We start from the raw sequence: 112,117 nt of genomic DNA, 5'->3' as shown, positions 1-112,117 counted from the left end.
GTACAGTACTGTATGTTAATTTGTTCTTATTGTTAAGCAACAATTTTGAGATCTGAAAAAATCCAAGTTGTTAAACTCTGATTTGTACGGAATCTTTGCACTAGGTGTAGATATGAAAAAGAAAACTTAATGCTGTGATGGATGTGGAACTGGGAAACATTGTCTTTAAAAGCTGCCAGAATATGGACTGATTTGGATCCAGAAAATAAAAATAAGAGAATTATGTTTAATATGTTGTTTATCGATATCCATAAGAAATTGCAGAAAGTTGGTGGTGCTGAAGGAATGATTCTTGCTCAAGTAATTGGAATTGCCTATACAGTGTATAGTAGCAAGAATGAAATGGAAAAGTAATAGATAAAGAAATGAATAAATAAATAAATAAACAAATACGAAAAATGAGACGTATAGAGATTAAACCCCCAGGCCTCTGCTGTACAGTTTGAGCTTAAACTTCAGGCCTGCGTTGTGCTGCACAGATTGTTCCGCTGCAGGATAAATTCAGCAACTCATTGTAACAGAGGATCCTGCCAGGCAGCTCCCACTCAGTATCAGTGATTATGCCACCTGAGTGGCCTTGCCTGTGTCTAAAAGTGCAGTGAGAAGCTGTCATGTGAATATCCTTTAGAAACAGGGTTGTTTTACTGTAAATATATATATATATATATATATAGGAAAGCTGACTGTTCACTACTAAGGAGACACCAGCGAAAGGGGGCAGAACCTTCCCTGGTGGTAGATGTATTGCGGATAGAGAATTGTGATAGTGAAGGAATGGGACTGGGGTGAATTTACAGGCATCCCCAGCAGATCACCTCATTCCAACAAAGCTGATCAATGATGAAATGAAATGAAACTATGGATTTTTTGGTAGGCACAGGAGCAACTTATTCTGTAGTAGGTAGTTGCAAAGGACCTACTAGCAAATTCACCATGCTAGTTCTTGGGGTCACAGGAAAGAAAGACTGAAGGCCATTTTTGAAATGAATGGAATGCCAAACTGGGAACAAAATTTTAGCACACTAATTCTTGTATATGCCAGAATGCCCTATACCTCTCTTACGTGGAGATTTGTTAAGTAAGTTGCAAGCTCAAATAACATTTTCTGAGAACTCTGTTCAGCTGTGTCTCCCACAAGAAAATGCTTGGAAGGCATAGATCTACTTGCTGCAGTTTAAACAGCAAAGTGAGCAAGAAATCTCTAAGGAAATTTTGGATGTCATATTTCCACTATTATGGGCAGCTGAAGTACCTGGTAAAGCCAATACTACACCGATAAAAGTAGAACTGAAACAGAACTTCAAGCCAGTAAGAAAAAAACCAATATCCAATAAGCATGGAAGCTGTAATGGGGTTAGAGATTTTGATAAACAAGTTTATGCACTATGGACTTTTGCGGGAATGCCAATCAGAGTATAATACCCCCATTTTGCCAGTAAAGAAGACACATACTATGGAATACCAGTTGGTATAAGATTTGAGAGACATTAATCTGATTGTGACAGATGCGCACCTGGTAGTGCCAAACCCATACACTCTTTTGACTAATAAAGCAGGAAATAATGTTTGTTTTATTGTTTTAAACTTGAAGGATGCCATTTTCTGTATACCATTGGATTCAGAGAGCCAGAAGCTTTTCGTCTTTGACTGGGAAAGCCCTACCACTGGAAGAAATATGTAGCTTGCTGGACCAGTTTGCCACAAGAATTTAAGAACAGTCCTACTTTATTTGGTAACATACAGGCAAAATAATTAGAAGCTTGGCAAGTAGCTGTGACTGAGTTGCTGATTCAGGAGGCAAAGGAAACTAACTTTGAGAGAGAAGATTACTGTATTTGTATTGCATGCTGTGGCCTCAGTGCTGGAATGATGAGGACACCATTGGCTGTCACCTAGCAGAATGGTGCAGTACCAAGCAGCATTACTGGAACAGAATGATTTAAGTTTAAAAACAACAACATTTCTGAATCTCGCTACTTTATTGCCTCTGTCTAATGATGAATATTTGGAGCATGATCACATACTAACTATTGAAGAAGTCTTTTCTAGCAGACCAGACTTAGAGGATACTCCACTGAAATAACCAGAGTGGACTCTCTATACAGATGGGAGCAGTTTTACCGTGGGTGAGGAATGATAATCTGGATATGTTGTGGTAAATTCAGAGAACATGACTGAATCACAACCATTGCCATCAAATACATCAGCACAGAAAGCTGACCTGGTTGCTTTGACCAGAGCCTAAGAATTGTCACAAGATAAGAAAGCTATATATATATACAGACTCTCAATATGCTTTTGGAATTGTATGTGCACATGGGGCAACACGGAAAGAAAGAGGACTTCTGATCTCACAGGGGTCACCTGTCAAACGTGGGCAAGAAATATTGAAGCTCTTAGAAGCTGTTCTAAAACCTAAAGAGGTGTCAGTAATGCACTGTAAGGCTTGCCAGTTTGGACAATCTGTATTTATACGAGGTAAATGTGAAGCTTATGAAACTGCAAAGAAAGTGGCCAGTGGACCAGTAATGTGTTACCTGATTCCACAAAACCTATATGAGGGCAGATACTATGATAGCAAATGTTAAAAGAGATACAATTAGACCTAAAATGCAAAGTTATCCTAATCAAACAGTGAAATGATGTACGATGTGTTGTAGAAATAATTGTCAAATAAGGTTGAAGCCTCTACCTGGAGAGGTAAATGGAGGGAATTTTCCAGGAAAATATTTGCAAATTTGTTTTTCCAAATTACCAAAATGTAATAACTCTTAATATATTTTGGTATAAGGAGATACCTTTTCTGGATAGCCTGAAGCTTTCCCATGTCAGACCAACAAAACTAGGGAAGTAGCAAAGAAATTATTGAATGAAATCATACCAAGGTTTGAGGTTCCAGACAGGATCTCATCAAATCGAGGCCCACATTTTATAGCAGAAATAATACAGACCACTTCTGCTCCTCTGGGGAGTAAGATGGGATCTGCATACCCCTTGGAGACCTCAATTGAGTGGAAAGGTAGAAGTATGAACCAATCCACAAAAAGCCAGTTAGCTAAATTGTGTCAGGAAAATAATTTAAAATGGATAGATGTATTGCCAATTGCATTACTGAGAATTTGCATTACCCCAAGAGTAAGAGGAAAAGTCAGTCCTTTTGAAACATTGTATGAGGGACCCTATTCAGTAAGCTTGACAGGAAAAGCTGATTGTCATGGTTTAACCCGAGCTAGCAACACAACCACAACAGCCTTTCACTGACCCCCTCCCTCACCTCCCCCTCCAATAGGGGAGAGAATCAAAAGGGAAGGGAGAAACTTGGATTGAGATAAACACAGTTTAATAAAATAACAAAATACTAATACACTACTAGTAAATATAAAATAGAAATAAAAGATACTCAAGGCAATTCCCCTCAAACTCCATTCACAATAAGCAGCCAGTCCCAAGAAGCGATACCCCAGTCCTGAACAGCCAATCCAAAAGAAAGAAAAAAGGAAAAAGGCAGAAAAGCCCAGAGACCTCTGCAAAATGGCAAGTCCAGACTGAAACTCCCCTGGCTGTGCCCCAGAGAGGGAGAGAGAAAGCAGAAGAGCAAAAACTGGAAGGCCCCAGCTGCTCTTATATATGAAGCATGATGCTCTACCCCATCCATGCCCCCCTTCCTCAATGCCTCACACCTCTGGGCAGAGCACTCAGAGTGTCCTTGGCTCTCAGACCAGAGCAATGAAAAATGTTAGCTCTCTGCTGGGTTGTTCTCTCTTGTTCTCAAACTAAGTCCAAATAATGAGTGTGCTAGCTATGAAAAAGAAAGGTTTCTAACTGCACGAAGAAATTTAACCTATTTTCAGTCAAACCAGCACACTGATCAAATGTATATTTTGGGGAACTAAATGCTCACTGAATATATGTTGTCTTTGGGAAAAACTTTCTCATCGTTACATAGGTATATCCAGGAGAAAACACCTGTGCTGTTGCGTGTGCCTGTACCTCCCTTCTGACCTGGAGATCAAAGTCTATCTTTGGACCTGGAAGGACAGACCTTTGAAAGTGCGGCAGAAAGGACCCTGTACGGTATTGTTGGTAACCAACACTTCTGTGAAACTTAAGGGAGTCAGTTCCTGGATTCACTACACTAGATTAAAGAAAAGTACAGCGACTGGGTAGAAATCAGAAGAGATCACTCCTTTAACACTAAAACTTAAGAAAACTTAATGAACTGCACTTGGGCTGAAATACAATCTTATACAGAATTTAATTGTATTCAAGGAGGTTTATTAATATTGACTGTAGCATTAATATTAGCCTGTTTTCTTTGTAGAAATCTGTTTAAACATGCATCACAGTTACATATGACTTTGCCTGTTATATGATATAGAAAGCTCACAGACTGTTAAATCAGGAGAATCCATGGGCCCAAAATGCACATTTTGTGATGTTCCAGAAGACCATGCAGGTAGCTAACAAGACCGATTGCTGGGTATTCATGCTTTCCTGGAAAATTCAAATAAAGGGGTTCCTATATGAGGAATACCACTTCCCATTAATATGTTTTGGGACCACTTTTGGGAAACCATTTCATTTGAATATTGATCAATCTAAAGGAATCATGACAGAGTTAGAGGAGATTTGGAAACATACTACAGTCTTGCATGAGGTAGAAAAAAATAATACCTCTTACAGATGTCAAGAAATGTGGACATGATTGATGTCCTGGATTCCTGATTTACAGATATGGATTCATAAATTGATTGCAATTTTTGTATTGACAATTGTTATGTTTGTATGTTCATATGTTCTGATTCAATGTATGCAGAAGTGATGTGTTGCAGTCACTGAAAGTGTTGCCTCCTTAAGCAAAAAAGGCCTCAGAAGGTAAGGGGAACTGCATTGCTGGGTATAAGTAAAGGAATAAAAAGGTGTCTAAAGGAAGAGAAAATAGAAGAATTTGGGGGTTCATGTCAATAACTTATTTTTCTCCAGCTGCAGGTGCAAAATAGAAACTGAAGGTCAAGACCTTGATTGGCAGCCAGCCTGAAGAAAACGAAGAAATCCAGTGAAGAAAGAGACTCTTTGGTGGATGAGGAATTGGCTGGATGGTCACAATCCAGAGGGTAGTGGCCAATGGATTAAATTTTGGATGGACACTAGCGGAAAGTGATGTCCCTCAGGAGTCAATATTGGGACCAGTATGGTTTAATGTCTTCCTCAGTGGCATAGACAGTGGGATCGAGTGCAGCCTCAGCAAGTTTGTGGATGACACCATGCTGAGTGGTGTGGTTACAAGCCTGAGGGATGGGAAGCCATCCAGAGTGACTTGGACTAGTTTGCAAAGTGCGAAGTGAACCTCATGAGGTTCAACAAGACCGAGCGGAAGGTCCTGCACCTGGGTCGAGGCAAACCCCGGCATCAATACAGGCTGGGGGATGAAGGCATTGAGAGCAGCCCTGCTGAGAAGGACTTGACGGTACTGGTGAATGAAACCTGGAGATGAGCCAGCAATGTGCACTTGCAGCCCAGAAGACCAATCATACCCTGGGCTGCATGAAAAGGAGCACGGCCAGAAGGTGGAGGGAGGTGATTCTGTCCCTCTACTCTGCTCTGGTGAGACCCCACCTGAAGTCCTGCATCCAGCTCTGGAGCCCTCAGTCCAAGAAAGACATGGACCTGTTGGAGTGAGTCTGTAAATGGCCACAAAAATGATCAGAGGGATAGAACAGTTCTACTGTGAGGACAGACTGGGAGAGATGGGGTTGTTCAGCCTGGAGAAGATAAGGCTCCAGGGAGACCTTATTGCAGTTTTTCAATTTTTAAAGGAGGCTTATGAGATAGATGGGGACAGACTTTTTAGAAGGGCCTGTTACCAAAAGATAAGGGGTAATGGATTTAAACTAAAAGAGGGGAGATCAAACCAGTGATAGGAAAGAAATTGTTTATGGTGAGGGTGGTGAAATGCTGGCACAGGTTGCCCAGAGAAGTGGTAGGAGCCTCATTACTGGAAAGATTCAAGGCCAGGCTGGACAGGTTTTGAGCAACCTGATGTAGTTGAAGTTGTCCATGCATATTGGAGGAGAGTTGGACTAGATCACCCTTGAAGGTCCCTTCCAACCCAAAATATTCTATGATTCTATGACATCGCACAGTCTAATTTTGCAGTTGGTCCAAACTGACATGCAGGGAGTACAAGGCTTGGATTGTGGAGGGTACAGTTACCTGTGGTTATCTTTATTCAAGGTTCCTCTTCAGGAGGCACCCAGCTTGAGCTGGTCTGCACTGTACCTTGCAAATAAAATATTGATTTAAGAAGAATTTCTGGAATCCATACCTGAGTGTCTGCCATGGGAAACCTAGGGAAGAGAAACTTCCTGAATAATGGCTAAATATCACAGAATCACAGAATGTTAGGGATTGGAAGGGACCTCAAAAGATCACTTAGTCCAATCCCCCCGTCGGAGCAGTAACACCTAGGTGAGGTTACACAGGAAGGTGTCCAGGCGGGTTTTGAATGTCTCCAGAGAAGGAGACTCCACAACCTTCCTGGGCAGCCTGTTCCAGTGTTCTGTTACCCCCACTGAAAAGAAGTTTCTTCTCAAATTTAAGTGGAACCTCTTGTGTTCCAGCTTGAACCCATTACCCCTTGTCTTACCATTGGTTGTCACCGAGAAGAGCCTGACCTGTGAAGGACCCCACTAGATACAGGCCTCCAACTATACTCTGCCCCATTGACCATGACTCTCTGGCTTCTTTCCTTCAGCCAGTTCACAGTCCAAAACTTCCCCATGTATATAGTACTGTTGAACCACATTTAACAGAATAACGCATATCTCTTTCTTATATATGTGTGTCCATATTTGTTAAAATGTGAAATATTTCCCTCAAACTATAACTGCAATACGGCAATATGGCATTATCTATTTATAGGTAGAGAGGCAAAAGGTGACCACACCACCACCCTGTGGAGGGATGGATTGACTTGTGTCACCAGGTGGAATGTGCTGGTACAGAGCCCCTCAGGGCCACTGGTCACACATGATTGATTTAGGGTTCTGCTTGCCACAGAGCAATGTTTTTATCATGTAAAGAAAATTGCAGCTTAATGGAGTTTGATGTCAAGGTTCACTCTATTGTTTACTGCATAGAGGAAATATGCCAAGCAGAATCTGGTGAGAGTTGTTTCACAGTGATTTCCATGGGGACACGCGATGCAAAAGGGTAGAGGGAGGCACTCCCATTAAATCACAAGGTTCAGAATGGACCCCTTGGCTTTCTAAACTCCTTCTCAGAGAGGAGTCTAGGTACAGCTGGATCCAGACTTAGCCCCAGACTTGATCAGCCATTCATATCTAAGAGACATAGAGGGTAAGGGAAAACACACAGGGAATTATATGTCTTTACGGCCAAAGGATTACAAGTGCACACCCAATTCTTTATATCGCTTGGCTATGATCACAAAGTTTCATCATTCTGCATCTCAACCTGCTTACCTCTCCTCTAAGGGCCTGGTCTCACTTCACTTCAAAGTCTGGATCCTAGATCTCTTGAAGCAAGCTCTTGGGCTCATCCAGGGATCTGTGAGTGGTAAAATATAATCACCATACAGCTACGCTTCTCTAGCAGAGAGAGCACAAAGTAGGCTCTCCCTGGCTGTCATATTTATGAAATAAAGTGGTTGTCTCGTAGTCAAATCACATACAGTGTGAAAGGCGTGCAGGAGACTCCTTGCATTCACAACTTATCAGTGTTCAGTGTGCTGTTCTGCTTTCTTGTGGGTTTCCTAAAAGGAGTCCTTGGCTGTGCTGCAGCTCAGGCCTTTACATCCTTCGGAGTCTGTACCAAACTGCTGCTGGTTTGGTGGGGACGGGGGTGGTGGGAGAATGAATCCATCACACCAGCTGGTGATCTCAAGACAAGGCAAAATTGTGTTCTCACCTTGTTTACAAGTGTTCTTACTTTGATCACATGGGCAGTGGGTAGAAATGAACTGGCCTTCCTCACCTGGTGATCACTACCCAGGTCAACATTATGTTCCTGACCACGGGACAGGTGTCTTGAGCAAAGGCTCTAAGTGCTGGACCATTGAACATTATGGGACACCCTATCAAGATTTTAGTGACTGTTGTTATACTATGCTTGCTGCTCAACTTTTATTTCTATATTGAAGTTTGGAGAATGGTTGTTAAGGGAGTAGACTACCTTAGCTTCTTGAATTACTTGGTATACTCCTTCTTACAGAACTTGTTTAGAAACTGAACACATACAATTTGCATAGCACAATGTAAGTTTGCCTAGCATAAGATCTGCAAGCTGTGAACTTCTGAACTCCCTGCCTCATTAAGCAAAAAAGGCCTCAGAAGATAAGGGGAGCTGCATCCCTGGAGATAAGCAAAGGAACAAAACAGCATCTATAAAGAAGTGAAACAGTAGGAAGTTTTGGTTATTGCTCAGAATGTATTTTTCTCCAGCTGCAGGTGCAAAATAACAACTGAAACTCAGGACTTTGATTGACACCCCACCATACAAAAACCAAGAGATCCTGCCAAGCACTTCTGTCACGGGAAACCTGGTTAAGAGGTTTGATTATGTGGGGAAATCAACCACCCAGGTCAAGAGAAGGTGTGGATGGATGTGCATCATTATTTTTTAGTATTTGTATGGGATATCATCCATCCGGGTCGATGTTAACCTGTTATTGAGACAGCTGTTTCTAAACAAGAAAGATATGATAATTGAAAAGGATGTGGAATTAAGCCTACAGAAAGCGGGAAAGTTTGACTGCCTGGCCTCAGGTATCCTAATTGGGATTATAATAATCAAGCAGAGAGAGACAAGATCACCTTGTGTTCTCACCTTGGTTACAAGTGTTCTTGCTCTGATCACAAGACCAGTGAGTAGAAACGAACTGGCCTTCCTCACCTGGTGATCACCAGACAGGCCAGCATTATGGTCCTGCCTAGGCAACCAGTGTTCTTGTCTTGATCAAAGGGTGGAGTGAGTTGGGACAATTAAGAGCTCCTCACCTGGCGATCACAAGGCAAGCCAACATCCTTCTTGTCGTGATCAGAGAGAGAGATGAGACAATCAGATGCCATCTGGTTGCATTTCAGACTCTGACCAATGAGATCGTTGCCCAATCTGGGAAGTGTCAGGGTTACCCAGCACGAGATGTGGCCGTAATGGAAAATACTGACTAAAGTCAATCATCCTGCAATCCTGGGAACAGCAGTTCTAAAGAGAGACCCTCATAACTCCCCTGGATCACAGCGGTATGTGACCCAGTGTCTGCCCCTGAGTGTGATGCCTCTCTGGGCCCATTTCTTGAAGACTCAATGATCATCTATTGACAATTTTTTGTAGATTCGATGATCATCTGCAGATCATTTTGCAAAGATCAAAAGCCTAATTTTTTAGCAGCTGATGATTGTCTCCTGAGGAATGTCAACACAGAAAAGTGAGTAATTTATAATATCCATGAAAGAGAAATATTAATCATGGGTTAACATATGTGTGTTTGTGTGTGTGTAATTTAATTTTAGAACTCTTTTTTCTATCTATTTGTCTGCTTGTATATGTGTGTTTCAGTTTACCTTTTGTGTGTGTGTGTGTGTTTCATTTTAAAAACCCTGCTGTAAGTTTAGCATGAATCTTATGGCTATTTTTGATTAATTATAACAAATTTCACTTATGCCACTCTGGTAAATTGGCTGATGGTTATGCACTGCTAGTAATTATACAACCTATCCTTGTAATCTACCACAAAGTGTTAATAAATCCTAAATTGCTGCTAAATCAAAGCCGTGCAAAAATTCTATGCACGACAAGGCTTCACCAGCACCTCACAGGAGGCCCTTCTCCCGCAGGTCAGTGACTGCCAGGACGGATGTTCAGCCAGGGAAAATCCCTCTCAGGGGCTGTTGTCCCTTCTGCCAACTGTTTGCCACCCAACTGCTATACCCAGGGTTTACAGGGGTTTCAAAGAGCCTTAACCCCAAGGCACCGAAGGGCTGGCCACAGTACACAGCCTCATCCCGCTCTGCCTCACCAGGTATCCTCATGCAAACCCACCCAGAACTGGGCTCCTTTTGTGTCTTTGCTTTATCCCATCCTGGTACTGAAGCAGCCACAGGTCAGGCTGGATCAGTTGGCCAAGGTCACTTGTAAGAGTTTCAACAAGACCAAGTGCCGGGTCCTGCACTTGGGTCACAACCCCATGCAGCGCTACAGGCTTGGGGAACAGGGGCTGGAAAGCTGGCTGGCAGCAAAAGAGCTGGGGATGTTGTATGACAGCTGAATTTGGGGGATTTTGATACAAGGCATTAGGATTTCTAGCAGTGGATGATATTCGCCTTTCCCAAGTTGAGAGAGGGTCTTTCCTCAGAAGCTAATAGGGCTGGTTGACAGAACTCTAAACTAGACTTGAAGGCAGAGTGAGATAATATCAGTTTTGCCTGCAACACACCATGGGATGTCATGCCAAAGTTGGAGGAATGGAGTGCTAGCGAAGACCCTCAGTCTGTTGCCCTGTGATGTGCTGAGTACACTGGTGCACACTAGAACTCTTAGGGAGATCACCCAGGGGCTCCTGGGGTACCTAGGGACAACAGAGGAATACCAATGACATGCCTCACAGGAACGAAGGTGGGTTCCAAGAAGAAGGTGACACAGTTGACAGCCCAGCTCAAATGCCTCTATGCCAGTGCATGCAGCATGGGCAAGAAACAGGAAGAGTTGGAAGCCTTAGTTGCTGCTGCTAGAGAGCTACAACCTCGTTAGAGTTACTGAAACTTTGTGGGATGCATCCCATGACAGGAGTGCCACGATCAATGACTCCAGGCTGTTCAGACTGGACAGGCAAGGAAGGTTGTGAGGAGGGGTTGTCCTCTAAGACAAGAAATTAAGAGTTATCTCTGAAGAACAGCCACAAGCAGTTTGAAAGCTTATGGGTAAGAATCAGACACTAACGCAATAAAGGGAACATTGTGGTTGGTATCTACCACAGGTTGCCTGATCAGGGGGACACTATTGATGAAGCCTTCATACTCCAGCTACAGGAGGCGTCATGCTTACACACTCTTGGCCTGCTGGGAGACTTCAACCACCCCAACATTTGCTTCAAAAGTAGCATGGGGAACTGCAGGCAATCCAGGAGACTCCTGGAGTGGGTAGGGGGTAACTTTCTCAGCCAAGTAATAGACAACCCTAGCAGAGAGGATGCCATACGAGATGTGATGGTCACCAGCACAAGTGAGCTGATCAGTGACATCAAGGTTAGAGACAGCCTGGGCTGCAGTGATCATGCACTGTTGGAATTTGCAGTCCTGAGAGGTCTGGGACAGATGAAGAATAAAGTTGGGACCCTGAATTTTAGGAAAGCCAGGTTCCAGCTCTTCAAGGAGTTAGTCAAGAGAACCACATCAGAATCTGCACTCAGAGACAAGGGAGCAGAACAGAGCCGGCAGATCTTTAAGGATTTGGTTAAGAGATTTGATTATGTGGGGAAATCAAATACCCAGGTTAAGGGAAGCTGTGGGTCAATGTGCATCATTTTTTAAAATATTTGTACAGGATATAATCCATCCCAGGCCAATGTTAACCTGTTATTGAGAGAGCTATTTCATCTAAACAAGAAAGATACGATAATTGAAAAGGATGTGAAATTAACCCTACAAGCAGGGGAAAGTTTGACTGCCTGGCCTCAGGTATCCTAATTGGGATTATAATAATCAAGCAGAGAGCGATAATTGCTAAAAGCTGATAAATGCAATTAGAGCCTGTGAGGAGATAAGAGTAAATTGAAGTACAGGAACGTATACAAAGGCCAAAGGAACACCTCAGTGACTACTGGGGAAGATTGTGACAGGCTTTGTTGATGTACGGGCAATGTAGGGGTGAATGGCTCTCCACAATTCTAATAATCAGTTGGCAGCAAGTGTGTTTGTGGACCAAGCCACCTCTGCCATTCACAACAATTTTCAGGATCACATCACAGGGTGGCAAGGAGAAAATCTGAAAGCTACTGCGTTACCCAGAGGTACTATACTTGTACAATATGTAGATGATTTGCTACTTGCCAGTCAGACATATGAAGATTCTTTGAAAGATACTATCTGTCTGCGTACTGCTTTAGCAGAAAAAGGTCACCGTGCATCTCTTTCTAAGCTTCAGCTATGTCAGCAGAAAGCAAAATATTTAGGATTTATATTGAAAGTAGGACAAAGATTAGTAGACCCAGAAAAGGTCCAGGCTATTGTAGAAATACCTCAACCAGTAACAAGGAAACAACTGCAAGAATTTTTAGGCACAGTAGGCTACTGCAGATCCTGGATACTAAAAGAGGTAAGTAAGCCATCAACAGAAGCTACAGAGGCAGAGGAATTGGAGCCTATACGGTGGGTCCAGAGAAACAAAAGACTTTCCAAGCTAAAAAAGGAGCTTCACCTTCTGATCCGGCATAGAGATTGCTGGATTACTCCAAACCCTTTGAGCTATTTGTGCACGAGAACACAGGAGTAGCAGCGGAGTCCTTACTCAAAAGCTTGGTCCACACCGCCGCCCTGTGGCTTGTTACTCAACAAAACGGGATCCATAGCAGCAGAAAAAAATTCCTCTGTTAAGGTAACAGCAGCAACAGCGACTATCATAAAAAGGAGTGGGCCATTAGTTCTGGGTCACCTGTGGAATTATTACTGAGAGGGCAAATTATTGAAACTAAATATCACGGATACACTTATAGAGAATAAAGCTGTCTCCACATCTTCAGCATATAAGGCAGACGTGCAGAGGTGGAGAAATCTGCTCTGTATAATTTCACTCCACACACACCGGGCCTGCATTCTTAATTGGTAGTGCCTGAGGAAGCTCAATTAAAAGATATGGGGGGGCAGAGTGATATAAAGATATTCACGGTGGGGCTGTTGTTGTAACAAGGTGCAAGTACAGCAGCCAGATGGTACAGCTGCTGCCAGTTTTGAAGATAAGGTGTACAGTTAAGACAGGATAAATGTTCATTTCTGTCCAAAATGCTAGTTACTGAGACAGAAATTTGTCCGATGGATGAACTTTGTTCATTATAGTCTCATTATAATACCAAAATACAACTCCACCTCAACGAATACCCACCTCCAGCCTACCTTCAAGCATGCGTCGTAAGGTTTTTACCTTAAAAATCAAAGCAAGGATTTCTACACCAATCAATAACAGAAGTATGTATGAGCAGAGTCACTCATGCGCCACCTAAACATCGAAAATAGTATAAAATACCCTAACAATAGAGGAAGGGTGGGGAGGAAGACACCATCACCGAGAAGTCAAGGGAAGAGCATACTAGGACTTCTGGGACCAGTCGACAGGCTGAGCCTGTTTTCCCCGTCCTCAGGAGGACGCTCTTGGGTAAGATTTGTGCACTTAGTTATACCAGGTTTAGACTTCAAGCTCCTGTTTTGTAATCATACTAATAGTGCTATACAGTCATCTTAGAATTTATATATCTAGGGTACCAATACTTACTTCTTGCAACTAACGTCTTATATCAACTAAAGCGTGGTTTTGCAACTAAAGTGTGTTTTTGCAGACAGTGTATTTATCAACAGCATCTAAAAGAACTTGCACCTGTTGCTTTAATAAACTTCAGTATTTGTGGATCTAGTCATGTGAATTTCTAATTGAATGTGCCCAGACCTATAGTATATATTATGCTGTTTGTGCATCTGTGCAGCACATATATTATGCTATTCATGCGCCTGTGCAGTGCAAAGATTCAATAATCACAACTGGCCTGCACTATTTGTGAATTTAATTGTGCAAATTCAACGTTAATGTGCCCAGACCTATAGTATATGTTATATTATTTGTGCATCTCTGTGCCAGAGTGGCCGTTGAGCACATTAGACTTACAGTGCTGACTTGAGGTGATTTGCATCACTGAGAATTTCAACCTAGCCACTTTGCACAAGGCTTAAATTCTGCTAAATTACTTATCTTAACAAAACAGTTACCCAACAACCATGTATGTCTCTTATGAAGTAGAACTGATTCTTAAACAACATACCACACAAGCATTTTTTCCACAAAGATCACATCATTCTGAATTAAAAATTTTAAATGCAGATGGTATTACTTTAAAAAGATGTAATGTTTTGAACCCCGCAACTTTACTGCCTGTTCCCTCTGATGGTGAGCCGCATTGTGATTGTACTAAAGTAGTGTTTTACTCACGCCACCTGCAAAATCAGCCTGTAGAGAACTTGTATCTAACCTTTTTCACTGCTGAATCTTCATACTATGTGAATGGAAAAAGACCACGGGCTGTGTAGTGCTGAGAATCTTAGAGGTACTTGGAGCAGAACCTCTATAACTGTCAGTGAGTGCCCAAAGGGCTGAATTAACCGCTTTAGCAGAGCAGCCAGTTGGCACAGGGGCACAGGGACAGGAACAGGGCTGGGGATGTAGACAGGGCTGAATGGAGCTGCCCGCTGACGTGGCCCAGCCTGGGGGTCCCTGGCCTGTGCCCCGGTGTCCCCTGGCTGAGGGCTGTGCCTGGGCTTCACCCCTGCCCTGCAAGAGCCCCTGCACCCAAACAGCATCTGTTCACTGCAGGGGACGGACACAAGGACAGGGAGTCACCAGGGCAGGGTGAGGGCATGTGTGCAGGGATGGCTGGGGACCTGCAGCAGCTCCAGGGATTTGGCAGATGAAGGAAGTGAACCTGGCCCAGCACCAACAAGAAAACACAAGGGCATTGTAGGCTGGAGTGGACAGCCCCCGTTACATGTACACACAAGAGCAAAAGGCCAGTGAATGCTGGGGCAGGATCAGGCCAGGGTGGGCTGCTGCTGTGGGGGAACAGGACAGCTGCTGAAGGATCAGGGCAGGGATCACCACCTTTGGGAAGTGGAGCCAGGATGGAGGATGTCTGGGGCAGCTGATGAGTGTGGTTTGGAGGGCAGTGGCGATGACAACATCACTGTTGCCTTCCTGTAAACTGCTGGTTTACTTTCTGATTCTGTCCTGTGTTTAGTAAGTAGGCTGCTTACATCATCTCCTGTCCCATCAGATACCACTTCAGGAGAGCCCAAAAGATGTAGTTGGCAGCTGTGGGGGTGATGAAAGGACAGAAACAAAGCCTTACTCCCCAGGGGTCCTGCAGGGTTGTGGGTAGCATTGCATCTGCCTCTGGAGTCCTCCCACCAGAGCTCCCAGCATCATCCTCCTACTCCCACTGGGGTGCTGGGGCTTTAACCTCACAGATCATTTGGAGAAGCATTTGGGGACCTGCACATGCTGATGGTGACAGCCGCAGCAGGCGTTTGTGGAGGGTGAGCGTGAGAATGACCATGGAGTGGTCAGGGCAGTGACAAGGATGCCAGTGTGCAACAGGGCTGAACTGAGGAGCTGCATGTGCAATGCAGGGATGAGGATGAGGGTGAGGAGGAGGGTGCAGGGGTGAGGATGAGGGTGCAGGGGTGAGGATAGAGTCATATCCTGAACAGGCTGTGGTCCATGCACTCTCCAGGAGCTGGGGGGCGAGATCAGCCCCAGAGCCGCACAGGAGAGGAGGGAGAGGAGCAGAGGCTGAGGAAGGCTAGGGAAGGGCGGGCACACCATGAGAGGAGGAGGGTGACAGGCAGGCCATGACACTTTCTCATGTCACTTTGTGCTCACTGCCCCAAAGTCCCTGCTGCATTCCAGTGTCTTTACCCAGCAGCCCTGCAGCCCCCAGGCAGCACCCTCCTTTGAGCCCTTCACACATCTCCCTGCCTGCACGGCTTCTCCCCGGCGTGCACAGTGGCAGCTGAGCTAGGAGCTGCACGTTGTGGATTCGGAAATTCCTCAGTTAGAAACTTCATGAGTTACTGAAGTGACGAGTTAGTGATTTCACATGGTAAACGGGTCTGTGCAGAGGGCACCGGGCCCTTTTTTGACATGTTTGGTTTGTTTCCAAATGAGCTTGTAAGATACAGTTTAATGTAAAGGCAATGTTGTCCTGTGAATTTGAGCACCTGGAATGAGCCTTATCCTGTTGCACCCTCTGGTTGATGGGGTGAGTGCCAGTTAGTGGGAAATACATGCGTATGTACATAGACACAGAATGGATTCTTGCAGTATCTGGCCTTAGCCACCCAGTGTGCCCAGTAGCTGCTCGTGGACCCCAGGTCCCTCTCCTGGTCCTTCCAGCATCCAGCCTGGACTTTGGAGCACATCAACACCTCAGACTCCCAGCTTGTGCCCATGGTCCCCTCTGTGGGGTCTGCCGCCCAGACCTCCCCCATTTGTGCACTCAGGACTGAGCCCCTCATCCAGAGCAGTAGCTGGAAATGAAGTTTAATGGGAAGATGAGGCAGACTGGCATGCAGAGATGCCAGATGAGGCCAGGTGAATGTTCTGGCTGCATGCAGCCTTTATCCTGATCCCCAGCCATGGGGCAACACACTGCTCCACACCAGGGATGCTGCCCAGAGACACTCACCACAGGATCTCTGCAGGTGCCCCAAACAGGTGCACGGGCAAGAAGGCACCTGTTGAGGCCTGAAGCCATGGTCAGGAAATGGAATTACCCAGCTGCTGTCCTTCCCTTGTCTTCCAGCCCCATCCCTCCCAACCCCCCGAAACACCACCCCACCCACCCCCAGCCACCACCTGCCCCTCACCTCTCCTTACCACAGAGTGGCTTCTTACACCCGAGGGACACATGGTGTACAGATCTCTGCCAGGCACAGAAATGTTTATTTGGCTGTATCTGCAGGGAATGCAAGATTTAGGAAGGGGGGCCCAACAGCAGGATGCTAGGAGGCACTGAGAGGCACTGTGAGGAAGCCAGGCAGGACAAGGGTGTGTTTCCCAGCTAGGATGCTGGGAGCAGCATGGGGGCCTGTGGCAGCACAGAGCCTCAGGCGAGGCAGCACGGTGCAGGGAGATCCAGTCCCTGTCCCCATCACTTGACGCGGGTGAAGATGGAGGTGCCGACCCTGCAAGGAAAGCCCTGTCAGCAGGAGAGGAGGCAGGGCTGTGGGATGGGAGGGCAGGTTCTGGGCTCACCTGGTGGCTTTCCAGGTGTCCCTGCGGGATGGGACCTCTTCCCGCAGGAGCCACGTGGTCTCCAGTGTCTCCTTCCCACGGCGGTCCACAAAGCATTGACCCACAAAGGCTGTGATGGAGTCTGGTAGGGTTCAAGGGGGCAGAAGGGCTCAGAGGCAGCACCTCCACACAGGGGAACCTGAGCCAGCTGATCCTGGCAAACAGACAGACAGACACCCCCTGCCACATGCCTTGGGCAGACAGATGGATCTCCCTGACACATTACCCAGGTTGGTTGCTCCCATATCACCTGGACAGACAGATAGGCACTGTCCCTGCCATGTCCCTTGAGCAGGCAGATGGACACCCCTGCCAGCTCTTCCAGACACAGCCATCCCCCCGCCACATCTCATGGGAGGAGTGAGTGTGTGTGGCTGGTCTGTGGCTGCAGCCAGGGTTTCTCTGGGTGCCTCAGGGGATACAGGGAACAGCTGGAGGGAAATTCATTCCCAGCACGGGTAGAGAATCACTGGCTGACCTAGGTTGCCATGCTGGATACTGCTGTACCTGCAAACTGCCAATGCACGGTGAAGCCGAAGGTGGAATGTCCCTTGTCACCGGGCTGCTGCTGGGCCCCTTGCAGGGGCGACACCAGGATCTGCTTGTTGGTGGCTGCCACAGCGGTGTGGTAGGAGCCTGAGAAGGTCCCAGCTGCATCCAGGGCTGAGAGGGTCATGTTGGAGCCCAGCTCATTCCTCCACAGGCCCTGCAGGTCGCACTGGAGACCGGGGGTTGTGCCAGTGCCATGGGCAGTGCCGAACCAGGACCCCCACTGCAGCTTGCGGGGGTGATGGGACATGTGCCCCATGTGTCTGAGGGCTGGAATGGCCCCTCTGCCCGGAAACTGGGACCAGTGGGATGGGAACTTGCTCTACCATCACCTCTCTCTCCCGTGGCAGGGCAGAGCAGGGCAGAGCTGGGGGTGATGGGTACCCCCCATACATGGGGTAGGTGACCAACACTATCCCTGGGGACGGCACAGCCAGAGCTGGAAGCCCCCATGGTCACACACACTGCACCCTGGAGTGGCACAGCATGGCACAGTAAGGTACAGAGCAGCAGGAGCAGGCAGCGCTTCAGCTGTCCATGCTGCACCCGAGGGGTGGCACGGCACAGCATGGCACGGCATGGCACAGCAGGATCAGGCAGCCCCCGGCCGGGTGCTGCCCCCCGGCTGCCCTTACCTTCCTGGCAGCAGCGGTGTGGTGGCTGAGCAGGGCCAGGGTGAGCAGGAGGCAGCAGCAGAGACTCTTCATGGCGGCAGAAGGAGCAGTGGAGGCCATGCACGGTGCCTGAGCTCTGCATGCGCTGCTGCCCCAGGTCTGCTCAACCTCTTTTGTAGTGGAGGGGGCTGTAGCTGGGCAGCGACCGCCCATGCTGGGCTTCTTGCCAAGGGCCAGCCCGGTGGGACACAGGCCACTGGGCAGCACGCCAGGCTGAGCAGGGTCCTGCTCCCTGGGCAAGGTGGGGGTCCTGAGAGAGCACGGTGAGGTGGTGTGGGACGTGATGGAGGAGCCTGGGCCATGGGGATGTCACAGCAGGGACACACACTGGGCCTCGGGCCAGTGACAGGATAGGCCATGGGATGCTGGGAGGGGGCGGGGGAATGTGGGCACTGAGCCATGACATGACAGGAGCCAGGTGGGTGTTTGCAGAAAAGCTTTATTATTAGAAGCAGGTGGGGGAGCAGCAGATGGGGGTTCATAATCCCAGCATTAGCACTGGCCTAGAAACCCCTGCACTGTCACCCTCACTCCTTCTGTGAGTGCAGGCGGGTGAAGACGTTGATGCCAACCCTGTGGGGACACAGAGGGAGGAGATGTAAGCATGGAAATTGCACCCTTGCACAGGGTAAATGCAACCTCCTGGTCCTGAACACACATCCAGCCCCCTCCCACCCCTCAGCAGTGTTTGCACGATGGTAGGACCCCCAGAGGGGCCATGCATGAGTACCCCATCCTCAGTCACCCCCACACCCTGGCAGCAGCTCTGCTGAGTGTTCAGCACAGCAGGGTGGGAGAGACCCAACCCTGGGGATGTGCAGGGGACCCGCATGTGGCAAGGACAGGAGGCTTACATGGTGGCTTTCCAGTCATCCTTGATGTTGTCCACACGTGATCTCAGGAGCCACATGGTCTTCAAAACCTCCTTCCCTGTCTCATCCACAAAGCACTGGCCCGTGAAGACAGTGACAGCATCTGCGGGAACAGGACAGGAGGTGGCTGTAAGCATGGCCAGGGCTGCAGGTCAGTGCAGAGCTGTGACTCAGGGCAGGGCACAGCAGACCAGGGCTGTCCCTGCCCTCTGCGGACAGCAGTGATGGAGAAAGCAGGCAGGAGGGGTCAGAGGGCTGGGGAGTCTCACATGGAGATGGGCAGACAGCAGTGGGATTCAGCCCCTAGCACAGCCTGTGTGCCCTGGGACTGGGAGGTGACACCAGTCAAAGAGCTCCGGGGTCAAGGATGGGGGAGCATCAGGGGTACCACAGGGTATGGGAGAGCACTGGGGATAGTGCAGGGGAAGGCAGGGGATCACCACTGCAGGGGAGGGCATAAAGCATCAAGGACACCACATGGAGGACAGGGCATCACTGGAAACAAAATTGGGAGGGCAAGGGAGCTCTGTGGACACAATAGGGAGGCTGGGAAAGGAGACTCACCCGAAAAGCTCCAGTTGACTGTGAAGCCAAAGGTGGGCTGGCTATTCTGGTTTGTGTTGTGCTGGGACCCTTGCAGTGGTGACACCCGGATTTTGTTTGTGGTGGCTGTCACAGCTGTGTGGTAGGAGCCAGCGAAGTCACCTCGTCCATTCACAGCCCCGATTGTCATGTTGGAGCCCAGGTCATTGATCCAGCGCCCGGTCAGCACACACTGGAGCAGAGGGGACTCGATGTTAGTGCCACAGCACAGTCTGGCCACAGACAGGGCAGCAGGAGCAGGGACCCCTGGGAGACACAGCCGCCTGCCCACCCTGCCCCATGCATCCCAGCCCTGACATTACCTTTTTTGCAGAGAAGCTGGGAGCCACCAGGGCCAGGCTGAGCACCAGGAGGAAAGGAGTCGTTTGCACCATCTCTAGCAGGCAGACAGCTGTTGCACGCAGGGATGTGCTCCTTGTAGGGCTCTGCTGAGGTGCCTGCTCCCTCGTCTTTTTATTGCTGTCAGGGCTGCGGGTGGCACTTCCAGATAGGGCATTGTGCAATCTGGGTGTTTCCAAATTTGCAGTTCCCAAACATAGAAAAGGGTGGTTACTGACAGATTTTCCCAGAAGTTCCAGCTGAAACTGTCCCTCCTTACTCACGCTTCCCTGGCACCTCACTGGGAGGCTCCTGCAGGTCAGTCACTGCCAGGAGTGATGCTCAGCTGGGGAAAATCCCTCTCAGAGGCTGTTGTCCCTTCTGCCACATGTTTGCCACCCCACTGCAGTGTCCAGGATGCATAGAGGTTGCAAAGAGCCTTAAACCCAAGGCACCCCAGGACTGGCCGCAGCACATGGCCTCATCCTGCTCTTCCTCACCCAGCATCCTCCTGCAAACCCACCTAGAACTGGGCTCCTTTCGTGTCTTTGCTTTATCCCACTCTGGTACTGAAGCAGCCAAAGATAAGGCTACAAAGGACCCGGTCTCCTCTCCCCTGAGGCTGGCATGAAGGTTTGTTGCTGTTTTCACAAGCTGGCTTTTGTCGGGAGGAAATTTTTTTTTTTATTAAAAACAAACATTCCCTGAATATCTTGGACGTCACATTTTAATGCTGACAAAAATTCTATTTACACAGGGATTCTTAAATACCTTTAAGTATGTATTTACATAATTCTGCTTACATTCTATTTGTTGCTGGCCGGGAAGGCTGAAGCAGCTCAGTTTTCACCAGAGTTTCTCACCCATTCCTCAAGTATTTTCAAGGCAGTCTCCTAAAATATGTGTGTTTTAATTCCCCCAGTCATCACAGTAAGAGCTGATGGAGCCATATTCATCAGAAAATGCTCTTTTTCTTTAAATGGAGAGAAGACAACCCTCTGCCATATCTCAGAAACACTTCCAAATTTTTGCTTTCCCTTTAATCTCACATTTGAGCTCCAGTTTCTCTCCAACAGTAAAATTCATCACTACTCAGGCTGGGGAGCTGCATTTCTGCTGCTGCTATCTCAACACCCCCCACAACCTCTCTGCAGGAGCCCCATGGCCATCTTGCACTCCTGCCCACAGGAGCTCCCTGGCCAGAGCTGCTTGTGGGAAATTCCTGCCCCGGTGTTTGCTTCCCTCTGTTTTAGAAAATAACTACATGACAAGGTATATTTTCCCACACAGCTGGCTGCTGTTTGCTTGGCTGGTTTTTTTTTTTTTTTGACAGGTGCTGCCTGGAGCGTGGCTGTGGCTCGTGGTAATGGGCACGGCCAGTCTGGGAAGGTTGCAGGGAGCAGGAGGGGAAGCCATCACCCCCTCGCTATCACTCCCTCGGCATCACCACCTTGACATCATCCCCTGTCCATCACCTTGGTTCATGGAGCTCCTGCAGTGACCCTGTGGCCACTGGTGAGCACAAGGATGGGCAAAACAAAGTCCCCAGGCTGTCACCACTGCTGGTGGCCACCCACAGCTCATTTAACACCATAGGTTTACTCTTGCATCGCACAAACAATATCACTGCCACCTGCTCATAACCTTTCATAACCTTTTATAATCCTGTATTTAACAATCCCTAGCCCAGCAGTGTATCTTGCAGGTCCAGAGATCATCTCTGTGCTCAAGGAGGTGAATTTGTTCACCAGTCTTAGCTGAGTCAAAAACAAAACAAGCCAAGAGCTAGGGTATCTCCCAGGGTTTGCGCCTTCCAAAGGGCAGCCAGCAAAGCAGTTCAAGGCTGGCAATCATTACCACAGCTAAGACTTGTGGTGCCAGCCTGAGCCCTGGTGCAGCAGGGAATGGGCAGGGGGAGTGGGCAGGCAGGGAAGAAGCCCAAAGCAGAAAGTGCTGAAGAAGCTAAAAGTCATCAGGGCTGTGGTTTAAACCTGTGCATGCCAGGGGTCAAGAAAGGGTTAATGAATAATAAGGAAAAGGGTTACTGAGTGATTAAACTTGCTGCTCAAACTGGGATTGAGTCAGCCTTGAAAAAACAGCAGTACAGGCAAATGTTAGGGAAAATCATGTGTGTAACTAAGGGTTGTCTCCCCAGCCAGCAGACACACGCAAGTAGAAATTGCTGAAAGCAGCTACAAGTCTTATGAGATGATAAAGTCAAGAGGAGGAAAGGGCAGAAACAGCCCTTGATACAGACTGAGCACTCCAACCTTTGAAAGAAAGTCTGCAGGCAGGCTGTTGCTGGGGGTTAAAGGGCGATGCTGATGGGTCACAGCACTAAAACTCAGTCCGATTAGAAGCCGTGCTGGCTTCAGCACATGCTTTTTTCCCTTGCTAGCTGGATTGGGATGTCACCCTCCCTGGTGGCTGCCAACACAAGACAAATGGAGCTGGGCAGCCCAGGAGAGCTGCACTGGTGCCCCAGCACCCCCACCTCCCTCCAGCCTTGCCATGGTGACCCTAATGGAGAGTGTCTCCGTTCCTCTCCATCAGCTGTGGGCTCTGCCGTGGGAGACAACATCAGCTGGTCCAGGGAGGCCACATCCGGGACAACCTGCCCTTCCCGGATAATATTATTATTCCTCTGCCGAGGCGTATCAAGAACGCTCCCCCAGGGAGTGAAGAAAAGGCCATTTATCACCTGTGGGTAGCACCAGGCCACCGCGGTGATGCCATGACTGCACCAGCTCCCAGGGCAGGCAAGGGCTGGTGTGGGGGACAGTCACAGTGGGGAGGACAGGCTGCTTCCCACCCCAGCCCTGAAAGAACTTGGGTGAGAGCTTTAGAGGAAAAAAGCTCTGAAGTGGGCAGAAAGAGCTCGTAGTCAAACCTGGGGGCAGGACCCCCTTCCACCTTCCCAAAGCCAGACAGATGCAGCCTTCAAAGGCTGCATAGAGAAGGCTGCTGAGAAGGAAAAGGAAGCAAAGCACTCAATCCTGGGTAGAAGGAGACAATTCAGTCAAGAGCCAGGCCTGGGGCACTGCTGCTCCCCACAGAGCCATTTTCAGGAGGAATGCTCAGTTCCTTGCCTTCCCCTGCCTCACAGACAGGAGAGCAGAGAGCAAGGGGCAGGTCGTGCAAGCCGTTACATCTTGGGGGTGGCACATCTTGCTCCCCACAAGAGTGAGCCTGCAACTAGGGCTTGCCCCCTCCCTGCATCCTCAGCCCTCCATCCCACCCCAGGAAGACAAGCAGGAACAGCAGTGGCTCCCCAGTCCAGCTTGGCCCCAGGGCAGAGAAAGAACACAAGGAGGTGAGACAGCTGGACAAATTTATTATAAACTTAAAATGATTCATCCCCTTAAACATGTTCCACTGCCCACTCCCAGCACCAGCAGGGAGGGGTGCCACGGAACCAGACCAGGACCTGCTGCTTGGGCTCAGATTGTCACAGGCTGGAGAGACAGGGCTCCCCAGGGATTGTATCTGCCACAGGCTCTCCTGGGGCTGGTGCCTTGGGGCAGAGCCAGTCTGTGTTTGCAGTGTCACAGAAAGGAGGGACAACTACAGCACCTACATGCCTGGGTGCACCAGTCCAATGTCCTCACACACACTTTTTTTTTTTTTTTCCCCCTGCAGGTCAGCTCCCACCTTATCCAGCCCACTGACTGCAGGAGAGAGGTCTACAGACTCCTGGGCAAGGTGGAGAATGGCTGAGGGTCTTGCAAGCTGTCAGAGCCCTGAGCGGTGGGGAAGGGGAGGCAAAGGCTTCAGCAGTGCCTCCTTATCCCACCCCTCTCCTCTTCAAGGAGACATGACCCGCACCTCTGATATCCCCTATCGTGCTCAGCATGGGTGGGTGGAAGCCCCCTGAGGTGTAGGACATGTAGTGGAGGTAGGGAAGGAAACCAGCAATGTGAGTATTATCAAAGACGGGGAGGGAAGAGTCCCTGCCCACCAGCTGAGGCCCCCCACAGCCCCTGGGTACACCCACTCCCTGCTCAGTGCCACCAGGCTCAGAGAGGGATGGGGACCTGGGAGGGCTGTGCAGGAGCGGGAGCCCAGCTGGCTCTGCGCTCCAGGGCCAACTGCATGCTCCAGATGCTGAGGGGTCGCATGTAAGCCAGCGAGCGGTAGACTTTTTTCTCCCGATAGGCCTCTGGTGTCTGGAAAGCCATGCCCAGCTGTTCCCAAACTGTTCTGTAGCAGCCCTCAGCTGTGCGAAAGCCTTCCTCCACCAGCCCCTGCAGCAGAGAGAAGATGACCATTAGCCCATTGACCATGAAAGCACAAGGAGATAGAATCGTTTTGGTTGGAAGAGACACTTAAGATCATCACGTCCAACCAATAACCTAACACTGGTACTAAATCATGTCCTTAAGAAACTCAGCTACAAGTCTTTTAAACACCTCCAAGGATGGTGACTCAACCCCTTCCCTGGGCGGCCTGTTCTGATGCCTGACAACCCTTCCTGTGAAGAAATTTTTCCTAATGTCCAATGTAAACCTTCCCTGGTGCAACTTTAGGCCATTTCTTCTCATCTTATCACTTGCTACTTGGGCAAAGAGACCAACCCCCTCCACGCTCCAACCTCCTTTCAGGTAGTTGTAGACAGTGATAAGGTCTCCCCTCAGCCTCCTTTTCTCCAGGCTGAACAGCCCCAGTTCCCTCAGCTGCTCCTCATCAGACTTGTGCTCCAGACCCTTCACCAGCTTCATTGCCCTTCTCTGAACTCCCCCCAGCACCTCAAGGTCTTTCCTGTAGTGAGGGGCCCAACACTGAACACAGGATTCGAGGTGCAGCCTCACCAGTGCCCAGTACAGGGGGACAACCACTGCACTGGTCCTGCTGGCCACACTGATACAAGCCAAGATGCTATTTGCCCTCTTGGCCACCGGGGCACATTGTTGGCTCATGTTCATCCAGCTGTCAATCAACACACCCATGTCCTTTTCCACCAGGCAGCTTTCCAGCTACTCTTCCCCAAGCCTGTAGCGCTGCCTGGGGTTGTTGTGATCCAAGTGCAGGACCCAGCACTTGGCCTTGTTGAACCTCATACAATTGGCCTCAGCTGGTCCAGATCCCTCTGTAGAGATGGCACATGCCGAGGGGAGCAGCATCACAACTCACCTCCTGGATCATGGTGGCAGCCAAGGCATAGACAACGCCAACCCACACCTCACTGGACTGCACGCTGGAGGTGTCGGGCACCCCATCGGGTCTCATGCCATTCACCGCTCCCATGGTGCCACCAGCAAAGCCCATGACATTCTTCTCAAAAATGGTCTTGAGTGCACTGACAACATGACTCTTGGAGAAAACCTGGACAGAGAGAGAGGGCTTTGGGCTCAGCATTCATGCAGACCCCTCAGGCTGGATCTCCAGGGAGCAGGGTTAAGTTTTCCATTAGAAAGAGGTCACTTTTGCTCACTCAGTAAATAGCCACCTCAGGAAAATAACAGGAGGAAGTGCAAAAGCCCCTTTCCCCGAAAAGACAAAAAAAAAAAAAAAAGGCAGTTTCTCAACAGAAGAGATGCTGAACTTCCTCCTAGGGAGGCTGATAGCTCATCCAACTAGTGTGTCAGAGCCTCTCACCTTTAGTCACTGGCCAAACTCCCTTCATCTCCTGTGAGTTTGTTTTAGAAGCCCGGCCAACCACAACATCCTCATCTTGGTGTATGTTCACCACTCCTCATTTCTCAGGCTAACAACTATTTGAGGCTCAGACTTTCTCCTGGTAAAACCACTGTGCTGTTCTCTCAGCCCATCTGCACCAGCTACAAGAGGCATTGCAATGCCTGCCATAGGTGGGACACTGGCAAGAAGTGGCCAAAGGACAGTCTGAAATCAGCGAGACTGGAGCTATCTTCCTGCCAAAGAGGAAGATTACGGCAAAGCCAATGTTGTGGATACCAGTAGGTTTGTTTGGGTAAATGCTGGGAATTTTTGAAAGAAAAAAAAATTCAGCTTCAGCTCAGGGGAAAAACAAAAAGGGCTTAGTTTTGAGTGATTTCAAAAGCACTTTAATCCTTCCAGTTTTGTAATTGGATGATGATGCAAGAGTTCATGGCCTGGACCAAGGAGAGTTTGAGGTGAGAGAAGGGGCAGCATGGGGATGAAGAGGTTGGACTGAGATGCACGAGATACCAGACACAGAAAACCATCAGGTAAGAGACATTTGAAACTTTTATCCCAAGTGAAAGTTAAAGACTCACAGGTCAATAGTGCTCACTGGATAAACAGCCATTTCAGATTATCAGGAGGAAGTAAAAACCTCTCCCCTCTGATAAGGAGAAAAAAAAAAAAAAAAAGTTGTTTGGCAAACTAAGGCCAAGAGCTCAAAATAGTTACAAGAACAAACTGAAGTTTCATGTAAAAAGAAAAAGTAACTCCACAAGCCAGGAAAAAAAAAAAAATCCCAACCAACCCCACCTGAGCAAGAAAACACCTGCCAGACAAACAGAGAGCAGTGGAACAGCAACTCAGTGAGGACTGCATTCAGATGAAAGCCTCTGTGCACAGCTGGAAGTAATTAAAGCTCTGCACTGCCTTCGTTAGCGGTAACAGAACTAGGAAGTGTCAGCACAGCGGGAGTCACCACCGCAGTGAGAAAAGCACAGCTCCAGACTCGCTGATGTTGTAAGGGGAGGGCTGGCTCCTCACCATCCCACACCCACCTAACGGACATAACAAGAACTTTGGAGGGTGACCAAGATCAGGAGCCATGTCGCAGAGCAGTGATGACATCTGCTTGCAGGAAAGGGAAGAGCCAGGCAGCCCCGAGCTCCTCAGCGCAGCGCAGGGACCTGCCAGACCTTTCTTGCCAGTCTGGTGCCACCAGAGCCAGGGGAAGCAGGAGGTGTGATGACACCAGACTGGAGCTTGCCAAGGCAGCATGGGCAGCCCGACCAAACAGCATTGGTAGGTTCAAATGAAAGTCAGCAGATCACTTTTATCTACGCTGAAGCCAAGCATCCCACACGGTCATTTTCCCAGTGTGGTTCTGGAGATCAGTCCCAAGTGCTATTAGGGAGAAGGGGTCAGAAGAGGGGTAGCGTGAAGTAGTCATCTCTGGCAGAAGGTTTTGGGGTACAGTTTCTTCAGGACTGGGGTTACAGCTTTTCCTACTTTGTATTTCATTACTGATCTGTGCACACAGCAGGAAATCTGCTAATGAGGTTATAAACAGGAATGATGCCTACCAGGCAAGGGATCAAAATACATGGAAAAAAACCCTTGATCGTCATAGTAACAGAAGAGAGAAGTTCACAAGTCGCATCTCCAGTGAGCTCAAACCTCTCTAGCCAGCAGAGTGCCACCTTCAGCAACAAAAGTCTGAGGCTATGGAAAGGCAAGCGAGATTTTTGGACTGAACCAGGTCTACCATTTCCCCTCAAAAGGGATGTTTGGGTATTACTGCATGTGGTCTGGGCCAGATTCTGCCTGAAGACCCAGACACAGCCCCAGACCCCCAGCTCTAGGGACCCACACTGGGATAAATGCAGGAGGGCACAACCAGCACCCCTTTGTCGTTAAATCATAGAATAGTTTGGGTTGGAAGGGACCTTCAAAGGTCATCTAGTCCAACCTCCCTGCAATGAGCAGGGACATCTTCACCCAGATCAGGTTGGTCAGAGCCCCGTCCAGCCTGGCCTTGAACATTTCCAGGGATGAGGCATCCACCACCTCTCTGGGCAAGCTGGGCCAGTGTTTCACCACCCTCATTGTAAAAAAAAAAAAAAAAATATTTAAAAAAAATAATTTCTTCACCATGTCCAGCCTGAACCTCCACTCTTTTAGTTTAAAACCATCGCCCCTTGTCCTGTCGCAACAGGCCCTGCTAAAATGTCTCTCCCTATCTTTCTTATAGGCCCCTTTTAAGTGCTGAAGGGCCACAATAAGGTCTCCCTGGAGCCTTCTTTTCTCCAGGGTAAAGGGCATTGGGTAATGACATCCCACAACCTTCTGTTCCTCCCAACATATTCCATGTAGGACTCAGAACAATCTATATTATTGAAAATGCCTGCCAGGCTCAGACCTAAATGTCAACTAGATTGAACAATGTCTTTATGAATTTTGATGGGATAAGGCACACATATCTACACTACCTCTGTAGTTAGTTTGGTCTCAGAACGCAGAGAATTAGATATTTAGGCATTAAAGCATTCTAGTGGAAAATTATTTTAGCTATTAGCAATCCCACAGGTGCTCTCAGGAAAGGTCACTTGAAGCTCCTCTCCGGTACCAACAGACAGTGAAATGGTACATTACCCTCACACAGACAATCATTCCTTCCTTCAGTCACTCAAAGCATTTTGCTGTCCATTACCACCACAGAGAACTTTGGTCTGACAACTGCCTGTGGGTCATAAATAATCCATACAATGCTCTCCATTTCTCAGTTCTGTTCCAGGTATTGCATTGCCAACAGATGCTCTTACCATCCCATCAGACATGAAGAGCCTTCAACCAATTCTTGTCTTGCAGCTGAAGAGCAACAGACTTCAAGGCCCCAAATAAGCCTTAGTTCCCGCAGATATTTACATAGGACTTTAAACTGGGCAGCAAATTCCATTAAGAAAAAGTTTCATAAACTTTTTTTTCTCCTGTTTTTAAACAAATGGCACCTTTTCGAGAGTAAACCCCAGTAGGACCTTCCTCCAAGCACGCCAGAGCTGACCGCGGTTACACACCCCTGATGCATGGCCTCTTTATGAGCAGATTTTGGTTTAACGTGGGTTGTACAGATGCGCATCCAGCAACGTTCACTCAAGCATGCACCACTGCAGGGAAGCGGGCTGGAGCCCCCACACCAGCCCCTAAAGCTCAACCCACACCACGTGCCAGCCCTGCTGCTCTCCTCCAGGCACAGGTCCCATCCCATCCACCCTGCACTAGGCTGCCCCTTCTCTTACCTCAAACTCCCCCTGATCCAGACTGCAGGCCCCGAGAAACCACTGCCCAGCACACTGGTCTGACATGATGCTGCTGGAGGTGTTGCTCCCACTGCTGTCATAGTTGTAGTATTTACCTGGAAAACAAAGGCAGGAAAACAGTTTTAAATCCATAGTTTAGGACCCTGGCTCACATATGCTGTCCCTACACCCCATCCCATGAGGCAGACACATGGTAGCTTTTTCCAGAAGGTTCTCCTCCCTTTCCTTCCCCAAACCACCACACCTTTTCTGTTCCCTCCCTGGTACCTGCTCCTTCCCCTCTGCTTGGAGGGATGGCATGTCCCCTCTTTACCCCACCCCCTGTAATGCTCCGTGACCCTAGGAACAGCTGTCCCCCTCCCAGGGGACACATGGTTCCCCACCAATGAGTACCCACCATTCCAGAGCAGCCTCTCAAACGCCTCCTTGCCCTTCCTCAGGATATCCGTGTATTTCCGCTGGATCTCCACATCCCCAAGCACTTCTGCCATCTTGCACATCATGCAGACGGCTGCCAGCCACAGCCCACCGCAGTACGCGCTGCCAGAGCAGGAGAGCGGCGTCAGAAACATGGAACACTCCCTGGGTTGCATGGACCTCCCAGAAGATATGGCCACCACCAGCTCTGAGCTACCTTCCCACCCTGTGGTCCCCACCTCCAACCCCTACCTGCCTCTCCTGCTCACCTGGCTCCATTTACCACCCATGCATCATATGTCTGGTCAGCAAAGCCACCATTTTCGATGAGCCCATCGTTATCCGTATCAAACTTCAGCTCCGACTCCATCACAGCCTGTGGGAGGGGCAGGAGATGATCACACAGCCCCAGCTGCCCCTCACACTCTGCTCAGGAGCATCCATCCTCTTGGGATGTCACACAGCTCCCAACGCAGGTGAGAAGCGGGGGATGCCCCATGGTCTGATCTCCTCCCGGTACCTGGCAGACTGGCCACATGTCCCGCAAGTACAGAGAGTCGTGTGTCAGGTAGTAGTCACGGTACACCTGCAGTACAAACTTCAGGTTGAGGTCCTTCCAGTTGGCTGTGTCATGCATCAGGTAGGCATTGACACGCTGCCACGGCTCGTCAGCTAAGCAAGGAGGGAGCACATGCAGCAGGGCAGCAAGGAACAAACATCCCTTTTACTACCCGGGAGCAAGGTCCCATTGGTGCTGTGATCAGATAGCACTAAAATAACACGTTGCACCCTGTGCCACCTCCCACTACTGCTTGGCTTCCCTCCATCTCCTGTGTACAAGGTCTATATACTGTGATCTCCATTACTGCCCCAAACCTCATCCAAGCTTTTCATTCCCAGAAAACAATGTATTCCATGCACCACACCCCTTTCCCACAGCTTGGGAGCTAATTTCTCTGAAAATCATAGAATCATTTTGCTTGGAAGACACCCTCAAGATCATTAAGTCCAACAGTTAACCTAACACTGGCACTAAACTATGTCCTTAAGAAACTCAGCTACACCTCTTTTAAACACCTCCACAGATGGTGACTCAACCACTTCCCTGGGCAGCCTGTTCCAGTGCTTCACAACACTTTCTGTGAAAAATTTTCCTAATATCCAATCTGAACCTCCCCTCATGCAACTTAAGGCCATTTTCTCTCGTCCTATCACTTGTTACTGGGGAAAAGAGACCAACACCCTCCACGCTCCAACCTCCTTTCACATAGCTGCAGACAGCGATAAGGTCTCCCCTCAGCCTCCTTTTCTCCAGGCTGAACAGTCCCAGTTCCCTCAGCTGCTCCTCATCAGACGTGCTTCAGACTCTTCACCAGCTTCATTGCCCTTCTCTGAACTCTCTCCAGCATCTCAATGGCTTTCTTGTAGTGAAGGGCCCAAAACTGAACACAGGATTCAAGGTGCAGCCTCACCAGTGCAGGGGGATGATCACTGCCCTGGTCCTGCTGGCCACACTGGTACAGATACAAGCCGGGATGCTGTTGGGCATTTTGGCCACCTGGGCACACTGCTGGCTCATGTTCAGAAAGTTGTGTGAGCCATGCACAACCTCTGCTCCACAGCAAGCCCACCCAGACCCCTCACCTGGGTCCCCAATGTCGTGTGGCACCACGTTCTTCATCTTCACTGGGGCTGTCTGACCACCCATTAAGTACTGCCGGGGCTGGACATCCTCATTCACCACTGTGACAGCTGGAGAGGACACAGCACAAGGGACATGAGAAAGGCAACAGGCACTGCAGCAGCAAGCTCTAGGCAAAGGCAGGGCCACCAGCACACCAGGTTGCCCTTTGGGGCTCCTGCTGCAAGATCACAGCCCTCTGCAAAGGGCTGAGGGGACACCAGGCTGTTCCTAGTCTCCTCTGAGCAAGGCACATGCAACTGTCACCACCCCCTTAAGCAAGGTGGTGGCAGCACCCGGGCTGGGAGGGAACCCCAGTAGGCTCAGCCCTCCTGCAGCCCAACAAAGAGCTGTGTTCTACCAGTGGTTGGGCCACCACCAAGCAGCCTCCAAGCCCACAGAAAGCATCAGGGTCTGCAAACAGCTCCATGGTTCTCCTCCACGAGGGGCATAGACAGAGCTGGTAAAAGTGGGGACTCCCCCAGGGCAGGCAGAGCCAGCTGTGCAGCCCCAGTGCAGCAAGAAGTCATCCAGTGCTGGGCAAAGAGATGTTGAAAGGCAGCAGCGTCAGGGGTTTGCAAGTCCTGGGCCTAGCAGAGAAGCTGGAGGGGAATGCTAGCTCCATGGCACAGATTTCTGCAGCAGATGCTGTCCAAAATTCTCTTCTTCCCTAGGTGAAGACATCAGGCATCATGCCAGGGTCTCCTGGGTCACTCACCAATGTCATACTGCAGGCTGATCTGCAGCTTGGGCCACAGCATGACGAGAGCAAAGGAGGCGTAGAAGTGGACATCATAGGTGTTGTACATCCGGTACTCCTGGCCTGGAAGGACCGGGGAAACGGTGAGGGATGTGAGACCTGCTACAGGGAAGGGAAAGGAGGGGCAGGTCCTCCCTCCCACATGGCCCAGGAGGGTGGGATCTTTCCCAGCATGGGCAGGGCTCCCGTTAGAGTGGTTTTTATTCTCTACATATAGCATGCAGGGGTCTGGAGACGACCTCATGCCATATCCTACAGGACTTTGTCCTGTGAGGGGTTTTGCTGGAAACAGCACTGCTCGCTACCCATCAGAGTGTGAAAAGCATCCCCATGGCAGGTTAAAAACCACCAGTGAAAGCAACAGGGAGGGGCCAAGTTGGGACCATACATCACATCCCTTCGAGTTACCTTCCAAATAAGCAAACCTTCCGTACTCCTGCAGGACAGGGAGGAGGTTGGAGAGGCCAGACCCCGCCGGCCCCTGCAGGTCCTCAGTGCAGCAGTCTGGGGGCAATTCCACCCAGATGGTGCCCCCATCCGTCAGGAAGTATAACTCATTGAAGAGGGCTGACTTGTACCAGGAAGGCAGCTGGCTGCAGGCAAGAGGGAGACTCAACCACAGTAGCCAAGGTAGAGATGCTCCTGCTCTGGACCAGCCCCAGGAGGTGACCATGAGAGTGCTCCCATCTACCCTACCTGTTCTCCAGGACGGGCTTCTGCCACACTTCGATCTTCCTCTCCCACTCCTCGTAGTGTGTCAGGGCATGGTGTGACAGGGCAGGAGCAGCATCACCTTCACTGCCAAAAAAACGGGTGTACCGCCTGCAGAGAGGGGGCTTGGTGAGTATACCATAGGCTTAGGCTGGGAAGCCCACCCAGTCATGGGAGAGGGGCTGGACTGTAGTGAACACCACAGTAACACGACTGCTAGTGCAGGGGTGTTGAGAAGCATGGCTGCGGAGAAGGTCCCCTCCATGAGGTGGCAGGGCCACGGCCACAGGGAACAGGTGCCACAAGGCTCCCTAGGTGGCAATCAAGCCTAGGGGCAGGGAGAAGGGGGCTTTGGGGACGTGAGCCAAGCCCACTGGAGACAACCCACCCACCCACCTGAAGTGCAGCTTCTCCTTGGAGCCAAAGTGGATACCGGGCATGTCCCAAGCCAGCGCCAGCTCCAGTGTCCTGTGCCCCCGGGCGGGCACCCTGCAGCTGGCACACACTGCGGCTGCTGTCACCTCCCCCTTCTCTGTTGAGCTGCTTTTACCTGTTAGGACAAAAAAATTCACAAGTGGCCAAGGAAGCCTATGAGGGGGGTGACTGATGCTCCAACAGGCCCTGCGAGGGATACAACTATTCAGGCATGCCCCAGCCCCCTTGCAACCTGGAGGGCACATCCCCAGGGTTTTGAGTGATGACATTACCGCACGTGAGTAACTGCTTTTTGCAAGCAGGAAAAAACATCTGCCATGGGTGGAGGAGTTAAAGTCAAAGCAGAGGAACAAATCAGGCAGGAAAAGCCACCAGGAATGAGTGGAAGGGACAGAGCACTCCATAACTTTGTAACTGCACTGCACTCAGAGACACTCTGTGTGACTTTGTAGTGACAGTCATTGTTTCCAGCTTTTTGCAGGGTGCTTGAACTGTGCCTGTATGTAAGTAAAGCCCTGAGGCAGCTGGATAATTATATGCTAGTCCTGACATGTGGAGCAGGTAAACTCATTAAAGCAACAACTTTAACAGAAGCCCAGATCTTGACTATGATAATGCCTGGCAAGCATGAAGGAAAACCACATCCCAGTAGCCTGGAGAACTCTGAGTGCATCCAGGCAGGAAACTTAGTTTTCCAGAAATATTTGTGTAAATAATTTAATTTCATAATTTAAGCTTCAAGAAGTCTTGCAAAGGCCCAGTGCCAGCATCACTAGTTTGTCAGCATCATCCATGTTCAAAAGCTGGCAGAGACTTCAGGCAAATGGTCACCTTTAATCACAGGAAGAGGTTAGCAGCAAGTGCTGGGAGATGCCACCCACTTCAAGGCCAAGGGAATGAGCAGACAACTGAGGATGATGTAGAAGTATCAAAGGAATACCAGAGACCTTCAGGGAGCCAATGCAGTAACAAGGGAACAGTAAGTGATGGCAGCACCCAACCCAAAGGATTGCAAAATGCCCACTAGAATGAATCTGACAGGCCCCAGCTCGAAGACCTGGCAATAGGAACTCAGGGAAGGTGGCTGGGCATCACCCTGGCTACTCAGCAGAAATCTCAGCTCAGTGTGCAAGCCCACACAGACTAACGAGATATTGACCTGTGCAACTAATATAGCAGAGAGCAGCCTCAAAGTGGTGGCAACAGCTTTTGGAGAACCCCAATGAGGGCAGTGCGACAAGCAACAGGAAATTCAGACACAGGCTAAAGCTGGGAATGAAACACATCACCAAGAGCTTCCTGCTATGGCACCAAGGTGGCCCAAGGGAAGGAAACCCACCCTTGCTTGTGTGCCCTGGGCCCAACTACCAGCACAGCCACCTGTTCCTCCTGCTCCCCTCAACCCATCCCACAGAGGATGGAGGGACTCACCAGCTGGGGAATCCAGCTGTCCGTCCTGCAGGAGGTCCTGCCACACCTCTCTGCCTGACCCTGCTGGATTGAACGCCGTGAGGTGGGTGACTCCCACGCCAGCCTGGGGAAAGGAAGAGCATCATCAGGAGCTGGTACCTTTGAGGAACAGATGCAGGCCTGCCACCTCCGACAGTACGGGGATCCCAGACTCATCCCCTGCGTGCTACCCAGCAATGCTAACTCTAAACCTCCTCATCTGCTGTCCTGCAAGCTTCACCCACTCTCTCCTGACACCCACTCCCAAAGAAAGAGGCCTTAGCGAATTTTGAGGGTGGTAACACACTGGCCCAGGTTGCCCAGAGAAGTGGTAGATGTCCCATCCCTGGAGACATTCAAGGTCAGGCTGGATGGGGCTCTGAGCAACCTGAACTAGCAGAAGATGTCCCTGCTTATGACAGGGCGGTTGGAGTAAATGACCTTTGACGGTCCCTTCCAAACCAAATTATGCTATGATTCTATGACTTTAAGTCATTCCCCTGTGCCTGCCCCAGCGGTCAGGCAAGTGCTGAGGACCAGTGCCGATCCCAACCCACCACACGCACATCCATGCCAGCTGCCTGAAAGCAGCCACCCCACATTCAACGGGGCTGTACAACCCCCCCCGGCAGGAACCACACCACCAGTGCCAGCTCTTTACCTTCTCCCGGGCGGAGATGGCGAAGGTGAAGGGGTTGACACGTGTGCAGTGGTGCAGCAGGACTCCAGCAACCTGCTCACCCTCCTTCTCGAAGGTGAAGGGCTCATTCCAGTGCCCTCCACTCCTGTCCTCCTTTGTTCCTGTGCCATTCTGCAGGCTGAACATGATGGAGACATCCACGTCCTCATCCCTCCCATTCTCCACCTCCCAGATGAACACTCCCACTGGCAGGCTGGAGTCCTGGCAGAGACAGACAATACCATGTACAGGGCTGGTACTCCATGGTTAGCCATCAGAGCATCACTTCTCCTGCTGCTGGGAAGACTATGCAGGATGCAGAAGCAACAGCACTACAAACAACTTGGTCTCCAAGTCTGCTGCCAAGCTGGGGAGCATCAGCACAAGCGGAGGATTTTAGGGGGCAGGTAACACAAAATCCAGATCACAAGCCTTGGGCTAGCAAACCCCACACCGGCCAACGCACAGGTGGAAAGCAGCATTTACAGCTCAGAGGAGTGTCTCACCGCCCATCTACTCAACAGGCTGATACAGGCTCGCGTGCTTCGCTGGGGTAACAGGAAGGTCAGGCTTGTTGGCAGCGCAGCCTCCCGCCTTCGCCTGGGGCTGTGAGTGAGCAGGAGCAGCCTGCAGGAGCAGCGAGGCATCCCTCACTGCTGTCCTGGAGCTTCCGCATTGCTGCTGGGGTTTGTCCTGCCTGGGAGCATTACTGAGCGGAAAGACAGGGAAATGTTGGGAAAGCCCATCTAATAGGCAGCTCTTCCCTTAGGGAAGGCAGACAGAAACCAGCTAGAACACTCTCAGGAACACCCAGCCAACAAACTAATCCACAAGTCCAAGCTGAGGGTTTCCCAAAATGTTACCGCTGGATCCTCCAGGCAGTAAGGTCACAGCTCTGGACCGGCCACTCTGGGTGCAGAGGAACTGGGATGGTCGCAGGACAAAACCAAAGGCAGAGAAGAAGTAGTACAAGGAGTCAAAGCACATGTCAGAGGTGAAAGAAGAAGTTGCCAGAGCCAAGCACAAGGAAAAAGGGATAACCCTTCCAGCACCAACTGCCCCAGGAGAGGCAAAACCTTCCAGGGTCCCACTGCCACACACCTGGCAGTTGGCACTAAGGACGGGGTCTTAGGACAGGAAAGACCAGGTTGGGAAACAATAGCAGATTCCCCATCCCTGGAGACATTCAAGGCCAGCTGGACAGGGCTCTAAGCAACCTAATCTATTTGGAGATGTCCCTGCTCATGGCAGGGGGGTTGGACTAGATGACCTTTGAAGGTCCCTTCCAACCCAAACTGTTCTATGATTAACAAGGTGGTAAGCCTGGAAGTCTTCAGGCAATGCTGAGCTGGGCAGGAGGGACAAGGAACTCCTCTACTGCAGCATCCCTGGACACATGGCCAATGTTCAAGCGTCAAAAAATCCAGCAGTTTCAAGCCTCTGCTACCCAAATGGGATGCACTGAGCTCAGCCAGCCAAGGACCTATCCTGGGAGCATCTCACAGGACAGCCCTGTCTGTCATGTCAATTCTTTCCCCCTCCCATACAAGCAGCTCTGCCAAGTCCCTGCCAACCTGCTCCACAAGAGTCACGCTGCTGCAGTACGGTGTGGCCTGGAGTTCCCATGGAACAGGCTGCAGACACTGTGGAGCCATCACCTCCTTACCTTGTAGTCATGGGGGATGACAGGAGAGATCTGGCGGCAAGTAAGCACCACGTTTTGCCCTGGGAGCTCGTAGACCATCCAGGCACGAGGGTACAGGGCATGGTAGAATGCATAGTGGCCACAGTAGCCCCAGTTCCAGCCCTGCAGAGTGCTGGGTCTCTCCACAGACAGGACCTGCTGGTAAACTGTCTGCTCCTTGCAACGCAGGCACACCGTGAACTGGGGAGAGGAGCACATGGAGGGAGTGAGATAAGCCCAAGAGCAGAGGTCTCAGCACCATTCACACCACCCCTCGCAGACCCTGCAGCACCTACCTGGTCAGCAATGACTGTTTCGTAGTGATAAATGCCAGGGTTCAGCTGCCAGCGGCAGAACTCGCCCCGCCAGCCACGGGTGATGGTGCCTCCCCCGATCCCGCCCAGTGGGCACCCTGGCAAAGACACCTGAAATTAACACCCTTGCTCCTTTCTATGGTGGGATCTGCCCCACAGAGCCCCACATTCAGCTCTGGGGGCCCCTCAGCACTGCCCGCACCCCAGAAGTCCCTTGACCCACTCTCCACCTCCTGCACCTCGATGGGCCCATGTGAATCCCTTCCCACCCAGCACACTGGGTGTTGCACCACCCCAGTGCCCAAACTGGAGGCTGACCATAGATCTGCTGCAGAGGAACAGCACACAAGAGGTCAATGAAGGCAGGTTTCTTCTCTATGCGGGTCTTCTTGTACCACCACCTGAAGTATCTGCAAGGGAAAGAGAGGTATGAGAGCCCATGTCACTGGGCAGGATGTGACCAGCACATGTTGCAGCTGTCCCTCTTGTAGAGATGTACAACAGGAACCTGTGTCCCAGGTTGCATGGGGTGGCAGCCCCTGCCATCCACCTGCAGCGCAGATCGGTCAGCAGGCACAGCACAGGCAGTTCAGGGCTGCCTGCAAGGGCACAGCACAAAACCAGAGCACTCCAACAGCCAGTTCGTGCAGGGACAGAAGGCTCTCCCAGATGCCCATGGAGAAGTGGGAATACACACAAGGACCACCACCACCACCTCCATGCCTGGCAGGGCACGTCCCGCTAAGGAAGGTCTGAGAGTGGAGGCACAAGCCCAGGGAAACCATAATCAGCTTTTGGGATGTCAGCCTTACTCTTGCATGTCCCCATTGTCACACACGGCCCTACCACATCCCAGTGCCACATCCACAGGGGCAGGTGGCACAGGGCAGCCTTGCCCTGGAGAAGGTGATGCTGTCTGTCTGCAGGATCCTGGGGACCTACCTCTGCTCACACACCAGAAGCACAGCCGGGCAATGCCCATCAGACAATTTCTCACCCAAAGGCCTGGGAATCAAGAGGCACACCAGCAGGAGCACACTTGCACCTGGGTGTGCCAGCACCACTTTGGGCAAGAGGAGCAGGGCTGGGCTCCGACTCGGCTCTCGTAAAGGACTGGCTTTTGCTAATGAATTGCCTCAAATTAAATCTTCTACACAGAGACAATTAGCATATGGAAAAAAACTACGAGACCAGAAGGGGCTGCTGAACTTTCGCCAGCAGATAGACAGGCAAGACCAAACTGGCAGCTCCATGGCTCTGGGTGCCAGGAACCCCTGCAGTGGGCAACATCCCTGAGCTATCTACAACCATGGACATTGCATTGCAGAGAGGAGAAACCCAGCCCTGCCAGGAGCCCACAGCCTGTCCCACTCTCACAGCTCGTGGGGTGCAGAGCCCAGATGATGGGCAGTGGGTGAGCACTGAAACCCTTGAACATGTACCCCCAGGAGCAAGGGGGAGAGGCTCTTCCATGACACTCCCTGCTACTACACACTCCTCCCCAGAAAGAAAAAACAACAACAAAAAAACCACACACCCACACTTGCCTTTTCAGCTGCATGGTCACTGGACATTCACCTTTATTCGCCAACATGTGAAGTCCCCAAATCCCTCTCAGGGTGACATTTTCCAAGTCGCAGTCTCACAGGACCTGATGGCAGCCTGCTCTCCACTCCTGTGTACTCACCCTCATGTTTGACTGTTTAAGGACATTTTGCCTGCAGAGGTCCAGGGCATCACAAGAACCAGCCTGTCCTGCATGACTGCTCTGAATCAAGGCCTGCTGCTATCTTCGAGCTGCATCTGCTGCCACTGCTCTTCTCCCAGCTGAGACAGCCCTGGCTTTAGGCTGCTGAGGCAAGGTTTTGTCAGCGTGCTCCCTCCCTCTCAAGGAAATGATTTTTTTAATTTTTTTTTTTTTTAACCCAGCATCATGGAACCAGCTCAGCTGCTTCCCCAGCAGGTTTCTGGTGATGAGAAATAAGGTACCCAGGCAGAGCGGCTGCAGCATGGCCCAGTGGGGAATCTCAGCACCTTGGGAAAGAGGTGGCAGAGGGATTTCAGAAAGCAGTTTTTCCACAAGCACACAGCAGGAGAGGTTTGAGATTTATAGCAGCCACTGCCTGAGCTGTTTTGCCATCTCAGCAGCAAATTCTTCCCCTGCCAGCTTCCGCCAAAATCGCACAAGCAAAAAGGAAAAGGTGATGGGTGCCCAATAGCTGGCTATTAATAGCTCTGCCAGGAGAAAGTCTTCATGTTCTGCAGCATCAAAAGCTCTGCCAGGGCCAGAGAGTATTTCTTTCCCTTCAAATTAGCAGTGGATTTAAAACCTGTCCAGACATCACCTAGTTGTTCTGGATCCATGCCATGGCACACCAGCCACCTCTGTGGAAACCTACCTGCACCCACCCCAGCCCAAATGTTCGCATGACCTTTTCTTTCCAGATTTGCAGCTGTGGGTGTCCTCTCGCAGGAGTTAAACCAACGAGCCTTAATTAACAAAAATCACAAATCAGGGCTATCAATGCCACCGGCCATGCCAACTGCAGCAGGGGCTGGTACAGCAGGAGAGGACACCCATCAGCCAGAGGGTTAACTCAGCACAATGCCACGTCAACCCAGGATGTGATGGCTCCCCTGCAGGTCCTAGACTTCCTCAGCTGGAGACATGCAGCAACCCCAAGGCACTTCCAGCCATCTCAGGAGCTACAAACACCTGCATCAGGTCACTCTACACTTGATGCACCAAGTCATGCCAGACTTTGAGAGCACCTCTGGCACAGAGGCCCCAAAGAGAAGGGCTGCTGCTCACCACAGGTCATCTGGGAGAGGGCACGCCAACCTACAGGGCTCCAGAGGTTCAGATCCCTGCACCGTGCTGTGGGACCAAGCTCCAGGCTCCTCTTGCAGCACCAGCACCCAGGTTTCATCCAGCTGGCTGCCTCCACCAGGCAGACACACGGCTGCCCACCAATGCCAGGAGCATGCAGCCTCCCACGCGGCCTCACATCCCTGCATTAGCTGCCCTTTGCCAGCCAACACGGCTGCCCTCGGGCTTAAATTCAAACCCAAGCAGGTATTTCTCGCCACTCTGGCCCTTCCTCTCCTCCACTCTCTAGGCTGGAGTCTCCTTAAAATGAAGCTTTGCCCTGCACAAGTATTTTGAGATCACAACCAAATTACCGCCTAAATTTGTACAAGGGGAAGATACGGTGGTTTGACTATTAGCTTCTTCCTGAAAAGCCCTTAAAGCCTTTTTCTAGGACCGATACAAGACACTTCCATCCTGAGACCCCAGTGAGAACAGGCCAGGAGTGGCCTCCCCAAACTTGCATGGAGGCGATCACCTCTCCTCCTTACTCACCCCACCAGAACTTCATGCATTTCCACGTGTTCAGCTCATCCCAACCTACTGTGGCAGCCTTTCCAGCCACTTTTATCTCCCGCTCACAACCCACATTCTGCCTTCCTTGAAGCCCAGGCTCACGCCAGGGATGTCTCAGGTCAGACTGGCGTGCTTTGCACCCCGAAGCGATTTGCTATCTCGTCCTTCATCAGGCTTTGCAGGAACCAGCTTTGCAAGCAGCAGCCTCTGAGGACATCGAGCAGGAAAAAAGCTCAGAAAATGGAGGCAGGAGAGATAAAGCAAGCGTAAGGAAATAAATCACACTGTCATCAGTTTCAATATTCAAAGAACACAAACACCACCAGCATGCAGGCAGCAGTTCCACAGGTTAAAATAACATGCCTATTTCTCATGCGCATTTTTCCTGGTTACTCTCAGCTCACCCTAACACAAATTCGAGAGAAGTGCCCATTCCCAAACCTGCCACAGCACACAGCATTTCAAAAACCCTCCCAATTAAACTCGAGTTTAATCTCCATCTGCCAAAAGTCGCCTTATGGAAGGGCCAGAGCACCTGACAAGAGGAAGATGCGGCAGTGCTGGGCACCAGCAGCAAGCCTCGGGGGGGCGAGATGGGGGTCCATCCCCCGCCATCACCCCTAGAATCGATGTCCCAAGCCCTCCCAGCTCCTGCTCGGTTTGGGGGAGTGTGAGCTTTGGGTGCTGCCCCTAAGCCAGGTTCAGACGCTCTGCACCAGTGCTCCCAGTGCTGGCGCCAGGCAGGCGGGTGGGTGCTGACAGCTCGGGGCGGGAAGACAGCGGCTCCCTCCAGCCCGGGGCCTTCCGCGATCCGCCGTGCTCTGCCTTCCGTGCAGCGGGGCACCGCCGCCGCCTCCCGGGCCGAGCCACCCTCAGCGCCGAGGGGCTCAACCGCGGCGCGGTGCTCCCATACCCTACCCCCGCGAGACCCCCTTGTCCCCCCCACCTCCCGGGATGCTCCCGGTCCCCGTTTCCCCCCATTCCTCCCCCGTACCGCAAGCCGAGGCCGATGTGCCGCAGGATCTCACGGAGGGACAGGTCGCCGGCGCTGTAGGGCTGCCACGGCTGCTCGAAGCGGTGCGCCAGGCAGACGCGCCAGCCGAACGCCGCCACGCCGCGGCCCCGCGCCGCCCCCTCGTACCGCTGCACCAGCGGCCCCGCCGCCGCCTCCGCCGCCATCGCCGCCCCCCGCCCCGCTCGCGCCCTCTTCACCGCGCGCGCTGCCGCGCCACGCCCCGTCACGCCCCGCCCCCGCCCCCGGAGCACCGGCGCCCGGCGCGCCGCCGAGTGCGTCCGGAAAGTCGGACCCGCCCCGCCGCCGGCTCGACCTGCGATCCCAATGGCGCCCGAGGGAGCGGCGCCCGAGAGCTGCCGAGACTTCCCGAGCGCTGCCGAGCAGAACCCGAGACTTCCCGAGCGCTGCCCGAGAGCTCCCGAGCGAAGCCCAAGCGCTGGCGAGCCCTGCCCAAGCTCTGCCCGAGAGTTCCCGAGCGATTCTCGAGAGTTGCCGAACGATCCCCGAGCGCTGCCGAATGACGGCCGAGAGTTGCCGAGGGAGAGCCGAGCGCTGCCGAGCGTGTCCCGAGCGTTGCCGGACGACTTCCGAGAGTTGCCGAGCGACTCCCGAGAGTTGCCGAGCGAGCCGTGCACCCCGCCGAGCAGGACGGGAGGGCCGCGGAGCGGCTGAGGGGAAGCCGGGCCCGGTGTAGCGCGGGGCGGCGAGCGGGGCCTGTGCGGGGCGGTGAGTGGGGCCGGGGCGGCTTGGGGCGGGGGATGCGTGGACGTGCGGTCCTGTGTCCCCGGCCCTTCTGGTGAGCGTTTACTTCTGTGTGTTTGCGGCCTGGGCCGCCCTGGGCCCCTCGGGTTATGGGCGGCAGGACGGTCCCTCACCCCCCGGGGTATATCCTGACCCCCCCACGACTGTGTGGGGCTGAGTGAGGTGCGAGGGTGTTTGTATGTGTGTGGTCAGGGATGTGTGTGTGTGCAAGGCCACGGGTTGTCCCTGACCCCCCCGCCCCGTGTGTTTGTGCAAGGCCAGGGCTGTCCCTGACTCACATACCTGACTGTGCGCTGTGTCCAGAGCCAGATCTTTCCCTGCCCCCAGCCCACGTGTGTGCAAGGCCAGGGCTGTCCCTGACCCCATACATGTCTGTGCGCTGTGTCCAGAGCCAGGTCTCCCCCTGACCTCCCCGTGTGTGTGTGCCCAGCTGCTGCCGTTCCCCCCTGTTACATCACCCAAACCTCTCTCCATGCCCACTCTTGGGTGTTTTTTTTGGCAGGTTGTGCAGCAGGACTGTCCAAGCCATGATCGAAGTGTTGGCCAAGCTGGGCCGTGGGCCCGTCTTTCTGGCAGGGGAGGTGCTGGAGTGCGTGATCACTTTCACCAACCCGTTATCAGCCTCGTCTACGTCCGCCAGCAGGTATGGCAGCCTGCACCAGTGGGCTCTTCTGTGCATAAAGCCTCACATTGGCAGAGCTGTCTGGGTCCCTTCAGAGGGAACAGCCCTCCCTCCCCCCTCAGCAGCCAGGTGAAGTCATGGCTGGGTTGTGGGGCAATGGTGCCAGCTCAGACCCTGGTGACTCCCTTGTCCAGGGTACTCCCTTCAAGGTGCTTTGTGCCGTCGCTGTTTCAGGGCTGAAGCTGAGGTAATTATTCTGGTTGTCTACCCTCAAGAAAGAAGCTAGAAAAAAGTTATGCAGTTTAAGATGCTCTTAACTGCCTCTCAGGTGAGCCTTCACCAACAGGGTTACTGGCAGAAAATAAAGCCAAAGTGGGTGTCAAAGTGGGATGTCTAGTTACACCAGGGTGGCAGCCTCACAGGGTAACATCCAGACATCCCTATTTCCTGCATTTATGGAAGGAGCTCTCTCTGTCCAGTGGTGTGCAGTGTGATCCCTGCCTCCAGAACTGGCAGGCAAAGGGGCCAGCACTGCCTAGAGCCAGAAAGAGGCAGTCTTCTCTGGCAACATTTTCTGTGGCCCAGCCTTTGAGCACTGCCTCTCCCCTTGTCATAAGTGTGCCCAAAACAGGTGTTGAGGGAACATGAGAAGATGGGAACTTCCTATATTGGCTCACAGTGTGTGACTCCACATCATAAGTTGTCACCCAGAGCCTCCATCTCTGCTGAGTGTGTGGCCTTGTCTGATTCTTCAGAGGATGCAGAGCGTTTCCTCATCTTGAGCCCTTCCTGGGGCGTGTCAATTTCCAGCCCTGTCAGGTTCAGCATCTTTTCATCATCAGTATGCATTCCACACGTGATTGTTTTGGTGAACCCACTTCCAGTGCCTGCAGTCTCAGCAGCAGCAAAGCAGTCTCTTGGTATTACCACCGTAGGGCTTCTTTGTTTATTGCCTTCCTTAACTTTCATCTTTTCTTCCTGGTTCCATTTGTCTGCTGAATTCAGCTTTCAAATTTAACTATGCATAAGCATCTACCTTTTTTTTTTTAACTCTAACAGAGTAAAGTCTTGTGTGGTGACAGTGCTGTTTTTCGTGGTTCTGTTTTGGAGGTTCACAGCACAGCTACAGGAGCTTCATTTGGGAACTTCAGGCCTGTTGTGGTCCATAGAAAACTGCTGCTTGAAAAAAGGAAAACTTTTTAAAATAAAAAAGCAGGTGACCAAACTGACAAGACCTGGCCAAGTCGTACGAGTGGCAACAACAAGTAGATCAGCTGTTTGGAAACTGAAGCTGTGAGTTGCATAAAGGCAGGAGCCAGATCAAAGCACAGTCACTGCAAAGGCAGATAGAGCTGTCAGGAACTAGCAGCTTTTGGGGGCGGCAAAAGCTGCAGTGCAGGTGGAGGAACTGAGAGGCGCACATTTCCAGCATAGGGCAGAACTGAAAGACAGTAAGTAAATGACAGAAAGTGAATTTGATTGTGGTGTACAAAGCGTACAAGAAACTAAATTCTTCTGCCCAAAGGCTGTAGCTTATGGGCTACAGAAGTTGTAGAGAGAAGTGAGAGAAGGGAAGTGACCTCAGCACCAGTGCAGGATCTTTCTGCGCCCTGCCAGCTGGACAAGCCAGGCCTGCCGGTGGGAAGTCACACGCAAATTTTCTTTGGGCATCTGGTTAAAAAAAAAAAAGAAGACAATCCAGTGGCATATTATTGGCCAATACTGAAAAGAAAAAAGAAAAAAATATGGTGTTTGAAGATACTATAATCCTACTAAGCTTATGTGAAATTAGTAAACATCTCTTAAGCAAGACCATTCTGCTGTTTCCATATAGCACATACATTACAACAGAAGACCTTACAGCAGCCCATATGGAAAAGCCATGCTGGTACTTCTGAAGATAGAGAATTATAATTCTGATGTTAGACATAACTGGGTAGAGTAACTAGCACGTGTTTGGGTAAAGGCAGCCAACGCATACAAAAGATCAAATAGCGCGCTATTAGTCAGCTGAAACAAATGCAGCACGCCTTTTTCTCTGGTCGTCTAGACATTTAACTGCTCTGATGTGTCACATCAAGAGATACCTGTGTGCCACAAAAAATCCCTCTTGCCACTTAAAACTCTGGTGTCAGTGCTTACTAATCTGATCATGATGTTAGAAAACACCAGAGGAAATGTACACTGGCTAAATTAATGAAGCTGCTATTGAAACAAAAAATAGATGAGGGCTTTGGAAACTGAAAGGTGATGAAGTGGAGAGGCCTTGGAGTTCTGCTCTGCATGTCACTTCTGGCTTGGGATTTAGCTTTTTGTGGCAAAATGTCCTCTGCCAGGCCTGCGTGACAATGAGAGGTATCTTCTCAAGAGTAGAGTCTGGCCAGTCCCAAACTGTGCGTGAGGAGAAAGGTGACCGAGGGAGTAAGGCTCTGGATTGGATCTCGGGACACTGGACCTCAGTGTGTTTGCTGGAACAACCCTGCGGGGTTCTGCACAGGCAGACGGGGTGGCTGCTGACTTGCGCTGCTTTGCTGTCTCCTGCCACACATGTGCAGTGGGCTTCTGAGGACAGGGGTGTTGCCTTGCTTCGTGTCTGTGCTGTGCCCAAGGTGTTGTGGCTCAGACTGCAGATATTGCTGCTAAACAAGAGCACACAGGCCACAGAGCCAGGCGCTGGGTGAAACTGCTGTCAGCAGCTGAGTGAAAGTGGCTTCAGGTCAGCACCCCATCTTGAGCTTGCTCCGAAGGTTTGCTTGGAGCATGGGGCTTTGAGAGTGGCTTCAGTGACAGTGAAGCAAGGCCCTTTTTCCTTCTAGACAAGTAGTCCCACATGGAGCTGAGCAGCAAGAGCTGTTCTTCTCCCAATCTGTACTTGGTGTGGTCCAGGTTTAAAGCATAGACATGAGTGTTGCCTTTCTTTGCCCTCAGTGAGACGCTGGCGTGGGCCAGCGCCCAGATCCACTGCCAATTCCACACCAGTGAGAACCGGGTAGCACTCCCTCCTTCTGATGGCATCAAGCATGACGTGCAAGCAGAGAACGAGACAGTCTTCGTCCCCAACAGAGGTTAGTGCCACCCTGGGTAGGGGTGGTGGGAGCACAGCAAGCAGGAATCAAGCAGACTACAACGTATGTCTTGAGGGCAGCACACGTAGAAGCGAGCAGGAGGTCCGTGTTACTTTCATGTTATTCCTGGTTGATGACTGCTGCAGGACCTTGTTAATACTGAGATCAAAGTGGCACTAGCTTGGAGCGAAACATGAGGGTTGTCTGTCTGGATACTCTGGGAGTTATGATCTGACAAGGCCATGTGATGTGTTTTCCTTTGCCCTCTCCCCCCTGTTCCTCCTCATGGGGCTAAGGCCTGGCTGGCCTAGGCATGATCCAAGGCTGGACAGCATTCACGTGGTTCTTCTTCTCTTCCAGGAGAGCGGGGTCAGTGTATCCTGTCCACCCCACCAAAAATTCTCTTCTGTGACTTGCGACTGGATCCCGGGGAGTCAAAGTCCTGTGAGTCCTGTCTTCTCTTCCCCCACTCAGAGAGCTCACTTCTGGGAAGCCCTGCCCTCAAGCTGGCTTTGCAGACCTGAGCGCTGCGACAGGGAGACCCTGGTGCTCATGGAAGGCAAGGTGCTTTGGTGGGAGCATGAGTGCTAAGGAGCTGCTGCATTGTGCAAAGTCTGTTCCCCAACCTGTGAGAGCTGCGCACTGCAGCGTGTCACTCAGTCCTGCCCCTGGCCCGTGTCATTTGCCACAGGTCTGTTGTATAGCTGCGAGGTGTAAAATGTTTTGAAATACGTGTCTGCAGCTGAAGGAACAGTTACACACACTTGTGTTTCCTTGCGTTTATTTCTTCAACCATACTGGAGTATTCTTGAGATTGGGGCTGGCATCCTCTGAAGGTCTGTGCTTCCTCTTCAGGTTGTCGCTGTCCCAGAGATCCCAGAGTCTTCTCCCTGTTTTAGTGTTCTGCTGTAAAAGAGAGCACTTCTCATCTTCTCTGCTCAAACCTCTTCACGTCCCCAAAGCCCTCAAATGGTATCCTTCCAGTGGTTCCCCTTTAAGCTCTCCTTCATCACTACTTTACATTTTGCTGTTGAGAAAAATTTTCATCCTTTTCACAAGGCATTTGCAGCGACTCATTTTCCTTATTCCAGGCAGCTGCTTCTATTGGGGATTTCTGCTGGAGTAGGCAGCTGTGAAAATACAAGTATGTGCTGTTGTCTCTCAGTTGGTGGCTGTGTGCCCCAGCCTGTCAGTTCGTGTTGGATCACCTTTGCATTCCAGCGGACCATGGTCCAGCAGCAGCGTAACGTCAGCTGTTGCAGGCTGCACACGGACAGTTTCCTTGGGTTGTTCTAGGGATCTGCTGGGAGTGTTTCACGGAAACCTCTCAAGTGACAGAGCAAGGGGAGCAGAGAGGCAGTGCTTGTGGTGGAGTGAGGTCTACTGGGACATTGAGCTCTGGGAAGGTGAGAGCAGGGCTGCAAGTGAGACCAAGGAGCCATGGGATATGATGTGCTGGTTTTGAAGCTGGGATCTCCTGCTTTTCTAGGCTTGGAGGGAAAGGCAGACCAACTTGTCGAGGTGGTTAGCAGCATGTGGCAGCGCTGTCTGAGGCTATGTCTCCTAAATGTCCCAGCAGGATGAGAGGAAATGCCTGGAGAAAAGGAGGCTGAGGGGAAACCTCCTCGCTCTCTACACCTGCCTGAAAAGAGGTTGTAACATGGAGGGTGTTGGTCTCTTCTCCCAAGCAACAAGTGACAGTATGAGAAGAAATGGCCTCAGGTTGCACCAGGGGAGGTTTAGGTTGGATATTAGGAGAAATTCTTTCACAGAGAGGGTTGTCAGGCACTGGAACAGGTTGCCCAGGGAAGTGATTGAGTCACTGTCCCCGGAGGTATTTAAAAGACATATAGATGAGGTTCTTAGGGACATCGTTTAGTGCCAGAGTTAGGTTAATGGTTGGACTCGATGATTTTGAGGGTGTCTTCCAACCAAAGTGATTCTATCTGAGCATGTTTAGTTATTTACTTACTATTCTATATGTGAGGGAAAGGAGCTGACCCTGCCACATCGGAGCCAAGGTCCCTTGTGCTTTCTGAAAGTGGTCCTACCAGAGATGAGGAGGAGGCATAAGTCTCAGCTGGCCTGAGGCTCACCTGGATTCTCCTGCACTGCTCACTGCTGGCAGGTGTGGGGCTGGAGCATCCATTCCCGGGGAGCAGAGGGAATTCCCTTTTCCTGGTGCATCCCCAGCTGGCTCAGCAGTCTCTGGGAGAGCAGATCAGTGACAAGAGTCCAACCTCCAGGTGGCTGGGATGGATTGAGAGGATTTCCTTGTCCTCTGGCTTTGCAGGCAGAAGCTGTTCAGCCCCCAGCTAAGCTCGCAATAGTCTGTCGTTGCCACAGATGTTTGCTGTTTGTGTCCGCTTTGACACGGGGTGACACTGACACAAGCAACCTGCATCTGTCTTGCACTAGGATGCACCTCCATAGGAAGGACACAAGGTCTTCTATGCTTTGAGGTCCCTTGGCTGTATGTCACATCCTTTCCCTTTGGTTTTGAGATGCACACATCGATAGCATGTGTCATCTGCAATGCTGCTGTGTCTGGCACTGGGCTTTTTAGCACTGAAACCCCAGTGTCACAGTCACGACTCTGCTAAGCTGTTCACACCGATCCCGTTGGCCTGCAGTGCTGCTCCTCTCACACGAGGCTGCAGCTGGCACTCTTGCAGATCATTCCTGGGGGCTCCTGCCAGCTCCGTGGAGGCAGAGTTAAGGCTGTGTGGGTGTGTATCCTAATTCTTCATTTCCTGTTTTTCAGAAGTTTTGAGTTTTGCTGCACAGTTTGGAAAGTTTAAAAAAAAGAAAAAGAAAGAAATCTTAATTCTGCTTCAGCAAAGTACTATGTTATTAAACCGTAGCCAGAGCTGGCACATATAGCCGAGGTTGTGTGAGGCTGTCTCTTGATAAAAGGCCTTGTTTTCAGTTGCCGACCAGCTTATTACCCGATATCTTCCCCTTGTTATGGTGCCTATATGCTGAAGTTGACTCACTCTCCTATCCCTTTGACACACTGCCAAGACAGAGCTCTTTAAATTTGTCACCATAAAACATTTTCTCAAGCCCTCAACTCATTTATGTGGCTATTTCTGCCTCCTCTCTGGTTTTGTAATACTTTTAAATATTCAGTAGATCACAGGGAGGGAAGGAAATGGAAGCAGCCTGGACACGAGCCGGGAGCCCAGCCAGAGGGTACAGTGGGTGGGTAAGGAAGACATCCGTAGTGCCAGGAATGTTCTTCCTCCTGGGATATGCACGGAAGCTGGGACTTCCTGAGTCTCGGCATTCCTGTGCCAGGTAGCAAGCTGCCTGTGCCAGGTAGCAAACCACCCATCCTCCCCAGACAGTGATGGTCTCTGCTCAGGTTATCCTCACTGAGCATGAATGTCTTTGTGAGCACTCTTGTTAAGTCAAGTACAGGGGGTTAGAACAGTCTGCTTCCTTCCTTGGAAACAGCCAATTTTCTTCCCTGTCAGGACAGTCCTCAGCTTTATCTGCACACAATCCAGCAGAACAGCCTTGTGTTTTAAGGTGTAACAGCCTGTGGATGCTACACAGTAGCATGGGCTTTTTTCTTCCTTCCAGTTCTGTGATTTTAAATCTAGAAGTTATATTTAAAATGTAACCCTAGCTTTTAATCTAAGCCTCAATGTTTAGGATGTGCCAGACGTGGGGAAGGATCTGTGGTTTCACAGCAGGATGCTGCCCTTCCTCTGGCAGGGTGTATCTGCGTCACGGTGGGCAAGCCAAAGAGGTGGAGACTTTCCACAGTTCGCTGTTTGCGCCTTTCTTATTATACAGCCTGCGGTTTGGGAAGGCTGCAGAAGTGTTCCCACTGCGTCGAGAAGCATTGGGGTTTGTGTGGTGTCTAAGGGGCTTTGGGAGGGCTGAGTGTGGTGTAAAGCCAAGCCCTGGCATCTCAGAGATCTCAGAGTCAGAGGCATTGTGGTCTAAGTCATCAGTCTGTCAAGGGAGATACGCCACAGGTTGTTGTGAGGGTCTCTTAAGTGTTTCTTGGCCATTTAGACATGGTGCTTCAGAGGAAAACACAGGAAGAAACTAATTTTTGTTGCTGAGTTTGGGGTTTGTGTAAAGCGAATATCAAAAGAGGCATGAGGTATTGATCAGCACCTCTGCCACGTGGGTCAGAGCCCTGAGGAAACCACAGCGTGTGACTGCTTTGTGAAAGCGGTGTCCCAAGGAAGTGCGCAGAGGCAAATTCAGGTTGAACTCGTGATGAGTAAGTTTAGCTCTCATATGTTTGTGTTCCTGGATTTTACATCTTTCACATTCTTTTCGCGGCAGAGTTTGTGTGTGTGGTTGTATGTTCTGGAAGCAATGTTTGGATGATGGTGCATGTGATGTGAGAAGGAGTGCACTGGTGCAGGGAGGCCGGGGATGTTCTTGGCCTGCTGTGGGAAAGAGGGGACAGCAGAAAGCATTTGGCACTGTCCCTAGCTCAGCTCTGCTGCTGGTCCTAACCCTTGGAGCAGGGAGCCTGTGAGTGACAGCTCCAGGAGCTTCCCTTTGCCCTCAGAATGCGATCTTTTCTGCTCTCCTTGCAGATTCATACTGTGAGACACTGCCCATAGACGGCCCTCCCTCTTTCCGGGGACAGTCGGTGAAGTACGTGTACAAGCTGACCATCGGCTGCCAGCGCGTCAACTCCCCCATCAAGCTCCTGCGCGTTCCTTTCCGTGTCCTTGTGCTGCATGGTAAGGCCACGCACTGCCCTCCCTGAAGACACCAGCCTGGCTGAACCCTGCCCTGCTGACACTCTTGCGCTCTCCCCAGGGCTCAAGGATTACCAGTTCCCACAGGATGAGATCGTTGCACCCTCAAACCCTTTCCTGGAGGAGGAGGAGGGCTTGAAGAAAGACTCTCGCCTGGCTGACCTGGCGACAGAACTGCTCATGGTGGCCACCTCCCGACGCAGCCTGCGTATGTCATATCCCCTGCCTGAACCTTCTGTCCTAACCTGGGTGTGAAGCACACACAGCTCGGGGCTCGCTGCAAAAACCTCACCCTGGCAAAGCAAAGCTCTGACTGGGGCTGTGGAGCAGGTCCGTCAGGGTGCACTTGGGTCAGAGTTTCCCATGGTCTCCTCCCTGCTGGTCTCAGGCTCTTCCTAATTCAGCCAGAGAGACCTTCTCCCAAGCATATCACCATCAGCACATGGTTTGCTCTTGCTCCCTGCAGGCATTTCCCAAGGGGAGAACCACCCCCAGGGACTGCCCTTCACACCCCAGGAGCAGGTGTGGGGTCTTGTCTGCTGGGCTCTGTGCTTAACCCAGGGTATGGTATGGAGCAGAGCCTCAACCTGCCACATCACTTTGCCCCCTCTTCTTGCTCCACAGACCTGTATAACATCAGCAACACTCGTGGGAAGGTGGGGACATTCTGCATCTTTAAGACTGTGTATAAGATCGGAGAGGACGTCATTGGGACCTTTAACTTCTCGGAAGGAGACATCCCATGTCTGCAAGTCAGTGCTGCCTTTGGGCATCACTATGGGGAGAGGTTTCAAATGGGAGAGTCAGAAAAGGGATTGAGGTGGTACTGGGCTACTGTGGGGTTTCTAGTGGGACTCATTTAAGGTCTCCTTGGGGTGTGAGGTGGGGAAGGACTCTGGTTCTGAGCTTGTTTAGAAAATGAAGGCCCTGGAGCTTTGGGCCAGGGCTGTGTGAGTGCGTGAGAGCGAACACCTTGCCAATCGTCCTGCAGTTCTCAGTGAGCCTGCAGACAGAGGAGAGCATCCAGGAGGAGTTCCAGCGCCGGCGGGGACAGCCCGTTTCCTTCAGCACACATGCCCGCCATCAGGAGGCCTGCCTGCACACTGCCCAGAGCAGCTTCAGCCTGCCCATCCCACTCAGCTCGACCCCAGGATTCACCACCAACATAGGTTAGTGGCCACCACAGAAGGGACCAACCCCTGTTTGTCTCCTGTGATGTCCCCAGCCCTGCCCTTGCTCAGCAGAGCTGTGTCCCATGGGAGGGAGCTTGTCCCCTTGCCAGGACAGCCAGCGCTGAGACAGCTGCTCTCCCTGTCTCTTGTGGTGTTGGCTGCTGACCCCTCTCTTGCCCACAGTGTCCCTGAAGTGGAGGCTGCACTTTGAGTTTGTGACCTCCGGGGAGTCTTCAGGGACTTGCTTGGTTCGTGGGAGCCAGTCAGAGGCTGTCACCTGGGCTGGGGTGGAGCAGATCGGAGTGGACACTTTCAGCTGGGACTTGCCCATCAAAGTCCTTCCCACCAACCCCATCCTGGCCTCCTACGTATCTCAGTTCTCCAGCACCAACTCCATCACCATCTGATGTGGGGAGAGCTGGTAGGGTCCTTTGATGCTGCAGGCAAGCATCGCTGGCAGGAATGGCAGCAGGACTGTCACTGGCGTGCTACAGCACCTGCTCCCTGATGTCCCCTTGGGTTCATCTGCGATGCCCAGGTGGGCACCAGGTGAGTCTGTCCCACCTGCAGGTGGAGGAGCGCTGCATGTGCTGTAGCGTCCTGTGCTGCAGCCCTCGGCTGGGAGCTGGACCCTTCCTGCCTCAGTGAAGGCACAAGTCCCAGCACTCACCGAAAGCACATCTGCCACATGGGGAACAGCCCAACGTGCCCTCACCCTATGAAGGGCTTCTAGGAGGGAAGGGCCCAGCCCAGGGAAAGGAGCGCGAAGTTCTACTGGTGAAGCCCCATATTAGCCTTGAGTGAAGGCTGTGCCCGCTGAGGCCCTACAAGCAGAGGTGAGGCACGCTGGCCACCTGGGCCAGCTGGGAGCCAGCTCTCCTGCCCTGGCACACGTCCAACCCGTTGTAAGGGGTGTCTCACGTCCACAGCCCAGCGCACCAGTTCCCCTTGCCCAGGGTCCTGGCAGACTGGCCCTGCGCTGCCGACATGTGCTGGTGTTCCGGATGTGGCCACATTGCTGTGGCAACACAATTACGATGATCCAAACTGAGGAGCACCGAGCACCTGGGCTGTTTTGTGGCTGCGCTCCTGGGTGTGAAGGCATCCTGCTGGTCCTGGGATCCTTGGGGAGCTGGGGTGAATGCGTGCTGTGCATTCAGGAGCCGGGGTGGAGGTCTCATTACTCAACAGCTAGCTCTCCATTTCTACCAAACCTTTCAAAGAGTTTTCCTCTTTGCATGGAAATATAATAAACATCTGAAAGTGCAAAATTCAGCCTTCTGAGAGCCTTATTCCTACACCATTCCCAGTGGTGGACACAGCACATGCTGCCCGACAGTCACAGCCTGGAGACATCCTCTTTGTTTAATATCTTTATTGCAAGAACAGAAACATCTACACGAGGCTCAGCACAACACAGACATGGCACCAGCTGGGACAGGCTGCCAGGGTGGCCGGCTCCACCCTGGCACACACACATTGCTTCAGCACCTTGAACCCAAACAGGGCACCCGGCTCCCCACCTCACTCCCCTGCAGCTGGGATGGAGCCTCCGCTGGGGGCATCTGCCAGTAGTTCCCCCCACTCTGCTCCCACCTGGGCTGGCTCTGTTGCAGTGTTGCCCAGGGCTGGTCTGCAATGCCGGGGATCCCCTCCAGCCCAGGGAGCTGTGGGAGCAGGGGCAATAGTGGTTCCAGAGGTTGGTTGTGCCCCTCGCACGCCGAGGCAGAGAAGGGGCTGGCCAGGGTGTGCAGGTCCTGAATGAAGGGCCGTGGTGCTCCCCAGTGAGCTCCCAACAGCCGCTATGGAGGGGTACTGGGATCTCGGAGGAGGGAGCCGCTTAGCTTGAGAGTGGATGTGGGAGTACAAAAGGGTGGCAAAACACTGGAATAGGTTGCCCAGAGGGGTGGTAGATACCCCATCCCTGGAGACATCCAAGGCCAGGCTGGATGGGGCTCTGAGCATCCTGATCTATTTAAAGGTGTCCCTGCTCATGGCAGGGGGTTGGACTAGATGGCCTTTGAAGGTCCCTTCCAACTCAGACTCTTCTATGATTCTATGATTTTAAGACTGCCACAATGCAGGCTAGTTTGGTCTTGTACCCCTTGCGTTAGTAGCTGGAGGTTTCCTGCCCACCTGGGAGGAGATCCCGCAGGATCCACCTTTCCATAGTGCACAGGGCATCTCACAGGGAGGGGGCCCCGGTTTGGTTCAGGAAGCTGAAGGCAGAAGCAAAGCCGTATCGTGGCAGCGCTAGGGTGTAAATGTTAACTCAGTACCATGGTGTGTAGATAGTGGTTTCCTTTGAAGGTGGTAGCAGTGTCATCTCTACAGGGTGGGGCAGGTCTGGAGCATGCAGGAGGTGTGCTCTGGAGGAGGGAGGATGATGCTGGGGGGCACAGGGTGCTGCCGAGCCTCTATCTGCTCAGCCCAGCACCCAGCACCTTGTTCAGCGGCTCGGGGGTACCGGCCGAGCCCCACTCGTGCTCCATGCTCTTCACACAGGGCAGGCTGGGGTTGGCTTTCTGCACCACCGAGATCTGGCAGGTCTGTGAGTCGTAGTGAGCCTCACACCAGTCGGGGAAATCAATGGGGTGCTGGGTGCTGTAGGAGAAAGCATGGTGCTGTCAGCCCCTCCTGGGGCAAGCCAGAGGGCTGCTGGCAGGGCCAAGTGGCTTCCTCTGCTGCCAGCAGCCCTGGCCAGGGTGTCTCTCAGGTCAGCTTGGGCAAGCTTGGCTGCAGCTCCTGTCGTCTTGAGACACTCCTGGCCCCCGCTTTTGTCTCCCTGACTCACCCCACCACCTTCAACACCCCAGTGGACTTCTGCCCACATCTACCCCTTGTCCCCCAGGGTCTGGTGCCCTTTAGCCCCCAGGGCTCTTAGATTTGCTTGGCTGCATTTCCAGCCACCAGACCCACACAATGTCCCCACTGTGGGTACAGAGGTGCCATGGCAGGGCAGCACCGCCAGCCACAGCCCACCCCCAGTGCCCCTCAGCCCCTCACTCACGTCTCGCAGCAGCCCACGCCGATGGGGTGCAGGCAGGTGCAGAGCAGGCAGTTGGTGCTCAGCCACGACTCCCCAAGGGAGAACTGCTTCCCCTCATACTCGCAGGGAGCTGCAAAGGAAACAACAGTGATGAGCACTCATGGGGTCTGTGCCAGGCATGTGGGAGCCTCCTTGGCACCCTTGTGCCCTGAAAGAGGGGGCAGAGGGCAACGTCACAACCTTCCACCCTTCCCATGGTACAGGAGATAGAATCATAGAGTCATTTTGATTGGAAAAGACCTTTAAGTCCAACCATTAACCTAACACTGTCACTAAACCATGTCCCTAAGAACCGTATCTACACATCTTTTGAACACCTCCAGGGATAGTGACTGAACTGCTTCTCTGGGCAGCCTATTCCAGTGCCCGACAAGATACTTGGTAGCCTCTCACAACCATGCAGGTATGGGATGCTCAGACAACTGCCAAGGGCAATGTTCCCATCCATCCTTTCCTGGTCATGCCCTGCAGTTCTCCCCAAGGCCCTGGGAGCCCGGGGCAGGGACAAGTGGTTCTTTTTTCCCAGGAGGGGGCATATCCAGCACCCCTCGGGCTTTGAGCATCTCTGCAGCCCTGGCAGAAGGCAGCAGAGGAAAGACGGGCATCCCTCCTCCCTTTGCTGCTAGTCCTGCACACTTAGCCCCAGCCAGGCTCCTGCCAGGAGCTCTTCATGGCCCAGCGAGCTGTTTCTCAGCCAGAGCCCTGGGGAGCTGTTCTGTGGTTTATAGACTGCTCCTTCCACTCATCACTGGCCCACGATCATGCTCCTGCACTCAGCACAGTCCCTTTTGTGCTTCACAGGCATGCAAGGCAGAGCTTTGCCACCCTCGGGAAAGCTAAGGCCTCCTCTTCCCATCTGTGTTGTCTCATCTCACCTCCCTGCTTACCTTTTGCTTGGAAGTAGCATTTGGCCTGGGAGCCCGGCAGCTGGAGGAGCAGGGAGAGCAGCAGGCAAAGGCTGCCCCAGGCGCATCCCATCTTCTGCGCTCGCATGGCCATGGCCAGCGTTGGACTGGGCTTCTTCACTGTCCTGCCGAGGTTGCCTTGCTTCTCTATTGCCTTTGCTCCTTTCCCTTCTCTCTCTCTCTCTCTCTCTCTCTCTGCCTTTTTAATGCTCTTCTCCTGATCTCAACAAGAGATATTTATAAAGTTCAGCTTTACGACCCTGGCCACCAGCTGTGCCCCACTGGAAAAGTTGTAAAACTCATTTCCTGATTTGAAAGGCATGAAAACAAGAGGTAGGATCAAGATTTTTAACAAGCTGTGAAAAGCTGATTCATGCCCTCCAGAAATGTCTCCAGTTGGAAGCCCCTGTGGGTGCGAGGCTCTGCAGCGAGGGGAGATCCAAGGGACCCCAGTGGTGTTGCCCTCGGCAGGCTAGTGAACATGCAAGTGGCGAGTGTGTGAGCCCCTGGAACCCGACCAGGAGAGCTCCAGGCTCCTCTCATGTTGCACTGAGCCATCTCTGATCCCTCATTGCACTCAAGGTCTCGCGAGCATCCCCTTTCACAGGGACCGGAATGGCACAGACATCCATTTAACAACAAGTGTGGGATGCAATGGTGGCATCCTCAATGGGAATGGAGATGCTTCACACCCAGCTCTTGGGTACCACAGTGCAGCAGTTTCACCCCAGCCTGGGCTGTAGCCATGCCAGGCTTGTGGCCACGCACAGGCTGGGGGTAACAGCAGGTTCTCCTCGTTAAGAGTGGGCAGTACAGTGATTGTCATTGATGCACAGTGGGTGAGGAAAGCTCTGTGTGAGGCACGACGCACGGTTCATCTGAGTAGTGCCCATGAAAGCAGGGCTGCACCTGTGTACATGTAGCACCCATGCAATGCCCCTTCCAGAGGCTGGAGATCAGCCCCCACAGAAACAGGGAATGGGAGGGTTGAAATCAGGAGGCAAATGTGCATTTGGGCAATAAGTGGCCTGAGAGGGAAACAAAGGGCTTGGCTGCCAGTAAGCCGCCATGGGAAGATGTCACACATTCTGGGGACATGCCCATGGTGCGCACAGACCCTTACCCAGGGGGCTGCCTCTGGGTTGAAGTGATAAGGTTGTTATCAACCTGCAAAGTGAGGTGATGGGTGAGATGGAAGAGATCAGAGGCCTGGGAGCTGCACAGCCCTGGGGAGCTACAAGCAAAGGGCTGAATTGCCAAGAGAAATTTGCAGCCCTTGTCAGAGGAGCTGCCAGCAGCAGGAAACAGGGCTCAAGGGATGGTCCGGTGGTGGCTCAGCCAGGCAGCAGCGGTAGCGGTAACAGTAGCATACATAGGTCATCTGCCCTTGCGTTAAGCTCCCTGCTTTCTGAGAGTTTGGGATAGGTTTACACCCTGACGCGTGAGGCTTAATATCCCTTCCAGAATTTGTGTTGGCGTCCACTATTATAGCTGGATATTTTTGTTATCCCCATAAATGCCCAATCTCTCATTGAATCCTGCTAAATTTTGGCCCGAGCATTTTCCTGTGGCAGACTAATTAAGCACGGAGGAAAAAAAAAAAAAGAAAGCTTCCTTTTATTCGCTTTGGATTCATCACCTTCAGATTTGAAGCCATAGTCCCTTTGTGCTGCTGCTCCAGGACCCTTCGCCATCCCGTTGCATCCTCATCCTTCAGCTCATGCTCTCATCTCCAAGGGAGAAGGCCCAGCCTTGCATTGCCTCTCACCCTCATATAATTACCTCAGCCCTCTCACAGTACCATGGATGATGCTGTGCCACCCTGTGTAGGGTGGCTGGATGGCAGCAAGGGTGGGATGGGTTGGAAAAGGCTGATAATAAATCAGAGAAGCTCAGGGCACCCATGAATAACCTGCTGACCACAGTGCTGTGAGCCGGAATGGCAAAGTGTATTAGTGACAAATGAAACTTGCCCTTTGGTGCAGAATTGTTACTATATAAGGAAGATAAAAGCATTCATCGTCAGAGCAGTAAATGAATATTCCTATTGTGTGTTTGGAAAAAGAAGTCTGGCACGCTAGCAACCACAATGAAATAATCCATCATCGTTTCATCACAGAGTACAGCAAACATTAAACAAAAGCGGTGGGTTTCATTTGGAGTCCCACATGATTTGTCCAGGCTTCCAGAAATATGCCAAAAATCTGGGGTGAGAACATCTCTCAGTCTTGTGGAGGGGCACTGCCCCTGCTCCGCTGGGGACACAGGGGGGCATTCCTGGGATTTCTGTAGCTTGGCTGTTCCAGTTTCCCAAAGAGAGGGATAAGACTACCAGCCCACTCATGGCATTTAGGTATTTGGTCAAAATTGTTCCCTGGGTAAATGCAGAGGAAGAGGAAATGGGGTCAGGATATCCCTCAGCGTGTCGCAAAGGAACCCAAGTACCACAGCAACCTCTGCGCTGCGACTGTGCTTCAGGGGATGGTGCTGCTGGTCCCCGCAGCCTTTTGGTCCCACTCTTTCCCCTCCTGGCTGCTCTCCTTCTCCTACTTTGCATCCCCAGGCACCCACCTGGCCTTGCCACACACCCTCATGGGAGTCCAGAGCATTTCTGCCTGGCTCATACAGGAGGCGGCTTGTAGCTTGGAAAGCCGCAGCTGGAGATGGAGTCAATGCTTGAGAGTTTCAGCTGGGGTACCCACAGGATGCTGTGGCTGGAGGAGCTGACACCCTCTCCAGCTGTGCTGCGTTAGCGGGTGCATACCTGGGAGGCTTTGCCTGGGGTACAAGGAAGCATCTAGTTGCAGTGCTCACATCTCAGAGGGACAACTGAGAGACAGGGAAGAGCCGTGGAGGGGATGTAGGGGCTGGAAGAAGTGCCTTGCTCTAAGTTCAGTCACTTGGATTTATCAGGTGGAGGCCAACAACAAGGATTGCATCCAGACATGCCAGTGAAGCGCAGTCACCACCCTTGAGCACCCCAGAACCCCACAGAAGGTCACGTCTGAGTCTCAGCATCCCTATGGCAGGACCCAGCTGCTCCTGCCTGGACTGGCTCTTGGATTGTAGCTGTGCTTAAGAGTTGGGTGCTGCACCCCACGGAGGGCACACAGCAAAGGTTGGATGCTCCCTCTGCAGAGCAGCTCTTCAGGTTCCCAGTGCCAGAGGATGGGACCCTGTGGATGGGCAAGGGTGAGCTCCCAAGCTGGTGGGTGCTGGGATGGGGTGACAACAGGCCACCCCAGCCCCTCAGAGATGCAGGGGGTAATAAAGGATGCTGGACACGTTGCCATCAGCAGGATCCAAGAGTGTTATAAAACCTGAATCTCCTGAGCCTTCAGCTGGGACTGCAGCTGCAGAGCAGGAAGCAAACAGGATCCCGGCTGGCATTGTGAGAGCAAACACCATAAATCCAAGGAAGTGCTGCGATTGCTGTTTTAGGCACTGGGGAGCTTGGCTCCTGCTCCCCACGAGTGATTTATTTTCTCTCTAAACAGAAAAAAAAAAAAAAAAAAAAAAAAAAAAGCACCAAAAAACCCCCCACTCAATCCGAATTTATCACTGGGCCGAGCTGCCTCAGCACTGCCCCGGGCCCTGGGGTGGCTGTGAGGTGTGGTCATGTCTCCTCACCCAGCGCTTCGATGATGCTTCAGGCAGGGTGCAGGCAGATGCCATCTCTGAGCTATGTCCACTCACCTGAACGCTCAATGCTCACTGGAGCAGCTGGACCTCAGGAAGAGCTGAGCTGGGGGGTCAGAGAGAGCTGTGCAACCAGGAGCCAAGGAAGAGGACAGGAGGGGACTACCCAGAGAATGACAGCCGGCTCGCTCTGTCCTTCCTCTTGCAGCTGGTAAGCCAGATGGGATAGCTCCTGGAGGCTGGAACTACAGATGGGATTAGAGTTCGCCCCATCAGGACTAAAGCATGAGGCTGTTGCTCCAGAAAGGGGACAAAGCAGAAGGGACATGATGAAAACCCTGATGTCACCTTACTCTGTAGGCTGGCTGCCTGCTGGATGGAGCTGGGTGCCACTGGAGGACTATGGGCTGGCAGGTGTGCTGGCACGACCTGCATGTCCCATGGTTGTCCCTGGCCTCAGCACTCATACTCTGACCGTCCCTACAGGGGAGAGCTACTTCCACCCCATGGGCTGAGCATCATGTTTTGCAGAGGCTCTACAAGCCTGAGTTGGGTGGTGTCTATGGGTCCCCAGCCGTGGGATAGTGTCTGTCATGGGACAGGGTTTGTGGGTCCCCTGCTTTGGGATGGGATCTGCTGTGGGATGGTGTCCTTGGGTTCCCCGCTCATGGGACAAGCTCTACCCACCTCCCCACAACTGGTGGCAGGCAGGGCTCCGTGGTCTGGGCAGCCTCACGCCATGCCTCCCTTGGGCTCTCTTGCCTTCCCTCGCACAGTCTCATCCTCCCTTGCTTACCTCCATGGTCCATCTCCATCATACTTCAGCACTCTCCCGAGCCATTTATCCCCACGGTGGCCACTCTGTGCCAGGCCAGGTTCTGGCACCAGGGGATTATCCACCCATGCCTGCTGCACGCAGCCGTGGCAGGGTGCTGGCACCCACCCTGGCACCTCTGCACCCCAGGTACCCCTGCACCCTGTGTATGCTGCTGCTCATGGTTCTGCCCCGATCCCCTTGAGGGAAACGTGCCGGGAGGACAAGGGGTGTTTAGGAAAACAGGCCTTGGCACTTGCTGGCCATCTCAGGAAAATAAAAACATCCGGGCGGGCAGCCATGCAGCAAGTGCGAGAGGCCGGCACTCCATAAATCCCCTGGAGCAGGTGCTTTGTAGTCGGCACAAGGAAATGAGCACATTATTCAGTTCGGCTTAAACCCCGAAATGTTTCCTGTCCTGTGAGTCAGAAATAACCCTGGGAGATCATTCCTGGGCCGTGCAGGAGCCACACCAGCCAAAAAAGTGCCATATGCCTGTTGGGCCTGAGGACCTGTTGGGGAGATCAGGGGTCTGGGCACCCCACGATGGAAAAGAATTTGCCAGTGCAGTGCCATGTCACCAGCACTGACCCCAGCATGTAACTGTTCCACGATGTGCTGGGGAGTCGCTGGGGACTCCCAGACCTGTCCTGGGCACCACAGTACAATGGGATGCTAGGAAAGGGAGAGCCCTAGGAGACACTGGGTCTTTCTGGGTCCTGAATGGATCCCACAGGTCTTCTCTAGCCTCTCTCTGGGATCAAAAAGATGGATCCCCTGCTCCAGCAGTAAACCTTCTATGCATCCCACATCATGCTGCGGCATCATAGGCTATTGGATGAGACCCATGGGAGCATCCTGGGTTGCTGCCCTGCTTTGGGGACACCCTACAGGAAAAGCCACAGATAGCTGGTAGGTTCATGGCAGAAGAGACTACCTGAGTGTGCAGTCAGGACCCCTCACACCTGGCCTGGGGGTCATGGAGCAGATGGAGGAGAAAGAAATGCAGCAGTTGCCCTCAGCTCAGCAGAGGCAGCACTCACCTGAGGGGGGATGTGGGAAACATGTCCTGTCCCGGTGCCCTGCAAGGACACTTGTAGGGTCCCACCATGGTTCTGGGACACAGAGGGGCCCAGGTGCTGGAAGCTGTTCCCATCGTCATACTGGGACAGCACCTGCCATGAACCAGATCAACACAGCTGCTGCTGTGCCCCAGGAGGGGCACCCATTCCCTGGGTAGTCCTTTGTCCCTGCCTGTCCCCCTCCTCAGCACCCACATTTTTGCCTTTAAAATATTCACCTCTGCTCCACTTTTTCTGCTGCTGGCACACAAACTCCAAGCGCAAACAAGGAGCCCTTCAGGTTCCCTAAACAGCAGGAGCACAGGAAGCCCATGTATGCACGGTTTGCCCTGTGTGCCTGCACTCGTTCCCGTGTGCCTCATGCCCACCTGGCCAAAGCTGCCCTGATCCTCTGGAGATGTTTCTCTCCCACTTGGGATGGGGTGGCTTTTGGAGGTGCTGGGCTCCTGCAGCACTGGGGACGCCTCAGTGCCATACGTGCCCCAGGCAGAGTTGTACCCATACGACTCCTTCACCTGGCCCTGGCACAATCGTTCGTGCCACAGGCGCCTGCTTGTGGTCCCTGCCACACTCTCTACAGCAACCTCCTGGGGCTGACAGGTTTCTGGCGCTGCTCTCGGTGCAGAGGTGAAAGCACTTGGCACAGCCCTGCAGCCTGCTAGCTCATGTTGCTGCACTCCAGGAGGCGAAAAAATATTTCTTAGCAATTAAACAATCATCAGCTTTGGGGACACGGGCCTGGTTTCACCTGATGGGAACCTGGAAAACAATATGGGAACCTCACGGGCAGAAACTCCCTGTGGCAGGCAGGCACAGCTGTACCCTTGGTGCCCACTGTGCTCCAGTGCATTGAAAAGATGGCCATGGGCTACAGTGGGCCACCATGGACTTGCAGACCATCAGGGACAACCATGGACCACCACGGTCCACCATAGAACATCATGGACCACAGAGACGACTATGTGTTGCCATAAACTACCATGGACCACCATAATCCACCATAGACCATCAAAGACATCCGCGTATTGCTACAGATCGCCATAGAACACCACGGACCACCATGGACCACCACAATCCACCACAGACCATCACAGACCTCCATGGACTGCCATGCACCTCCATGAACTGCTGCAGACCACCACGGACCTCCACAGACCACCACAGCCCCCCAGGACCATGGCACTGGGCACAGCCCCATGGAAAGAAAACTTGTCAGCTCCAAGACTTGAGATGCCAAGTGCAGAAAGACTAAAACCAGCATGAGACCAGGGGATGAGGAAGGCAAGATGGAGTTGCAGAAACCCTAAAGCAGGGTGAGTCCCAGACCCATGTGCCCCAGGGAGCAGGCTGAGGGACATCAAGCATACTAACTCCCATGAGACCCCATGCCCACCTCAGCTTCTCTCCCCTGTGTGCACTTGTGGGGGGATGCCTGTGTCACACAAGGAACATGGCACTGTGGCAGCTCCCCCATGTGCCCTCCGGCTGCCTGGGTGTCCCAGCAGCAGCGGGCACAGCCGCTAGCTTGTAGCTTGTGTCCCCAGCTGATGGGGTGTCCGGGTGGCGGTGGCTGGGCCCCCTCTGCTGGCATGCACAGGCAAACACGGGGTGCCCCAGGACCCACGGGCCACTCCCCACAGGGCACCCAATGGCACCCAGCACAATTCCCTCCCAGACTTCCCTCATGCTCCCTCCACCTCCCTCTGCTTTTTCTTTTTTTCCTACATCTATTTTTTTTTTTTAATTTGGAAGGTTTGTTGCCTCCACAGGCTGCATCCCACCCACAGCAGGTCCTGCAAGAGCATCAGCCCCTCCCAGACAAGGGACTTGCTGCCCACTCCCTGCCCACCGCAGGCAGGGAGAGGACACAGGTGGGAGAATGTTTTTCACACCCAGGGTGCTGCCAGCCCCATTGACCCCAACTGCACCTTGACCTGTGCCACCACATGAGCCCAGCCGAAGGCTTGGAGATGCCACCGTGGGTCAGGACACAAGCCTTGGGGCTGGGCTGCCCGGTGCGGGGGCACACGGAGGGCACAGGATCAGGCACCATCACTGCCCTGTGAATCTCCAGCAGCAGGGGTGATTTCATGGAAGCTGTGGTCCCCAATGGGACTGTCACCATGCCAAGCCTCACGCCCCCTGAGGAAGCTTATCCAGACCTTCTCAGAGTCTCCTTTTTCACTTCCTTTTGCTGCTGGTTGGATTTCACTGTCCTGCAACGGCGCTGTCCTTCGGTTCAGACACCACTGCCAGCTCCGTGCTGCCACCGTACCGGGGTATTTATAGCCAGCAACCTAATCCACCTGGCTCGGGTGAGTTGAGCTCTGTAACCTTGCAATGACAGGAAGGACGTGTCACTCGTGGTAAGGACATCTGCAACAGCACCAGCAGGGACAGAGATGGGCCATGATTCCCGGCAATTCCGGCTGCAGAGAGACCTGTCCCAGGGCACCCTGGCGTGCCATGCCCACAGCTCTACTCTGGTGTCCTGCCCCAAATCCCAGGAGGGGACAGGGATCCCCTGCCCACTGCTCAGCGCAGCATCCCTCACACATCTGATCCCCCAGGACCGTGGGGGGACAGCAGAACCAGCAACACCCACTGGGTCGCTGTGCAGCCACTGGGCTCCCTCTGTGCTCCCCTTAGTGCCCCATGCACGCATGCCCCCCCCCCCACCAAGTGCTGAACCGAGGGGCAGAGGCTGGCAACACGCACACCCACACACACAGCCCCCGCCCCGCCCGATGAGAGCAGGCAGCAGGCTGGGAATGCAAGGAATGCACCGCAGGCACGCTGCCCCCGCCGAGCCCCCCCCCGTCCCACTGAGGGCCCCCTTGCACATACAGGGCACCTCTGTGTCCCTTTGGGCTAAGGCAACATCCTCCATGGCAGCTGAGGCTGGCATTCCCTCGGGTCCTTTCCCAAATCCCCCAAAGAGGACCATCAGCCCCGCTCTGCCCAGGTTATCCCAGCCCCATGACGTCCTGGAGAGTTGCACAGGGCTCCCTGCTCCATAGCCTTCCTTCCAGAGCGCTCCCTGTGCTCCCAGGTCCTCTGCTACTCTGGCAGCCACCCCATACTCCTACCCCACCACCTCACAGGGCTGTGCCCCACAGCGCAGGGGCTGGAGCCTTAAAACCCACAGTGGTGACATGGCTGCTACCTCCAGCCCCCACACATCCCCTTAGGACTGCCATCTCCCTCCCCTCTTGCCCACCCCAGCCAGGCCATATGACAAGACAGGGATGGGCAGCAGGGACACCAGAGCCCTGTGGCACAGCTCCCCACTGGCACTCTCCACTGATGGGCAGGCACCCTGGGTGTCAGGGACATCTGAATCCCCAGGACATCCCACCTCCTAGGGCCTGACTCTCCAACCACCCCCCTGCACCCCAAATCCCCAGGGACCTCCCCAACCTCGTCCTCCACCCCCAGTGGGGAGACCAACACCCAGGGCACTGGATATTCCCAAGAAGACACCCAGATACTGGGCACTCCCTCTCCAGAGCCCAACTCCCCCTGTAACTCACAGTCCAAGATCTCCCCAAAATCCCTGGTGGGGACAGCCACACCCAGGATGTCTCCTTCTCTATCAGCTGGCTGGACCCCTCAGCCATGTGCCTCGCCTGGTGGGGACACACCACCCCTGAGCACTCCTTTGCCAAGGCCCCATCATACACACCCCCTGTACACCATTGCCCAGGGCCTTCCCCAGCCCCTGGTAGGGCCCTTAGGAGGGGGTGTGCCCCCCAACCCCCAGTCAGTGAGACCTCCTAGAACCTGGATGTCTCCTCCCAACCGCTTCTCACTGCATCCCCTAGAACAGAAGTACAATCCATATGCCTCGGCACTGGGAACACCCAAAACCTGAATGCTCCCTCCCCAGCCTGTGTCCCCCAGAACCCAGGCACCCATTCCCCACTCTCGGCCAATTGTGGGCTGCAGGACCTGGAGAGTCCCCTCCCTTAATCCCCCACCGGGGACCCCAGAGCCGCTCCCCCAGCCCTCCGCCGGGACACCCAAGAGGCGAGCACATCCCTCACCCTCCCACCGGGGACATCCAGAACCAGTGCACCCCTCCTTATCCTGCTGGCCCCCTCTCTGGGGATACCGCCCCCCGCGCACGTCGGTGCCGCCCATCCCCGTGCCGTCCGGCCGGGAGGCAGCGGCGGCAGAGGGCGCTGGCCGGCCCGGGGCGGTGCCGCCCGGGGGAGGGCGCAGGCGGCCGGGGCGGGGGCGCGGCGGGGCGCAGGAGCCGCGGGCGGTGGCCGGGGCGGAGGAGCCAGCGCGGCCCATGGCTCCGCGGCTGCCGCTGCTGGGGCTGCTGCTGCTGCCGGCGGCGCTGCTGCTGCCGGCGGCGGCGGCGGCGGCGGCGGGAGGGGGGCGGCGGGCGGTGACCCCCGACGGGGCGGTCGCCAACTTGACGGTGGCAGTGGTACTGCCGGAGCGCAACGTGAGCTACGCGTGGGCTTGGCCACGCGTGGGGCCGGCGCTGAGCCTGGCGCTAGAAGCGCTGGAGCGGGGCGAACCGCCGCTCTTGCCGCGGCCCTTCTCGGTGCGCGTCGAGTTCATGAGCTCGGAGCTGGAGGGCGCTTGCTCCGAGTACGTGGCACCGCTGAACGCCGTGGACCTGAAGCTCTACCACGACCCCGACGTCCTTTTCGGGCCGGGCTGCGTTTACCCAGCTGCTTCCGTGGGGCGCTTCGCCTCACACTGGCGGCTGCCGCTCATCACCGGCGGGGCGGTGGCAGCCGGTTTCAGCCGCAAACGGGAGCATTACAGCACGACGGTGCGTACCGGGCCCTCGGCCCCTAAACTGGGTGCCTTCGTCTCCCACCTCCATGCCCACTTCAACTGGAGCAGCCGCGCTGTCCTTCTCTACGTGGACCGCAAGACCGACGACCGACCCTATTACTTCACCGTCGAGGGTGTCTACCAGGAGCTGCAGGACGGCAGCAACCTCACTGTGCGCCACCACATCTATTCCCCCGATGAGGGTGGTCCCGACACCGCCGTGCACTTCATCAAGGCCAACGGGCGCGGTGCGTGGGGCTGCGCGGCGTGGGGGGAGAGGGAGGGCGTGGGGGGACCCCGCGCAGAGCAGGGCTGAGCTCCCGGGGAAGGGGGGGTAGTGGAGGGGGCTCCCCGTGCGGGAGCCACGCAGGGCTCAGGGAGAGGAGGAGACAAAATCCTCTGTGGGGTTCAGTGAGGGGCTGAGGATGAGGTGGCATCCATGTGGGGCACAGTGAAGGGACAGGGGTGCGGTGGGGCCTGTGTGAGGACAAGCGAGGGGACAGAGGAGCAATGGGACATGCATAGGGTACAGCAAGGGGCTGGGGGTGCAGTGGGACATGCTTGGGGTGCAGCAGGGGGACAGGGGTGCTGTGAAGCACACGTAGCATACAACAAAGGGTTGAGAGTGCAGAGGGACCCATATGGGGCATAGCAAGGGGCCGAGGATGCAGTGGGGCACATATCGGGTACAGCAATGAGCTAGGGGTGCAGTGGGCTCCGTGTGGGATCCAGCGAGGGGACAGGGACACAGTGGGACCTGTGTAGGATAAAGTGAGGGGCAGGGAGCACAGTGGGACCCATGTGGGGCACAGCAAGGAGTCAGGGGGGCCGTGGGACCTATCTGGGGCACAGCAAGGGGTTAGGGGGCCACAGAGGTCCATGTGGGGCACAGCAAGGGGACAAGAACACAGTGGGATCCGTGTCGGGCAGAGCAACAGGCCAAGGAAACAGTGGCACCTTTGTGCGGCACTGTGAGGGTCTGAGGACAGGGCAGAACCTGTATGGAGTACAGCAACAGGCCAAGGACACAGTGGGACTCATGTGGGGCACAGCAAGGGACCAAGGGCACAATGGGACCCATGTGAGGTGCAGCAGAGGGTGGGCAGAGTGAGACCTGTGTGGGGCATGGCAAGGGGCCAGCAGCACAGTGGGACCTGTGTGGGGCACAGGGAGGACTGGGAGAGCAGAGAAACCTGCATGGGGAGGTGTGTGCACAAGGGACAAGGCAGGATCCAGGACCCCTGGACCACCCATTGCCAGTGGGGGAGTCCAAGGCAGGGCTGGGGGATCAGGGGGTACCCCTCCCTGCCCCCCAGTCCAGTCACCCTGTGCTGGAGGAGAGCTGGAGCAGAACCTCACCTCGGTGAGAGTCGTGGTGTGAGGGGCACTGGGACCACCCTACCCTCTGCGTTAGCAGGATCAGGACATCCCCAGGGACAGGTGGGACTCAGCCACCTCCTCAGAGGCTGCAGGGACTGTGTGGACGTGGCTGTCTGAAGGGCAGCGCTGGCTGTCGTTATGTGCCCAGAGCAGCCTGACGCCAACATGCCAAGATGGCTGTGCCATGCTTAGGAAGAGCCCACCAGCCTGACACCTGGGTGCCCTGGACTGTACTCATCCCCGCTGCGCCCTGAGGATGGGGCTGGGGAGATCTCCACCCTGCTGATGGAGGGATAAATCAATTTGATGCCTTGTGAGCGTCCCAGGAGAGCAGCTATATCAGGAGCAGGAGGAAATGGAGGGGCTTACAGAGGCAGCTGGAGAGCAAGGGCAGCCTGATGCTCTTCCATTATTGATGAGCGGAGTGTATTGATCCCGGAGCCAGTGGCTCTGTGATGCTTCTTAATGGATCCTGAGATGCTGTGTCATTAAGAAGGACATCGAACCGGGACAAGTGGGGCCAGATGGGTTAGTGAGAGAGATGGCTGAGGCTGCATAGGACCAGGCTAGGGGCACATGTCTGGGGTGCTTTGGGGTGCTGGACTGGGTTGCCCCAGGACTGGATCCATGAGGCTGGGTCCATAGGGCTGGTCATCCCATGGATGTGAACTGAGCAGCTTGTGGCTGCCCCTCTTGTTTGCTTGGCTGAGGGGCTGGGATGGAAGCTCCCTGCGTGCACTGTGACCAGGCGTGGGGTGTGGAGATTTGTTTGGGACAGGGGCAAAGAACCATGCAGGGAAAAAGGCTAAAATCAGTGATTACCATCAATGTTTCCGGCTTGGTGCCATAAATCATCCTGATGGGAATCGATCCCTCCTGGTGCAGGCAGGGAGTTGTGGCTGCTAGGGGAGGAGGCCAGGAACGGGCAGAGACCCGGGGGCCCTCTGACTCAGAAATGTGGGGGTGTCTGGGCTCCTCTGGCCACAGCCTAGAGATGGGGGCATGGTGTGGGGCTGAGTGCTAGGCCCCACAGAGGTGGGGTCTCAGGGCTGCGATGCCGATATTCCATATTTTCCTAAGCCGTGGGTGTGGGGCAGGGAGTGGGGACTCTGCAAGGCTGTCCCAGGGATGTCCATCCCTGCATGGCATGGCATGGAGAGGGAAGCAGAAGCTTCGGGCACAGCTAAATCCATGTCCGTGCCCTGCAACGACACCCATGTCATCCCTCTTGGCATCACATTCCTTCTCCCAGGTGGTGGTCAGGAGTGTGGTGAACCTTCCCTGGGAAAAGCTGCTGCTCTGCCCCACTGTGTGCCCCCAAATCTGCCGATCCCAGACATTTGCAGCTCTAAATAGTGGGCACAGGGGCATGTGTGTGCATCACCCTGTCCCACGTATGGCCATCTTGCACTTACCATTGCCCCTCTTGCTGGTGTCTGGGCGACGTGCAGGGGCCCATGTCTCTTCTGCCACTTGCAAAAGCACTGATATAATTAGAGCTGTGGTTGAGGGAATTACTGGAGCATCTGCCTGCAAAGCCCAGGTCCCCTGCCTGGGGAGATGGCCAGGTGCTCCCACCAGGAGGGGTGTGCATTTGGTCCTCATCCTCGCAATCCCCCTGGGCATGGGATGGCTGCTTGGCTGGGGTGGGGGACTCCACACTGCAGTGGTGGGACTGCCCGAAACTGGGATTTGTGGTGATGTGCTGCCCAAAACCAGGATTTTCCCTCACTTTAGGGTTTTCTTCTGTCAAGCAGTGTTCTGCCACCCCGCCTGTGTGCTTGGAGTCTGCCCATCCCCTGGAGCTGTAAACTTTGCCTCCTGCTTCACAGGCACCCCCTAAATCAATGCCTGGGGCTACACGCACCCCAGCCTTGCAGAACCCTATTCCCCTTGTCCTCAGTCATGCTGAGGCTGCCTTTGGCTATTTGCCGATCCCTGGGGGGTGCATGGGTGCATGAGCAGGCGGGGATGCTGCTGGCCAGGCAGGAGGCTGCCAGCTGGAGGCAGCTGCCAGCGTCACGGAGAGTGTTGACCCTTCCCTTCTGCATGGCTCCTGCATCCTGCCCCCAGGGAGCCATCCAGGCGCCATCGATCCCCTTGCTCGGTGGCCTTTGACCAAGCAGGCTTTTGCCGCCGCCACCATGGGGGCCGGCTGCCCGGGGTGTCCCACCATCTGCCACCAGCTGTTGTGGTTCCCCAGATTGTGTGGTGCCGTGGGCTGCCTTTTCCTGGCGCCTGCGATGGGATGGGGGCAGTCGGTCCCATGCTGTGTCCCCACGGGGGGACCCTCAGTGTCTGCATGCCAGGGAGATGCTGGGTTACCCATCCCAGCAGAGCAATTTGGGGAGTGGGAGAGGGCACTTTTCTGGATGTGAGGCCAGCAAAGTGGGGAAGCCGAGAGTGTTTTTTTGAGGTATTGCAGCACTCAGAGGGAAACCATTTCAGACTCTGAAATGAGCTTTTGCTCATGCACAGCCCAAGCTGCTGCGCTTTCCCTCTCCCCCTTGCCCAGGAGCAGCTCTCCATATTGCTGTCAGTTTCCCGTGCCCAGGGTGGCTGTGCTGGGTTTCTTCTCCCACCCATGGGCTCCCTCACTGCCCCTGCAAGCGATCTCTTGCCAGCCCTGCTGTTTGCATGGCCAGGTGCCCAGCATCAGCAGGGACCCCATCTCAGGGTGCAGGGACCCCATCCCGGGGAACAGAGACCTCATCCCAGGGAATGGGGCTTCGTTGCTGGCCCCAGCCCTCCCTGCGCTCCGGATTGTGCTGGGGCACTGGGCCCCATGCAGCAGGGCTGTGTGCCGGGGCCAGGGGCCAGCGCCCGACCGTGACATTCCTCCAGCGCCCGCCGCCGCCGCCTCCTCCATTGCGTTGCTCAATCCTGGGTTTCCAGCCAGGCTGGCTGGAGCGGGGGCCCTGGTTTTCCGGGGGGAGGGAGGAGGCAGTGGCAGGATCCTCAGCAAGGGCTAGGAGGGCCCCTGCTCAGGGGGGTTGCGGACACTCTTGGGCGCCTGTCCCCACAGCCTGTGGTGCCCTGTGCCAGCCCCGCACTGTCCCCATGCGGCACCCGGGTGGGCATCCCATGGGGGCTGGACAAGCCTCTAGCAGCAGGTGGGGGCTCATGGGGTGGCCGGCCAGGGCCCGGGCACCCCCTTGCCGCACGGGTCACACCAGCGAGATGCTCTGTTTCCAATTAGTGCCGTCAGCCGCCGAAGGTGCTGGAATGTGGGAACCTGCACATTCCTGCCACACGGCCAGCCAGCCACGAACCCAAACATGGGTTTGTCCCGTGTCCCAGCCCGGGTTCCCCAGGGGCCTCGGCACACGGCCCCGACACCTCCCCCAGTCCCCTGGCTGGGGCTGGCAAGCAGCAGACAAGGAGCTGATGCTGGGGGTGGCATCCCCTGAGAGCAGCTTTTGCTGGAGCAGTGTGTGAGGGGTCTGCGCATGGGATGTCTGCCTCATATTTTGGAGCAACTGTTCCCCTTTTCTCCTTTCCCCCTTCAGCCCAAGGTGGCTGATGGGGCAAGAGTCACTGGTCAGCGAGGGTGGTGGGGCTGAGTTACCTCTGTGGCCATGGGGCATGTGGCATGAGAAGGCAATGAGCCAAGTGCTGCCCCATCTGACTGCTCCATCCTCTGCTCCCCACAGCCAGTGAGTGTGCTCCTGGGGTTGCTCTGCCCCATCATCCCAAGGGAAAGGATCTCACCCCACAGCTTAGGAGGGTCCCCCGTGTGGGATCGGGGGCATTGCTCCACTAATGCCATGCATCTCACCAACAGTGGTATATCTCTGTGGGCCGCCAGAGATGCTGCGGCAGATCATGCAGCTGGCTCAGCGGGAGAACCTCACCAATGGTGACTACGTCTTCTTCTACCTGGATGTCTTTGGGGAGAGCCTGCGGAGTGACTCTGCCCGCGATCCCTTCAAGCCCTGGCAGCAGAGCCCAGGCCAGGACTCGGGGCTGCGTGAGGCTTTCCAGGTGAGCTGTGCCCCCTGCCTGGGGATGGGGACAGGGACCTCCCCAGCTGGGCCCCAGTGTGTGAACTGGAGTGCTGTGCTTGCTTGCAGATGGTACTGGTGATCACCTACTATGAGCCCCAAAACCCAGAGTACCAGCACTTCCAAACCCAGCTCATCCTGCGAGCTAAGCAGAAATTTGGGGTGCAGCTCAACTACTCCCTGGTGAGTGAGTCTCCCTGCATGATGGGGCAGTGGGGACCCTCCACATTGGGCTGTGGCACCTCACCAGGCTGCAGAGGGTGGGACATGGCCACAGGCAGTGCCAGAGGGGCCATCGCTGGTGAGAACAGCCATGGGCACTGCCAAACATCTGACCCACAGGGTCAGCACATGTCCCCAGTGTGGGGTTATGGGGCCATGTGTTTGTGTGTGTGGCCCTAGTGTGAGGGTCCTGGGGCTGGGGTACCCCTGTGCACGTGGCCTCAGGTATGCTGAGGTTTCTCCTGGCAGATGAACCTGGTGGCGGGTTGTTTCTATGATGGGATGCTGCTGTATGCCATGGTGCTGAATGAGACCCTGCGGGAGGGCGGCTCCAAGAAAAATGCCACCCACATCATTGAGAAGATGCGGGATCGCAAGTTCCAGGGTAATGGTGGGACAGGGGCAGCTGGGCTGGGGGTGCCACAGAGGCAGTGAGACCTGGTCCTCATCCCACCTGGGTTTCACTTCTCCTGCAGGCGTGACAGGGCTGGTGAGCATGGACAGCAACAATGACCGGGACACTGACTTCAACCTGTGGGCCATGGGTGACCTCGAGAGTGGGCAGTACGAGGTGGGAGCTGGCACTGGGATGCTGCCGGCAACTGGGGCTGTGGGATGGGTTGCTGGGGTTGGGGGGGCCTTAGCTCTCTCTGCTGTAGGTGGTGGGACACTACTCAGGTGTGGAGAAGCAGATCCACTGGCTGGGACGACCCATCCCCTGGGTGAAAGGGGCTCCCCCTTTGGACAACCCACCCTGTGTCTTCGACGTGGATGACCCCTCCTGTGATAAAAGTGGGTGAATGAGTTCCCCCCACCCCTTGGTCCATAGCACCGTTCCTTGTGGATGCATGGGAACCTGAAACCTGTGGCCAGCCAGGCCACGCTGACACCCTCTCCTGCCTGCAGCCCCCCTCTCCATGTTGGCCATCGTGGCTTTGGGCACTGGCCTCACCTTCGTCATGTTTGGCATCTCCAGCTTCCTCATCTTCAGGTCTGTCAGGGCTGGGGGAGCCTCTGCTTGGACACTGGGCACCCCTCAGCCTGGCAGGGGGTGGGAGGGAGGTGGGGTACAGGGGCCTGACCTCCATTTGCCCCCCAGGAAGCTGATGCTGGAGAAGGAGCTTGCCAGCATGCTCTGGAGGATCCGCTGGGACGAGCTGCAATTTGGGAGCCCTGAGCGGTACCACAAGGCAGCGGGCAGCCGGCTCACCCTGTCCCTGGTGAGAGCTGCCAGTCTCGGGGCACCAGCCTCCTCCTGCTCCTGCGCTGCCCTCCCTGCATGACACTCCTCCCTTGTTGATCCTCTACATGGTCCTCTGTCTCCTACAGAGCTGCAGCCCCATTGCATCCATCCTCTACAGAGCTGTAGCCCTATTGTATCCATCCCCTACAGGGCCCTTCCTCCCTGCATAGCTGTCCATCCCCTACAGAGTCACACTTCATCCATCCTCTACATGAACCCCCATCCACTGCAGTCCCACACTTGATCCATCCCCTGCAGAGCCCTAAATCCCTTACAGAGCACCATAACCCCTACGTGTCTCCATCCCCTACACAGCCACACCTTATCCATCACCTACACTCCCCAACAGCCCCTGCAGTACACCATGCTTCATCCTATAGACTTCACACTTCCTACAGAGCATGCAGAGCTTGTCCTGACCCTTCAGAGCTTGTCCTGCACCATCCTCTGCACACCTCTGGGTGTCCCTGCCCTTCTCCATTGGTGCCCGTCACCCCCTGTCCTGGGGTTCCCATCCTTAACCCCCTCTTTCCCTGTAGCGTGGCTCCAGCTATGGCTCCCTGATGACCACCCATGGCAAGTACCAGATCTTTGCCAACACCGGCCACTTCAAGGTCAGTTTGGCAGGTGGCAAACTGAGCTGTCCCCTCAAAACCCCTGTTGGGATGCTCCCCCTTGGCTGCACTCCCACCCTATGGGATGCTGGCACCTTCCTCCCCTCCCCAAACCCACCCAGTGGGTGCTGACCTCTTCTCTCTCCCCGATGCCCCAGGGCAATGTGGTGGCCATCAAGCACATCAACAAGAAGCGCATTGAGCTGACACGGCAGGTGCTCTTCGAGCTGAAACACGTAGGTTTGAGGGCTGAGGTGGGGTGGGCACCCTGCTTAGGGACGCAGGATCAGTCTTGGCCATGGCAGGGGGGCTGGTGGGAGCATGTCTGACCTCAAGCATGTCTCTGCTCTGCTTCCATGTCCAGATGCGGGACATCCAGTTCAACCACCTGACCCGCTTCATTGGGGCGTGCATCGACCCCCCAAACATCTGCATCATCACTGAGTACTGCCCACGGGGCAGCCTGCAGGTAGGAGGGTGGGAAGGCACGGCGGGGGTGATACTTAGACACTACAGGTGGTTTGGCTGGGCTGGGCATTGAGGAGAGGGCTGTAGATCCTTGTGGCTACCAAAGTCCCACAAGACTTGCAGCAAAGCTGCCCAGAGGGGCATCAGAGGCTGGTGGAGGGGAGGGAGTGAGTGCTGCATGGACCCCCCTGCAACTGGGTGCTTGGTGAGGCTGGTGCCAGTTCCACCATCCCCCGGATGCTTGGTGGGGTCCACTCAATGTGCTGCCCCAGGATGTCCTGGAGAATGAGAGCATCAACCTGGACTGGATGTTTCGCTACTCCCTCATCAATGATATTGTCAAGGTACCCAAGCAAGGGGCATGAGGGGCTACGTGGGGATGCATGAAGGATGCCAGCTTCACCATGTCCGTCTGTCCCAGGGAATGGCCTTCCTGCACAACAGCATCATTGGCCACCACGGCAGCCTCAAGTCATCCAACTGTGTGGTGGACAGCCGCTTTGTGCTGAAGATCACCGACTACGGGCTGGCCAGCTTCCGCACACCCTGCGACGGCGAGGACACGCATGCCCTCTACGCCAGTGAGTGCCTGCTCAGGGGGACCAGCGGGATGGGGTGGCCCTGTCTCACCACCCCACGGCTGTGTCCCACCAGAGAAGCTATGGACAGCCCCAGAGCTGCTGCAGAAGGGACGCCTGCCCACCCCGGGCATGCAGAAAGCCGATGTCTACAGCTTCGGCATCATCGTGCAGGAGGTCGCCCTGCGCAATGGTCCCTTCTACATTGAGGGCATGGACCTGAGCCCCAAAGGTGAGGGTGGGGGGCAGGTGTGGGGTGGTCCTGTCCCTGCTGAGGAGGTCCAGCGCTCACCATCAGCCACCCCCCGGCAGAGATTGTGCAGAAGGTGCGTAACAGCCAGAAGCCCTTCTTCCGCCCCTCCATTGACACCGGGGTGCACAGCGAAGAGCTGGCCGTGCTGATGGAGCGCTGCTGGGCACAGGAGCCGGCTGAGCGCCCCGACTTTAGCCAGATCAAGATCTTCATCCGTAGATTCAACAAGTGGGTGGCTTACGAGCGGGGAAGGTGGCCCTGGGTGGGAGCAGGGACAGCCATGGGGGCAGTGGTTGGGGGGCATCTCTTCCCGTGGTGCCAGCTGCCTGTACCCCGGCAGGGAGGGCAGCACCAGCATCCTGGACAACCTGCTGTCACGCATGGAGCAGTACGCCAACAACCTGGAGAAGCTGGTGGAGGAGCGAACGCAGGCCTACCTGGAGGAGAAGCGCAAGGCGGAGAACCTCCTCTACCAGATTCTGCCCCAGTGAGAGGGGAAGAGTGGGTTGGCATAGGGTCGACGTGGACCCACTGCTATGCAAGCATGGGGTCCTTTGCTGACCTTCCTTGCTGGTGTAGGGCAAGGGGTCGGTGGGACCAGGGGAATTGGAATGGGAGCCCACTGCTGTCCCCTTGTCCTCACCAGCTCTGTGGCGGAGCAGCTGAAGCGTGGGGAGACAGTGCGGGCTGAGGCTTTCGACAGCGTCACCATCTACTTCAGCGACATTGTGGGCTTCACTGCCCTCTCAGCAGAGAGCACGCCCATGCAGGTGAGAACAGGGCTTGAGGGGCAGCCCCGGCATGGGGCTGGCGGGGAGATTCATACCCTGGCAGTGCCATCCCTGGGGCTGGGAGGACATGCCTGCTCCCAGACCCACATGCACCCTTGCTCCATCCAGGTCGTGACACTGCTGAACGATCTCTACACTTGTTTTGATGCCATTATTGATAACTTCGATGTTTACAAGGTGAGGGGGGGTGAGCAAGCGCAGCCTCCCAAAATGAGGTGGGCAGTGGGGACCGCAGAGTGCAAGCATTCCCCCTGACCCCCCAGGTGGAGACCATCGGGGATGCCTACATGGTGGTGTCAGGGCTGCCGGTGCGCAACGGGAAGCTGCACGCCCGTGAGATCGTTCGCATGGCTCTCGCCTTGCTCGAGGCTGTCAAAACCTTCAAGATCCGGCACCGGCCCAACGACCAGCTCCACCTGCGCATCGGCATACACACCGGTGAGCCCCCCTGCCAGCCAGCACCATGGATTGGGAGTTGCTCGCCCACCCACCCTGCAGCAGCCCCGGGCATCTCTCTGCTTGCAGGTCCTGTGTGTGCCGGAGTTGTGGGTCTGAAGATGCCACGGTACTGCCTATTTGGGGACACGGTGAACACCGCATCCCGCATGGAGTCCAATGGCCAGGGTGAGCCATGGGGCTGGCAGCTGGGCTCTGGTGCCATGGGTCATGCCCTGCTCCTGGACCCAGCCATGTCCCTTTTGCCCCTTTGTGCCACCCAGCCTTGAAGATCCATGTCTCGTCCACCACCAAGGAAGTCCTGGATGAGTTTGGCTGCTTTGAGCTGGAGCTGCGTGGGGATGTGGAGATGAAGGTGAGGGCACGGGGACTCTGGTGGGGTGCCAGCCCTTCCTGATGCAGGGGTGTGTGATGGGTGGCTGGGTTGGGGCTGAGACCCCTCATCCCCTTCGTTTCTGGGGATGGCACCCAAGGAGCAGCACAGATGTGAGGAGGGTCTCACTGCCCCCTCTGCCTTCCAGGGCAAGGGGAAGATGCGGACATACTGGCTGCTGGGTGAGAGGAAAGACCCCAAAGTCATCTGAGCCTGGCGGCAGTGGTGGAGCCCGCAGACCTGATGGGGTCACCAATGCTTCCCGGTGCCTGGACCCCTGGGATGCACAGGGACCTCCCCCCCATCACTGCAGCCCCCTACCACCACCACAGCCCCCCTGCTTCAGCAGGGCTCAGGCATGGGGGGGCAAACAGCCATGGCAATGCCTGCCACCCTCCATTGGCACCAGCAAAGCCCACCTCCCCCCACAGCCTCTGCTGGAGCGGGGGAGCCAGCCCCGAGCCAGCCCAGGGAGGACCCCATAACCCACCACCCTCTGGGGTCCAGCGCCCCCCAATCCTCTCCCCCGCGGCTCAGCTGGCTCTGAGCTGCTCCTGGGGCCTGGCTGCCCCGCAGGGCATTTTGCCGTCTCTTTTCAATACCTGGTCCCTGACAGAATTTGTGCACACATCGCTTCCTCTCCTGGGGGGTGGGGAACTGGGGGCTTCTGCTGGGACTGACCCCCTGGCCAGGGCAGGCTTCAATGCTGTGTCTCACCCCAGCCCCGGTCTCCCCCTTCCCTGTATATAGCCCCACCAGGTCATGTAAATACTTCCCCTCTCCCAGGTGTAAATATAGGAGTCACTGCAAACTATTTTGTTGAAATACAAACTCCCCCAAACCCCTCCATCCCTCGGCCTCTGCTTCACTCTGCCCTGGAGTCCCAAGTTGGATGGGGGAACGGGAGGGAACCCCAACACAATGCTCAGCCTGGGCTGGGGTGACCTCCCAGAGCATTGTACCCCGGGGTCCAGCTGAAATGAGGAGTGGGGGTGCAGGCTGGCTACAGCGGCGGCTGGCGAGGGCTCAGGGCGGTGCTGGGAAGGCCGAGCTGCCGCGACGGGGTTTGCTTTGGCGTGAGGGCTGCAGTGCGTTCCTCTGAGCTCATGTTCTGGCCCTGCTGCCACCGCCGCCTCTTACTGGAACCCACCTGTGCCTGGGGACCGGGACGGGGGCTGCGTGTCATCTGCTGTGGGTGCCGGGACACATCCCAGGGGCTCTCCCTTCTGTGCTCAAGGAGGGAGGCTTGCGGCAATAGCGTGTTTTGGGGCAGCGGTGATTTGCAGAGGGGCTGGGGGATGTCCCCACACCTGCACTGCATGGCCCCACAGGGACCAGGATGCCAGGGACACAGTGCTCCCCGCAAGACACCCAGCCTGAGGACAACTCTGGTGCGGCGATGATGCTGAGGCCACCTGGGCCCCCCCTAGATCTTTATTTCTTGTTGGGCCAGAGCTGGATCCTCAGTGGGGCATAGCGTGGGAACTGGTGCAGGTCCCCAGTGAGGTAGCTGGAGAAGACTGAGGTCTTGCGAAAGCGTTGAGTCTTGCAGCTGATGCCGTCGATACCCTGGAGGGCAGGGAAGTGGAGAGGTCTCTGTCAGCAGCCGTGTCCCCCAGCTGCTGGCAGGGCAGGGTGCCAGGGAGGACTCACGGGGTATTTGTCCACCCAGAAGCTGTAGGGCTCATCCGCATAGTAGTTGTGGGGCTGCAGGTAGAAACGATGTGACAGTGGGCAGGGGGGACAGCATGCCCAAGGAGGGCACAGGAGTCTTGTCCCACAAGCTGGGGTGGTGGGGCGGCTGTCCCCTGCCCGTACCTGGCTAGTGGGCTGCCTTCTGGACTGGTAGTCCCTAGCCTGCTGGTCCTGGTGCGTGGTGGAGTCTGACTCCATGGGGACCCGGGGGGAAAAGATCTTCTCCAGGAACTCCTTCCTGCTGGCAGAACAGATGCTGCACCCCTCAGCTCTGGGGTCTCCCCTGCCCTGGGCAGGCACCCACAGCAGGGTCCCCCATTTCAGGGTATGGCTCCAGGGATGGGTAGCATGTCAGAGCACGGGCTTGCCTGAATTTCTGGTAAAGTGTGGACTCCAGCATGGCCTCCCGCAGCCCTTGGGGGGAAAGGTGCAATCAGCCCTGCAGCTGAGACCCACTCGCTGCCTTTTTGGGGGGCACATGGCTCAGGGGTGGGGAGCTCAGCCTCACCTTTTCCCAGCATCAGGACCCTGCGTGGCAGGCGGTATGTGTCCTTTGTAGAGGTACTGTAGGTGGGCTGGGAGACAGGCTCGTGGGCCAGCAGCCTGCGGTGGCCGTGCCGGTAGATGAAGCCCTCACTGCCCGGCTCGCCCTCTGGGACAGCATCCAGGTGGTTTGTGGCTCTCTGGGGACATACAGTGCGGGCTGCAGGAAGGGGACAGGAGCCCACTCTGCGGGGCCCCATGTCTGCTCCTGGCATTTAGGCTTTCAGTAGTCCCCTGGGGCTCTTGGCTGGCTTGGGAGGTTGGGATTAGTACCTCCTTCTGCTGAACATCCCCAAGCTGGGGGCACTGCCCCATAACTGAGGCCATGACACACAGGCAGGTGGCCAGCACAAGCCTTGGGAGCAGCCCCAGAGGCACGAACTGCAAAATGGGGGGACGGTCCTTCCAACTGGCACCCCAGGAAAGCTGGTGTGGGGCCAGGGCTGATCTCTTCTGCCTGCCAGGGGTCAGTCAGCCTCCTACAGCCCCCCCCGACCCCCTCGGTGCCCAGGGTGCCCTTGCAGCTGGGCAAGCACTCTTATGGCACTCAGACTAACTGTGGGGTGTCCAGGCTGTGGCACAGTTTGGCCCGTGTCCCCCCCAGCCCAGTTCACCCAAGCAGGTGTCCCTGCATCCCCGCAGTGGGCCATGACACCCAGCAGCGAGCTGCCGGTTCTCTGCCTTTTGTGCTATTGAATTTCATCTCCTTTCCATCCCGCTGGGCTCAACGTCATCCAGGGAGCTCCAGCTTGGCCAAGGGCAGCTATTTAAAGAGACGGGGGCTGCCTAGGAGCAGGGGCCTTCACAAGATCAGCAAGTGGGATGCGGTGGGGTGGGTTTCGAGGGACATTTCCCCTTATGGTCCCCCAGCCAGTGGTTACCTCCTCCTGCCAGTTGCGGATCAAGCAGCTCCCTCGAGGCACTGGCCGTCTGGGCTGCTCCATCAGCGTTTGCAGGGAGACAGGCTGCGCCCGCACCACAACAGAGGGCACCTCCTTGGGGCAGGTCCCCAGCTTTGCAGGGGAGGGTGGCAGCTCGACCTCGCTGGGATCTGCCCCAGCCTCAGGAGGTGGCACCGTGTTGGGCACAGCAGGCAGGGCCTCGGGGGGCAGCTCAGCCGTTGGCAATGGCATCTGCTGGGGCGCCTCGTCCGTGGCTGTTGGTATCTCCCTGGGGAACAGAGGCTCCTCCATGTGCACCCCAGGCAGGAGGACAGTTCTGGTGCCCCTGTCCACGCATGGTGGCCTCACTCCAGCATGCACGGGAGGCACGAGGCCTGTCAGAGCCACCCTGTGGGGGGGACATGGTCTCTGAGGCAAGGCAGTGGAGAGCATCCGTCAGCCCCCACTTACCTGCACTGTCCTCAGCCCCCACCAGAATCAGCAGGGCCTGAGGACGGGGACCCTGAGTCCCCACAGTGTCACCCCACCCCACAGTGGGGAACAAAGTATTCTGCTCCTTTTGTGGGGCAGAATCAGGGCCTGCTGCTGGGTCTGTGCTGCAGGGGAGTTTCCCCCTCCATGACTCTCCTCTGCCCCCTTGCCCCGCTGCCCCAGCAACACCCCCTCCAGTGTCCCCCTCCCAGGTTATGCCTCCCAATGCTCCTCCCTGCACTGTGTCCCTTGCCGGGGCTCTGCACCCCCCACGCCCCCTTGCCTGGGCTCTGTGCCCACATCATTCTCCCCAGGCACGACCCACTCCAGGCCGTGCCCCCCAACCTCCCCATCTCCTAATGCCTCCCTGACCCCTTAATGCCCTCTAGGCCCTGTCCCCAACCCACGCAGGCCCCTGCCCCCTAGTGTTCCCCTCAGGGACCACCCCAAGCTCCTAGACCCCTTAGTGCCCTCCCGGTGCCCCCCGTCCTGCCCCACCCCCGGGGGGTCTCGGGCCCCCGCCGCCGCGCTCCCGGCTCCATAGCGCCTGCGCAGGGTGAGCCTGCTGCGTCTCCATGGAGACGGTAAACACCGGCCGCGGCCGCAGGCTCATTGGTGACGCCGGGTGCGTGCGCACCTCCCATTGGCGGAGAGCCTGAAGGGGAGGGGGCAGGGTCCACTTGGGGGCGGGGTCATGCGGCAGGATTGGAGTGTCGCGGGGAAGAGGGCGTGACCGGGGACAAGTGGGCGTGGTCCCGGCCAGCAAGGGGTGTGGCCAGGCCCGGGTTGGGCTCCAGGGACGGGGTGGTCACCCCAAGCCTGGGGGGTCCCCACCCCTGGGGGTCCGTGTTCCCCGGGTCCGTGTCTCCCGGCCGCCGCCCTGGCGCCTTGGAGCTGCCACCGGCGGGGGAGGGAGGAGCCCTGGGCCCGGCCAGAGCTCAAGAGCATGATCTGGGGGGCAGGGATGGCCCTGGAGGCTGTTGGGGAGGAGACAGCTGGGCACCGTGCCCGGGCAGGGACAGCTCAGCCCCACCGGGGCGGCAGGAGGGACATGCCCTGCGCTGGGCGCCTGGGGACATGCCGCTCCCCATGACTTGACCTAAATGATGCCCCCCAACATTTTGGCCAGGCGCTCAGTCACACCCATCTGCCCCAGGGACTGGCCCGGGGTGACAGGGCAGGATGGCCCTGGCGCCTGGCTGGGGACAGGCAGGCGTGGAGCTGCTCCCCTCTCCAACAGCCCTCACCGGGCCCCCGGCTCCCGTCCACACGCAAGCCTGGCAGAAGAAGGGCCCTTTGATAGCAGGCGGCGGGCTCGGGCGCGAGGGCTGTTATTCCAGCCCTCTGCGGTGTGCACGGCACACTCGGCGTTGGGGCCTCTTGTTTTTCCTGGCTGGGGATGTGCTCAGCCCCTTTGGCCTCAGCCAGCCGGGGCCCCCAGCGGGGACCACTCCTCCCTCCGTGTGTTCGGCCCCATGCCAGGCAGGGGCTCCTCTGAACCCATCTGCTGCGCAGCTGCAGGGAAGAGGGAGAGACGTGCCCCAGAGCTCAGGCTCAGCCAAAGGCTCCCCCTCCCATGCTGGGGCTGCAGCAGGTCTGCTGCCGCTGGAGCTGGGTGCTCAGATATCCCGAGACCTGGGTGCTTGCTGGGAGGGTGTTGGGGTGTGTGCTGCTGGCTGTGCCCCCCACGCTCAGCCCCAGGCCCAGGGCTGGCCCCTGGGGTGCACTCGTACCCCAGCTCTTGCTGGGGAGGTGGCAGCCTGGGCACCGTGCCACAGCTTACACCCCAGGGTGCTCTTCCCATGAGCATCTCCTGATTCCCCACCAGACACATGTGGGCTTGTCCCTAGGCGAGCCAAAAGCCTGTCTGGGCAGCACAGGGGACACAAAAGGGACACTAAAGGCACAGCGGCACAGTGTGGGACAGGGACCCTGGCGATGCTAGCTCAGGGGTGTGAACACACTGTACGGCAAACCACTCTGGGGCAGCACATAGGGCGTTGCCATGAGACTGCACCCTGACCGTACTGCCATGGGGCAGCAGCCCTGGAGCTGCTGGAGCACATCTGGCTGCCTCTTGCCGGCTGACACATCCCCCGCCGCCCCCCTGCCCTGCTCTTTTGGGAACTTGCGTCATTTGTGATAGTCTTCAGCTGAGGAACGAAAACAGCCCTTGGCCCCCACCCCCCCTTTCCCCAGGGCTTGGCCCTATGGGGCCGTGACCGCTGTGCTGCCCTGAAGCTGCTTGGGGACTGACAAAATAAACACAGCACGGGAGGAAACACACTCACAGGCATCTGTCCCCTGACCTCGCGTGCCAGCACTCGTCCTCCACTGGACACAGCAACCCTGGAGGGCTGCTTGGGGTGAGCCCTGGGGGACGCTGCACTGGGGATACCTGGCCCCTCGTTGAGATCCCAGAGTCTGCAGCCCTGACACAGGGCTGTCCCATGTCCGAGAGCGACCCCGGCCCATGCTGAGACACAAGTGGTTCTGAGAGGCAGGAAGCAGCAGAATCCAACAGTTTTAAGGTTCATTTGCACCCCGAAAACATTCCCTATGCTCTACTGTGTGTGTGGGGAGGAGAAGCAACTAGGCTCTGCCACAGCCCCACGCTGCTCCCCGGGGAGCCGCGCCACCAGCGCCATGGAGCTGGATGCTGAACAGAGCCGCCATTCTCCCCGGCGCACTGCGGTCCCCTGTGCGGCTGGCTAGGGCCCAGGCGGCCCCACCAGCGGTGCCAGGTGGGCCGTGTGCCACGCCAGCACCGGCCCCCGCCGCTAAATATAGCCCCGGCGGCCGGCTGTGGCCCGGCACACGGCGGGAGCGGGAGGCGCGGGGCAGGGAGCACAGGCGGCTGCGCGCTGGTGGCGAGTGAGCAGCTGCTGAGCACGGCTGGGGCCTGGTGCTTGCGGCTGCGTGTGCGTGAGCCCTGGTGCGTGTGCACCCCACTCGGGGTGGACATGGCCATGTACGGGCGTGCGTGTGCAGTCCACGTGTATAAACGTGCGAGTGCTGCTGTGTGCATAGTGCTGCCCGGGTTTTTCACGCACAGAGGGGTCTGCAGTGTGCAACACGACACCTTTTCCATAGAGGGTCTAGGGTGTGCAGCACAATGCAGGCACAGAGGTCAGGCACATGCAACGCTTTTGCACAGTGGTGCATGCACAGGGGGGTTGGGATGTGCAGGGCAATGCGCTTTTCATAGTAGCGCATTCACAGGGGTCTGCTGTGTGCAATGCGATGTTTGAACAGTGATGCAAACACAGGGCATCCTGGGTGCACACTGCAATGTTTTGCACACTGGTGCACACGCAGGGTGGCCTGTGGTGTGCAAAACAATGTGTTTTGCACAGTGGTGCATGCGCATGGAGTCTGGGGTGCGCAACACAATGCAGGCACAGTGGTCTGGTGTGTGCAACACTTTTGCACAGTGGTGCCTGCACAGGGGGTCTGGGATGTGCCGTGCAATGCATTTCACATTATAGTGCATTCATGGGGGGGTCTGCTGTGTGCAATGCAACATTTACACAGTGGTGCTAAGCGCGAGGTGTCTGTGGTGGGCAGTGCAATGTGTTGTGCACAGTAGTGCACACATGGGGGGCTGGGTCGCGCAGTGCAATGTGTAAGGGGTCTGGGGTGTGCAGTGCAGTGAGTTTTGCACATTCAGTGGGGTCAGAGTGTGCAATGTAGCAAGTTTGGCACAGCAGCGCATGCACAGGCGGTGTGGCAAGTGCAGTGTACAGTGATACAGGGGCATGTGTGTGTGTGCAGGGGGCAGCACACCCGCCATGCAGCCACTGCCCTTAGCTTTATGTACCACCTGGGAGCTCCCGAAGACACTGTGGTGAGCAGTAAATGTGCAATTAGTGTGTTTAGTTCAATTTAGTGCAATTAGCTCACTTTTGCAACGCAAAGAAGCATCAGCACCCTGTGTGGAGCTTTGGCAGCAGTATGGGAGATGCTTGCAGGGTACCCAGGGACTTGGTGGGGGGCACGTGGCAGTACTGGGGCTGGGTGCTCCTGGCACCCCCAGGATGTACCCCAGCTTGGGGACACCCTCGCAGCAGCCAGCCTGTTCACCCCCTCCCCAGCACCAGCATGGGCCTTTTGCCTGCGGGGTGTGGACACCCCCACAAAAACCTCTTGCTCTAACTGGGGGGCTCCAGAGCATCTCCAGCCCCGGTGAGGCGGAAATGTGGGAAGCACAACCCCCTCTACAATAACCAAGGCACCAAGTCCCACCTGCATCCCTGCCTCAAGTCCTGCTGGCATGTCCCTGCTGTGTGACGCTCAAAGCCACTGGTGTTCCAGGCTGGCCACAACAACACAGAGCCACGGAAGCCAACGCCAAGATGTTTATTGGGGGGTGGCGGGTGTGAGTGGGTGTTCAGCCGGGGGGCCAGCCCAGCTGCCGCCCCCCCAGCACATGGAGGTGCAGATGGTAGACAGATTGGGCGCCGTGCTTTCCATCGTTGATCACTGTCAGGAGAAGGACAGGGGGTCAGGCCACCCCCACACTGAGCCACACCTCACAGCCCCGCTCCCCCAGGGCCACCAGATAGGGTCCTGCCCCACGGCACGGCAGGGGACACCAACTCACCAAGGCGGTAGCCATCAGCCAGACCCTCTGCCTGCGCTGTGCGTGCTGCCACCACCAGCAAGTGCCCCAGGAGCTGGAGGGGGGGGCACAAGAGTCAGCAGGCTCTGTGTGTGTATCCCGATTTGTGTCCTAGAGACCACCCTGGACTCACCTCAGTGTCCTGGGGACCCACACGGCTGATCCGGGGGATGGGGCGCTTGGGGATCACCAAGAAGTGGACGGGGGCTTGAGGGGCCACGTCGCGGAAAACCAGGCACTGCCGGGGGGAGCAAGGTGAGCCCCGCACCCACGGGTGCTCCCCCCCGGCCGTCCCCTGTGCCCTGCTGTCCCCACTACCTTGTCATCTTCATAGAGAATGGTGGCAGGCACACTGCGGGCGATGATCTTGCTGAAGATGGTGGGCTGCCCGCCCGCCTCCTCGCCGGCCGCCGCTGCCCGCTGCGCTTTGCCCACCTCCCCGTCCTGCCCGCCGGGTGCCGCCACCCACCGCTGTGACAGAGGGACACATGGGGCCTTACGGCCTGGGCCACCCGGGAACGGGGACCCTGGGGTGGCAGAGGGACACGCGTGCGAGAATGTGTGATGGGATGGATATAGGGGTGCCATGCGGGGGTAAAGCACATGGCGGTGATGGAGGGGTTGCCCGTGGGGGTGACGGGGATGCACCACGGGAATGCACATGGGGGTCATGGGGATCCACGCGGGGACGAGGCTGGACGCTCACGGACGCTCCGAGGCCCCGTGCCGTGGGGGTGCACACGCAGGAGCTCACGCTCGCCGCGGACCTTGCGAAGACACGGCAGACCCTGGCATTGGCCCCCGCCTCTGTCCCTCCCACCCCACGCGTGTCCCCGCGCCCACCTGCCCCGCGCGCCGCGCCGCCCAGCCGCGCGCCAGCCCCCGCGCCAGCACCGCCGCCATGGCCGCCGCGCCACGCCCCGCCCCGCCCCGCCATTGGCTCCCACCCCTGTCACTCCCACCCCTTCCCCGGCACCTTAAAGCGCCCGCCCGCGCCCACGCGTAACTCGCGGGCGCCACCGTCGGGCCCTCGGCGGAGGGTGCGGTGCTCCCGCCGGACCCCTCACCCCGCGAGTGGGTGCCGTGACCACGCACGGCAGCGCAGCCCCGCTCCCCCCACAATGACCCTGGGACAGAAGCAGGTCCTTGCGGGGTTTATTGGGCCCTCAGAAGCCCATGCGTGGGCGCTTGCGGCGCGGCTGGGAGGCGGAGGAGAGCTGGCTCTGGGACGACTGGGAGGAAGGGATGCAGAGCTGGCTGGCCTGGCTGCCGGGGGGCTCTGGGGGCTCAGGGTGGCCCTCGGCCCACACCGCCAGGTAGTCCCGCAGCGTCTTCCGCCGCTCCTTGGGGATGCCACGGCTGCGCAGGCTCTGTGAGGAGAGCAGGGCTTCATCGGGAGCCGGGGATGCCAGGGGGCTGCCGCGCAGTGGGGAGCCCTCCTCGGGGAGCATGGGGGGACGGCCAGGGGAGAGCGGCGGGGGGGCTGCATCACTCAGCTCCGAGAGCTCTGACTGGTAGGTGACGGAGGAAGTGAAGCTGGCAGAAAGGCTGCACCGGCTGCGGGCTCGCTTCTGCTGTCGCCGCCGCTCCCGCAGTGCCCGCCGCCTCTGCGCCATAGTGAAGCTCATCCTCTCCTCCCACCACGGGACCCAGTCCCCCGACCAGGCTGCTGTCAGACGTGTGCTCAGCGTGTCCACACCCTCTGCCAGCTCCGGGTGCTGCGTCAGGGTAGGGGTGAGGGCATCTGGTGTGTCCCAGCGCTGGATGCGGCCCTTTTCCCGCATGGCCTGACGCAGCTGCTGGCGCACCTGCCCGTGCAGTGCGCTGGGGCCCACTGGGCTTTGCAGCTCTTTGCGGATGAACAGGCGCTTCTGGCTGAGGATGGGGAGCCAGTAGTGCCGGGGAGGCTCCCTGCAGACCTTGAAAAGAGCCTTCAGCCAGCGGCGGTACCGCAGTGCTGCACCAGGGCTGGGCCCTGCCAGGGCGGGCTGCAGGCTGGCATAGGGCTCCTGGGGCAGTTCAGCTTCCTCCGGAGCTGCTAGCGTGCCTGCATCCTCCTCGTCATTGCTAATCACCTCCACGTTGGACAAGTAGAAGGTTTGCTCTTCCTCCTCTTCTTCCTCACTGCCCGAGCCCAGTGAGCTGCTGGCTGGATCCTCAAAAAGAGGGGAAGAGCCAGGGGCTGCCACAGCCTCGTCCACAGATGTGCGCGCAGGGGGCTGTGCCATCTTGTGGGTCAGCCTCTGACAGAAGACATCCCCAGCCTCGGAGAGCTGGAAAACCAGCAGGGACTCCTGCGACCTGTCGTTCTGTAGTGTGGCAGCCAGCCCTGTGGGGAGAAGGGGGGCATTACCACCAGGGTCCCAGCCCTGAGGCCCCTCCTGGGGCCTGGCCAGCAGTGGGGGCTGTGTGCCCCATGGGAACACTCACTGCTGGCTCCCTCCCCCTATATAATTTTCCAGATCATTAATCTCTTACCATGCACACAGCATTGTTCAGGCCTTTGCTTTTTCAACCACCACCACCCCAGGGCATGGCAAAGGCTGCACCCTCCCTCCAGCCCACATCCCTCCCCCCCAGAGTGGTGCAGGGTACTCACCAGCAGCCGGGGCACCGAGTCGCTGCTGGAGCAGGTGGTGGCAGTGTGGGAGCTGCATGGGCAGGTGTTGCAGGCAGCCAGCAATGCTGTGCAGTTTCTGTGGAGGCCCCACCAGCTGGCAGGCTGACCGGCTGCCCCCTGGAAAAGGACACACCAAAAATTGGCTGATGAGCACCAAAGCTGGGGTGGCAGCCAGTGCCAGCACTGAGGAGGCTGGGAAGGGGGCACAGAGGAGACCCAACCCTGCAGTCTCACACCTTGGTATTGCAGCAGCAGCAGTTCCTGGGTGCTGGATGCACCAAGCAGAACCTTATGGCTCCTCCCAGACTCCCCTGGTGTCAGGTGGGCAAAGAGAGGGGGGGCCTTCATCATGTGCACCCACTTCAGCATGGGCACCAGCGGCAACCGCTCATCCATCACGTACACGGAGAACTGGGATGGGGAACATGGTTCAGCAAGACTCACCTCGACATGCTGTGGCAACCCCCCTCAGCTGGCTGATTTCCCTGCCCCATGGCCACTGGAAGAGGGGGCTGTGCCAGGGTGTCCCCCCAGCCCTCAGCTGTCCCTCCTGGGTGTGGTGGGATTCACCTGGGTGGTGACGAGGTGATGAGAGGGGTGAGCCCTGCCCAGGTACATGGGCAGCATCACACGCTCACCCTGCTGGCAGTCGGCTTCCTCACCCACCTTGAACAAGTCGAAGTGGCATCTCTCGGGGGCCTGCAGCAGCAAATTGGGGTGGTGTCAGCACCCTGGGTTGGGGTACCCTCTCTGTCACCCACTGCTGGCCCTGTGCCCACCCTCCCAGGCTCACCCGGGCATCCAGGCACTGCAGGCCAGTGCGGTCAGCATAGCTCAGCACCCGCGGGTGTGCAGTGAAGTCGCTCCAGCGCCAGGGCGAATGGTCCCGAAAAAACATGGTCTGGGGGTCACGGCGGAGCCGCTGCAGCCTGTGGGGAGAACGCCGCATCAGTGTAGGGCAGAGCTGTCCCTCTCGCTTGGGTCCTCCACCAAGAGCCAGCGATCTGCGTGAGCCCCCTCCCATCCCCGAGTGCCCCACCTCACCCTGTCTCGACGCTCCAGAGGTAGACGGCTCCACTCTGGGTGCAGACGGCCAGCTCTCCGGGGAGGTGAGGGCTGCGGCATGGGGGACATAGCATCACCATGGGGACTGGAGTGCCCGCTGCAGCATGGAGGGCTGCAAAATGTGTTCCCCCAGCACCTACCTGACAGTGAGGCAGGAGGCAGGCACGCTGGTGCGGATAACCTGCAGCGGGGTGGGGGCTGCCACTATCCTGCCTGGCACCCTCCAAACGCCACAGTGATAGTCTGAGCGGACACCAATGAAATCTGGCAGGGGACAGGAGGCGGCATGTGAGATAGCAGCAACCCAGGGACCCCTTGCTGCCCCTCCGCCCCACACCCTGTCCCACCTGGGGTACAGATCCCAGGGCTGGCTCACCTTCCCCGTCCACCCGGGCGGCAGCCACTTGCCGGATGCGCCCGTTGAGCTCAAACTGCGCCGGGGAGCCCCAGGCACGGGGCAGCTCCTCCAGCACCACGTCCTGGAAATCTGGGGTGCTGGTTAAGGGCACTGCAACATGACCCCCCATTCGCTCCCCAAGGACACCTCACAGGGCAGGATACAGAGGTGGTTCATGGCCTGCCCTCCAGGGTACACCAGCCGGCCTGTGCGTGCTCCCGCGTCTTCAGGGGGCAGCCAGGCCAGTGCCCCCCCCGTAGGGCTGTCATTGAAGAGCAAGTCGGCACACTGCAGCAGCAGCTCCTCGTGCACATAGTCCCCCAGCACTCCCAGTGGCACCTCGAAGAGCCAGTCGCGACAGATGTGAGAGAACCAGCGCAGGCGGGGAACGAGGTGCTCCTGGGTGCAGCCACTGTGGTGAGACAGTCAGTGTCCAGTAGGGAGAGAGAACAGGAACCCCCTCAGCTTTCTCCAGGGCAGGGGGCATGGGGACACTCACCGCCTGGCCTCTAGACGTTCAATTTCCTCCATCAGGGCTGTCATCCGGATGGTGGTGTCCCGGGCTGTTCTCTGAGGGGTGGACAGGGGACAGAGGTTGGAGCTGGAAGCTGCAAGAAGAGGGGTGGGGGACACTGTTGTTACCCCCAGACAGACACTGACCGTCAGCTTGGAGTCACCCAAGAAGAAGTTCTTGTGCAGCAGCTGCCCCAGGGAGCCAAATGCATCTTCTGGGTGATCCACAAAGAAATGGCTCAGCTGTGTGTGAAGGACAGGGAGGGGTTAGAACATGCAGGGATCCCACGCCATCCCTCCAGGTCCTCTGTGGGTCACGGTGCCGCAAGCCCTACCTGTCTCGTGAAGTCCAGGGCAGCTCTGAACTTGCCTGCCCGGAGCTTCTTGCGCAGGATGCCGTGGCAGAGGATGTCCTGCGGCGTGAGCATGGGGATCCAGCAGCCTGTGTGGAGAGGGCAGGGACTGGTTGGTACCGCACAAATACCAGGACACTGGCGGCACCACATGGCAACGGCTGGCCCATCCCCGCTTCCTCCTCTGTGAGCACCCCTGAGGAGAATTGCTAAAACTCCCTGTGCCAGCACAACAGAGCCGTCGGGCCTCCCGAGCCGCAGGGCAGGTGTGGAGGTGGAACGGGACGGCCCCCGCCGCTCCCCGGGACAGCGCCCCCCCCTCCCGCAGCTCTCACCGGCGTTGGGAGGCAGCACGGGCACGGCGGCAGCCTCGGCGGGTTCCCAGCTCTCGCCCGTTCTCCCGCGGCGGGGCACGAACGCCGTCCGACACTGCAAGGAGAGGAGGCAGGAGGTGAGAGCGGCCCCTGCCCGCCCCACGCCGCGGTACCCCGGCCCGACCGCCCGGGCCCTCACCTGGCGGCGGCCGGGACCGGCCCCCAGCACCTGCCCGCGCTCGCCCCAGCCGGAGGCCGGAGCGGGGCCCCACACCTCCCGGAGCGACCCGGCGCCGAAGTAGGAGGGGAAGAGAGTGTCCGGGAACTCCATGACGCTGGGGGCACCGGGGCGGGGCCGGGGGCGTCCCGGGGGTCCCGAGTTCCGGGAGCGCTCGCCGGTCGGTGCCCACGCGGGAACGCCGCCGCCGCCGGAAGTGGCGCTTCCAAGGCGCCGCGCACCAATCAGCGGCCGGGAACGGAGCGGGACCAGAGCGGCGCCGGTGGCCGCGCAGTGCGGAGCTTTACTGCCCCCTGGCGACAGAGGGAGCAAACGCGCCTGAGCCGGCGGGAGCAGGGGGAGCGGTGGGACCGGGCTGGACCGGGACGGGCACACTGGGGGAGCCATCGGGACAAGACCGCACCTGGGAACGGGCACGGTGCGGATATCGCTCCCCGGCTCCTCACCCACCAGTACGGCAGAGGGGACCCCCCACGCGGGTCCCGCCGTGGGCACGCCTCGCCATCCGGCCTGGCGCCGTTGCTGCGTGGCCGTGGGACACCCCACGTACTTGGGGGATGTGGGGCCATGCGACAGCCCCAAATACCTGAGAGACATGGGGCTAAAAGGCATTTCCTGGAGGGCTGGGGGATGTAGGACTGTTCCTTCCCCCTCAACCCCCTGCCCTTCCCGTGTGACATCATGGCGACTCCATCCCGGGGACCCCCCTCCTGTCCCGGTTCCAGTGCCTTTTCCTCCCCCGGGGCGGCTGCAGGGTCCCCATGAGGGTCCCGCCTGGCCCAACACACTCGTAGGTGCCCACACCTACAGGGGGCGGTTCTTTGTCCCACGGAGCTCTGGTGAGACTCTGGAGCCTTTGGGGAGTACCCTGGGGGTCGGCAGGCTGCCCTGTCCCCTTCCCAAGGACAGCAGGACCAAGTTGCTTCTGGAGGGACTAGGGACTTTGTATGGTGACTGTGCTAGAGACACTGACCCCGGGGCCGTGCCCCGGCAGGTCCGCGTTGGGGAGGGGACCCCCCGCTGTGCCTGAAGGGGGGCTGTGCTCCGGGGAACAGCCGCTGGGCACTCGGGACTGACCGTGGGGGGCGGCTGCTCCCCGCCCCGCACCTCCCGGGGTGCTCCATGACAGGCGGCCAGGACAGCAGCGGGGCTGGCACCGGGCAGAGCACTCCCGGGAGTGGGGCTGTGCCCACGAGTCACCCGCCTCCACCGTGGCCAAGGGAGTGGTGATGCCAGGTGAGTCTGGGGATGATATCAGGGGAGACGGAGGATGATGTCAGGGGAGTTTGGGGAAGCATGATGAGATCGTTTCCAGTCGGGATGCCCTCATCCCTGCAGGATGCCCTCATCCCTGCAGACCCCCTCTCCTGGACACCTCCTCCATAAGATAAATAAGAAATAATAATAAATAGACCGCCATTAAACAGCCTCCAGAGGTGTCCCCCCCCCGACCCCATAGATAGCCCTTGCTGCCTCTTATCCCCTTTCCACAGATGACCTGTTTGCCCCTGGCATTTTAGTTCCCTTGTTCCCCTACACCCTGCCCCACAGCCACTGTGTCCCAGCCCCATGGCCCCTTTCACTTGTGTACTGTGTCCCCTTTGTAGCCTGGCCTCACAGCCACCTGCATCCCAGCTGCATGGCCCCTACCTCCCCATCCTGTATCCCTGTCTCCAATCTATATCCCTGTCCCCATCCCCATATACCTGACTCCCAGCCCTATAACCCTTTCCTTAGTCTATATCCCTGTCCCTAGCTCCAGTACAGGTCCTCAGCCTGTGTCCCTGTCCCTAAGCCCCATATCCTCATCACCAGCCTATAGCACTGTTCTCAGTCCTGTATCCTTGTCCCCCATCCCTGTATCCCTGTCTCAGTCATTGTCCCTGTCCTCAGCCTACAGCCCTGTCCCCAGCTCCATCCCCATGTTCCCCAGCCTCATGTCCCCGACCCCAGCCTGTGTTCCGTTGTCCCTGTCCCCAGGCCATATCCCTATCATCAGCTGCAGGCCCCTGTCCTCAGCCTGTGTCTGCGTCCCCCAGCCCTGTATCTCTGTCCGCAGTCATTGTCCCTGCCACTGAATCATAGAATAGTTTGGGTTGGAAGGGACCTTCAAACTATTCTGTCACCAGCCTATATTCCTGTTCCCAGCCCCATGTCCCTGTCGCCAGCCCCGTGTCCCTGTGCCCAGCTTGTATCCTTGTCCCCAGCCACATGCCTGTGTCCCTCAGCTTCATATCTCTGTCCCACAGTCTCATATCTCTGTCCCCAGCCTGTACCCTTGTCCCCAGCCCCATGTCGCTGTCCCCAGGCCACATCCCTGCCCCAGGCCGTGTCCCCGTCGCCAGCCCCGTGTCCCTGTCCCTGTCCTCAGCCCCATATCCCCGTCCCCATCCCTATCCCTGCCCCTCCGTGCCCCGAGCAGCGGCGGGGCCACCCCGGGGGAGATCGGGTCACGCAGCGGGGCGGGGCGCTGCCGCCGGCGAGTGACGCGCGTGGGGGCCAATGGTCGGGCGGGGGCGGCCCCGGGGGCGGGGCGGGTGACGTCATGGGCGCCGGTGCGCGGCGGGGCTGCTGGCGGCGCGCGCCCCACGGCAGCCGGCGCGGCGGCATGGGCCGGGGGGGCGGCGGGGGCGGCGGGCAGCGGCGGCCGCTCGCCCCCCACCTCCGCCTGCCCCTGCTGCTCCTGCCGCTCCTCCTCCCGCCGCCGCCCGCCGGTGAGTGCCGCGGGGCCGGGGGGCGCGGGGGCGTGCGTGCCACGGGTGTGGGGCACGCGCGCGGCGGGGCGCAGGGACGAGTACGGGATGGGGAGCAGGAGGGTGCGTGCATGGGGTGCGCGTGCCGTGGGGCACCGCGATGCACATGAAGGGGTGCGTGTGCGATGGGAATGAGGTACGCACGTAATGGGGCACAGTGTGCGTGTGCTGCGGGGTGTGTGTGCAATGGGTAGCAGGTTTGCATGCTGTGGGGCGCAGAGGGTGTTCGCATGCTGTAGGGTGCAGGGTGCTCGTGTTATGCTTGCGATGGGTATGGGGTGCACGAACAACGGCATGTGAGGTGTGCATGCAATGGGGTGGGGGGGGGTTAGAGTGGGGCACAGGGCAGTGTGTACAGTGGGGTGCAGTGCCTGCTTGCTATGGGATGGAGGATGTGCGTGCAATGGGACATGGTGAGTCTGTGCAACAAGAGATGTGGTGTGCATCCAGTGAGTTTTGGGCCACATATGCAACAGGGCACAGAGGTGTGCCCAGCTGGGAGTAGAGTGTGTGTCCTATGGGGCAGGAGTTGCCTGTGCAATCAGGCACGAGGTGCATGTTGGATGGGACACAGAGGTGTGTGTGCAATGGGTTGCTTGCATGATGGGACATGGAGATGCATGTGCAGGGGGTACCAAATGCCTATACAATGGGGCACAAGGATGTGCATGCAGTGGTGCATGATGATAAGCATACCATGGGGCATGGGGTACCCATGCAGTGGGGCATGGAGATAAATGTGCAGTGGGGCACAGAGGTGTGTGTGCCAGGAAGACGCAGATGGTACACATCCAGTGGAACATGCAAGGAGGGCAAGTTCATGGGCAGTGGGCCCGGGGGGCTGCAGGTGGGGGGCAGAGAACTGTGTGCGTACAGTGGGGCAGCAGGGACGGACAGCCCACATAGAGGGGGCCGTGTGTACAGCGAGGCATCAAGATGTGTGTGTGGGGGACACTGGCGGGACTATGTCAGGCGAGGAGCGTGCTGTGTGGCATGGGAAGCTGGCTTGGTGACAGAGATGTGGAGGGGTACCGGGGGCGTGGAGGAGACATCGCTGGAGGAAGGGGGCAGGTCATCGCGGGGGGAGGGCCGCCATGGGGCAACGGTGGTGCGGCCGCGGGAGCTGTCCGCGGTGCTGACCGCCAATCGCGGAGCTGTCCGCGGTGCCGACCGCCAGATTCGGGAGCTGTCCGCGGTGCTGACCGCCGATCGCGAAGCTGTCCGCGGTGCTGACCGCTGGGCATGGCCTGGGGCTGTAGTCCTGTGGTTGTGGGTCTCGCGGCTCCAGCAGCTGTCCTGGGGCAGAGGGACACTTGCTTTCCTCCTTCCATCGATACCACATCCTCTAGCAACCTCCTTTCCCCCCCGTGCTCTGGCCACACTGCCACGGGGTTTCAGCCTGACTCGCTCCCTGCAGCCAGCTCTCCCTGCCTTGCCCCGGATGAGTGGCCATGGGGAACCGTGCTGGGAATGGGAAGCTCTGAGTGCTTTCCCCCGTGCCACCTTCTGGAGTTGTGTTCAACATCCCCTCCTCCCTGGGGTCCTTTGCCAGGTCACTGTCTCCACATGGGGAGGGGAGCTGTGGAGTAGCTTGGTAGCTCACAGTGGAGAAATTTGGATCAGGTGCTCTTGCACTGAAACAGGTATTTCATGTCTGGCTTGTGTCGGCTGTCAGCGAAAGGGAGGGGGAGCTGCCTTTGTTCCAGGCAAGGGAGCAGATGCATGTCGGTGTACAGCCAGCTGGGGCTGCACACACACAGCAAAAACACATGTGCACACAAGCACATGCGCACACTTCCAGCCAGGCGCACGCCATGCAAGGCAACCCATCATCTCAGCTCTCCCACTCCCCACTAAACGAGCTCTTCTGGGTACAGCCCCACTCCTAGCCCATTCTCTGCTGGCATCCCTTTTGCTGGCAGCTTGTGCGGAGGTGCATCTCATCCTTGGTACATCTCTGGGGAATAATGGATGGGTCTTCCAGGATGGAATTGAGGATGTGTGGCAATGGTAGGTTGAAGTTACAGTTGCTATCTAGAGACCAGGTCTCTCTTGCCTCTACTGTGCCAAGGAAGTAGCTGTCTGTCTGCTGCTGAGGCTCCTGGAAATCCCAGGAAATTAAATTGTCAGACAGTTGAGCAAAGAAATGTGACCTCAGTGAATGCTGTGTTCTTGCAGGAAGTGTCTTGCAGACATGGGCTTGTGCACAGCCGTGTGTGCCCATGAATGTGGGTGTGCACGCCTCCACTTCTCTGTGTACGCAGACAGCACCCACATGAACATATGTGCACACATTTGCGAACCATTCCTCCTCTGCAAACCACGAGAAAGCTGGGGAGCTGTGCAGGAAGTGTAGTGCTCACTCCTTCTTCTCATGACTCTATTGTAGGACTCTGTGGTTTATGATGGGCTCTATGGTGAGTCTCCTCGGCAGGCAGAGAAGCAGGGAATCTATGTCCCTGTGGGACCTGACCTGTTGGGGCAGGGCTGGAGCCTAAAGGAATGTCCCTTTATTATAGGTAAAATGCAGGGAGCAGGTCCTCACTGAAGAGGACAATTAGTTCAAAGAGACAGGCTGCACATGGGCAGAGCCTGAGCAGACAGGGCTGGGGGCTCTGGAGGCTCCAGAGGATGAGTGCCCACAGCTCCAGGAACTGGGCTTGTGGCAATCCTGAAGCAGGCATGATGCATACTGTGGCAGGACTGGGAGGCACAGATGAGCACAGCTGACATCAGCCCTGGGGACACACAGAAGTGGCACAGCCCCAGCCCCTCCAGTCTCTGGGCTGCCCATTTTGGGGCATGTTCAGAGCCTGGGGGAGTGGGCCTGGTCTGGGAAGAGTGCTGCACCACCCCCATTACCCACCCCATTGAGAGCGTCTTGGGTCTCCTCTGCAGATGGGCTCTTCGTGACAGACTACTTCACCCGCACACCACGCAAGCTCAGCCCCTTCCGCTCCTTTGCCAGCATTGAGCTCTTCCACTTCCATATCCCTGAGGACACAGTCATCGCAGTCTGGAACCTCATCACTTTCAAGGAGCAGGGTGGCACATTTGGGGATCAATGTCCAGACCGTAGCATCACCGTGTGAGTAAGCAGCCTGCCCTGCCTGTTTCCTTCCTGCCTGCGTCTGTCTGCTCCTGCTGCCCCCTGCTTGAACTTGCCCCGGAGCCTGTTTGCTCTTGTCTGCTTCTTGCTTGCATGTGCACATGTGCATATATGTGCACACATGCGTACATACAGAGGAGCACTCATGCATACACATGTGCTCATAAGCAGACAAACACGTGCACAGATGCATGCACACACATGTGTATATGCATGTACACACACAGAGACATACATGCATCCTCACTGCCCATGATTCATCTTCCCAGGATCGTTGCAGGCTCCACTCTTTCGTGTATCTCCTACATTCACAGTTTTGCTTGAACACACACCCAAGAAAGCTCACAGTCTCCAGCAAGGTCCCACTGTACATGTGGATTCACATGATGTCTTTGAGCTTCCTAGTAGCATAGAGGACAGACCCCCACGTGTAGGATAGGCTGGCCCTGCCGTAAGGCCTGGCCTGCACCCTGCTAACTGCTGTCTCTCCTGCAGGTACTTCCGCTCAGGGGCTCCCTCTGTCATTAACCCCTTGCACACGCACTTCCCCAGGGACACCGCTGTCCCTGGCTCCTTTGCACTGACCCTCACCTGGACCCTGCCCAATCGCACCACGGGGGTATTCAATGTCACCAGCCCACTGCCTGGGGACTGGTTCCTGGCTGCCCACCTGCCCAAGGATGAAGGGAAGATCTCTGTCAAGGTGAAGGGCATGGGGGGATCGTGGGGTGGCAGGGCTCACTGTTGTGCTCAGCTGGGGCCTGAGTGTCATGGGCTAGCAATGCCTGGGGCAGATGGCCCAAGAGGGGACATTGCCTCATGCCCCCTGCCACTTGCTGACTGTCCTACTGGTGCAGGGGCTCTATGAGGAGTGCCAGTATCTTTTCCAGCCACAGCTCATTGTGCAGCGCCTAGTGAACATTGCCGTGCTATACCCTGGTTTTGTCACGGAGCAGAGCATGGGCCCCCACAACCGCTCCTGCCTCTACAAGTGAGTGCAAGAGGGTCTTCTAAGGAGAAGGCATCCCAGGGTGGAGTGCTTAGAGTGCCCTGTCCCTCTTGCTTGCATCCCCAGCCCCATTGGTCTGTGCTGACGGGCAGGACCTGACACCACTGTCCCGCAGGGTATTTGTGCCCAGCTACACGTCGCAAGTGCTGGTGGAGGTGCTGCGGTGCCGTGGGGCTGAGGGTTGCCCGCTCTGGCTGCGTGTGCGGGCCAAGGCTCCCCCACTGCACAACTCCACAGCGCTGGACTGCCGGGACCACAGTCCCTGCCAGCTGGCACTGGACCTGCCCTTCTGGCAGCACTGGTACTACGTGTTGGTGGAAAAACACCCTGGGGTGCCAGGCACTGTCTCCTTCCAGGTTATCGTGCAACTCACAGGTGAGGGCGCATGGGGAGATATGGGTGGGGGGCATGGTCTTGACTCTGCTTGGGTGACTGATGGGGTGGTAAAGGATGCCTGAAGGATCTGGCTCCATCTGGGTGTGGGGTGATACCCAACTCTGTGGCCATGGGGTCACCAGTAGGTGTTGAGGATGGGTTGCAGATTGGGGTGGGCAGTGGGCAAGAAGAGGAGGTGGGAGCTAAAATTGGGCTCGAGAGTCTGTGTGGTGCCCAGGCTGATGGCTCTGTCCTCCAGACTGCTCCCAACCCAGCCTGGCCCGGCCACCCTTCCTGCCCTCCAGTGCCTCCATGAACATGCCTCACTCCTTCGGCTCCATGGGCGGGCTGGCCCTGGGGGATAGCCCTCCACCTGCCAGCCCGAATGGCACGAAGCACCCGGTCCCCATCCCCACCTCCTCACCCACAAGTGAGCGGTGCTGGCCAGTCCGCCCCACGCTGCGCAATGAGCTGGACACCTTCTCCGTCCACTTCTACATCTTCTTCGGGCCCAACGTGTCAGTGCCACCTGACCGCCCTGCTGTCTTTGTCATCAATCTCCTACCAGTGCTGGACAGTGGTGGGGTGCTCAACCTGGAGCTGCGGCTCAACGTGGTGAGATGGCCGTGCTGAGCCCTGGCTGGGGCAGGGCAGACTGGGAGGCAATGGCCGGGAGATGGGTGACATTGGGACTACAGCAGGGTGAGAGGCAGGCTTGGGGCTGCTGGGTCATGGTTTTGGAGTGTGGGTGGGTTTGGGATGTTCATGCATGGTGAAACAGAAATTAGCATACTCTAAAGGCAAGGGTGATGGCCTGGATTTGGGTGTTCTTGGGTGATGGGCAGTGGGTTAGGGCACTGCTAGGTGGTATGCTGTGATCTGGGTGCTATCAGAGCAGGGCACATTCCTGGCACTGGTTTAAGGCCATCTCCTCTTCCATCAGAGCTCCCTGTGTGGTGAGAACGTGACAGTGTTCGGATGTCTGAACCACGAAGTCCCGCTGACATCCAGTGACAACGCATCAGTCACCTGCGAGACAGGTAGGCTGGGCTGTGCGTGTCCACCCCCCACGTGTCTGGCAAGAGGCTGGCTGGGAGATGGCAGAGACCACAGGGCACAGGGTGCTCTGTCCCTGTCCCAGCTCTGCCCAGGAGAAGGGGCTGTCCCCTGCCTGCTCACCCGGAGCTCTCCATGCCCACAGAGTCCCTGGCAGGCTTCCTGCTCTCCGTCAATGCCACGGCCACTCTCAGCCGCCTGCGAATCCCCTACCCCCAGACAGGCAGCTGGTACCTGAGCCTGCGCTCACTCTGTGCCACAGAGCATGGGTAAGAGCCTCGAGATGTCCCCTCGCTGTACACCCAGAGGGTATATCCCCACTGTGCCCTGCACCCATGTGCACCATGGATCCATGTGTGTGCCTGTCCCCTGTGCTGTGTGTCACTGCTCATGTGTGTGCACGTGGCTTTGCGGGCTGTGTGTCACTCTGTGAGTGTCTGCGTGGGCATGAATGGCTCTATCTTGCGCCTGCCTGACCATCTGTGGGTCCCTGCGGCTCTTCCCTCTGTCTCTCAGTTCAGAAGCGCCCGTCAGCTCACAAACGCCGTGCATCTGTTGGTGCCTGCCTGTCTCTGCGGCAGTGCCCATCTGTACACATGCCCGGGAGGGGACTGGGCTGTCACTGTGAGGGACAGGGCTTGGGTCTGTGTATGAGGCGGCAGCTCTGGGAAGGCTGCTGTGCCCCTGCTCTGCTCAGGACCTCCAGGGACTGGTCCTGTGTCTGCAGCTCTGCTTCTGGAGTGTGTGTCTGCCTGAAAGCCCTGTGGAGGAGAGAGGCTGTTGTGTGCATGTGTCTGTGCATACAGGAGTCCATGTGGGGCTCTGTGCTGTGCAGACAATGGTGTGTGCATGCTCAGTGCATGCACGCAGACAGCACTGCATGCATGTTTGGGTGAACACAAGCAGACAGCTCTGTGCATGTGTTTGGGTTTGTGCAAGCAGGCAGGGCTGTCTGTGTTCTGCTTGCACCTGTGTGCAGGGTTGACTGTGTGAGCACGTGCAGGGACAGCAGACACATACCCTGTGCACGTGTGCAGACGGTGCTGTGTGCATGTTTGTGCATGTTGGTGTGCCTGCGTGTGCACAGGCAGCAGCTGGTGCATGCTGTCAGGACGTGGGCCTGTCTGTGTTCCTGCCTGCTGGAGCTGCTGAGGTGCTGGGTGTCCCCAGAGCCCCACGCATGGGCAGCGGGGGTGCTGCATCTGCTCCAACCGCTCTGCTGAGATTCTAGTTCATGCTGAATTGCCAGTTGCAGTTGGTCCTTCCCCAACACGGTCACAGGCAAGCATTGCCGGGCATGGTGTTTTCTCAGCAAAATCCAGACAAAATGGGAGCCAGCTGAGTGTTTTGCTAAAGGCAAAGCGGGTCTAAGCACGACCACATTCCTTCCACTCATGCAGCCTGGCACAGACAATTGCAGCACACCAGATCCTCGGGGACCAGCTCTCAGCTGACATATGTATCACCAAAGGAGCTCATTTTTGTGCTTGCCCTTGCCCTGGATCTCCCATCACCTGCCAAATCTGGGTGCAACAGGCGCCTCTGGTGGAGGCAGGAGCTGCTTGAGGGGTGCAGGGCGAGGGCTGACCCCCTTCTCCTGCACTGCAGGTTTGAGCCCTGCACCAACGTGACGGCTGAGGTGTACCTGCGCGCCTACCTCTCGCCCTGCATCAACGACTGTGGCATCTATGGCCAGTGCAAGCTGCTGCGCACCAACAACTACCTGTATGCCGCCTGCGAGTGCAAAGCTGGTGAGAGCTTCCCTGGGCACCCATGGTGTCCACTGCACGCAGGGGCACCCCCAGCATCCTCCCCTCCTTCCTGGGGGTTGTGCACCCCATTAGTCCCCGCGCACCAGCTCTCTGCAGGGCATTGGAAAGGGTCTTCCCTGCTCCCTCCCCAGCCCATGTGAATGCTGCAGGAGTGACGGCAGCTCTCCCCATCCACAGGCTGGAATGGCTGGGGCTGCACAGACAATGCCGAGGCTTTCTCCTATGGCTTCCAGCTCCTCTCCACACTGCTGCTGTGCCTCAGCAATGTCATGTTCGTGCCCCCCGTGGCCATTGCTGTCCGCAGCCACTACCTCCTGGAAGCTGCTGTCTATATCTTCACCATGTTCTTCTCCACTGTAAGCCTGGGGTAGGGGTGGCTGAGGGGAGCAGGCAAGCGGCTGGAGTTGTGTGGGGAGGCTCTCACACGCTTTCTCCTTTATCCCAGTTTTACCACGCCTGTGACCAGCCGGGCATTGTGGTGTTCTGCATAATGGACTATGATGTGCTGCAGTTCTGTGACTTCCTGGGCTCTCTCATGTCCGTCTGGGTCACTGTCATCGCCATGGCCCGGCTCCAGCCTGTGGTCAAGCAGGCAAGCGCGGTGAGGGGGCACGTGGGGTGGGCACAGAGGGGATCCATCCTGATGGTGCCCTGCTGCCCCACAGGTGCTGTACCTGTTGGGGGCCATGCTGCTCTCCATGGCTCTGCAGATGGACCGCCACGGGCTCTGGAACCTGCTGGGGCCCAGCCTCTTTGCCTTAGGGATCATGGCCATCGCCTGGGTAAGGAAATGCTGTCCCTGTCCTCCTATGTCCCCATCCCAGGTGTCCTCAACATCCTGCCCAGCCATCTAGCCCCACTCCCCTGCCAGCATCTCCACTCTGCTGCCTCACTCTTCCCCATGAACCCTCCTCTCTGGCTCCTGGGGGATGTGGTGCTGTGGCACAGGGGGTGTGCCCATCCCTGCCAGGATTGGCTCTTCCAGCCCCTCACTTTTCCCCACCGCAGACGGCTCGCACTATCCGTCGCCGCCACTGCTACCCACCAACCTGGAAGCGCTGGGCTTTCTACCTGTGCCCAGGAGCGCTGATTGCGGCAGCTGCTGTGTTGCTCTATGCCTTCGTGGAGACAGAGGAGAACTACTTCTACATCCACAGCATCTGGCACCTGCTCATCGCCGGCAGCGTTGGCTTCTTGCTGCCACCCCGTGCCAAGCCCAGCGGGCGCCTCGGGCCACTGCCCCGGCGCAAAGGCTGTGGGTACCAGCTCTGCGTCAATGAACAGGAGGAGCTGGGGCTTGTCGACCCAGCTGTGGCCTCCATCAACAGCATTTGCACCAGCTGATGTCAACAGCAGCTCGGACACTGCTGGCACGGACAGCAGCCCCACGGGGCCTGGCACCTGCTATCTTTGCTGGCCATGCATCCCCGGGAGCTCCAGGACTCCTCTGGGTGGACACACAGCCACCTGTGCCAACCTTTTCTTGCAATTACAGCCTGGTTGAACTTGTCTCCGGGAGTTGCTGCAGCTCAGTTTGGTGCAGAGCTGGGGGGGCTCGAGGCTGAGCCTGGGCCATGCTCCTCTTTTTCCTGGGCCATGGAGGTGCCCAGGGATTGTGGTTGGGTGCAGAGGGACAAATGGCACTGGTCTCTGGCTCTTGCTCAGGGGTCTGTAGCCAGGTCTGATACTCTGCCACGGGCTGCTCTGGGGCAGATGCAGCTCCAGTGTGGAGCAAGGTAGCCAGTGAGAGGTTTGGGGCCAGGGGCTGCAGTCTTTTTGCTCACAGCAGGGTAGGCTGTAGATCTGGGAGGACTTTGCTGTGGCACTGTGCTCTCACAGAACAGCTTTAATGCCTGACCCACAGGCAGCTGTGCAGTGCCAGGGCAGCTGGGGTCCCCCCAGGCGAGCAGGACCACAGGGATCCTGCAGCCATGGGGGAAGCTGCCACTGGGAAGCGGTGCTGGTGCTGCCTTCTGTGGTGATAAGCAGGTCCGAAAGTGCACTGCCTGTAAGGGCCACATCCCCAGGAGCCCACAGCCTCATTGGTGTCACCCTGCTGCCAAGAACAGCCCTCCTCAGTGACACACACATGGGTGCATCCACCTGGGAGAGCAGTGATGCTGCATCCCTCTTGGTGCCACCAGCCATGAGCAGCTGCCCTGTCTCTGCAGGACACTGAGCAACTGTGTGTGGGGGGGTTATTGCATGGATTGTACCTCCCCCATCTGGTTGGGGCAACTTTGTCTCAGTCCCTATTCCTCACCTTCCCCTGTGGTCAGACCCTTGGGCTCAGCAACCACCTGATGACCATGGTGTGGTGTCAAATCCCCAGGTTGTGCACATGGCTCAAGGATGGGGCATTTCCACCCTGTCCCCACAGTTCAGAGCAAGCAAGATGGACCAGAGAGGAGAGGGGAAACCCCACTGCCCCTTCTCACCCTTGCAGGGACTGCTCCACCCCCCTGGGCTCTTCCCAAACCCTCAGGGTTCTTTAGGCATGAGTCTCCAGGCAAAGCTCTGCACCCTGGAAGTCACATCCTGGCTCAGCAGAGCCCACCCATCAGCAACCCCCCCTCCTCGTGCCCCAGGGACAAAGCTGGGCACAGGGAGATTTACTGGATGCCTAACAGGATTAGCAAATGTGGGCGGGCAGGCAGCTCCGTAATAGGATTGCAATCTAATTAAACCTGCTGCTTGGGAGCTGGGCCCCAGCTGGTTGGAGTGGGGTGGGCTCAGGGGGCAGTTGGAGGGGACCTCAGGGATGGAGTGGGCAGGAGCAGAAGGAGGGGTGAGTTGGCGAAGGCCACGGCAGTGGTGGTGGGTTCAGGGCTTTGCTGCCTGCCATCTCTGGGCCTTTGGTGGGGGTGACGGCTGTGGGGCACCAGCCTGGCGTGGAGGTGCCCCGGGCAGCCTGGGACAGCTGAGCTGGAGCCCTGGTCACTGTGCAAGGAGGCTGGGGAACATGTGTTTCTGCCCACCTTCGCCTGAGAGCTCACCCTCCAGCTGTTTCTCTGCCATGCAAAATGCCCTGTCTGGTCCAGCCAGCTGGCTGATGAAGAATTAATATTTTTAATTAAAAATGTGGCTCACTTCACCAAGTCCAATTGCATCCCCCTAGAAGCAGCAGCCCTCAGAGAACGAGAAGCTCAGTTTTCACATCAGCGACGTGCTGGAGTACGGTACATGCTGAGAACAGGGCTCATGCCACCCTAGGGTGCACACCAGCCTGGAGAGTGAACCTGCACAAATGCACCCCAATTTCTTGGAGATATCAGTGCTTCATGCAGCATCCTAACCCCTCCCTGATCTCCCAGCTCACTGCTGTACAGCTGAAGGGCAAACTCGCTGCTTGCCAAGCTTGTTTAGGCCCTATAATAACAGAGCCCAGTAATCATGTGGTGGGATGTGCATTTCACTTACAAGCAGCTGTGCAGCCCCTGGCCTGCCCCATGGCAGAATCCACAGGGTGGTACCTCCAGGTCTGGAGCCCTGAGGGGTCCTGGCAGAGGTGGGCAGGGGCTTCAGCAGACAGAGCAGCCCAGTAAAGCCTGGAAAAGCCACACACCAGCTCTGCTGGGCTCTGCTTCTCCAGGCTGCTGGGGTGGCTCAGTGCTCCCTCTCATTTTAATTAAACCTACGACTGCATTTTTCATCTCAAGGACAGGCCAAGTGGCTGAGCGTGCTGCTGGGGAGGAAGCTCAGCCAAGCGGCACTGGAGGGGATCCAGGTGCTCTCTGCCAGCTCAGCTTGTCCTGCGGGGCCCATGGGCTGCCCTCTGGGATCTGGGAATCCACCTCCCCACTTCACCCCCAAACCCAGTGTGGCAGAAACCCATCCTCCTGCCCAGGAGGCTGCCACAGTCTCAGGGACATACTGGTGGGGAGCAAGAATGGGATGGAAAGGACCATCTTGCAGGACAGAAAGATTTTTCACTCAGTGCTCCTGGCATGAAGAGTGGTGAAGCCGCTCTTTCCCATGGGACACCCAGCATGGAGCGTGCAGCACTGTATCTCCCATCAAGCCTGATTGTGAGCGTGCTGGGACACACCATGGGAGACTCTGCATCCCCTCAGCCACCTGCCCTTCACTACAGAGTTGGGAGCACTGGCCCATCCATCCTTTTGGGGCTGAGTGAGCTTTACCAGTGCACTCCCCATGGTCTCCAGCTTGAGCCCTGTGTGGTCGCACTTGGGGTGAAGGCTGGACTCTGCCTTCCCCATTTGCTCAGAGTTGTGGTGTCTGTGACTCCCACCCCCCACAGTGTAAACAGCCTATCTGATGCTCCATCCCTGTCTCTGCCAGGCACAGCAACCGCATAACCATGGCAACAGTGTCCCTATAACAACCAGGTACATCTGACATCCCCATGGCAACCGAATCCCTGAACAGCCGGTGAAGAGCTTCGCTTCCTCGGTGCTGGGGAGAGATGCGGGGGGGTTTGAGTCCCACCAGGGTGGGTGGCTGCAGGAATGCGTGGACAGACACAGCCAGGAAGGGTTTTGGCCAGGTGACTGGGGCAGCACAAGCCTTCACAGCCTCTGTCCTGCCAGCAGGGCTGCAGGCAACACAGGCAATGCAGAAGAAGGGGGTGGCCCTGCTGACAGCATCGCCCCAGCTCATCCTCCTGCATCCCAGCTGCATCCTGCCTGCTGGGCTGTCAGTGCCATCGGGACGTCATCCCTTGCTCCAACACATATTCCCTGGAAATGGGTAACCTGAAGGCTGGGACCATACTCACCCCCACAGCCTCCTCCCACCTCTAACTCCCACTGCAGGGATGCTCTGTCTGCTGCCCACAGCCTGCCCTCCCTGCGGGGCTGCCGGGCCCTCCCGCCACTGCCTGCCCATGTCTGCCGGGCCAGACTCGCCAGACAGCGGCCCTGACGCAGTCTGTCGTTGCAGACAGCAATCGCACACCATGCAACTTTAATGTGTCAGGCCTGAATTATTGAGCCCTGCAGCGGGTTGTGTGCTTGCAGGCAGGACCCATCATCTCTCCTCTTGTCCCTGCCCATGCAGGTTGGCAGCAGCGGGTGGGCGCTGGCGAGAGGTCCCAGCCTTTGTGGTCTCTCGGTGCAGAAGGGTGCTGTGCCCCTTGCTGGCCCCAGGGGATGTGAGGTGTGGGTGGCAGAATGGCTGTTGGTGCCACCAGCTTGGTTGCCTGGGGTTGGTGGTCCCTGTGGATGGCATTATTTCCGCAGGGTGCAGGGCGAGGTATGCAGGGAGGGATGTGCAACCCTGCTCTGTCCCCACCTCAGCATTTGCTCCCTATATCCACATGAAATCCCATGGCCAGAGGCAGCAGATCCCCTGCAGTTGCTCTGGGAGATCCTCACTCGCATTCTGCTCACTCCGATGCTGAGTCCCACTGAGACAAAGCCTTTCCACCACAGTCAATATAAATCCCGCTGTGGGTGCAGCCGGAGCTTGCTCCCTGGCCGAGCACAGCTGTCATTGTGCCACTCTGAGGATGATGAAAGGCTGGGAGAATGGCCTGGCTGCTCTCTTCTTTTGCAGTTTTCCCAGTGCGCCCTGCAGCCACTCGATGATTTTCTGATGAGTCGCAAGCCTTGACCGTCCTCCCCACGCAGACCCATCCATCACCCATGCCTGGCACCACCACACAGATCACAGGCACTGGAGTCACCTGCCTTGCTCTGTCCCTGGCTGTCCCCCAGCCTCACAGACAGTGACCCCGTGGTGGCCAGTCTGGGGGGAGCAGCTCTGAACATGCAAAGGGACCCCATTTCCCCTGGACCAACGCATGCAGAGGTTGCTTGCCCACCCCTCCTTTTTCCTCCCATCCCCCAGCACTGTGTCTCACCCTCCCACTGCCATCCCCAGCCCTCATCCCATGCCAGGGACCCCTCAAAGCTTCAGCCACAGTCTGCAGGGTGCTGGGCAAGGGCCTGATGGGAGCCAGGAGCCTGCAAGTGGGAGATACAGCTACAAATGGAGCAAGCCCAGCCCCAGTGCATGGCCCTACATTGTTCCTGCCATGGGGCATCTCTCCAGGTACCTGCACCAAGACATGGGTACCTGTCCCACCCAATTGGGACAGAGCTGAGCATGACAAAGCCAGTCCAGGGCAGAGACAAGGTGCTCAGAAATGGATGTGAGGCATCAAGAACCAGCATTGCCTCAGCAGCACACTGTACCACAACACCTGGAGGTATGAGAAAGCAGTAGGGTGGCAGGGCATGCCTGGGGATATGGGTGCAGAGGCCACACAGATGAGGCACAAATGGGTTAGATGTACCTGTAGGGACCAGAGGATGACAGGGGGGCTGTGTTAAGGGACAAACAGCAGCTGCCATGGTCACATGGCCAGAGGAGAGCAGTGGACAAGGAAGGGGGACATTTTGGCATGGGAGAGGAGGCAAATGTGGTTGGTGATGCAAAGCACCACAATTTTTAGCTGCTGGTAGTCGAGTTTCTTGGAGAGGCTGGTGGAGGAACCCACAGGGGGCGTGGACTCAGGACTTTATCCCTGGCAATTTAGAAGAGGGCTGTTGAGGAGCTGCTCTCCCGAGTGGAAAAGCCACTTGAGTCATGCTTAACTTCATCAAGGGAATGGCATAGAAATCAGGGAGCTTGCTACAAGAACTTAATAAAGCAGCCAGGAGGGCAGAGCGCCTGCAGATAGCATGAGAATTGCTCAGAGCAGCATGCTGGAGACTTCCAGTAAATGAATGCATCCTTTAATGAGATTTGCAGGGCCAGCATGGTCGAGGAGTGGAGTGGAGCAGGCAAACAGATGGGAAAGGGCATCCTTCAAGGAGGGAAGCAATGTCAAAACAAAGACCACGGGAAAGAGGACGAGGTTACATGGAAAACCACAGCAAAACAACCCCCAAAAAGGCTTTGAGGAAGAACTTGGCAGCAGTGCAAAACTGCAAATAATTTTTCAATGCCCATTTTGAGGCGTTGCTGTAGCGATGAGGCTTTGGGGGTGTCCAGGGGTGCATGAGAGTGCGCTGACCTTGTCCTGTGTTCTTTGGATGAGTCTTGGGGTAGGACCTGCGTGTCCTGCAAGCCTTTGCCTTTTGTGTTAGGACAAGAAAGTTAAGTGTTTCTAGCTGTGGAGCAGACATCCCGTGCCCGTATATCAACACGAAGGGTTGCTGCTGAAGGAGCAGCCTTGGTGCGCCGTGGCAGGCAAGCAGGGGAAGGATCTCCCGCGGGCTGTGATTGCGAGAACAAAGTCTACAAGTACAAAGTGCAGCTGTGCTTGCTGTCAAGTGGTAGGAAATTAAGGCAGTTAGTCTCATGAGAAATCAGCCTCACACCAACAGAAATCAAACTGTTACACCAAACGTAATCCTGGATAAATTTATCTTAAGAAGCAAGCCTGCAGAGGAAGATAAAACCATGTTAGCAGTGGCTGAGAACATTTTCCATGGGATGCAAGACCACCATTCCCTTTATGGCTTGCAGATTAAAGTTTTCTCATTAAAAAACATTTCCCCCCACTCAAACACCACCACTAATATTTCCCTTGAGGAAACCAAGTGCTAAGCAACATGTTGTTATGTATGAACAGTGCTCTCAATGGAAGCAGTATTAAAGAAATCACATTGAAACTTCCTGTTGGAGTACGAGTGGTGCCTACATTGAGGGGAATATTACAGTTTATTCCTATGTTATATAAAGATACTTCACTACCTCTGGGGTTAAAACCCAGGGTTCCACTTTTCAAGGAGAAGTATTTGGCTAAAATTAAATGGACTCAGAACAAGTGCAATCTGGAGGCTCCTGGTTCAGCAGGAGGGGAGGTAAATCCCCAGGGGCTCCGGGAGCCAAGTGCTGCCATGGAGCTTTGCCCCAGGGCTTGCCTGCAGTCAGCAAATCTCCTGCCAGCACAGCTACAAATCCCAGATGAGCCCATGAGGATTGTTGTTCTAATTAACTAATGAAGGTGTGTCCTGTGGGCAAGATGGATAATCTGAGCTGGCGACTTGCTCCCTCTTTGGGGCGGTGAACCTGGAGCAGCACCCACCTCCTCTCAAGGGGCCCTATAAGCATTAGTACACCCTGAGGATGGAGCTGCAGTCCCCACTGTGGGGAGGTGCTGAGTGCTCCAAGACACTGACTATCTGCCCATACATTGCCTTCAACTGAAATTCAGTGTCAGACCCCAGGTGTGCTCCCCTTCAGGGTTGCCTTTGGAAATGCAGTGAGACCTGGACAGGCTGAAGGGTTGGGTGGGGAAAAATTTAATGACATATAACAAGGGTAAGTGTAGAGTCTTGCATCTGGGTAGGAACAACCCCAGGTTCCAGTATAGGTTGGGGAATGACCTGTTGGAGAGCAGTGTAGGGGAAAGGGACCTGGGGGTCCTGGTGGGCAGCAGGATGACCATGAGCCAGCACTGTGCCCTTGTGGCCAGGAAGGCCAATGGCATCCTGGGGTGTATTAGAAGGGGGGTGGTTAGTAGGTCGAGAGAGGTTCTCCTCCCCCTCTACTCTGCCCTGGTGAGGCTGCATCTGAAATATTGTGTCCAGTTCTGGGCCCCTCAGTTCCAGAAGGACAGGGAACTGCTGGAGAGAGTCCAGCGCAGAGCAACGAAGATGATTAAGGGAGTGGAGCATCTCCCTTATGAGGAAAGGCTGAGGGAGCTGGGGCTCTTTAGTTTGGAGAAGAGGAGACTGAGGGGTGACCTCATTAATGTTTATAAATATATAAAGGGTGGGTGTCACGAGGATGGAGCCAGGCTCTTCTCAGTGACAACCAATGATAAGACAAGGGGCAACGGGTACAAACTGGAACACAGGAGGTTCCATTTAAATATGAGAAGAAAGTTCTTCTCAGTGAGGGTGATGGAACACTGGAACAGGCTGCCAAGGGAGGTTGTGGCGTCTCTTTCTCTGGAGACATGCAAAACCCACCTGGACACCTTCCTGTGTAACCTCATCTGGGTGTTCCTGCTCCGGCAGGGGGATTGGACTAGATGATCTTTTGAGGTCCCTTCCAATCCCTAACATTCTGTGATTCTGTGATTCTGTGAACCCACCCCACTCCATCCTCCTCCCAGAGGGTCCCACAGCTTGGCTGCTCTCATCCTTGGGTTTTCACTTGTGTCTCATCCTGTCTGCTGCAATCAGGAGGTGTTTTTTCAGACAAATCACATGAGAAAAAATAATGTCTGATGAGGCTGAAGTCTGTGAAGGATCCCCCCGAGCCACAGCCAGGTGCAGTGCAAGGATGATCTGCTTCTAAAGCAGGGAGCTGCTTCATTAAAAAGTGAGCTAGGGTTTTTGACATCAAGATAAACATCCTGATACACTTCAAAGGAGCTTCCTCTCCTTGTCCTTAGACACCCTCTCTTGCTTCACTCAGTTATGGCTTTTGGAGTTATAGTTCTTTCTGCTTTGTTCTGCGTCATATCCCAGCTGGGTGGTTGCAGGGGGAGATGCTGGGTGCTGGTGACCTTCAGGACAGGAACACAAATACTCTGGCACTGCCTTCTGGCCCACGTATGAAGAATCAGGACTTGATGGTGAAAGTGCCTCCATTTCCATTGAAAAACATCACACTTTCAGAAGAAAGTCCAATAGAGAAGTATGCAAGGGCTAATTGGGATGCCTCCCTGCCTGGAGGTGTCCCTCCAGACACCTTGTCAGGAGAGGCTGCAGATCCATCTCTGATAGCAGATCAGGCATTTAGTAGCCTGGGAGAAAGCACTGAGGTGCAAATGGGGACCACTTGCACAGGGAGAAGCATGAGGAGACAGGAGTGGTGTGTGCACAGGGTGCCTCTTGGATTCACACTGCATCCAGATTTACCCCATGGTAAACCTTGTGAGAAGGGTTTTGCAAGGTTCAAGAGCCAGAGGACGGTTCCTTATGCTGACACTCTGTGTTTTTGCCGCAGCTTTAGCAGGGTGGCCATCAGAGCTGAGCTTCAGGGTAAGCTGTGGCCAGGGGGTCTGTGTGCCCCTCACCTGGTCACTCCAGGGCTTGGGGTACCCCCTGAGGCAGGAGAGGGCAGAGGAGGGGCTGGTGCAGTGGGGAAGCCACAGGCAACCACAGGACACAGCCCAAAGCTGCTTTCAGGGCAGTCGTTTGGGTCACACTACCGATGCTTCTGCTTTGTGGGATGGGGCCAGGTTTCACCAGCAATTAAAAACATTTTTTTAAATTTCGCTTCCCCCAGACATTATATATAGGCCCTGGGCTCAGACAGGTTGCGCAGGAAAGAAAGGATCAGGAGAGTGGTGCAGCTTTGACTTGTTCCAGAATGGGATATATCTGGGAAAAACGCCTCTCCCAGATCCCAAATACCCCAGGGATCTGCTCCAGCCACTCTGGGGGTTGCATGGCTTTTGGGGTGCAGAGGGGCTGCTCAGTGTGCTGTGGCTGCCTCATTGCAGGCTGTTGCCTGGGGTGGAGCTGTTCTTCTCGGCTGCCCAGAGCAGGACCCTCATGGTCCCTGGGCCACCAGACAGCAGCACTGAAACCCTGCTGAGATCTGTTGGTGATTCCAGCTGTATTTCCAGCATGGACAAGGCCTCACATGTCCCAAAAGGAACCTGCTTTCCCCTTCCCAGGCTCGTCCCATGCTCTCCTGGCCACTGCTGCAGCCCTGCCAGCGCGGGCACATTTCCTGCGCCTGGAGCCAGAGGGATGTCACCAGGCACAGGGGTTGTTTCAGACACACACCCCCAGGAATGGGCAGTGGCTTTGGCTGTCCCAGACCCTTACCCACCACTGTCACCTTGGTTGCAGCCCCAGTTCCCGTTGCTGCAACTGCCTGATGCCTGCAACCCAGGGCCAGGGGCTCATGAAAAAGGAGCTGGGGTCCAGTCCTGCCCCACTGCCCCTCTGGCACCTGCTTGTGCCCAAGCTGGGGGGTGCAGGGCTCCCCCAAGCCACGTGGCATGAAGTGCTATTGAGGGGTGCAGTGTACGTGCCACAGCGTGTCCCTAGCAGGACACCCCCACACCTGGCCAGCAGGCCACGCCACGCACCCCTGCGCCGGGAGGCGGGGGTGAAGCAGCCCCCGGGGTGGCGGTGGGGAGTCACCGCCTTTGTGCTGAGAGCGCGACCCCCGGCTCTGCAGGAACAATCCTGGGGGCGTGGCGGTTTCCTTGCCCTGGGACGGGCTGGGCCAGACCGGGGGCCGAGACCCCCGCAGGAGCCCCGGGGTTTGCCCCGGGCAACCCGCCCTGGCCGGGGGGCCGGCAGGGAAATCCCCCTCTCGTGACGTCACGGGAAGCCCCACCTGCCCTCGCCTCGCCCCGCCCCTCCCTGCTGTATGATTGGCCGCGACGCTCTTACTCCGCCGCGGACTCTGCGATTGGGTAGAGAGCTCCTCGGCCACGCCCCCGACGGTGAGGCGGGCCTGGGGCTGACCACGCCCCCTCCTGCCTCTCTGATCTCCTATTGGCTGCCGAGCTGTCACTCTAGCCAGGCTCGGCCCGCGTGGGCGGCGCTCGGCGCTGCACCCCGCGATGTGGGGTGGGAGGGCGCCTCACCGCACCCCGCTGCTGCCGCCCTGTGCCCTCTCTGCAGCCGCACCGCCATCCTGCTGCACACCCGTGTGCTGGTACCGCACCCCACTGCACCTCACTTCACCCACCTGCACCCCCATGCACTCCGCTGCACACCCACACACCCCGTTACACTCTCAGTCCCCAGCTCCCGGTACTGCACGCCCCTGTCTCCCACTGCACCTCCAATGCCACCCCACACACCCTCGATCTGCAACCCCCAGAGCGCCCCACTGCAGGCCC

General features: G+C 56.1%; 10 protein-coding genes across 15 annotated transcripts; 3 read left to right on the top strand and 7 right to left on the bottom strand.

Moving 5' to 3' along the window:
- Nucleotides 1–16,927: 16,927 nt before the first annotated feature.
- LOC136002334 (avidin-like) lies at nt 16,928–18,326 on the bottom strand. Its single transcript, XM_065657260.1, has 4 exons — nt 18,255–18,326; nt 17,578–17,788; nt 17,032–17,152; nt 16,928–16,961 (listed from the first exon to the last, which is right to left on the bottom strand). Exons 1-4 carry the CDS (start codon nt 18,324–18,326, stop codon nt 16,928–16,930), a joined length of 438 nt encoding a protein of 145 aa, XP_065513332.1.
- A 414-nt stretch (nt 18,327–18,740) lies between these two features.
- Nucleotides 18,741–20,178, bottom strand: LOC136002169 (avidin-like). The gene is made up of 4 exons (XM_065657005.1): nt 20,071–20,178; nt 19,730–19,940; nt 19,148–19,268; nt 18,741–18,866 (listed from the first exon to the last, which is right to left on the bottom strand). The coding sequence occupies exons 1-4, from the start codon at nt 20,140–20,142 to the stop codon at nt 18,821–18,823; spliced, it is 450 nt and encodes a 149-aa protein (XP_065513077.1). The 5' UTR covers nt 20,143–20,178; the 3' UTR covers nt 18,741–18,820.
- Nucleotides 20,179–23,411: 3,233 nt separating this feature from the next.
- On the bottom strand, nt 23,412–41,716 carry GBA2 (glucosylceramidase beta 2). 3 transcript variants are annotated; one of them, XM_065657001.1, is made up of 17 exons: nt 41,532–41,716; nt 37,471–37,562; nt 37,135–37,250; nt 36,821–37,039; nt 35,137–35,376; nt 34,458–34,560; nt 32,988–33,141; nt 32,577–32,702; nt 32,289–32,473; nt 31,839–31,943; nt 31,084–31,191; nt 29,960–30,111; nt 29,709–29,815; nt 29,420–29,562; nt 29,002–29,117; nt 25,217–25,408; nt 23,412–24,330 (listed from the first exon to the last, which is right to left on the bottom strand). In XM_065657001.1, the coding sequence occupies exons 1-17, from the start codon at nt 41,714–41,716 to the stop codon at nt 24,103–24,105; spliced, it is 2,571 nt and encodes an 856-aa protein (XP_065513073.1). In that variant the 3' UTR covers nt 23,412–24,102. The 3 variants fall into 3 exon arrangements, with proteins under 3 accessions (XP_065513073.1, XP_065513074.1, XP_065513076.1); XM_065657002.1 differs by lacking the exons at nt 37,135–37,250; nt 41,532–41,716 and having other exon boundaries at nt 32,289–32,491; nt 37,471–37,551; XM_065657004.1 differs by lacking the exons at nt 37,135–37,250; nt 37,471–37,562; nt 41,532–41,716 and adding an exon at nt 35,661–35,863 and having other exon boundaries at nt 32,289–32,491; nt 36,821–36,881.
- Nucleotides 41,717–41,992: 276 nt separating this feature from the next.
- Nucleotides 41,993–53,180, top strand: RGP1 (RGP1 homolog, RAB6A GEF complex partner 1). Of its 2 annotated transcripts, XR_010607914.1 has the most exons (10): nt 41,993–42,278; nt 42,817–42,957; nt 45,865–46,001; nt 46,362–46,445; nt 50,570–50,719; nt 50,799–50,945; nt 51,362–51,489; nt 51,729–51,906; nt 52,093–52,745; nt 52,839–53,180. XR_010607914.1 is itself a non-coding variant. In XM_065657522.1 (9 exons), exons 2-9 carry the CDS (start codon nt 42,842–42,844, stop codon nt 52,314–52,316), a joined length of 1,164 nt encoding a protein of 387 aa, XP_065513594.1. In that variant the 5' UTR covers nt 41,993–42,278; nt 42,817–42,841; the 3' UTR covers nt 52,317–53,180. The 2 variants fall into 2 exon arrangements, 1 of the variants encoding a protein (XP_065513594.1); XM_065657522.1 differs by having other exon boundaries at nt 52,093–53,180.
- Nucleotides 53,181–53,339: 159 nt separating this feature from the next.
- Nucleotides 53,340–55,969, bottom strand: MSMP (microseminoprotein, prostate associated). Its single transcript, XM_065657325.1, has 3 exons — nt 55,846–55,969; nt 54,920–55,028; nt 53,340–54,513 (listed from the first exon to the last, which is right to left on the bottom strand). The coding sequence occupies exons 1-3, from the start codon at nt 55,955–55,957 to the stop codon at nt 54,327–54,329; spliced, it is 408 nt and encodes a 135-aa protein (XP_065513397.1). The 5' UTR covers nt 55,958–55,969; the 3' UTR covers nt 53,340–54,326.
- A 9,703-nt stretch (nt 55,970–65,672) lies between these two features.
- On the top strand, nt 65,673–77,419 carry NPR2 (natriuretic peptide receptor 2). The gene is made up of 22 exons (XM_065656434.1): nt 65,673–66,443; nt 71,360–71,559; nt 71,649–71,762; nt 72,051–72,186; nt 72,278–72,372; nt 72,461–72,593; nt 72,708–72,792; nt 72,901–73,021; nt 73,584–73,658; nt 73,817–73,894; nt 74,023–74,127; nt 74,399–74,470; nt 74,548–74,707; nt 74,781–74,936; nt 75,017–75,185; nt 75,298–75,444; nt 75,604–75,727; nt 75,857–75,925; nt 76,012–76,186; nt 76,274–76,372; nt 76,468–76,559; nt 76,726–77,419. The coding sequence occupies exons 1-22, from the start codon at nt 65,696–65,698 to the stop codon at nt 76,786–76,788; spliced, it is 3,216 nt and encodes a 1,071-aa protein (XP_065512506.1). The 5' UTR covers nt 65,673–65,695; the 3' UTR covers nt 76,789–77,419.
- A 592-nt stretch (nt 77,420–78,011) lies between these two features.
- On the bottom strand, nt 78,012–80,723 carry SPAG8 (sperm associated antigen 8). Its single transcript, XM_065655764.1, has 7 exons — nt 80,687–80,723; nt 79,697–80,105; nt 78,781–78,955; nt 78,641–78,686; nt 78,396–78,510; nt 78,231–78,284; nt 78,012–78,146 (listed from the first exon to the last, which is right to left on the bottom strand). Exons 2-7 carry the CDS (start codon nt 80,006–80,008, stop codon nt 78,012–78,014), a joined length of 837 nt encoding a protein of 278 aa, XP_065511836.1. The 5' UTR covers nt 80,009–80,105; nt 80,687–80,723.
- A 3,808-nt stretch (nt 80,724–84,531) lies between these two features.
- On the bottom strand, nt 84,532–85,712 carry HINT2 (histidine triad nucleotide binding protein 2). Its single transcript, XM_065656763.1, has 5 exons — nt 85,653–85,712; nt 85,128–85,280; nt 84,943–85,047; nt 84,792–84,864; nt 84,532–84,670 (listed from the first exon to the last, which is right to left on the bottom strand). The coding sequence occupies exons 1-5, from the start codon at nt 85,710–85,712 to the stop codon at nt 84,579–84,581; spliced, it is 483 nt and encodes a 160-aa protein (XP_065512835.1). The 3' UTR covers nt 84,532–84,578.
- A 245-nt stretch (nt 85,713–85,957) lies between these two features.
- Nucleotides 85,958–90,490, bottom strand: TAF1C (TATA-box binding protein associated factor, RNA polymerase I subunit C). 2 transcript variants are annotated; one of them, XM_065656630.1, is made up of 14 exons: nt 90,271–90,490; nt 90,093–90,186; nt 89,740–89,846; nt 89,552–89,647; nt 89,391–89,461; nt 89,056–89,303; nt 88,871–88,981; nt 88,635–88,758; nt 88,474–88,545; nt 88,223–88,358; nt 88,000–88,128; nt 87,666–87,840; nt 87,409–87,546; nt 85,958–87,138 (listed from the first exon to the last, which is right to left on the bottom strand). In XM_065656630.1, exons 1-14 carry the CDS (start codon nt 90,400–90,402, stop codon nt 85,976–85,978), a joined length of 2,796 nt encoding a protein of 931 aa, XP_065512702.1. In that variant the 5' UTR covers nt 90,403–90,490; the 3' UTR covers nt 85,958–85,975. The 2 variants fall into 2 exon arrangements, with proteins under 2 accessions (XP_065512702.1, XP_065512703.1); XM_065656631.1 differs by having other exon boundaries at nt 88,096–88,128.
- Nucleotides 90,491–92,914: 2,424 nt separating this feature from the next.
- On the top strand, nt 92,915–101,878 carry TMEM8B (transmembrane protein 8B). 2 transcript variants are annotated; one of them, XM_065656608.1, is made up of 13 exons: nt 92,915–93,023; nt 95,961–96,150; nt 96,667–96,874; nt 97,029–97,162; nt 97,296–97,555; nt 97,815–98,170; nt 98,499–98,595; nt 98,757–98,880; nt 100,220–100,362; nt 100,561–100,739; nt 100,829–100,975; nt 101,049–101,165; nt 101,392–101,878. In XM_065656608.1, exons 1-13 carry the CDS (start codon nt 92,918–92,920, stop codon nt 101,725–101,727), a joined length of 2,397 nt encoding a protein of 798 aa, XP_065512680.1. In that variant the 5' UTR covers nt 92,915–92,917; the 3' UTR covers nt 101,728–101,878. The 2 variants fall into 2 exon arrangements, with proteins under 2 accessions (XP_065512680.1, XP_065512679.1); XM_065656607.1 differs by having other exon boundaries at nt 100,829–101,165.
- Nucleotides 101,879–112,117: the final 10,239 nt, after the last annotated feature.

Source organism: Caloenas nicobarica, chromosome Z (assembly GCF_036013445.1).
Source record: "Caloenas nicobarica isolate bCalNic1 chromosome Z, bCalNic1.hap1, whole genome shotgun sequence".
Lineage (NCBI taxonomy): Eukaryota > Metazoa > Chordata > Aves > Columbiformes > Columbidae > Caloenas > Caloenas nicobarica.
The sequence above is the reverse complement of the archived record's forward strand: the minus strand, read 5'-3'. Positions and strand labels throughout refer to the sequence as shown.

Bases quoted from the DNA above. Each gene is read 5' to 3' on its own strand.
- TAF1C (XM_065656630.1), bottom strand. From the start codon at position 90,402: ATGGAGTTCCCGGACACTCTCTTCCCCTCCTACTTCGGCGCCGGGTCG. The intron at 89,648-89,739 runs GTAGGGCTTGCG...CTTCACACACAG, and splicing joins CCCTGGACTTCACGAGACAG to CTGAGCCATTTCTTTGTGGA. The intron at 87,547-87,665 runs GTGTGAGACTGC...GTCCTTTTCCAG, and splicing joins GCTGCTGCTGCAATACCAAG to GGGGCAGCCGGTCAGCCTGC.
- MSMP (XM_065657325.1), bottom strand. From the start codon at position 55,957: ATGGCCATGCGAGCGCAGAAGATGGGATGCGCCTGGGGCAGCCTTTGC. The intron at 55,029-55,845 runs GTAAGCAGGGAG...TTTCCTTTGCAG, and splicing joins ATGCTACTTCCAAGCAAAAG to CTCCCTGCGAGTATGAGGGG. The intron at 54,514-54,919 runs GTGAGTGAGGGG...TTTCTCCTACAG, and splicing joins GGCGTGGGCTGCTGCGAGAC to CACCCAGCACCCCATTGATT.
- GBA2 (XM_065657001.1), bottom strand. From the start codon at position 41,716: ATGGCGGCGGAGGCGGCGGCGGGGCCGCTGGTGCAGCGGTACGAGGGG. The intron at 32,703-32,987 runs GTGGGTGGGTGG...CCCTCTCTGCAG, and splicing joins AAGGAGAAGCTGCACTTCAG to GCGGTACACCCGTTTTTTTG. The intron at 32,474-32,576 runs GTAGGGTAGATG...TCTTGCCTGCAG, and splicing joins AAGCCCGTCCTGGAGAACAG to CCAGCTGCCTTCCTGGTACA.
- HINT2 (XM_065656763.1), bottom strand. From the start codon at position 85,712: ATGGCGGCGGTGCTGGCGCGGGGGCTGGCGCGCGGCTGGGCGGCGCGG. The intron at 85,281-85,652 runs GTGGGCGCGGGG...CCTCTGTCACAG, and splicing joins CGGCGCGGCGCGCGGGGCAG to CGGTGGGTGGCGGCACCCGG. The intron at 85,048-85,127 runs GTAGTGGGGACA...TCCCCCCGGCAG, and splicing joins TTCTCTATGAAGATGACAAG to TGCCTGGTTTTCCGCGACGT.
- SPAG8 (XM_065655764.1), bottom strand. From the start codon at position 80,008: ATGGAGGAGCCTCTGTTCCCCAGGGAGATACCAACAGCCACGGACGAG. The intron at 78,687-78,780 runs GTGAGGCTGAGC...TTTCCCCCCAAG, and splicing joins GGTCCTGATGCTGGGAAAAG to GGCTGCGGGAGGCCATGCTG. The intron at 78,511-78,640 runs GCAAGCCCGTGC...TTCTGCCAGCAG, and splicing joins ACACTTTACCAGAAATTCAG to GAAGGAGTTCCTGGAGAAGA.
- LOC136002334 (XM_065657260.1), bottom strand. From the start codon at position 18,326: ATGAAGAGTCTCTGCTGCTGCCTCCTGCTCACCCTGGCCCTGCTCAGC. The intron at 17,153-17,577 runs GTACAGCAGTAT...GAACCCTACCAG, and splicing joins CGTGCATTGGCAGTTTGCAG to ACTCCATCACAGCCTTTGTG. The intron at 16,962-17,031 runs GTGAGCCCAGAA...CTTTCCTTGCAG, and splicing joins GACACCTGGAAAGCCACCAG to GGTCGGCACCTCCATCTTCA.
- TMEM8B (XM_065656607.1), top strand. From the start codon at position 92,918: ATGGGCCGGGGGGGCGGCGGGGGCGGCGGGCAGCGGCGGCCGCTCGCC. The intron at 96,151-96,666 runs GTGAGTAAGCAG...TCTCTCCTGCAG, and splicing joins CCAGACCGTAGCATCACCGT to GTACTTCCGCTCAGGGGCTC. The intron at 97,163-97,295 runs GTGAGTGCAAGA...ACTGTCCCGCAG, and splicing joins AACCGCTCCTGCCTCTACAA to GGTATTTGTGCCCAGCTACA.
- NPR2 (XM_065656434.1), top strand. From the start codon at position 65,696: ATGGCTCCGCGGCTGCCGCTGCTGGGGCTGCTGCTGCTGCCGGCGGCG. The intron at 74,708-74,780 runs GTGAGTGCCTGC...GTGTCCCACCAG, and splicing joins CACGCATGCCCTCTACGCCA to AGAAGCTATGGACAGCCCCA. The intron at 76,373-76,467 runs GTGAGCCATGGG...TGTGCCACCCAG, and splicing joins CATGGAGTCCAATGGCCAGG to CCTTGAAGATCCATGTCTCG.
- RGP1 (XM_065657522.1), top strand. From the start codon at position 42,842: ATGATCGAAGTGTTGGCCAAGCTGGGCCGTGGGCCCGTCTTTCTGGCA. The intron at 46,002-46,361 runs GTTAGTGCCACC...CTTCTCTTCCAG, and splicing joins AGTCTTCGTCCCCAACAGAG to GAGAGCGGGGTCAGTGTATC. The intron at 50,720-50,798 runs GTAAGGCCACGC...CGCTCTCCCCAG, and splicing joins CCGTGTCCTTGTGCTGCATG to GGCTCAAGGATTACCAGTTC.
- LOC136002169 (XM_065657005.1), bottom strand. From the start codon at position 20,142: ATGGTGCAAACGACTCCTTTCCTCCTGGTGCTCAGCCTGGCCCTGGTG. The intron at 19,941-20,070 runs GTAATGTCAGGG...CCTCTGCTCCAG, and splicing joins CCAGCTTCTCTGCAAAAAAG to TGTGTGCTGACCGGGCGCTG. The intron at 18,867-19,147 runs GTAAGCCTCCTG...GTGTCCCCACAG, and splicing joins GATGACTGGAAAGCCACCAT to GGTTGGCATCAACGTCTTCA.